The following is a 144,179-nucleotide window of genomic DNA, read 5'->3' as shown; positions in this document are numbered from 1 at the left end:
AAAAACAAGGCTTAGGGAAAGTCATTTCAGAAGCTTAATGAGTCAAGATCATCTGTTCAAACAATTGTACATAAGTACAAGTTATTTAGATGTGTCACCACTTTGCCGAAGTCTGAAAGCAGACCCAAATGGTCACCCACAGACGAGACGAGATTTGTTACAAATTTCAGGAACAACCAAAGAACCATCAAGGCTACATCCTGCCATGAATTGGAAACTGCTGGAAGGCCAACATCACTGTCCACAGTGAAGCAAGTTTTACATTGCCATGGACTGAGTGAGTGCTGACCAAGAAAGAAGGCCATTTTGCAAAATCAGTCTCTTGGAAATTGTGGGGCCACTTTGTTGCTAACCTTATCTGTCTGCTTTTTCATGCTGGGCAGGTAGTATGCAGTGAATTTGTAGTGATTTTCCCCCTGCTGAAAACAGCAGGAGGGGAGCTGCAGATTTGAGTGATAATTCCAGGCGGATCATTACTACAAAGCAATTGCTTTCACTTTGTCAGTGTTTTTTTAAACATTGCTATTTGACATGTTGTTCTTTTTATAGAAATAGTCATTTATGGGAAATGGCAGATGACCTAGAAAAATATTGCCTTGAATTTTGTCTCACATGGTGCAAAGTAATCATGTGATAAATTTGATATTTGTAAACAGCATCATTGTCCTGCTTTTCTATACATATTCAGTCACGGCGTGCAGTATGTATGAAACATACTGCTAAATAGATTCCAGCACTGTACAGTGTTACTGGCACAACAAATCTTATAATAAATGTATTTTAATTATGTACAATTAAACACAGACAGGCTACATTAAAACCATACAAACGCAATGCAACAAAAGTGAGTGCACATGTAATTTCCAATTAGGGATAATTGCTTGAACATGGCTAGACCTGTAAACACTATACAGCTTCATTTTTTTCTTTTTTCTTTTTAGCCTGGGCTGTATCTAATGCCTAATGAGTCGACATTTTAAAGAATTACCTGGAGTATTTCTGTGACTGCTCAAATACTGCAAAGGAAATCAGATGAAACTGAAAAGAAGCCTGATATATACAGATAGATCCAAGTCCAAAATATATTTTAATGTGTTTATTTATTGATTTCATGGGTCATTAACATGACTCACCCAAAGCGTTTGCATAATGTAGTCTGCAATGTGCAAGTTAGATTATTTACATAAGTATGTGCAGAAAGTATAGGTATGTGATTTTCATACATGGCTTTTTCAGTCTCAAGAAATTTGTATTTCTTTGCAACAAATGCAAAAGTCTTTTAGAAGAAGATGACCCGATTGACTCTGTCCTTGACTAGAAGCCAGTCATTTGGAGTATTTTTAAAGTGGAACGTTGAAGGCAACAAAACCCCTCCAGCACAGAGCAGCTAAAAAGAATCAGCTTTAAAGAATGGCAGAACATCACTCTGCAGGTGCTTGTGGGACTGGTTTCATCCACGAGTAAGGATCCAATTTAAATATAAATAAATAAAGGCTAACCTCTATTTATTTATATTTTTAATATATTAAGTGAAATCTCACTAAAATTGTGTGCATTCACCTTTCCTGCAGTTGATTTAGAATTTTTTTTTTTAACTTTGCTAAGAAATTAGCTGGATTACACTTGATCTTTATCAAAGAAGGACATATTTACATTAAATGTATAGGAATCATAATGATCTAACATTTTAGCAATATCAACCAGGTCTTCATTCAGTTTTGCTGCATACTGTTTATGTATGTGCTAGCTAACATTGTCACATCATGTCTCAGAGTAAGTATGGAAGTATGGAAACTGACTATTTTTATCTACAAATCTCTTTGTCTTCACTGACATTTCACTCTTAGACTGGCATGCATGACCGGTGGTCTCGAGCAAACCTTTAGAAAGCAGCAGTCATGCACATGAGTAATAGCATGTGGGCTCTGTCATGTCCTTGAATCAATTTTCAGGTCTCAACATGACACTTTTCAAATCAGAAGGCTGTACCACTAACACGCCTCTCTTTCTATGGCCACTCATTTTTACACATCAGTTCTAGTCTTGACTCAAATATATGAACGCTAACTGCAGAGCAGCACATTTCACACAGAGTCCCATTCTTTTTTTATTTTGTGAATAATGTGATAGCAACCTAAATGCTGCTGGGAAAACACAGACACTGCATTTTGTTCTTCAGCTAATATCCCAAAGAACACCTGCAGGCTTTTTTTGGTTGCAGAAATCTTAGGGAAGGGTGTTATTTTGTAACTGCCATCCAAAATTGTAAAATGGTGTGATATAATTGCTGTGGGATCTCCAGCTGTTTAAACATCACCTGACCCTGCAGGTGGTGCCCTCAAGAAAGTTTTTGTGCATCATAATTGTCGTGTCTCAGCATTTTTTTGGCATGTACAGCATTCCTTAATTTGCAGTGTCATCCAAACCTGAGCTACATGAGTTGTTAATCATTTCATTGTTGTTTGGTTTCTTTTTCTGTTTTTAATATTACATGAAACAGCAAGAAAATTAGAGTTGTGTGTTACCAAGACCAAGTATTAAAACGGCAGATAAAGAGCATTAACATCCTTAATAAGCCACAGTTTCCATAACAACTGCAACAGCTAAAGCCAGTGAAAAGCTATTGACAGCAGCAAACAACAGATTGGAAAGGTTATGAGGAAAACAGGTGCACGCATATTTAAAAATCCCTGTCACTCTGCCAACATTAATTACACAATGGGCAATGTTTCTAATTCTACAATAAAACTCTGGAAATCGGTCCAATTTTCCACAGCAGCCCTACTGCTACCCCACCAAATCTTGTGCAACCAAAGTAAAGGAAGAATGTTTGATAGCTGGAATTGAAAACCTTATAATATTTAATGTATTCTGTGTTTAATGACCTGTTTTAAGAGATTTGTATAATTAAGTAAGCATTGGAAGACAACCCAGAGGGAATTAGGGAGTCATCTGTCAGTTTACAATCAGCTGATTCACACAAAAGTACAAGAGCCAATGAGTGGACACTAAAATGTTAATACAGCTGCACAGCTCTAGCACAATTAGTCTGTCATAACATTTTTACATGCAGGGTTTAGGATTAGGATAAATGTTTGGCCTAAAAAGCAAAAACATGGGGGGAACTTGGTTTATGAGCCTGAAAAGTCTTTTAACACCCACTGAGGTGAGACAAGTTGCATATTCCTCAGGATATCATAAAATCATCTGGCTGTAATAAGCAGGACGACTTCCAGCATCTAAAGCTGCAAATTCTATGACTGAGCAGGCGCTCGTGTCCACTAGAAATTACACTGTTAGAGCTAGAGCCATTTAAAAATTTCTCTCTGATTACTGTATTTCCTGTGCACATCTGCAGATTATAAGGGTTCTCCCAACTTTGTCAAAAGTTTAGTGTCTTTTTGATGAACCGTAGTCTTGTGACAACAGTATCCTCCCTCTGTCACCATCGTCTCTCTATTAGTCACAGAAAAGGAAGGGAAAGAAGGCGAGCCACTCTAATTATCCTCCAGTCTCCAGCAAGTTATGTTAATAGTCGCTTCCGGCTTAAGTAGGCTATCTATATGCAAAGTCTCTTCTGATGAATTTCTTCATTATTTATTGTTAATGTATCACTGTATCACCATGATGAGGAGAGAAGGATGTTGGTTCTGCACAATATTACCCTGTGAGAGTGTGAAGGTGGCTTGACCATTTGAGCAAGGCAAAAGTGAACTGTAACTCTTAGGTTTTGCATTAGGAGCTATGTCACTTTTTCAAGAATATACATGGAATTATTTACTTTTTAATATAAAAAACCCCATAAAATGTAGCTTCTATTTGTCTGGATGTAGCGTTTTCAGTAGGAGAAACATTTTGTCACTTATCCAAGTGGCTTTTTCAGTCTCAGCTAAATGCAGCTTTCCCCAACCTTATAAACATGATGATGTTACATCTCTCTTCACTTGTGTTCCAGTCAATGACGGAGTGGAGGTAGGTCGTAAGAGATTACAGGGTGACCCGAACCTCTTAGCACCCACTAATTGTGTTTGCTCTCAGAACCGAGTCTTCATTTCACATATTTCACATACAAGGGTCAGTACTACAGGCAGAAACATGCATGTACCTTGGGTTTCCCCAGTTTCACCCATTGTGTCCAACTTGTACACAGAAGAAATAGAAAAGAGGGCTCCAAGTCATTGGCTCAAACATACCAGAATTCACTATTGATTCATTGATCACTGTGAGATTTCCATCAATAATAGGGGACATTTAAAAGTTGATGTGCACTGTAAACCAATCCATACGGATCAGTATTTATTAGGTTTGACTCTCATCATCCACTGGAGCACAAACTGGGTGTCATTAGGATCTGACAACACAGAGCGAACTCCATCCCCACAGATACAGCGGCCCTGAGTAATATGCCGGACAGGGAGGAACGCTGGTTTGAGCCGGGAGTCAAAGAGGTCATTTATGCAAAAAGGGAAAAACCATCTCTGAATTGAGGAGGAGGTCTAAGGGTACATCGTTCACCATCATACATCTTGCTATGATTGCAGCCATTTCCCAACTCTCTGCAAATGATACTCATGGGCATTGATCAAATTATCATTGATCAGTGGTCATGACAATGTGCATATTAATGATCAAGAAACTGACCTCATAGCCCATTGTTTGTCAGTGGTGCTAGTTTCAGTCATTGTGTCTTTATAAAGTTGGGGGAACCTGCATCAAGCTGAGACTGAAGAAGTCACTGAGATGAGTGACGGAACGTTTTTTAAAGCAAGTTTAAGTGTGATTAGACATTGCCTAAATGTTTCAAAAGCCTATAGCAGATTTGCAGTGGTTTAATCAAGGGAAGAGTCAGTGTCATGTGAAATAATCATCTGCATAAAAATGCTTGTTACAACATTTACAGTTAAACATGAGATTAAGCCTGACTCATTTGGCAGGGTTCATTCTCAAAATCAACAAAGTGTCTGGATGTAAAAACAAACAAACAAACAAACAAACATAGAAAACAAGAATAAAAATACCTTTTGGTACTTTTTAATTTTTATTTTCACTTAAATATTACTGTGAAACCGCAGATAGATGATGAGTTCAACAGACTTGTCATGAAGGATGTCTTTGTTAAAAAATTAAAAAGCATTCAAAAGAAACCTTCCCTGTAGAAAATGTAAAGAAACAACTATTTTGAACTACTTCAATACAAATGCTGCTTCTCGGGCTAACTTTACCTTCAATGTCTGTCAGCATCTCTCAGAAACCTGAGTTCTCTGACTCAAAAGAAAAAAGATCCAGGATACAGTGTCTCTGAATACTCCCTAACACTTATCATGTGTTTCACCTTGAGGTTGCCCTCAGAGGTCTGCCCATTTCCCCTGAAACAGAAGCTGGATTGTGGTGAGCCGAGCACTAGTATAACTCTGCGTTCAAGAAGACTGACCTCAATCTAAGGGAGAACTTGATCCACTGGCCACGCACTCTGTTGCCCACCAGGAGCTCTTAAGGCCATCGGTGGATGGACATGTGTGGATCCCTGAGTAACCATCTGTGAATGTGTTCTCCTCAAACAGTGAAATACTTCTTTTTTGTAGTTTAAGCTTTCCTGCTGTGCAAAAGTGAAATTTTATTATGGCTTTATATGGGCTTCATGTGCCTCAAGGTCGTGGAATACACTGAACACATAAATCTCCTTGTCATCCAACCATTCAAATGAAATCACGAGGACCGCTGACATTGTAGTTACGGTAAAAGGTTTTTCTACCGCTGAGACGATATGCAGTAAGGTGGTGATTGGTGACACACTTATCTCGTTCCAGGTTCGATTACAGTCGTAATGTTTCCTCTCTCCATTAAGTGTATTTGATTTCCCGCTGTGGGGGTAGTTGGCAGGGCAGAGATATGACAGCAGCGTCAGGGCCAAGAGGGCAGCTCTTGCAAGCATTACTTCCACTGATGTGCCTGGAAGCGGGCGAAAAGTGGCAATGCTTATACAATTAGAGTGGAGACTTTGTCAGACCTCATTTTTGAAAGAGGTTTGAGCCGTAGCCCTCAGAGGGTATTATTAATTCACTGCCCTTGCCGTTTTGTGGAGATAGAGGGATTAGACAATGGTGGATGACAAAATGACATGCGAAGAGGAGCTCAGAAGTACCTTCACTTTGATTACAAGAATAAAATTTCCCATTGGCCACAAGGGAATTATCTTGAAAGCTTGAGTCAAAAGGTATAAACCTATATGTGAGCGATAGTTTAAATGTTTATAAGAATTGTTCACTGGTAGTGATACAAATTCTCATGTTAGTTAAAGATCAAAGGCTACAGCTCACGAAACACATTTTAAATGTAAATCATACATCTAGGTATTAAAAAAAAAGAATCTCTGAATTATCTGAAACTTTTGTCATCGTCTTTTTTAATAGAACACTGATAGTTTATTTGTGTGCATATTACTAAATAACACATATTAGAATCCTCAAATGTAAATCTCAGTTGAACTCATTTTAAACTGACATTTCCAATCATTCATTTTCTTGCTTACAGTCTTGTCACCATTTGGGTAGAAGCAGGGCAATCACAGTAATCACTTCAGCCAGCTGCTCTCACACTGAGGAGCAGCCTTGCTGTTGCTCTTGTTGATTGTTGAAGTCCTCTGTCTGTTGTGGAGAGTCACGCCTGCAAGGATTTGTCTTTCTATATCATTTTCTTTTTGTTTTGCCATTTTCAAAACTCACACCCAAATAAATACTGAAACTCTAATGGACACTGGATAAAAGTTAGTTTTAGTCAGTTAGTTTTTATCTGTTCTTTCTTTCTCTATATGGTATTTGAAAAATGCCCATGCAACAAAAACATCAGCCACATACATTTAGTAAATACTCAAAAATGATTTGACAACCTTTGTAATATTTCAAAGAAAATGTGGGATAAATTATGGAGCACTGAGAACAGTATAAGTGGGTCAACAAAACATCAGGCTTTACCATGGAAACTTGCTTTTTCTCACCAACAGTCAATGCTAGTTTCCTTTGAAGTGACCATGATTATTCCCTTCCCTTAGCTAAGGGGTTATTGAACAATAACAAACATCCCCAAACTTTGACAAAATAATAATTTGAGTCTAAAATACAATGTTTAAACACAATCCAGCCTTTATTAATGCAAACAATGATGTCTCAACAATTGTCATTTGATTTTATTGTCTTTTGATGCTCTTTTGGGAATCACCAAAAAATCTTCAATTATACCTTTACTGGTTTTTGCCTCCCTTTGACTCCTTTAATAGTTAGCACTGATATTTTTTAAATCCTAATTCATAACATTATCACACAGACAATGTCAGACAGTTTACATGAGCTTGGTTTCTATCATGGTTGTTATTATCATATCAAAAACATCCTCACATAAATGTTGAGTAGATTTCAGTAATTCTTATTTAGAAGAATGTGGAAAAAGCCATCCATTGGAGCTGAATGTGCAACACAAAGTACATTCTGTTAATGTTTTGTATTATTTCACAGATCTACATGAGGTTGCAGCTGGCCTGTTTTTACTATATACTGAAATACTGACATTTTTCAAAGCCACTGGCATCTCACAAGTAGATGTGTGCAATCACGGTAATGTGGCAGCAAACGAAAGGACAGAAAATATGAACGTAAACAATGCAGGTTTTTAATATAATAGAGTATTTTTAGAATTTGTACTTGGAAGAGAGTCAGTACAACAAAACCCACAGCTGTGAAATTGTACACTTGGCCATCAGTCAGAGATGTCAAGATCAATTTGCCCTGAGTCTTAAAAATATTGCAGGAAATTTATTGTTATACCTCTTTGAAATACAAAGCTAATGACTCTTTTACAGTTGATCGTTACAAACCTCAAGAAACAAGTTTGTTTTTGAGTTGATAAATGATGCACAGAAAGAAGGAGAGCGAATAAATTGATTTTTTGTCAGGCCGAATGAAATAGCACCAAACCCTTCGATTAGCCATATTTAACATGTCAGTTTGCATCGCTGAGGCTTTAGCACCGTGTGACGACGATGAGGGAATTAAGAGACAAAGAGAAAAACAGAAGGCAGGAGAATAAAGGGGAAGTTGGAGAGACAGAAGTGAGCTGAAAAAGATGCGAGATAACTACAGGGAGAGGAAGACAGGAAGCAAAGGAACACATGATAAACAGGGACATACAAAGACTAGCAGAGATTGAGAGAGATGAGAGAGTGACAGTGGGAACTGATGGGAAGATGTATAAATGAAGAAGTCATTGATTGCAACTTTTTTCTGATCTCCCAGTGAAAACTCTGTAGTTGCTTGTCAGTATGACATGATAGATGGCTTCTTACTTACTGGAAAATGATAAAGAAACTACATTTGTTTAATTTTTTAAGTCCTCAATAAGGATGGGTTTAGATTATGTAAAAGCTGGCCACTACAATCTTTCCTTTCATTCTCTTGATAGTGAATTTATTGCTTTGTCTCAACACCAGACCTTTATGTAACCATGCCTCCTTTCATCCCAAAATAAGTCAAATATTGACTGCAGAAAGCACTGCTTAAATTAGTTTCTGTCAAATTCAGTACAACTAGTGCCTCACGAGCTGTGTAGGAGCAAGGAACAACCAAAGTCTATCAGATCATTTCTCAAGCACATACAATTTGATCACTTTCAGCAAGTGGAATATATACAGAAAATATCTAAAATCAAGCAGCTAAGCAAAAGTTTGTACATACGCCATGTGTTCATTTGATATGATTCGGGAATTAGATGACAGAAAGAGGCGCTTTGAACAGGTGTGCGTGGGCTTGAGCGGTGCCCAGAGCATGGAGGCTGCCGAATGAAAGAAGTGTCCAGCTTTCTCTCTGGGTGCTTTGAAGAGGCGGATTTGGCTAGACCAGTCAATTTCAACAGGTGTGCTTTGGCTTACTGGGATGGATTTGCATGTTTTACAACAGCTCTGAAAAGGTTGAGTAGCAGTAGTCTTAAAAACTGAGACAGGCACGCACAAAAAAATCTCGTGCACAAGTAAATAAGCTAATTTAATTTAGATAAAGGTAATAAATCAAAGTTATTTATTCTGCTCTAAGCCTTAGCAACAGAAGACATGGGGAGATGGTGGCAGATTAAAGCAACGCTATTAGGAATACATTGTCTTTGTCAGTAACAAATTAGTGATTCAATCATAAAGGTACCCTGTTGTATTTTTGTACAAATTTTAAATAAAATACTATGTCCTGGGATACTTACATGAAAATCTGACACAGAATTTATATAAAACTGAAGGTGAAGGGAAGGGGGACAAGACAAAAGACATGCTGTGGAATAGAGCCAGAGATTAACAATGACTCATAATTAAATGGGTTTATGTTATTAATCGTTTCAAATCTTATCTAGTACAACATAAAGTTCATCTTGTAAATTATTTACCATACTAGAGACGAAAGAACAACAAAGTAGAATAAGCTTAAGGATGCACCAACTTTTCACCTGAAAGTAGATTTTTTTTTTAGCGTCTCAGTCAGATCCACCTCCTGTCATCTCTTCAATGCAGGATTTCACTTGTCAATAGGTGATGTCACTGTGACTACATCCATGTTTTATATAAAGTGTGTGTTGTAGGCATAAATATAAAAAGTAGTAAAAGAAATTTTAATTTGTTTGTGGAATCCCTTTCAAAATCTCAAGTATATCTTTATTATTTTAAAGAACTACTGCTTCTTTTCAGCAACAGCTCTGTGGACACTGGATTATGTTTGGTGTGAAGAGTCAGATGTTTGCTCAGCCACTACAAGTGGTTATCAGAAGAACATTAAATAACCACTGCACAAAGGCTACATCCATACTTTACACACAGTTTTTCTCACTGACAGCTGATGGGAATCACATAGCAACAAAAACCCTCGCCATCTGGAAAAGGAAAAAGAAAAGGAAAAGAATAACACTAAATTTAGTTTTTTGTTCATTTGCAGGAAACTCCACAGGGAAATGATAGGTTTGATATAAAACCCCATGTGGTATGTGGGTCTAGTTTGTGGACCTGGTCTTTTATAACACCCAATTTATGCAGTTTAATGTAGTGTACTAAAGGTAATGCCAACACGAGAGATTGTTAGTAGACCCAATATATGTCCCAATATATGATTTCAAGACTAGAAGTGTGATCTGTATGTGTCTTTTTTCTGTGTCAGCCTACTTTAGTCAATAACTGATTCCAGTGATCAACATGCATGGACAGCCAAGAGGACACGTAGACAGATTGGTGGCTAATTTGACTTTCTGGTTGCACTGTAGCTCATGTTAGGCCCACTGAAGGTTTCACAAGACTGTTGAATCCCATAAATCTCTACTGCAATACCTAAACTAATATCCAGTAGACAATGTAAGACTAGCATTTCACAGCACAAAGGCAATATTTGTCCTCATCTCTGTCTGTGAGGTACAGCTCACCATGATTCCCAGCAAATTCTGCTCTCATTAATCTATGTAAAACATGTGAGAAGTGATTACACAGTCCTTAAAAGGGGAAAGGAAGCAGTGTCCTCTACAGTTTCTTATCGCGCCAGCTGATTCATGAGTTTTAATGGGCTTTTAAGCCAGATTAAAAACCTGATGCCCCTACTGTTCAAGGAGCCAAGAGTTTTAGAGAATCGCGTTTATGAGATTGGCAATAAAACCAAGAGACCTCGATAGAATATAAATGACTTTGATGAATCTACATCAAATGAGCATACCCTTTTTAAAGTACATAACTTTAATGGAAAGGGTGGATCTGAAAATCATCAGTGTATAGGACATTATTTGGCCCTCAATGTTCATGAATATAACTGTAGTTTTGTAACATTTTCTTAGAAAGTTTCTTCTCTGGGTAAAATTATCATTTATAAATACATATAATTTATTCAATCATTGTTTAAGCCCACTGTTGCTGTTGTTTATGCAGTGTAACCATGGACAAATATTTTTTTATTATTTCACTTTCAAATCCAGCATTACACAACTGCAATTCAAATTTCATACCACCGTTATTATTGATTTTCACAACAGGACAGCATTACTGCAGTATTACTACATTACTACAGTAGTACAGGACAGCATTACTGCAGTATTACTACATTACTACAGTAGTACAGGACAGCATTACTGCAGTATTACTACATTACTACAGTAGTACAGGACAGCATTACTGCAGTATTACTACATTACTACAGTAGTACAGGACAGCATTACTGCAGTATTACTTCATTACTACAGTAGTACAGGTCAGCATTACTGCAGTATTACTACATTACTACAGTAGTACAGGACAGCATTACTGCAGTATAAATGAGAGCTAGCTTTGCAATGTGTCCTGAGGCAAAAAGGGATGTGAGGTCAAAATGGAGATCTGCATGTGTACGTACAGTACTGAGCACATCCCACTCAAAACGAGGACTGGGAAAGTGTCACTCCCTGCCCCAGCTCTAGCTCAGCTCATATCTTTCACAACACCCATCTCTCCATTGGTCAGACTGGTGAAATTGATTGCACTGCTTGCATTATATGAGCAACAGTCACTTTGGGATTTGCTTTGCTGTACGGAACATCAACCCACTCCACCCTCGAGTCCAAATTGATTATAAAACTGCATTTTGCTGACACTGACACATCTGTGTGTGTGTGTGTGTGTGTGTGTGTGTGTGTGTGTGTGTGTGTGTGTGTGTGTGTGTGTGTGTGTGTGTGTGTGTGTGTGTGTGTGTGTTTCGAAATGGTGCAAGTAGATTATTTGGAAACTATATTTGAAATTGCATCAGCAGGAGCATCATGCCCTGCCTTGCTCACTTTTATTTTCTTAATATTATAAAGTGTTAATATATACTTCCACATACATCCTTCACTTGAACTGGAATTACAATGGAAGCACTTCTCTTTAATACGTTTCCATTTTCACTCATACTGTTGCTTAATCACAAATACTGTAAGGTTTCAGTTCAAGTTGAATGTCTCTTAGCAACAGTTAAGTGGAGGTGCCTTTTCAGATCATCAGAGATCAACTAAAGCACAGTGCAGCCAAACTTGCATGGTTTGAATAAAAAGCACAAGTTAAACATGATTCATGGGTTTCCATTAACTAAAGAAGTTTGTTAAAAGGTTGTTAATGTGTGACTTCACCTCCAGCAGTGAAACTCGTGAAAATCCATTATATAATAAAAATAAAATACTTAAAAAATGTTTGCAAGATACTGAGAGGGGTCTGGTAATTGTGTGATGTAAGAGTTGCTCAGTAACATCCCCAGGCCAGGTTAAAATTGAGAATGAGAGGAACTATGTTCTTTTCAGAGGGAGGACCATTCTCCTGCAGAATCCCCTGAAGCTGACATTGGTGCAGTGAAGGACCTTAATAATCTACTTCACCTATGCTCAAAGCTACTGACCCACTGCATAAGCTAGGGGCTTATAGGTTGGGTCAGTAGAAGAATTGTCTTTTTCAAATTAAGTTTGTGACATAGATAAGAAGCAAATACCAGCAAATACCAGAGTCTAACTCAGTATTGACCCTGTAAGATTCAGGACTATTTAAAACAGCACATGGTGTGCACAGCCATTCTCAGTCAGATTTTCTTGTTGTCTTTCTACCCAGTTCTTCACTGAGTGAAGGATAATTGGAAGCAAGTGAAAACCATCAAAGCGGAACAGAAAATTACACAAATGGGAAAAACACAAGGGCAGGAAGTAAAAGGAACAATGACACATATTTAGAAATATGTTTGTCAAAGCCAAACAGAAAATATACAAATGAACCCCATCGAGCATAAAAATATGGACCATAAAAGTATTTCTGCTAATCTGATGGTATGTGCTAACCATACCTTTTTAAAGTTCATTGAAATTACATTAGCTGCTTAAATGAGCTTACTATATCTATATACTACATCTTGTCTAATATTGCAACAAAGCACTTTATTTTTATTTTATTTATTTTTAGGCTAACATGCTAAAAAAATGTCAAAATAAACTCAATAACTGAAAGAAACCATCGACTGACCAATTCTTACAAAATATTTATTACCAAAGGAATGTCAAAGATTGTCCACATTCAGAGAAGTAGCAAGGAATTAAGAGACAAGAGCTTATCTGACCGTGTTGCTGGCACACGTTTTATTCGAGATTATGCATTATACATTTAATGGTAGAGAAATCAGAGAACCCAAGGGGGGAAAACTTTTAAAATGTTGCAATGCTGGCATGAACTTAAAAAGAAAGAAAGAAAGAAAGAAAGAAAGAAAGAAAGAAAGAAAGAAAGAAAGAAAGAAAGAAAGAAAGAAAGAAAGAAAGAAAGAAAGAAAGAAAGCAAGCTCTGGAAATTCTCATGAGAGAGTTTTACAGTTAAGTTTGTAGTTTGTAGTCTTTTTAAGAAAACATTTTTCTTTTGGTTCAGAGCATATTTTTTCATCCAGTCATTGGGTTTTCGTAGCAATCTGGTTTGTTAAGAAACAAAAAACAGGGATTTTAATGTTTTAGTGAGTGTAATACCAGCTTTGAGAAACGTAAAAAGTTCCTTTTTGTGTGACGCTTATATTTATATTAAAGTGCCAAATACCAGAGCACAGGTCATAGCAGTAAACACTGTTCTTTTTCTTCCAAATATAATCATGAAAAAATGTAACTAAAAACTTCTTCCTGTTATTAGCTAAAAAAGAGGAGGTTTTCCCTATTTTCGGTTGGAGACTAGGGATGACTGGTGTGGAGCTGCTTTTTGTGTGGGTGTGTGCGTTTACTGTCAGCAGGTCTGGCTACAGTCAACATGCTGTTTTCAGACTAAAATCACACAAAGATTTTTTCTGATGAAGAGACTTTATTGCGAGTCAGTATATCATGTTTGCTGCCTGCTGTCACCAAATATAAGAAAACATTATAACAGCAGCAGGTGGATGCAAAAACAAAGAATATTACGTCTTTATTTAGGCATTATTTGATCTGAGGACAGACTGTCAGAACAGTCATTTATATCACAGACTAAACATATATATATATACTTACAGTGTTATAGCATCTTTTGCCCGCCATCTGCACATCTAAGATAAACACAGCTGATATTTAACTGCATATTTCTAATCTTTGTCTTTATAGTCAGTTAAATAGAATAGTGTCTTTTGTTGTTCCAAAGCACACCAGCAGCTCTTTCCCTGGTGCATTTTTCAGGCTGAATTTTGTTGTTCCCTGTTTTCTGTGCTTCCCTGTTTGAACCACCTGCCAGCTCTATCACCTTGCCCGAGGGTGAATCTTGGTCTGTGACCCACCTGATAATGACTTTGGGTAGCTTTATTCTAGCTTGCATTGTTTTATAATTCCATTTTCAAAAGGCATTAAAGGAAAAAAATCCCAAGAAATAAACTGTTTCATAATTTATATAGTGTTATTTTCATCTAATAGGTTTTTCACCCAGTATGTCTTTTCGTAAATCATATACATTGCTTTTTAGTGTCGTCTGTTGTGTGTATTAAGTTATTTTATGTGAAAGCTATTCTTAATCTTGTAAAGGCAGGTGTTGCTCAGATAGATCTCATATGATCAAATACTCAAAGAGAAAGGAGAGAGAGGGAATGCTGGGGTATAGAGATAAAGACAGGAAGAGGAGGAAGCAAGGAGAGAGGTGTCTGTGTAGAAGGTCGTGTTATAAATTGCATTTAGACCTCATTCTGGCAGTTTAACCACAAATGCTGTTGAAGGGCAGTTTACTGACAGGAAGCCATACATCCACGCCTCCTTGAGGGTGCAGTACCATAAAAAAGTATGAGCAGGTCTTCTCCTATGAGTATACACGTTTCAGCTAAATGGTAAAGTAACGGCACTTTTGTTAATTTCTTTCCCTGTTTACACATACAGAGACATTTATTTTGCATGATATTACATTATGTTATAGATAGACACTAGGTGATTCATAGGCAAGGTGCTTATTATTAGGTATGAAAGTAAAGCAGTACTATATGTGAAACATAATATGCTAATCTATGCATCACAGCTTACTGTTACTTACTGCACTTTTTATAGATTCACTTCATGAACCAGTCAGACCTGCCCCAGCCATGCAGCATGCCTTGTACTGTTTATCCTGCAACATTTGATCCTATTCAGAGGAGAGCTTTTTTATTGATGCTTGTAAAAGCGCTGTCTCTCTGCCGTCCAAATTTCAAACCTGTAGCTCATTTGATAAAATTGTGTACCAAGCACGCTTTCTTCACACGCACTAGAAATATATCACAGACAGTACAGGTGGAGATACGGAAAGCCTAAAGTTATGGCTATATATTCTATACCTTTTGAGGTACCTTTGGAGCAGTGAATGGGTTGGAAGGAGATTTTGTGCTGCAGCCACAACAACATGCTGCAGCCAAGAAAGCCATCAGCAAGAGATCAGTCAAAGATGAATTTGGCTAGCTTTCTATCGCTGTACACATGGCACTGACATTCAATAATCTGTAAAGAATGTGTAGGGTATACACTTTGCAACCAGGATTGGAGCATGTGATACCTTATCTTGGAAATGCTTCAGTGAAAGAATGAGCAGCCAAATTTGGAGGAGAGTGGGAGAACTGGGCAACTTCCAGTCGCTGTAATGCCCAAAAACTGTCTCAGAGAACAGAGTCTTTACTGGGTTAGAAGGCAAGCTTACAGTAAGGAGTCATTCAGATCGCCAAAAAAATCCATAGTGTAAAATAGGAAAATAAAAATCGATCAGTAGAACGAAGGCCAGTGCATTAAAATAGGATAGTTTTGGGTGGGATTTTGGTTTTGCTGAGAAACATGGAAGTAGATGGAGGTAGAGTACGAGCACTAAAAAAAAGGTGAAAAATTCTTTATTAATTAATCTATGTTGAAGGTGTAAATTTGAAACTTTAACCAGAGATAACAAGTAAAGAGGTAAAGAAATAAAACCTCTGAGCGACAGGCATAGACACAATGGGAATTTGAAGAGCAGGCATATATGCCCAGTCAAAGGCTTACTTTTCATTTAACATATATATACTCTCTCTGATCCTGCTGAATTCAAAAAGTAGGATTAGACGGTACAGGTGAAGGAAGTGACTTAACTCTTCCCCTTTAGGCCAAGGTGGCATATATTGCGCATTTAATAGCTGTAAATCTTATCCTTCTAATCTTATACAGAAGGAGGGGAGGAGGCTGTAGCTGAGAAAAAGAGGAATCAAGAGGGATCTGTCGAGTTCACTTAACTCTCAGGTAATTACACCTTAAATTGGGAACGCTGAGAACACCTACGCTCACACGCTCTGCAGTTTCTCTACAGGCCGTTCACATAGACACACAAATGCACTTATACCCTCTGTCAGACACATGTCCATTCACAAACACACTCACACACGTAATAACTGACCTTTTGTTTTTTGTTTTTTCTTTCCTTTTGCTGTCCATTCCTCCTCCTTCCCACTTTCCCTATTTTTCTCAATCTAGCTTTGTATCTATTAGGTGTGACATTCCATTCTGCTTTTAATCACCTCTTCCTGCTTTGTCCTTTTGGAGCCAAATAACTTTACAGATGACGGTCATAAAAGCTATACATTTCCTGTCAAAGGCTGGACGTGAGTGCAAATCCAAATTCATGATATTGCCATTCACATGTGCCCTGCTGCTTTTCCTCCACATTTCTCCATCTCAGTGCAAATATTTTAAAAGCGTCCTCATTTCTCACATAAAATCAGTATTAACTGATTTAAGTAGAGAAATTATTTAGTTCTTTAGCAAGTTGAATGTTGAAACACTGAGTGATTTTTTTGAATAATTTAATTATATTGACAGGCAGGCAGAAGATACTTATTTTTAAGTATTAATGTCTTCAGCACAATGTGGGCCACAAACAAAATATATGGATGTAGCGTGGGCATCGTGCGATCAATCGTGTGAAAGTGTAAACGTTGATGTGTTATAGGGTAAAAGGAAAAATGGAGATGACTCATATATATAACGTAAGTCATATGGTATCTACCTTTCATTCATCATTCATGCTGCGGGACTTGGTTTCTTAACCTGGGTCACACATAGTATATCTGTAACATGACAAGTGCTTCACGCCTTGAAATGCAGCATGGTTGGTGGTTGATTTTCCAGTGCGACACATGACTGGCGACGCGACAGCAAGTCAAACATATGTATTCAAAGTCTCAATCTCAATGTGGCTCCAGCGGTACCGACCCCAGGCGGCCGTGAAAGCACTGCCATATTGGGTTGGCTGAAATCACTCTTATCTCGCCCTGGAGAATGTCTTTGGCTGTCCTTGGAGGGGAGTAGTCAGGGATGGAGGGAGGCAGGCAGAGGGTGGTGGGGATGTGGGAGTGGGGATACAGCCATGGGAGCGGGAGGGGGTGGGGGCTGAGCTTTAGGGACTGCAGACATTTGTATTCCTCTCTCATCTGTGACGGCGCTGGAAAGGTGGGGAGGAGGCACAGGAGCAAAGCGCAGCAGGGGCTTTGGCAGGACTGTGGCAGAGGTTCAGGAATCAAAGATGGAATGTTACAAGATCTTTACATCACTTGTCGCTGCTTGGCCTCTACGGACTGGCACGGAGATATTGAAAATAAAGAATGCGATGTCAGATTCAAAGTGAAGGACCACTGAAAAAAAGAGGAAAAGAAGGAGGAGTAAACACACTCTGGGGAGCTTAATGCACTTTGGATTTCTTTGCAAAATCTGGGGGGTTTTCTTTGTTTGTTTGTTTTCGATTGATACTGCAGAAAACACTGAAATTTTATTTCTGTCTCAGTCTGGAAAAATTTTGTCACACTAAATTCTGGTGTTTTCAACAGTGTATGTGCTTGTTGTTGTTGGGGTTTTTTTTTTTGTTTGTTTTTTAAGAAGTGTGCTCAGTGTAAATAATCAATTTACCCTTTATGCTCTAACAGAACAATGAGTATTCACCTTTCAGTCTCTCTCGTGGTCAATAAATTCCCTGCAGTTTCAAGTCTATGTTCAGTTCTATGTGTCACCCCACTTAGTAGATGATCTCAAGCAGGATGACTGAAAAATCAATACCACAATAGACACCCACTATACCTAATCAGGATCATCAAAATGGTTGTTTGACCCAAAACAACTGATCTATTCGGGAGTCTGCTACAGAAACACATATCTATCAGCGAGTGATGATCAAGATGTAACCCTAAAAATGAGATGTGGACAGTGTAAATAATCCCAGAGCTACACTATTGATCCGCTGACAGAGCTAAGTGGCTCAAAAAGCCTCTCTGACATCACTTTACCATTACTGAACATAATGGCTTTTTCTGAGTGTGTGCTATTCATCATACAAACATATATGTTCATGCACACACACACATATAGGCAGAGTACACAGGGACACATCTGATCATGTATCACTGTAAAAGTTATTAGCCGAAAAAGAAGTGATGTTGGTGAGATAATGTGTGTAACTGAATAAGACATAAGATATATTGGTTAGGAAATCAACTAGCCAGTCACAGGGAAAATCCATTGATATTAATTTTTGCTTGATAAATCTTCTAGTTTGTTTATTTTGTGAGATTATTTGTTGCCCATCCTGCTTGTTTGTTAGTGAGAACACTTGTTTATGTTTCTGCTTATTTATTTATTTTTGAATTTAAATGAGATAAAACACATTCATTAATATATAGCCATAATTCCATCATCTAAATATGTCACATTTAGCCATACAGGCAAAAATCCATCTTTTGAAATTGATGTCGTATTCCTTAGTTCTGTCTCGAGTACTCTGTGTTGTTCAAGGAAAGAAAATAGTGACTTTTTACATTCCTCTCTAAAAACTGTTAAACTCCTTTTACTCACTAGTTCCTTTTATGAACTCTTTGAGCAAAGGAGAATGAGAGCGTATCAAATTTAATACAGAAGTAAGACATGTGTTTTCCAAATGTAAGAAACAGTTTGATTGCGGTGATGGTGGGTGTAATGTCATTCTGCCTGTTTGCGTTCAGACAGTAAGAAATGTAATAAAATCACACGCTATGCAAGATTTTACCATCTTTTTGATCTTAGCTTAATTCACACTGGTCTGTATTATTTGTCGTGAATATTCCATGTTGCAACAATGGCTTTTTTGTGCAGTGCATCAAAGGGATAGCAACTGGAGCCCACGATGTTATTTACATGGTTGTTCAGCTTTAGTATTTATCATTGTCAGAATAAAACAAAGACCGATGCCAAAGAGATCCTAGCATCACAGCTTTGTAATTAAATCAACACAACACATGAGCCAACCAGTTCCTCTAACACTCAGTAATTAGCAAGTAAAACAGTACTGAGGCTAATGCACTAATGAGACTAATGGGCAAACTGTGCAATGCACTCCCTGGAATAATGCTGCATTCGTAAGTAGTAAGTAATGTAATCTAATTAACTAAGGTCGTCCATCTACCTGAACAGTCTACAGGAACAACCTTGATATAACCACTAAATTAAGTTAATCAGTTTATTTAAAAAAAAATCATATTCATTTTAAGCTGTTTTGTTCTCTTTTTGAATTGATCTGAAACGGGCCGTATTGACAATCTGGAACATGTTTTATTAAAAACAAAGAATCATAGTGATCTAAAGCTAAGGAAAGATTCTGCAACATGTGTTCTCACACTGCTTTGTTTTGTTGCTTTAATTGTTCACAAACTCTTATTAAAATGCAGTGTCTGGCAGCGTGTTTTGCCTGGAGAAGAAAAACAGTATGTTAGAAGAAGAAGAAGGAAATCATCTGTAAAGCTTGTTTTTATTGAGTAACCATGCACAAAGACAAGGATTTCAGTGTAGAGATGTGCATGTGTGTTCATTTGTGTTCTGAATGTGAGTTGGTATATATGCCAATCAAGTATCTTCTCATGGTTGTGACTCTGCACAACTGGGTGAATGCAGAGAAAACTGTCCGCTTGAATTTTCATGCGATGCAGTGCATTTGTGCAATGCAAATGAAGTCAGTAGATCAGAAGCCCAGCAACCTGTCTGCAGAGGCCCTGACCTCTGTGAGGCATTGTCAGAGGTCTGATCAGACGAGCACACAAAAGTGAGGGTAGACATCAAAGTGGTTTATTAGCATGACCAACACACACGCCGGCATATGCATGCATATCCACACACTTAAAACACCCATTATTTTTTTAGAGAAGAGGGAACAGGATGGGGTGACTAAGCCCCACTGTCCAAGTTCTTGCCTGGTTTTCATTGCCTGGAACCATTTTATTTAATGAATGCTCCACAGTTAATGACTTCGCCTGTATAATAGTTTATGGTCGAACTATTGGGTCATGGCCCTGTAATATAACTCACAATTTATCCTTTTATATCATTTGCTTCAATTAAATATATTGTGTGTGGACAGCTCCTGTGGGGTTTGTTTTATCACCGAATGCTAATTATATTCACTCAGATGGGACATGAGTTGTATTCTTCTGAGAGAATGATAAAACGGTGCCCTTTGTAGAAGGAAACGTATGCGGTGGTCACTGGATCACGCCTGTCCTGCATTTTTCCTGGTCACGTGTCCACCTGTGGTGTAATTGCATGGCAGCACTTTTTTCTTTTTTTGCTCTTTCAATTTTCAACAGAAAGTGCAAAAGAAGAAATATATACTTGAAAATATGTCCAGCATTAAGAACTAATGTGTACTTTTCTCTATGATATGAAAATTCTGCTGTAGTGCTGAAAAAAACACGAGGGTCATGAGATGTAGCCATGGACTGCTATGGTGCACAAGAGTATTTTTAGTACACTGAACCCAGTATCCTCTATATATCTCTCTTATACTCTCTGCATGTCTCTCTGTTCTTCCCAGAGCTTCCTCACTATGAAGACACAGACTGTTCTCTCAGGGGAGGAGCTGTCACAGGAAACAGAGAAGGTGTGCATCGCTCCATTTAGAACTCAATTTCTGTCATGCTGAAGGCAGTCAGGGTACATGCAAAATAACTCCAAGTATTTTAGGCACACTGCACAGCTGGGTTAAATAATACAGCTTGAAGAGGTGTTTGTATAATGCAGCATCTTACAGATCATGTTATGCCAAGGCAACTGCCAAATGGCAGACATGTCTGGACACCTTTCATTTTTGTCCCAAAGGAGCCAGTTGGATTTTCAGCTGTCAACTGGGAGACTTACTTTGACCTTCTACTCTGGTAAGCATTACTTATTCAAATTCCCAGCAGTCTTGTCCACCCATCTAGTTATTAGAACTTTAATGCAAAAAAACAAAAAAAACACCCATTCAGAGACTTGTGTGCACCCTCACTATATACCCCTTTATTTTTCATTCAAAAAAGTGACTCGTTTTTTTCAGTTTTTCTCAGTTAAATAAGGAAAAATAAAACACAATTAAAAAAAAAAAAAAAAGCTATTTTAACAGACTCTGTATAATGTATAACCAGACTCTGTAGTGCTTAACATTTCTAGTCCATTATATAAAGTTACATTATTTGAAATTCTGGTCACAGTTCCCAGGTTTCCATAGACAGCAGATATGTCATCCTGATCCTCAAGATATGATCTGGGGGGAAAACAGTCTGAAAGAAATCCATTAAATGGATCAAAAAATCGTCTTTAATTAAGAGCTGTAACAAATTTGACATGTTTGTGCCAGTGCTGAGGAAGATAAACAAATAATTATGGAAATTAATTAGACAACTTCTTAATTTAAGGGATTAAAAGACCATGGCGATTTACTGGAAACGTAAACATCAGAGCTATGAGCCCTGTTCCTGATGTGCAAGGGTATCATCACGGGCAAAATTCTGCAAGTGATCATCACACACGTCTGAAATATACGGGAAAAATTGTAGCTCCCTTTGACATTGCACATACTTATGTGGAGAAAGTGTGGATTTCAAATGGCTGCTATCAGCCTAACAGGCTGAGAATTACAGCTGCACCGAGACAACAGTCAGAGAGGAAAGGAAGGGTAAGACAACCGCCCGGAGCTCTCCCGGCTTTCACAGCACATAAAGATACATCTAATAAACTACTGCTAGTTATTGCCAAGGTGGCTTCCCAGAGAAAACAAGCCTGGGTCTCTCAGTGGGAAATATATGTTTGCCTGGTGTGTGCTTTAACATAAGCTTAACGCACAGACTGATTCAATTAGTGGAGAAGTTGTTACTGGAATGGTGTGCTATGTACACAACAGCTGTCATACATTTTCTCCCACAAGGGAGAAATGAACCCAAAGCTAGTTGCAATACAATGCTCTACTCACTACCTCAACAGTGTTAAGCAATGGTGAAGTTCACTCTACTAGATGACAGAGGTCTAAAACACCCTCACCAAGCTGCTAGGTAAAGCCTATAGACGTGTTTGTTTGATCCTATTACAAAAATGCTATCATATAAACCTATTGGTGTTATACAGGATTTATTTTTTTTATGTTAATTAAAAAAAACATGACAACGTCTTCAAAAGTGAGTTTTTCACATTGTCAGACTGTTTTTTTTTTCCCTTTCAGCAGGCTTAGAACTCAGGCTGGCTTTTTCATCCTGTCACTGAACCATACTATCAGATGAAATGTGCCCTGAATTGTTTGGGTCAACAGTTTGAAACAGGTCAGTGCGTCTCTATAACAGGCTTTGATGCTGCCATCCATTCCAAAAACCATATGCTAATAGAACCTTTGTAAGCTCACACCAGGGATGAGCTAAAGGAAAATCTCCTCCAGAGCGAAATGAGCCTTACATTTGCATATGTTGTATATCATTAAGTCATTTTGACATTTCACAAGTGAGAAATTAATCAGTTTTGCCACTTTGCCTCAGAGGGTGGGAACAGAAAGAGATTTTTTCATTATATAATGCTCCCATTTATTCTTTAAAAGTCTTTAACAGACTCCCACCTGAAACGGGGGTGTGAATAGCTCTGCTTAATTGAGCAAGACTACTGAGATCACCTGTCTAATCTCCATGCCACAGGATAAAGAGCTTATCTCAGGCTATGTGTGTAATGAGGCTGCGGTTATGGCTGCCAGTGGCGAGTCATCAGCCACCTAGCATCTTGGACATCCTCCTGTCTCCCAGATTATCTAGCGCACATCCATCATTTTCAGGATGCAATCATCGCTTCTAAAACACTACACCTACAGAGTCTGAGGCATCCGCTGCTGTGCGATGACAAACTGACGATGAAATTGCTTATTATTCACAGCTCTTTGATTGTCGAATATACAGCCAGTCTCTGTATTTCTTTTTAGGGGAATTCTCAAAAGTGTTTTCTCCCCCCTCACTCGTTCTTTCCATTTTCCCCCTCAGAACATAAAAAGAAGATGAGAAGCCCATTGTCTTGTGATAATTTCCCATGGGTGAAGCCCATTGAGTGTTACTGAGCTGTGTCTAATTTGTCCAAGAAGGTGTTAGAGAGGTACTCAAGAATGCTGGATGCTCGTGTTTAGTGGAATGTGAAAGCTCACAGCAGATACCTTCACCATCTGCAGTTCACCACAACGCGGGCATTTCTGCATGTAAACAGAAAACTGTGTCTCTCGGTGCTTGACAAACAGTTATTATGCCCACAGAGGCCACAAAAATATGTTTTGTACACCCCACAAAAGAAAATGAAAAGGGCTGCGGAGATCTGTCTCAAAATTCACCCAAAAAATTCAACCATCACGTTTGTTGAATCAATATGCAATTAGAAGGCAAACAGGTTATTGATAAACTAAAGATTAGGGCAGCAAACCAAGCGCAACATTAAAACACAAGGCAGGGATCAATAATACAATCACAGTTTTATATATTTTATAGCTCATGAAGTACAAATATAAAGAATCATGTTATCTCAACTTTCCAGATTTCCTTAATAGTAAATGTGTTACCCTTCATCCATCAGTCTAAGTATCACTTTGGCAATTAACTCATCAGCAGTCTTTATCCTTACTTGACCTATTGCAGTGGATATTGATGTAGTTAGAAAAAAGGGAGGAACCTTTTTTCTGCCTTCTGCGTTGAATACTCTGCTTAGACCGATGCATTTGAACTACTTTATTGTTTATATAAAAACATGTCAGTTAGGGCAACATTTAGGGAGCAGCCATCATCAGTTCTGCCTTTGACACGGCATGAAAAACACAATAAAGCAGTTATTAGTTTTCAATACATGCACAGCCAGTCAATGCTGAAGCATTTGCATGACAATAGCAGTAATGCCTGAAGCCGCTGGGTAACATTTTTCTTGTTTTACATCCCCTCAAAATTGCTGTACAGAGTATTTCAGTGAGAAACACCCCAGAGAGTTTCTACGATTCTCTACAGCTCTCTGCAGCTCCACTATTAAGCAAAATCCATCTTCTATGTAAGCCCTTGATCCTTGGAGGCTGTTTCACCATATACCACAAGACTGGCACTAATAGGCTACTATGAGGCCTGCTGTTAAGATTGCCAAATTCACCTTATTGCACACCAGCGACCGTTTACCTGCTCAGTTGGAGACTTTCTTTGTTGAAGAAATACATTCAGATTTATAATGAAAAAGAAAATGAGGGTAGTTGCAATGGGGGGCTATCGAATCACTCGAACCTCCAGCAAGGCAATCAATATGAGTTGAACTGTTGGGACTTATACTTTCATAATTGTGCTTTGGAATAATTAAATCACATTCAAGCTGAAGTATCACTGACACACAGTAATAATCATTTTACTGATACTGTAACTAGGGGGAGAATTAGGAAAAATATGTAGAGGGTTGTTATTATCGGGAGGTGGAATGCTTGCATTTTTGAAATAATATCAAACAGCACTAATCTTGGTGCAAAAAGAGCTTTAAAATTATACAACCAATTTAAGGTTAAGTCCATTTGATTCAGGGAGTCGTGGTAACCTAATCTTATTTTGATTAGGTCACTACTCAGTGACCCTTATCAAAATGTGAATTCACAATAAAAAATAGTGTCCTCATCACCTCACAGCAGCGTTACTGTATTCGCTGACAATGCTCTGTTTTCTGTTCTCTGTTTTTGAAGTTTTGGCCTCTCTTGTCATGTCCAAACATGGCACTGCAGACTGGCAGTGCATAATAAAGGGACAGTGAAGAGAGAAGAGCAGTACATTTTCATTCGTCAGAGGCCATTGACTGTGTCACGCTGACTGAAGAGGCAGACTTGTGAACCATGCTGCTCTGATTCATCACAATCACACACAATACACTCCCTTGAGTAACAGTGATACTAAACGACCGTCTTTCTCATACCCGGAAAAAACATGCAACCCTCAAGAGTGCAATCTGAATAAACATAAAAGAATGAGATGAAGAACAGATTTTTCTTTCCAATCTTACCTGCAGAATATTTTTTAAATATGCCGTGCAAATGGGAAATCCTTACTTCCAAACATACACATCGTGGTTGATCCATGTCTGTTACTGTTGGCAACGACATCAATCACTCAGAATATTCTTTCTCGTTAGCAAAGCTCAGCAAGGCTTTGCACCATCTTCTTAACCAACCCGTGCACACACTTGGATCCCAGTTAATAGGCAGTAAATCCTTATTTTGCATGGTATGACAGCGTGTATTTTATCAAACTGGGTGACACACTTAGCTGGGTTCAAAAGGTAACATGTCAGCTGGAGTGCTTCTCTTGCTGACAAATTGAGGGCTTCAGTGGGAGAGTGATAGGAGAATCGCTAAACCAACACAAGTAGAAAATTTTCCAAGGGGATTCAGTGTTGCAGCTCCTTAATAATTGACAATGCTACAACTTTCATTGTTAAATGTTATTAAATCTACAAAGACGATACACGGGGAAGTGTCCAGTTAGACATGACTGGATCAGAGGACCCCTCAAAGTTGGGAGTGCCAAAAGGGAACAGGGCTACTGCTGAGGAAGGGTCACACTCTGCCAACATCAAACATTTGAGATTAGATCTATTCCTTATCTGAGCCAGTCTGGATATACTCTGTTTACCCTGCAATAACAGCAATACGTGATTTGTGCGAGTGTGAGGAATGAGTTTTTAGGGATACCAGAGAAATGCCTTGAATAATTCCATATAAAAAAATAGAATTAGGCATCTCCGCCTGGTTCTAGGTCTTCAAGAAGCAAGTAAACCAGTGGTTTTAGTTTGCAGCTTGAGTCATACTACCTATGCAAACCAGCCTTTGACAAAATCTCACACAGTTGTTGATTTTATGTACAAGGAACATTATCAGACTCTACACACGAAAGCTCTGACAAGCTCAAGAATATGACAAATCACCACAACCTTAGGGGACTTGAATATAGTGTTTGGGAGTTAGAAAGAATAATGCTTTTCAGAAAAAGAGGTACAATGTAAAATTTGAACACTGAGCAGAAATTGTTTATGTTTCAAAATACTAATGGATTTAGTGTTTCCGTGTGCAAAAAAGGTGGACTTTTTCTTTTTAATGGTTTACTTTATCAAAATGTTAGACTTATGGCTGAAACAAATGTAAATAGGTGGACAGGAAGGACAATGATATCACAGACATATAGTGAAGCACAATGGTATGAATGTTCAACTCTAGAAAGGGAAATTAATTAAATGAGCCCAAATGGACCTCAAAGCTTTGTGAGGTCTACTTCACAACCAAAGAAGATCAAGAAGTAGTGATTGCCATAGCCATTCCTCCGCAGTCATTTACCTACAACCTTAACCCATTTAACATAAATGGAAGAACATAGAAAGGGTGACTGAGAAAGCCATGGAAGTTTTTTCAGATTTTATCTCAGCTTATAAGGGTTGAAATGTTGTGGGTGAACTAAATACTTGGATGTATTCAAATCCTGTCTGAGGAGCTGTTAATTGTAGAGGAGAGTGCTGGAGTGGTTATCACTTGTCCTAGGCTTGAATCCTCTAGGAAGCAGCTTTATATGGGATGATGATGAGTTGGGATGTTCTCCCTGTACCTGTCTGTGTTCTCTTTGAGTTCTGCTCCACTTTCCTTAAAACTCTAAAGACTGTGGGAGGAATGAGCTGTTGGTTTTTGGCCATAGGTGTGAATGGTTGTCTGTCTCTCTGTAGAGTGGTGAAACTCTGATAGACTGGGTCTACATCGTTAGCCATGACAGCTGGAATAGACTCCAGCTCCTGTGACCCTGAAGCAGATGAGCTGGTAAGAAAAGATTTGTGACAAACGTATCTTCACCAGGAGGCTCAGAGTTTTGGAAACAGTGAATTTTAAACTACCCCACATTTTATAAGGCAATTCAAATGAACCAGCTAAAACCTGGAGATGTGGCCAGTAATTTAATGCATCAGTAGCTGTATTCAAATTATGTAATGATACTGAATAAAAACTTCTGTTAATTTATTTTACTTTTAAAAATGCTATACATTCTTATTCTAGTAAAGTTTATATTATGCTATTTGTGATTCTAATAAATGATCTATATAGTACTTCTATCCTCCTTCTCTCAGACCACAAATTTTTTTGCTTTAAATACTCAAGAAGAAAGACACACACATAGCTAACAAGGTCAGGCTTCACTTCACTGCAACACACTGCACCTGCACCTTCACCATCAAAGCATGTTATATAAACTAAGTCAGCATGTCAATGTCTCCATACACCATATTCAATTCAATTCAGTTCAATTCAATTTTATTTATATAGCGCCAAATCACAACAACAGTCGCCTCAAGGCGCTTTATATTGTACAATAGATTGTACAATAATAGATACAGAGAAAAACCCAACAATCATATGACCCCCTATGAGCAAGCACTTTGGCAACAGTGGGAAGGAAAAACTCCCTTTTAACAGGAAGAAACCTCCAGAAGAACCAGGCTCAGGGAGGGGCGGGGCCATCTGCTGCAACTGGCTGGGGTGAGAGAAGGAAGACAGGATAAAAGACATGCTGTGGAAGAGAGACAGAGGTTAATAACAGATATGATTCAATGCAGAGAGGTCTATTAACACATACGGAGTGAGAAAGGTGACTGGAAAGGAAAAACTCAATGCATCATGGGAATCCCCAGCCTGCGTCTATTGCAGCATAACTAAGGGAGGATTCAGGGTCACCTGGTCCAGCCCTAACTATATGCTTTAGCAAAAAGGAAAGTTTTAAGCCTAATTTTAAAAGTAGAGATAGTGTCTGTCTCCCAAATCCAAACTGGAAGCTGGTTCCACAGAAGAGGGGCCTGAAAACTGAAGGCTCTCCCTCCCATTCTACTTTTAAATACTCTAGGAACAACAAGTAAGCCTGCAGTGCAAGAGCGAAGTGCTCTAATAGGGTGATATGGCACTACAAGGTCATTAAGATAAGATGGGGCCTGATTATTTAAGACCTTGTATGTGAGGAGCAGGAGTTTGAATTCAGTTCTGGATTTAACAGGGAGCCAATGAAGGGAAGCCAAAACAGGAGAAATCTGCTCTCTCTTTCTAGTCCATGTCCCTTGCTGCAGCATTTTGGATTAGCTGAAGGCTTTTCAGTGAGTTTTTAGGACATCCTGATAATAATGAATTGCAGTAGTCCAGCCTGGAAGTAATAAATGCATGAACTAGTTTTTCAGCGTCACTCTGAGACTGGATATTTCTAATTTTAGAGATGCTGCGCCAATGGAAGAAACCAGTCTTACATATCTGTTTAATATGTGCGTTGAAGGACATATCCTGGTCAAAAATGACTCCAAGGTGTTATCTGGCTTCATGGACAGATAGAGCTGGGTGTCATCTGCATAGCAGTGAAAATTTATGCTATGTCTTCTAATGATACTGCCTAAGGGAAGCATGTATAATGTAAACAGAATTGGTCCTAGTGCTGAACCCTGTAGAACACCATAACTGACCTTAGTGTGTGAAGAGGACTCTCCATTTACATACACACATTGGAGTCTATTGATGATGATGATACAAACCACTGCAGTGCAGTACCTGAAATACCTACAGCGTGCTCTAATCGCTCTAATAGGATATTATGGTCGACAGTATCGAATGCTGCACTAAGGTCTAGCAGGACAAGCACAGAGATGAGTCCACTGTCAGAGGCCATAAGAAGATCATTTGTAACCTTCACTAAAGCTGTTTCTGTGCTGTGATGAGCTCTGAAACCTGACTGACACTCTTCAAATAAGCCATTCCTCTGCAGATGATATGTTAGCTGTTTGACAACTACTCTTTCAAGGATTTTTGATATGAAAGGAAGGTTGGAGATTGGCCTATAATTAGCTAAGACTGCTGGGTCTAGAGATGCTTTTTAAGTAAAGGTTTAACTACGTCCTGTGGTACATAGCTGATTATTAGAGATAGGTTGATCATATTTAAGATTGAAGCATTAATTAATGGCAGGACTTCTTTGAGCAGTTTTGTAGGAATGGGGTCTAAAAGACACGTTGATAGTTTGGAGGAAGTAATTATTGAAGTTATCAATGGTACTAAGAGTAGCTGTAGATAATATTACATCTGTGGGATGATTACTGGTAATTTTTTCTCTAATGATAAAAATTGTATTTGTGAAGAAATTCATGAAGTCATTACTAGTTAAGGTTAAAGGGATGGTTGGCTCAAAAGAGCTCTGACTTTTTGTCAGCCTGGCTACAGTGCTGAAGAGAAACCTGGGGTTGTTCTTATTTTCTTCAATCAGTGATGAATAGTAAGACGTTCTGGCTTTGCGGAGGGCTTTCTTATAAAGCAGCAAACTATTTCTAAATGATGATCTTCTAAATTTGTGACACGCCATTTCCTCTCCAGCTTACGAGTCATCTGCTTTAGGCTACGTGTTTGAGAATTATACCACAGAGTCAGGTACTTCTGATTTGAGGCCTTAGTTTTCACAGGAGCTACAGTATCCAGAGTCGTACGCAGTGAGGAGGTAAAATTATTAACAAGATAATTGACCTCTGTTGGAGTAGCGTTCAGGTAGCTGCTCTGCTCTATGTTGGTACAGGGCATTGAAAATGATAACAGTGGGTGGATTATATTCTTAAACTTAGTTACAGCGCTTTCAGAAAGACATCTACTGTGATGAAGTCTACTCTCCACCGCTGTGTAATCAATTATTGTAAATGTAAATGTTATCAGGAAATGATCAGACACGAGAGGGTTTTCAGGAAACACTGTTAAATGTTCAGTTTCTATACCATATGTTAAAACAAGATCTAGAGTGTGATTAAAGTGGTGGGTGGGTTCTTTTACACTTTGAGAGAAGCCAATTGAGTCTAATAACAGATTAAATGCCATGTTGAGCCTGTAATTTTTAGCATCTACATGAATGTGGACGATAGATGATAACAAGTAAGACTGGTTTCTGAGATTCACAGCTGGGGTGGACAGGTTAAGCATCAGGCTTTCAAATGAATTAAAAGTCTGTCTTGGTCTTTCGTGTGAAAAATTGCTGCCACACCGTCCCCTCGCCCTGTGCTTCGAGATTTCTGGTAGTTAGAATGACTCGGGGGTGTTGATTCATTTAAACGAACATAATCATCCTGCTGCAACCAGGTTTCTGTAAGGCAGAGTAAATCGATTTGTTGATCAATTATTAAGTCATGTACTAACAGAGACTTGGAGGAGAGAGACCTAATATTTAATGATCCACATTTCACTGTTTTACTCTTTGGTTCAGATGTGGATACTGTATTGTTCTTTCTTTGTGATTTTTTTATGTTTAAGTTGTTTATTGCTGGTTTTTAGTTTGTTTTTGTCTGTTTGGGAGCTGACACAGTCTCAATGGAGATGGGTTTTTTGGGGGGTAACAGGAGGAGAGAAGCTGCAGAGCGGTGTGTAAGACTGCAACTCTGCTTCCTGGTCCCAACTCTGGATAGTCATATTTTGGGGGGTTTAATAAATTTGTCCATATTTCTGGAAATGAGAGCTGCTCCATCCAAAGTGGGATGGATACCGTCCATCCTAACAAGACCAGTTTTCCTCCAGAAGGTTTGCCAATTATCTATGAAGCCCACATCGTTTTTTGGACACCACTCAGACAGCCAGCAATTTAAGGAGAACATGCAGCTAAACATGTCACTCCTGGTCTGGTCTGATTGGGGAGGGGACCAGAGAAAACTACAGAGTCCAACATTGTTTATATAATGTACATCCCCACCTACGTCTGAACAGATGGAAAGATCCACATTTAAGTCAAATTAGTAATTATAGTAATTATAATTATGATGCATTCAGAGCACCAGTCTGCAGCAGCCATCGTTTCTTTAACATTCAAAGATGACATACATGCTGTTGCTAAAGGAGGTAGCTTTTAAGCTCCCAGTGTTTGTTCTGATTGACAGCCATGGGAAAGCAAGCACAGTCAGACTAAAAAAAAAAAAAGCATAACACTGACGCACACAGAGACACAAGGGATGAAACCCCACAGAATAGCATGCATGTATTGGTGCTCTAACCTCTTCTGTATATATTACATCACTTTTGTTCCGAACTCCATTTTTGGTTTGGGCACTGAACTTGTAGAGGTTGTATCTTAAATTTCATTTTGACATTTCGTAATGTAGAGTCTCTAGACATGTTATATACTGGATTAAAGCCTATATTTGACTGGTGTCATGTGTTTAATACCACTAAATCTGTACCAGTGCATATCTTTGTAAAGATAATGGATTAGCTACTGTATGTTTCTCTACTGATTCCCTACTGATTATGGTTGAAAGCAATGGTTTAACTTCAGTGTTTAACTGGTCCTCAGTAGGGCAACAAGTTATGTTAAGCATACTTTCTGTTTATCAGCAGTTGCTTCCCTTCATTTCAAACTGTTCCTGCAGTACATTCACAATGGGAGCTTCACAGTCCGACCACTGTCTTCCGCTGTCTACATGAGCAATAAGATATAGATTTTTTTGCTTGAGGATCTTGTTGTTGATGGACAGTAGACTTTAGTGTTTATTTAGCAAAAGAGACCTGGTGGACTCAGATTTTTTAAAAACAAACAAAAAAAGCAGTGGTGGTAAGAACACGGTGTATATGTGCCAGTGTGGGTGCATGAAAAAGCAGTGAGAACCATTTAGAAAATGCAAAGCAGAGAAAAATAAACATTACATTGATTTTGTGTGTGTGTGTGTGTGTGTGTGTGTGTGTGTGTGTGTGTGTGTGTGTGTGTGTGTGTGTGTGTGTGTGTGTGTGTGTGTTTGCTACATTTATTTTAGGTGTCAGGAAGCCAACAATGGTCTTGTGTGCTACAGCACAATTTAGCATGACAACAGTGTGTTTTGCATGCAAATATGATTAGGATTCTTTTAAGCTGTTTTCATGTCATCTTGGATTTTGCTCATTACCACTGAGAAATGTATTAGTCAAACTGAACATAAACATACATATTTATATAGAGTGCTTCAGTTATTTCCTCAGCAATTTTTCACATACTGTAATTTCTTTTCAGCTGGTTTATTTCACAGATTCACAGCATAAGTGAGAAGGATTACCAGCTTCTTTTCATATGCAAAGCTTAAATGCTACCAAAAACATTTTTAAAGGATTTGCGAGTAGTTATTGCTGAGCTGTTGTGATAATAAAACATGCAATTACAATATTGAAAACAGTGAGCTTAGAAGATGCTGAACTGTCTATAAAAACTGTTGTATCTTAACACAAAACATTAAGTTAAATGAAACTCTAAAAATATAAAAATGGAGACTACATAGCCTAGTTTCATATTTAGTTGATATGACTTTTTAAAGTTTTTCTTATTTTTTTCAGCCGTCACTGGGGCATTTTCTCTTCCCACATTTTCAGAGCCAGCAGATGTAAAGAGGAAAATAAACTTGTCATATGTCTTGCACTGCATATCAAACATTTGAGTTGCCAGCAGTAACTCCTGAATGCATTAATATTCACCTGGAGCAAACCTAAGCTGTCATCTTGTCTGAACTCTGTAGATGAAAATCCTGCCATGCTAACACCCCTATTACTGTCACCTCGATGAAAGGAAAGTTTGCACCAGATCCTCTAAGTAACTTGTTTTTAATTAGTAGCACTTTGTTGATGATACTCGCAGTTCATTTAGACAGCAAATAACTTGTGCAATATCAAATGATCACTAGAATAACAGATTCCCTTTTAGATTAAATGCAAATGTGGGAATGTAAGCAGTTTAGCATATTAATCAAACACTGCCGAAATTCTGACTCAGTCCATTTCTTTTAAAGAAGGGGTTGTCACTTCTGTAAGTATGAAAGGTTTTTCTGTCTGTTCTTGTGAGAAGTACTCATATTTTTGCCAATAAACTACCAACATTTCTGACACGGTTTTAATACTATGGTTTAAGCAGGATCCTATATATCCATCCATACGTACATCACCTTTCTTCAGCTTATTTACCAGGGCTGTGGGGAGGCTGGAGCCTCAATACTATATCTTCAGAAATTAATTTTTATCAAACCCTGCTTTTGAAGGCTCAATAAGACTCTATTTGAATCCTATGAGGTGCTGGATTACAGGGTTTGCATTTTAAATAGTGTTGTTGAAGGCAGCCGGAGAAAACTGGTGAATGCATTTGCAGCAGTGGGACAAAGGATCTGTAATATCAAGCCTGGCAACCTAAATGACACACCTGCTCTTGCCTAACACTGATCCTCTTAGACCTATAGGAGGAGACAGGTTATTAGCTAGCATCACTCTCTGTACTTATTACATTGTGAGTCCGAATAAATGCAGCAGAGCAGTTAAACATGCAGTGTGTACTGTAAAGGCAAACTTGAAATATACCTGAGGCCTAAATTATTGTCTTCTTCTGTTTGAAAGGCTATTTTTCCCAGAAATAAAAGAACAGTGCTGCAATAACTAAGCCTATCCCAACCCATTCCTTGTCTTTTAAAGATTTTTTAAATGCATAATACACTAGCTGATCAGATCAATGCCCTGGCGGCAAGGTAAAATTGTCCTCGTAAAGTGCACGGGAATTACAATGGTCAGATTTTTTTATTTTTTTTATTTTGCAAGTCGATTGTGCAGAAATGGCAGAATTTCAGGACAGAAATAATAGATTTAGTTTTGATCTCTAGAGCATGGAGTTGTCTCTCCCAGGGGCCTGCCAGGGTTAAACTCTGATCTGCACACCATGACTTGCTCAAGGCTATGTGTGTGGTGTTATTAAAAAGAAATATTGCTTCATAAAAACCTGCTGCGCTGCAGCCAGGACTCCCATTAATGCAGACTGTTGCTGTCTCTGGGAGGTGGAATGGGACTTTTTTTTTTCATCTGTCCTCCTATTGCAAAGGCAATTAGTGTTGTGGTCCCAAAACCCTATCAGTCAAATAGATTGAAAGACACATTGGAGAGAGATGTTTACTTGTATTGTTCCTTTAAACAAATCACATCCTCTACCCGTGGATTTGTATAATGGACTTAGCAGGAAGGTACGCAATTTTAGTTCAGGCTCTGGCTGGTCATTTGCAATGCAGTTTGCAATTAAAACGCACTGCAGTGGCCATCTGGACAAAAGAGCAACAAGAATAAGCAAATGACAGTTTACCCTTGAGCTCCACTGGTGAAAAAAGGTCTCTTTTTAATACTGCTTTATATGTCTGGACAACTGCACAAGAATGGGACAGGTCCTATTTATTTTAATGACTCAATTTCACTGGTAAGCTACCTCAAAGTCAACATAAACCGTTCCAACTATATGGCAGCAAGCGATTCATCAAGTATTGTCAAGGACCAGCAGTAAGTTTAAGAAGCCTCCCTGTGTTATTCAACGGCTGCCTCACCCAGAAGCTCAGACATGCTCTGCATTTACCAGAACATGTCCTCATGGATGCCAATAGAGAGACAAGCTAGAGATTAGACTCTACTTGGTTAGTACACAGAGGTGCGATTGTGCTTTCGACGGTTACGATAAGCTTCCCGAAGTCCGGTAGGTGGCAGTGCAGTGTTCTCAGGTAGGGAGGGCAGGTTGTGGAGGAGTGGGGGGGCGTGTGTTCCTCTTGCACAAGCGCTCGTATGTTGCTTAAACCTGACGTGGGTCGCAGCCGAGCGCTTAGAGCGACAGCGGCGTGCGTGCGCGCGAGAGTGTGTGCGTGTGTGTGACGGGGACAGAGTTGCGGCAGGGCAGATCAGAAAGTGCCTGTAGCTATTCTTTGGCCGGCTCGCGCAGTCCTCTTTGGACCGCCAGAGTCGCACGAGACTGGCGACACGCTCCGAAGCCAGTCGGCTGGCCGCGTGTGACCCGAGAATCCCTCACTGATGACCAGACTCGGGCTGCTCTGGCACGAAAGGTGGAACTAAACTACATGAATTGATTTGAGAGCGATGAACTGGCAGCATGGCCAAGTGGTTCAAGGAGCACCTAGGATTCAAAACTACCAAAACACCACCACCGGCTCCTCCGAAACCGGACTACAGACACTGTCACACCGGTGTGCCCGGTGCGCCTGGCTTCCAACAAACAAGCTCCGGGACCACCTTTCCGAGTCCCGCTCAGCCGGACATCCTCGCTGCCTACAAACTACAAAAGGACCTGGATTTCGAGGATCCGTACACTCCAGGTGGAAATATCTCATTCCCCCCGAGCTTGAACACTGTGGGGTCACCGGATATCAAGTATGTGTCACCAAAGCACCGACTTATCAAGGTGGAAACAATCGAAAAGAGCAGCCCAGCTCCCGGCGGGGGTGTCACGGTCACCCAGGCTGTCCCCGTAGGGAGCGTTAAATCTCCTACTTCACCTCCCTCGGACCTCGACAACAAGGAGAAGGTGGGTAAAGTTTGGTCCTTTCAGCCTGCCCCCGAGTCGTATACAGAGCAACAACTTTCTGCCTCCCACTAATATTTGTATGTGAACAAATCGTTTCCCTCAAAACCAAATTATAGCTATTTCGTTTAAAACTTTACTCAAGGGAAAACGTGTGTGGTGAACATGGCACTTTACTGCTGTGAGGAATTAATCGTCACAACCGGCAGAACTTGTTATCACAATCGCACAACGGCTTTCCACCAGAATTGCGACATCAGCCCCTGTAAAAAGCTACACCACAGAGACTGTATGCCGTATGATAAATAGCTCAGTTTGTCAGCTGATATGCCCGGTTTTCATTTTAATGCAAAAAATGATCTTTCGCTCACCTTTTGAGCCTTCACGTGCAGACGCACTGCTGTCAGCCCATCTGTAGCTTCTTCTCGAGCAACTGTGATCTCGACAGTGGCTTTAATTGAACTTTAATCTAATCTTGTTTATCTAGACAGACCAATTTAGCGAATGTTCATTGCAGTAAAGCCTGCTGTCTTAGAGGGAAATTACTTGTGATGAGTTTATGGATATATTATGCTCTAATTTGATCCTCTCCTGGCTCTGCCAGCACATACTTCGCACCTTTTGCTTTTTTAACTTTCTCAGAGTGAATGTGGAGACTGACAGCCAGACAACACGCTGTGCCTTGGAGCATGCTGTCATGCCAGGCTTCTCAGGAATCCATGCACTGGGCTTATTTGGAGAAAGCTGAGATGTTTGGTATTAGTGGGCGTAAGGACATGTGGTTTTATAAGATTGATCCAGTTTAAGAATATTTTCAGTCTCTGCATACCTTGTTAACTGAAACCTGTGCTCATAACTCAGAGCACGCCTCAGTCACCTCTCTTATAAAATTTTTGCGTGCCTCTTGGCTTCACCTGCATGTTACTTCCTCCAGCACCTTTCACACTTGTCTTGTGACATTTGGAGTGTTCAACACTTTCATTTATACTCCAGTGTGTCTGCAGCCTGCCACAAGAGTGTTGCGCGAAGGAAGTCCAGGTTTAATGACGCGCAAGAAGATTGTTACCATCCCCTGAATTTCCCATATACCCTCAACACAAAAAACAGGAACCAAGTGAAACTCATAAAATGATATTCTGTTTCAGTGTTTGTTTTCCCACACTGTCAGCTCGTTTTCTTTTTTTTTTCCTATTTTTTTTATCAGACCTCATTAACTTGGTATGCCGGTTTGAGAATCAGGCAGCTATGTGTTATCAGAAGAAAAAGCAGGAAATGAAAATACACAGTTTTAACCAGGCACTGCAGCTGTTCTAGCTGATTAAAGAAATTACAGTTGTCTCTTGTTAATTGAAGCTTATTTAGATCTCACTAATTTAGAATTACACTTGCATCTGTGCTTCACCTCTCTCCCCATATGTGCACACATGGCTTTAATGTACAGACAATTGATGGCATAGTATGGGCTAAATACCTCACGCCGAGAAGCATGTTTGGTGTTATAGATGAGCTAAATCAATACTGACAGCTGGGGAGCTTAAGCAGTATGTCAAGAGAAGGTTTTTAAGGCTTTCTTGTCAGGTGATGAAGTTTCAATAAAAACGTGCAGTAACGGAGAGAGGAGTGAGATGAAGTAGCAAAAATAGCTGCCAAAAAATATTACACTGTTTCACAAATCTTTCCCCCACAAAAAAACACGGGTATGTCCCATATATTTACTTCTCTAAATGATGGATGAGAAATTTGGAGAAAAGCCCTTGAAATGCCGTAAGCTACGCTCCTTAACTTCCTGAAAGAGCATTGTGAGGCTTTTGTGAGGATTACATTTTGTGTGGAAGCTGAGGATTTCTTTTCCGACTGTTGCCGGCCACGGTAATTGTTTGTAAATCCTTGTTAAAGGGATTCTCCTGGTGTGGATTTTAAAAATGCTGTTAATGAAGTTGTGTGTTCCATCAATCTCTGCAGTAAGCCTAATGTTAAGAGGTTAAAGGTAGGTGGTCGTCTTTGTGAGTTCTTCGTGTTTAACAGTTTCATAGCTATTTTTCTTTAGGCATTGTGTTACCACAAATGTAGGGGTATCTGCATAATGATAAAAAGAAGTGTGTTTCCACCTTGTAGCACATATCTAAGCGTAGATTCCCAGTCATAGTGATAGTTATTTGTCTTGCTGCAGACTAAATGCTGACTGCTAGGAGACTCTGTAAAAAGCGCACAAGTGCCTTAACAGCACTGCTCAGTTACATTGATGTTTTAATTACTTGACTCATGAATTCTAATTATATCACTGCTTGCCTAATGCCTGAAATGCCAATAGCAGAGTGGAGTGAATTTTCTGAAGTGAGAACACTGTATCTATTCTTACAATTTCAAAGTGTTCCATTTCATCTCATAAAATTTCAAATAATCTTTTTGCGCTTACTTTGATTTGCACTTTTAACATGGAGTTTTATGCAGACTATGGCGTTTAACTCATAGATTAATATTTTCAAAGTATTGTGATGCATTTTGTTTTTAATGATGCCAAGCCCTTCATGGTACAGTGAGCTGAGAGAGATGATCAATTATCATCCTGCCTTGGAGATAATTAAAGGCCTCATCTCCCAGCTCATCGCTCTACTCAGCACTAACTTAACTTCTCTCAAGGACACCCAAAAGTGGTGATGAGCTCCATTTGAAAATGTGTAAACAAAAGCAATAACGGAGAGCTGACAGGGTGCTGCATCTGGGCGGAGTGGTGCCTGTCATCATCGGTATCTGTCAATGGACCTGGGAAACGGCTGTTCCATCTAACTTTGGCTCTTTTTACTGCCCGTAGTACCTTTGATTCAGTGATCCCACAAGCCAGCTTGTATTTCTGTCTATAGAAATGAGTAGTTGGATCAGGCTTGCAGACAGTTGTTGTGCAGCCTGCAGAGGCATCTGGATAGACAGATATCCTCTATGCTTATTTTCCTTCTGTGCACCTTTTTACAAGACCTCACTCTGAATTTCAATAGATTTTGCTGGAGGAGAAAAAACTGTGGTATACCCTCCCAAGATCGGTAGTGTTTTTCGCATTCTTGGAGGATATAAGAACGTACTATGTGCTGCTAGTGTCTTCCATTACCAACAGATAGTACAGCCCCCCCCCCCCCCAAAAAAAAAAAAAAATCACTTGTCACTGCTTTTACTCAAGTTCCCATTAATATGTTCCCTTGTATCTGAACTGGATTGGTGAACAGTTGTCGATAAACGCAATGAGAGACTGATACACAGAGATTCCTACATTTGCTAGGGTTAAAATCCAATCTTATCAGCCATATGCATTAAAAGTGATCAGCTTGGGAAAAGTTAATGTGCTATTTCTTATTTTTTTTAACTTTACCATAGCATTCACGTATAGCTGTTGTCTTGGGGTAAAGTTTAGGGATTTTATTACTATAAAAAGGTCGGGAATGCAAAAACATCAAACTTGGTACGAGTTCATATACTCCTACCGACACATTTCCTTGTCTTTTGCATTGGTCAGACTGTCTGGACTGCATGCACATTACACTGCCGGTAGTGCATGTTTAATCTCCGCTCAGCTTCATTTCCCCACACCCTGAATATTTCCGCTTGGCCTTTCACCCTGGCACTCCAGACATCAGTGGAGTTGTATAAATGCATCCCACTGGCCTTTCACGGTCTCATCTCTGCCAGTGATAGGAAAAATGTCAAGCACAAACATCAATATCACCTGGGTCTGCGAGAGTGCTTTTCTTCAGGGAGCCAGAAAATGGATGAAAACATGAGAGCCCATCATGTTTTGTTATAGCTCACCTTTTACTTGCAGTTCTCTGGCTTTTTGTATCAGACGGAGGCTGGCGAGGTTGATAGCAGGCCTGACTGGTTGTTGGAGCAGTGCGGTTTGGCAGCTGTTTCTCTAGTCTTTCACGAACCTATTTGTGTTCGCTCAGTTGGAAGAATATATCTTAAAGTCATGTCTTTCGTATGTTGAATTGTTGAATAAATATAGTATAATGGAATTATTGTATAGCAGTACTAAAAAGGGATGTGTGGTGTTTTTTGTTGTTTTTTTTCCATTGCTGTGACAATTTTATGCCCAAGTTGAAATAATCAACAGATTGGTGTGAAAGCTGTGTCGTGCTGTCTTGTGTTTTGCAGCTGCTGTTTCTCATAATCATGCTCGGTAGTTGCGGGCACATTGTGACTCACTATTTTGATAAATTGTGTTAAACTGTGTCACATAATTAAGTTTGCGTGTTGTTATGGCTTTTCTGAATCATAGCAATGAGGACTAGACAGTGATGTTACTGGTGAGATATGCCAAGCTTGATTGTAAGAGTGTTTTCTTCATTTCCACTTTGACCCATGTATCCACTAAAGGGCTCAGGAATGCCTTGAATTTCCTGAGTTATGCTAAGCATCTACAGCATTTTTTTTTAATCATACTGTCCAATAATAAGTTTTATTTGCCCTCTGCCACAGATGTAGTCTTTCATTCCAAACATTTTTTATACTCACCGTTTCTATGCTCTATTGTTGTTGATAACAGAGCTTTACAATGCATTCCTGACCTGAACAAGAATCTTAGAAGGGCTCTTTGAACGGAAGGAAGGATCACTGAGTTTAACAACTCAAATGTTTAAGCTCCACCTCGTCTAAAACAGTATGAGGTCATCTTGTTGTGGAAGATGTGAGCCATCATGTAACAGTTACTCTTTTAAAGTATGGAAAGGTTTTGCCTTTTGTCAAGATATCATTTTGGTGGAAACACAAATCCATTTAATTTACATCATGACATTGTAAGCTAACATCATTGAGTGTAATAACTAGCCATGGCTAAAGTGGATTTTTTGTTTTTTGTTTTTTTTCCCCAGCCATCCCACCACGTGCGCATAAAAGTTGTAGGCCTCGGGAATAATGGCCCTTAGCCATTGTTTGCTCATTTTCTTTTCTCTCCAACAGGGAACCTTCCTCCCACTTTAAAGAGTCCCGATGGAGTCTGTTGTGTTTGTTGCTCGATTTGCTTTTTCCAGCTTTGCGCCGAAACATCAGTCGTATAGTTCCACCAGGTCACAATTAGCCTGCAGACTAGTGCTGCAGCTCTGGCGGCTAGGGAGTTGTAGACACATGGCTCTGTTTTGTTTAATGACAGTGTGTGTAGCTGAGTGTACAAGCAGGCAGCCCTGGTCTGCAGGCAGATCGTCACACACAGATTAAAAGAGAAACAAATGAGTTTTCATGCCATCTGAGACACAAAGAGAGAATTTGCATAAAGCAGTGGCTTTTTGCCATATTTTTGCAAGCTCACTCTAACTCTGATTTAAAAGCCATGCAAACTTCATCTGTAACCAAATAGTTATTTTTTTTGCCTTGCTGTAGAGGTCCTAGAGATAGACTGATTTGCTTTTTTTCTTTTCTTTTCTTTTCTTTTCTTTTCTAATTTGGTGCATGCAAGTGGCTGCTGTTGTTTTTGTGTCACACTGCAGGAGGCAGCCAGACTTCCGTCTTGCAAACAGAGCTGCCCTGTGATCTAAGTGCCCACCAGGAAGCCGAACACTTCCATTTCTTCTGAGCGGGATTCCAGACTTTTCATTTCATGCATTCTTTGAATGAGAGAAGATTTGAGTAAAAGAAATAGAACTGCTGTAATGCTACTGCATCATTTATGCAGACAAGATAGTGTTTTACTCCTTTTGTTTCTTAAAATTAGTCTGTTTGTTTGTTTTTTTAATCAGTTGTTTTGGTGATAAGATTAAAGGAATAGAATTAAACCACTGTCTGAAGTTGTATGGTAGCAAATGCAGAGTGGCTTGGTTGCTCCAGGATTAAGGAAGTGCTCCCTTCCTGACAGGAAGTGTTTACAACTTGGTGACATTCCCTTTTTAACTTGACAAGTTTGTGCTTGCCCCTCTTTTCTGGCTGCCTATTCTGCTTTTCCCTCTTTTAATAAAATGCTCCTGGTGGCTGTTTTTACTTGAGAATTCTGAAAGTTTCAAGTGGCAAAAGGCACATAACTTTGTTGAAACAGAGTAGTGACTGTTCCTCAACCATCTGAACGTAGCCTTTCTTGCCGTTCGCTATGCTCCTTAGAGAGGTGGGAAGCCGCGTAGCAATAGCAGCGGTATGGAACTCCACCCTGCGCTAGCTCTATTGTCATAGTGGGCAGTGTATAGCAACCTTAGTACATCCTCACCAAGCAGAGGCAATCTGAGGCCACAGAGCTCCCAGTCTCAGTCAGCTCATCCTCACATAGCGTGAAAACATTTCTAGCTTTGTTTAACGCCGCCAGTGCGTTTTGTTTTCCTCCCTGCTCAGTGAATCACACTTTCATAATCAAAGCTTCTTTCCCTGTGGATCCCATCGTGTTATTACATGAAGCCCTATTCTCCTGTTTGTCACTTTGTCTTATAGAAGCTATCACTAAAATATGGCGTTTTTTTTTTTTTACATGTACATTATGATAAAACCATCAAATGGGAGCATATTGCATTTTCACTGCAAATGCCAGCATAAACATTCAGTGGGCAGACAACTTTTTCTTTCCATCTTAAATTATTCTTATATCTTAAAACCGAGGCATTATATCGTAATGCCTGTAGTGTTGAGGACAAATTGTTTGTTCACACTAGCACAGGATTATCATATTTAATGAAAATTCCTACATTCCATCACAGTACCTGAATTATTCTTGACTCTTGTGTGGCACCACTTAGTGTATGTAGCAGAAACACTGCCAATAAATCTATCACACAAGGATGGGGACAGAGAAAGGAAATTGGATTTTGTCAAGCGTGTCGTCAAGTACTTAATCTTGAATATCTGTCACATATTAAAAGCAGCGTCCCCTCTACAGGGTGCAACCCGCTGGCTTCTCTCTCCCCCCCCCTCCCTTCCCCTCGCTGGAGTTTTTAAGTGGCTGTGTGGAGTGCGTTTCAATGAAGGGGATCCTTGGGGACAGGTTGGGGTGTTTTCTGCTAACAAACTATGCATATGCATTTATCAGGAGATCGGGAAAGAGTAGGTAATTGCAGAAAAGTGGGGGTGCAGATTTAGCTCTTTATATATGTGAAATAATCCACACTGGATACTATTCGTGGAGTAGATCCGCAGGTAGATCCGCAGGAAATGTTGTTTGAGCAATTAATATAAGAGACCATGTCATAAAACATGCTTATATCTACTTACTTTTTGACCTGTAAAATTGATTGTTTAGTGGCTTAAATGTCACATTGTAGCTTGTTTGGATGATTTCTGAATCTTAATTTAAACCCTTACTTCTTGCCTTTTTCCAATGCCACCAAATTATTTTCTTACACTGTCTTTCTTCTGACTTTTTGAGCTTCCCCCAACAAGTCGATACAAAAAGCCATACATTTTTTTCAATAGCTAACGATGACTGGCTTAATAATTATTATAATCACTGAGAACAAGCTTTTGTTTCAAGTTAATTTTGTGAGCATTCTACATAAAATTAGGAAAAGGCACAAGACAGCTTTAATTGGAGCGATTGTTTAAATTGCCCTATTATTGTGGTCGAGGTTGCAGTGTTCTGTGTTAAGTACAACCAAAATGCAGTTTAGAGTGTAGAGGTTCTATAGCCTACTCTCATTTGCTTTTAAAGATGCTTTTGGGGAAGGTAATAATGTCTAATAATTCAATAATCTCCCTTATTGAATTAGGATCTGTGAGAATCCTAATCCACTTGTAAATGGGATAAGGAAGGCAAATGATTTGATACTCATGATTGGCAGTTGTCTTAGTAAAGAAGTCTACTCACAGGTGGTGATGTTAAAGTGTGAAATGTGTGCTTTTCTGGGTCACTAGCAGCTGATTAGACTTGCTGAACATAGTTAAACCTTTAGTATAAAGGCACATGCTATACAGATATAAAACATACCATATTTAAAACCTACAAACACTGCACAAGTGTGTCTGCTCAAGTTGCACAAATGCACACATTGAGATGGGTTTCAGCAAGGCCTTGATCACTCCCAAAAGTGTTCGTTATCAGTCCACATTACTCATGAGTATCAACTATCCAAGTTGATTCTCATGAGCTCACAAAGAACTTCCAGAACGTCTACTCTGAGCTGAAAAAAGATCACGAAAAGGTAAAAATAACATAGTCTTCTGTCATTTTTACTTGCTGTCATTGTGGTTGACAGTTGTATTTCTTCCTCTGTCTTTATTTCACTGCACAGTTAATGGTGCTCTCACAGTGCCGGTGTGGGGACGATCCAGGTGTACTTGATATCTTTTACATCCCCTTCCTTTCTGACTCAACTGTTTTCTACATTGCCGGATTGTCTCTCCACTGAATTGTGACGCATGGTATCAGTTTTGCTGTTGCTGCATCTGGAAGCATTCCCATGCAAACCATGATTAACAACAGCCTAAATCACTTGTGCCAAAAGAACCAGCTTCACCCTAGCTGGCGTGCGAAAGCCGCTCCACATGGGCAAGAGTGCAGAGATCAGAACAACATTTTAATGTGGTCTAAATCTTAACAGGGGTGGGGTGTAATAAATAAGTCAGCACCCACAATGCAGATGTCTGAGGACGACACGTGCACAACTGATGGCTGTGCATGGGCTGCAGTATTTTTGAGTATGCTAATAGTAGCTGCTGGTACACTAAATGGTGCTATGAAAAGAAAATGAAAGGGGCTTCTGTTTATTTTACAGCGCGACTCCTGATCAGGCTATAAATGCTCTGAAGAAGTGTGGGGGGTGCTTTTATCTTGTTTCCTTCGAAGTCTCCATTTTTTTTTCTTGCCTTGCTGATGCATGTTTACTGACACTGAATTGCTGCTCTCGACTGATTCTCCAATTAGATTAAAAGCAAATCAAATGAACACACCTTGAAATAAACAGGGTTTTTGTTTATTTCCACTGAAGTGCTCTTCATTGCTGCATGGACTGCAGTAGCTTGTGACTGATTGCAAGGCAGCGCCTTTAGAGCAAATATATTAATTTGATTAGGTACCCCTGCAGACTCCTAAGCAGGCCTTTAAAGGATGCACATCGCTCTTCAAAGCTTCCAAAGAGGCAAAATGCTCTAACAGCAACCATGTTTCTTAGGAAACATTTCAATAAAGTTTCATTAATGTCAGGCCTGTATGGTAGGAACTGCACTCCTGCACCGTCTCTCCTTTAGAGGCAAAGCCAGTTTTCCATCTACCTAATCTATTTGGGAGATGCAGAACCCAGCAAAGCTCAGGACTGCACAAGGGGCTTTCAATGAAATGTAACCAGATTTGTGCTTGCTTCTTAGAAACATAAAAGTATCTTATTGATGGTAACTGTGTTATGTCAACAGAGAGCCTGTGATCGCTTTTGCTTAAATAAATTGCCTTGAGGGAGTGTTTCTCACTGGTATGTTCTTTGGGGGGGGGAAATGTAGCCACGTTATCTTAGGATGACTGCCCACACAGCATTCATCCTGTGTTTATAGACAACGATAAGGTGGGAGAGCTATCAGCAGAGGCATTTCAATGAGGTACAGCTTGCTGAGTTTGGATTTACATGAACATTTTTTTCCACCCCACAGGAGAAAGCATTCTTTATACAAGTCAGTCTCCAATAGTGTCTCCTCAGCTTTTGTCTTTTCTCCCCTCCCCTCCTATATTCTTTAACTTGACTGTTCTTTAAATAGTGGCATGTTTTCCTTTTTTTGTTACACCGAAGAACAAAAGAGCAACAAGAACAAAGAAGCCTTTTGAAATGCCTTAATGCAATTGACCCACTAAGCACAGACTTGTATTAGGTTATCGGTGGCTGAAATCCCTTGTGGCGCGAGACATAAATCACACACGTCAGTCCTCTTTCGTTTTTCTTTTCTTTCTCCCTTCTCCCTCTTTCTGCAGCCTGCTGACTTTTGTGGTAGTTATAGGGCTTGAACCCTGACTAGCCTCTGATGCATTCTATTCCTCATGTGTATATGACATTAATATCATCACTCTGCTTGCGTTTATTTAACAGGAGTGGTGTTAATCCCAATTTTCCTCTTTTTTTTTATGGTTAAAGTCTTTTTTTTTTCTGTTTCCTGAAAAAACCATCCATTTGCTGATGGATTAGGGTTGTAAAATGCCAACAATGGACATGTAGCTTGCTCAGTATTCAGCGATCTATTGTGTTGCCCTTAAACCATTTGTGCTCAAATTTCATCTAATGCAGTTTGTGGATTTCAATTTTTTTTGTTTGGATTCTTTTGTTCTTGATTATCTGATGAGCCGACTAAACACATTATGCTTTAAGACTGCTGGAGGATCGCAGCCTGCGCTTTCTCACTTCTAATGGAAGACCAGGGTAAAATCAAAGTGTAATCCTAGAAGCTCTAGCATCACGGACATTGAGCCAAAGTGGCAGGTGCCTATTATAGCCTCCCTCCATTGCTAATGTTCTCCCTCTGTTCCCACTGATTTGAAGTCGGCTTCATCGCCTGAGAGCCGCAGTGCAGTTCAAGAAGTCTGTTGCTATCTCCTTGGCCACGTCTTATACCTGCCAGAGCTCTGGCAGGTATAAGACGTGGCCAGCCGAAATCTGAACTGTGGAATGAAAGTAATTGAGTGAGTTCTCTCTCTATGCTGCAGACCAGTAAAGGACCTAGATACCACAGGGACATGGCCTAAGCCCGTCAGGTGGCTTTGTGAGATTTATATAGACTTACATCACAGCTTAGCAAAGACCTGATATATGGAGGCACTGCAGTCTTGTGCTGAGGGGGGAATTTTACTTTCATGACAAGTGTGGCTTGGCTGCAGTCTTGACACACCCTGGCATGCCGTAAGGCAGATGGTGTGTCCCCAGGCGACGCCACTGCTCTCTAGCACCCCTCTCCTCAAAGCCCCTTGTTCGTCCTACTGACAAGTAGTCATTAGTGCAGTGGGACAAGAAGAACACATTGGAACAATTTGGATATATTAACCACCTCCTCTGTCCTATCTTGAATTGGACTGCAGGGCTTGTATGATGGCACCAAATAGACTTTATCTGACTGTGAGTAGTTTAGAGATCTCCAAGTGCAAAACAATGACCTGCGTGGGATGAAATTCATAATGTTCTTACCAGCTTATGGATGACAATAAAATACCATACGTGTACACATTACTGGTCTAAAGACCAAAATAATAATAATGATCATATAGTCTACAATTTTCCGTGAGGTATTTATCAAACAGCTCAGTGTCACTCTTTTTAATGAGATTTTGCCTCATAACTCAAAATGAAACTTAACTGATGACCTCGATATATCAGTACTACATAGTTTCATTTGATATTGGTGGGGAGACTGAAAACTAGTTGGTCTGATACTTAAGTTTGGTTTTGAATTAAAAAAAGATGAGTTCACATTCGGTTCTAACTGAAATGCAAACACAAGCAACATGCCGAAAAACCTTTTACTTCCCAGCTTTGAGCCTCATATATACATGCACTTTACCATGCAAATCATTATGACAAGCACTTATGAGCAGGAATGAGAGATCATGATTAATAGTACTGTTAATCACAAGTGTGGATGCATCCCTTTAATCCGTCCAACAGATTTCTTGATTGTAGCTCCAAAACAGAATGTTTTAAATTATTTAAAGGGTTTTTGAAATACTGAAAGCTCCTGCAGATAAGCAGAGAAGAAGAATTCAAGGCCCACTTATCACTGATTGCACATAGCTGTTTTATGTTTGTAGTTTAGGAAGGTAAAATGATGCTTACGTTTGAGTGAAGTGTTTTGCTTTCTCTGCCCACCCGTGCTATGCTACTATCTTTGTTAAACAGCTAACATTTTGAAGCCTTGAACATTAAGCACTGGTAGACTGCAAGACTGATTAATTTAAATTCAAGCTTCTGGCAAAACAAAGGATGGCGTTTGAATCTCAAATGATGGCTTTGGTTTCTATCCACGATCGCATCCATCCCCTCTCTTTCAGAAGTTTTGTGCCCAGCCTTTATTTGTCCTACATTATGTCAACAGGAAAGGCAAAGTATGATGTCATGCATTTGGTGTGGTTCCACGCATTACTCGAGTGATTGCCATTATTTCCTGAAATTTGCTCAAACATCCTTTGGCCCATGATGAAGGTGCATTAAGTGGTAAGGTGATTGAGTTCAAGCAGGGAGCTCTGCTAACACACTGCTAGGAGTAAACATACAGTATAGTATAGTTTTTGCTATGTGAACATGGGAGCTCTAGCTTGTACTCGTACATTGCTGTGCAGTTGTATTGTGTTAAAGTGAATTCATCTGGAGGAAAGCAGTTATGTAAATGAATGATACACCTTTTAAAGTCACTTTAAGAGTCACTCTGCTGCAATAAGTAAACCACAGTAAGATATCTACTGGACTTGTTTGCCATTAAGGAGAATCCAGTTTTTATTAATGAGGGTTACTTATTCTTAGATTTTGGCTGTGTTTGTAGTTTCTGTGTCTGAAGTGGATTTGCCACATAATATGATTACCGATGGCTGTTTTCAAGCAAGAAGGTGCAAGCTGGTAATGATACTGGATCTGATGCATAATTTTAGGGTCTCTTGGGCTGCAAAGATGTCACTTATCAGACTGCCTGAATTTTAATCTCGCTTTTCTGTAAATATGTATATCTTTTGCAGCGCAAAAACAAACCAGGACGATGTTTGTATTGGATTTTTCCCGCTGTTTGAATTCACAGCAGCAAAACATTCAAGGAACCCATAATTATGTTGTGGCAGAAGAAAAGTCCTAGTTATTTTCCCCAAACAGATGGAGAGTGAATACTGAAGAAAGCAGATTTAACTCAGAGTAGCTGCTATGAACACATCCGCGGTGCTTTACTTTCTATGCTATTATAGCCTAATCCACATATAGTGAGGATGATCTGAGCAGGAATATACCTGCCAGCGTTTCCCTGTCACTAAGCAGCTTACAAATTATCCCTAGACAGTGAACTTGCATTTAATACTTGGAAACTTTTCAAGATGTCTTTTTCTTCTTTTTTTTTTAATGTGTGACTGCATTAAATGATACTTAACCTTGATCGATGATGTTAAAATTCCTGCGTTTCTGGCACGAATTTTGAGGGTGTATCTGTGCATTTTCTTCCCTGAGGGTTGGCAGGTGTGTGTGTGTGTGTGTGTGTGTCTGTGTGTGTCTGTGTGTGTCTGTGGCACTCTCATGGGTGGCCTGGATATGGAGTTGGCTTTCGGGGAGTATGCTTTCTCTGCGGCAAAAATGGACAGAGGTTTCTCTCAAAAGAACGCTGGCTCGGTGGAGGCACAGCATGGCGAGCATGAGCCTCAGTCCACCTCCACTCTGCCCCTCCCGCTCCCATCCACCAGATGAGTGATGAGCTTGTTTATAATGAGACCAAATCCCTTCCTGTTACACATGACTCATTGGGTGTAGTGCCAGTCGTACATATTCACACAGTCATTTAGGTGTTTTCTTGTTTGTGCACTGACCTTTAAAAAAAAAAAAAAAAAAAAAAAGGCCCTTTTACTAACATGTTTTCAGATTACGTAACACGCACTGCCCTGCCCTTCTCTTCTCTTGTAACCACTGATTGGTAGGAGCAGACAGAGGCTCCAGAGAAAAAGTGCGTTTTCTAGCCACTGGTCCAAATGACCTCAGTCACACACCCTTATTAGAGCCAGTGCTCAAGAGGACAGATGGTTCAAATGGGAGTTTATATCCTTTCAAATTCAAGGTCCATAGTTTTGAAGTGGTGTGCTCATAAATGAAGCAAACATTTCAAGGAAAGCAATATCCCCCCAAGGCACTGTACAAGTGGGCTAGCTTTGCTCCCTAAAGGTTTGAGCTGTATTTCTGGGTCTCAGGACATCCACCTAATTGCCATCCACTGCACAAAATGCTCAGCAAAAAAGCAAGACTGCAATTAGCCGTGGCTCACTGCCAGCTCGGGATAAATCTGCCAAATTGTTTCTCTTAAGAAAGTTGAGCAGTTGTGGTCTTCTTTCCTCTACTTTTGAAATGTAGGCCTGTCACAAGGCTATCATATAATTAGGCAAACCAGCAGTAGCAGAGTGTGCTGTAAGGCTAAAAGCTGAGGCATTGTGGCGGTGTGCTGGGGCATGCAGAGGTGGGGCATTATTTATGTATTTCACCCTTTATTCTCTGGCTTGCCTCAGTGGATATTGCTTGGTACTGTCCGGGGCCAAAGTGGTGTCTGTCACAAAGCACCATACTCATGTTGAGTGTTCAGCAGTGTTCCCCGGTTGCTCTTTCAAACTTTTTCTCTCCTTCAACCTGACCTTATTTCTTTTCTTTTTTTTAAAAATCTCCTACAGCTCATTATTCTTGAAGACTACGCGGACCCTTTTGATGCCGAGCAGGCTGGCGGCACTCAGACCACCACAGAAAAAGTGACAACTGAGAACGATGGTTACATGGAGCCATACGAAGCCCAGAAGATGATGGCAGGTAGGTCAACATGTTAAATCTTCTCTCTAGTCACCCTTTTGTGTGTCCGCATGTGTCACATGACTGTTTCTAACCCTCTCCACACCTGCAGTAATCACAAGTTAAGGACTTATTGTAGTGGAGTGGTCATTAATATGCAGTGTGATGAGGTTATATGAATTAATGAAGAGGCTCAGATGCCCTGATGCCATTTTACAAGACAGGTGCAGCAGAGCATAAATGACTAGTGTGTCACAAAAGATGTCAAACCATTTTCAAAAGCTGTGATTTTGCCCATAAGAAAAAAATCATGCAAGGATTTAAATGATGCAATGCTTCTAGGAGAAGGAGATTTTATATGTATATATTTTTCATTGAACTGTGCAGACACGGAGACAACCGCTTGCTGTGATTTCCAGGAAGGCTTTTTTTAAAATTCTCGACAACAATAGCTGTGTGCTAACACAAGAATTTAGTCTAACCACATTCCCCATATGGCTTCGTCACTGCACGTTCATCCTGTGGCTGAGCAAAGCGGTGACAAAGAGCAAGGAATATGCACAAGGAAAAAGAGAACTGAGGAAATATCTTTAAGCAAACAAAACAAGTGGCAGCTGTTTTCCTCTCTTTTACTGACTTTAGTATCCAAGATGAGGATGATGGAAAATATGAATAGCAGATTTGGAACTGTGAATTGACTAAAAGGTATTGTATATGATAGTCCCGATCCACAGACATATGATCCGTATACTGTTTCCTCTAACCAGCCCTTACATTGCTCCATTTGCTACCACGGAGGCAGGACGTGAATGTCTCTGTCCCTCTACAACAATTTTCTTTTAATGGGCCTCCAGACAATCTCTTGTTTTTATCTGTCTTACTGGTTTGACCTCTGGCCGAGTCTTTGCCTCTGCAGAGTACAAAAACTCAGGATAAATCTCCTCTCTCGGAATGAGAAAGCCGTAAAAGGAAAAAAGAAATTTCAACAAGACTTGTGGTATCGCTAGAATCTTGAGCTTATTCCAAGTTCTTGGCTGCTTTATAAATTTTACTTGACACAGCTCTGCATTTGGCTATATTGACAAACAGTTCTATTCTGGCAGTAGCTGTCTGTTTGATTCAATTAAGTTTTCACTTTATTTTTCTGGTCGTTGCTATCTTTGTAACCTGAGGTGGTGTTATTTTCAGGCTTCCTGCTTTCATTTTTTTATATGTATTGATTGCCATTTTTTGGTGGGGTGTTGTATAAAGAGAGCTTTGAAGAGATCTATATATACTTACTGTCTATATTTTAATATTCAAAGTCCTTGGATTGCTATTTCCTCAATGGATGCCATCAGGGACATGAAAGAAGTTATTACATTTAACATACTGGCCACATACAGCGCTGTGCAAAAGTCTTGAACATCCCCTTCGATCGTTTATATTTTGATGCCCAGAAGCGAGATGTTCTTGTGATGCAGTAAAAGCATACCTGGATAGATAAAAAACCCTTGGATTGGCCTCCCCAGAGTCAGGACCTCAACAGTATAGGATCATCTTGACACAGAATGGAACAAAAGCCAAGCAACATCCAAAGAGAAAATACATTTTGACTGCCTTTTAAGAGATGTAGTCATGAAGTCCACTTAAAGAAACCACAAGAAAGCTTCAGGTTCAGGCTGTGTTGAACAGCAGAGGCGATCGTAGCAAATATCAGAAATGTACAAACTCTGTTTTTGCCTTATACCCTGTATTTCCATGTATGTTTGCGGATGTTGCAGTAAATCGCTGCACCTATTCCCCAGGCAAAATATATAAAGAAATTATGGGTGGCTCAAGACCTTTGCACAGAACCAAGTATAGAAGAAACACTGGGGATGAATAATCTTTTTAGTAAATGCTTTCCTCCATATTCACACAGCTACCAAATTCCAGATTCAAACTTGGAAGCTGCACACTACAGCTCCACTGGTACAGTTGGGGGTCAAATGCCTCACCCAAGGGCGTCTCAGAGATATGAGGGTCAGGCTCTTTCACTTTCTCCCACTGTGCAAGGCCGGATGCACGCACCAATGCATCAACATACTGGCTATGCTATAGAGTAATTGCTGCATCTTTCGTTCTGACAGCATCTTAGTCAGGCAGAGCTGCACACTCAGAATTTCATCAGCTAACAGGAGAAGGAGGAACTATTGCACAGACTGCTGTACTCTAGCAAAAGAGGTCCTTTTGACCCTAATTCTGTCTAATTATGTCACTACTGGTTCCACAGATGGGTGCAGATGGACACCAAACCCTAAACATGCCAGCACAACACAAACTTTTCTATTTATGACTGTCAAAGCAAGTTTTAATTATTTAATTACTGCTGGCCAAATTTATACCGTCTATAAAATGGTCTGTCTACCTTCTCATAAAATGGACCGTAACCGTCTCAACTTGCAAACTCAAAGTTGTGTGTAAAATAGTCTCTTATGAAAACATCTTTCCAATTAATTTTAATTCCGTTGTTTTCATTCTAATTCTGTTTGTTTTAAACTTCCATTGTTTTCATTCAAATTCTATTCATTTCATTGAAATTCCGTTGTTTTCATTCAGATGCTGTTGTTTTCATTCAAATTCCGTCGTTTTCATTCAAATTCCGTTGTTTTCATGTCGTTTTCATTCAAATTCTGTCGTTTTCATTCAAATTCCGTTGTTTTCATGTCGTTTTCATTCAGATGCTGTTGTTTTCATTCAGATGCTGTTGTTTTCATTCAAATTCCGTCGTTTTCATGTCGTTTTCATTCAAATTCTGTCGTTTTCATTCAAATTCCGTTGTTTTCATGTCGTTTTCATTCAAATTCCGTTGTTTTCATGTCGTTTTCATTCAAATTCCGTTGTTTTCATGTCGTTTTCATTCAAATTCTGTCGTTTTCATTCAAATTCTGTCGTTTTCATTCAAATTCCGTTGTTTTCATGTCGTTTTCATTCAAATTCTGTCGTTTTCATTCAAATTCCGTCGTTTTCATTCAAATTCCGTCGTTTTCATGTCGTTTTCATTCAAATTCCGTTGTTTTCATTCAAATTCCGTTGTTTTCATTCAAATTCCGTTGTTTTCATGTCGTTTTCATTCAAATTCCGTCGTTTTCATTCAAATTCCGTTGTTTTCATGTCGTTTTCATTCAAATTCTGTCGTTTTCATTCAAATTCCGTTGTTTTCATGTCGTTTTCATTCAGATGCTGTTGTTTTCATTCAAATTCCGTCGTTTTCATTCAAATTCCGTCGTTTTCATTCAAATTCCGTCGTTTTCATGTCGTTTTCATTCAAATTCTGTCGTTTTCATTCAAATTCCGTTGTTTTCATGTCGTTTTCATTCAAATTCCGTCGTTTTCATGTCGTTTTCATTCAAATTCCGTCGTTTTCATTCAAATTCCGTTGTTTTCATGTCGTTTTCATTCAAATTCCATCGTTTTCATTCAAATTCCGTCGTTTTCATGTCGTTTTCATTCAAATTCCGTCGTTTTCATTCAAATTCCGTCGTTTTCATGTCGTTTTCATTCAAATTCCGTCGTTTTCATTCAAATTCCGTCGTTTTCATGTCGTTTTCATTCAAATTCCGTCGTTTTCATTCAAATTCCGTCGTTTTCATTCAAATTCCGTCGTTTTCATGTCGTTTTCATTCAAATTCCGTCGTTTTCATGTCGTTTTCATTCAAATTCCGTCGTTTTCATGTCGTTTTCATTTAAATTCCGTCGTTTTCATTCAAATTCCGTTGTTTTCATGTCGTTTTCATTCAGATGCTGTTGTTTTCATTCAAATTCCGTCGTTTTCATTCAAATTCCGTTGTTTTCATGTCGTTTTCATTCAAATTCTGTCGTTTTCATTCAAATTCCGTTGTTTTCATGTCGTTTTCATTCAGATGCTGTCGTTTTCATTCAAATTCCGTTGTTTTCATGTCGTTTTCATTCAAATTCCGTTGTTTTCATGTCGTTTTCATTCAAATTCTGTCGTTTTCATTCAAATTCTGTCGTTTTCATTCAAATTCCGTTGTTTTCATGTCGTTTTCATTCAAATTCTGTCGTTTTCATTCAAATTCTGTCGTTTTCATTCAAATTCCGTCGTTTTCATGTCGTTTTCATTTAAATTCTGTCGTTTTCATTCAAATTCCGTCGTTTTCATGTCGTTTTCATTCAAATTCCGTCGTTTTCATTCAAATTCCGTTGTTTTCATGTCGTTTTCATTCAAATTCCGTCGTTTTCATTCAAATTCCGTTGTTTTCATGTCGTTTTCATTTAAATTCCGTCGTTTTCATTCAAATTCCGTCGTTTTCATTCAAATTCCGTTGTTTTCATGTCGTTTTCATTTAAATTCTGTCGTTTTCATTCAAATTCTGTCGTTTTCATTCAAATTCCGTCGTTTTCATTCAAATTCCGTCGTTTTCATGTCGTTTTCATTCAAATTCTGTCGTTTTCATTCAAATTCCGTCGTTTTCATGTCGTTTTCATTCAAATTCTGTCGTTTTCATTCAAATTCCGTCGTTTTCATGTCGTTTTCATTCAAATTCCGTTGTTTTCATTCAAATTCCGTTGTTTTCATGTCGTTTTCATTTAAATTCTGTCGTTTTCATTCAAATTCCGTCGTTTTCATGTCGTTTTCATTTAAATTCTGTCGTTTTCATTCAAATTCCGTCGTTTTCATGTCGTTTTCATTCAAATTCCGTCGTTTTCATTCAAATTCCGTTGTTTTCATGTCGTTTTCATTCAAATTCCGTCGTTTTCATTCAAATTCCGTTGTTTTCATGTCGTTTTCATTTAAATTCCGTCGTTTTCATTCAAATTCCGTCGTTTTCATTCAAATTCCGTCGTTTTCATTCAAATTCCGTTGTTTTCATGTCGTTTTCATTCAAATTCTGTCGTTTTCATTCAAATTCCGTCGTTTTCATTCAAATTCCGTCGTTTTCATGTCGTTTTCATTCAAATTCTGTCGTTTTCATTCAAATTCCGTCGTTTTCATGTCGTTTTCATTCAAATTCTGTCGTTTTCATTCAAATTCTGTCGTTTTCATTCAAATTCCGTCGTTTTCATTCAAATTCTGTCGTTTTCATTCAAATTCCGTTGTTTTCATGTCGTTTTCATTCAAATTCCGTTCATTTCATTTAAATTCCGTCGTTTTCATTCAAATTCCGTCGTTTTCATTCAAATTCCGTCGTTTTCATTCAAATTCCGTCGTTTTCATTCAAATTCCGTCGTTTTCATTTCATTCAAATTCCGTCGTTGTCATTCTAATTCTACTCTTATTCCAATTCTATTGTTTGTTTTAGAATTCTGTTGCTTTCATTCAAACTCTGTTCTATACATTCTAATTCCGTCGTTTTCATTTAAATTCTTTTGTTTTTGATCAAATTCTGTTCTTTTCATTCAAATTCCGTTGTTTTCATTTTAAGAAGTAGACTGAAAATGACTCATCCGCTGACTTTTTAACTGTTTCTTTATAGAAACTGTTTCATCTTAACTGTTTCATCATCTTCTTCTAGCTTTTTATGTGTCTACATGTCTGCGCTCACCTCATTCAGCAGACACACACGTTGGTTCAGTCGAAGTGTGAGCGTTTAATACATTTTCTGATCAGTGACAGTAATTATACTGTAGTGTCTTCAGATAACCTCATTTGAACTGCATAGTTCCTTGTTTTGTGACACAAAAGCCATGTCATAAACACCGGGAACCACAGACTCAGGTATACAATTCCAAGAGTTTGATGACATCTTTAGAGTTTAATCGTTACTTGTGGTTTTGCACAGCTTTGAGTAGAAATTTGGTTGTGATCAGCCAAAAGGCAGCTGTATGAACAACAGCATGACTAAGCGGAAGTTACTTCAAAGACTGGGACATGCCAGCAATTTGAAATATAAGGAAAAGAAGAAGAACATTTGAGCATTGCTGTTATTTTCAGATTGCTCCCTAGAGGTGTATTCTGGTCACCTACATGTGTATGTCTGTGATCACTGTGAGCTCAAATTTGAACACAATTTCTGTGTTAAACTGACCCAGATTTCACTGGTGACAAGTGCTTGGTTTCCAGTTAGGATTTAAAAATGAAAGGGAAGAATTCAGTGGAAAAGTCTGTAGCATCCAAACTCAGAAGAAGCACACTGATCTTCAGTGTCAACAAGACTTTGCGCACCATGAGTTCATTTCGAGGGTCAAGTTTAGAATCAGTTCAACTTTAACATCCTAAGGCAACTGAGGATGAACATAACTTGAACTGTGGTGCGTGTCTTGTTGCTGTGCGCCTACACACAGTGCACTGAAAAGCCTTCACTGTGTCAAAATGGCAACTCTCAAACTTGAGTTGGAGGAAATCCAGCGTACATTACAGATGCACATGTGCAGGTGGTCACAAGTGACAGTGGTAATGGAAGCAGTGCCTGCCTCGAAGATGAGTCCAGTCTATTTTACATCTGCACCCTGATGATCATACCTTGTAATAATGAAAGAAAGTCTCCCCTTATACTATATACTATATAAGGATGCTTATCTTTTACAACTTTGTATCAAAGGCATATTCCACTGACGTGCACATGCATTGATTGTTTTCTTGATCCCTTGCCATTGCTATAAATGAAATTTGAAAGCTTGCACACCTGAAAAAGATTGCTGTATAGATTCTATTATTAAAAAAAGAATTATGTTTTTAACTGGTTTCAAGTGAACTGTTTTGAGACCGGAAGGTGTTATTTTGAAGATACAATTATAATTCCTTAACAACATTCACACCTTAAACACACAAAGACACACATTCAACCTCATAGTGGGAGGTGTGTCATGTAAGGCCTGAGGTGAAGTGCCACAGCCGTTTACATAACAAAGTGTGCATTCCTGCTATTTGTGTGTGTTGGCACGCGCACTGTCGGGTACTGTTGTACGCGTGTGTATGTGTTTGAGACCGAGACCTGTGTGCCTGTGTATGTGCTGTGTGCTCCGTGTCTCTTTTCCCAAGAGCCATCCTTAGTGAGGTTGAGCTGGCTGATTTATGGGCCTACTGGAGGGGCATGTCACAACTTCCTTAACCTGAAAAGCCAGCCCCACCCCCCATAAGCTTCTCCGCACTGGCTGCTGGCAGGGAATCATTGCACCTCCTGTAGTTATGTGAAGATGTGCACAGACACACTGTCTTTATGTTTCCTGCGTGTGTTTCTAGAATGCCTTGAATGTTTGTCATGTCTACACGCGTCAGCCTTTGCATGTGCTATTTCTGTTTGAGAGTAGGAGTCTGTGGTACATGTGTGTATAACCCCAATAGAAGACTATCCCCCCTTATTACTTGTGATATTAATGCTTATTGTGGCATGCAACTAATTTGAATGTTTATGACAAAAAGATGTTTTCCTTTCTAGTATTTCACACCTTCCCCTACAAGTATACACACACATCTCCTCAGCTATTACAGGAAATAGCCTATGACCTAATCATAGGAGGAGTTATTTGGGAAAAGAAAAGCCTGAATAAACCCTTGCAATTTTTTTTAATATTTTTTTTTTAATATTATCTCCTCCACTTGACTCCGTCATACATTATTGTAGCTGTTGAGACTTGTTCCACTGACAAGTACAAGGGGCTGGACTAGTACTGCAGGGCAGCCTGCGTCAAGCTATTTCTCAATGAACACACACACACACACACACACACACACACACACACACACACACACACACACACACACACACACACACACACACACACACACACTCATCCTCATGCTTCCCAGTCAGCTAGCCAGGCAGACAACCATGTGAGAGATTTCCCACAGTACAGAAGAGGCCTGTTGTGCAAACATCTTGCACGATTGAGCTCTCCTGAGCAAACAAACTCCAGTGCGGCCCACTTGCCAGTCCTCAAACCGTAGCTACACCACACCAAAAATGTGTTTGTATTTGGAGGTATCGTACAAAAATAACCCAGTGTGAAATATTTTATGCTAGTGGTGAATTTATTACACACAGTGTCAAAGTTGTAACCTCAATTTGTCCTCATCCCATCTTTTAGGTCATGCTCTGTCATTTCACAGCATGGGAGTTGTGCAAGAGGGCCAAAATGCCCAAAGCAAAAAAAGAAAAAAAACCTTGATGTTTTTCCATGATGGTTGACTCAGAGTAGATGGGTATTCATTCCTTCTCTTACTCTCTCTCTTTTGTGACTGAAACACATGCCGGGAAAAAGCTCCTAGATTTGGCACCTCATGCACCGCACTCAAAATGCTGTGGAGACCATCCATTGCCAAGGATGATTCATTAGCCATGGAGTTAGTTATTTCAGTTACTCATGATAGTGTGGTGTTAAGCCTCTGTTGCCTCTACAATATAGGTGCCAGGAATATTACCAGTTTAGAACTAGTTTAAGTGGATGAGAGAACATGTTTAGATGTGTCATTGTTGGAGATGGAGAAAGTGAAAGCAAAGAGTTGAAATAAAAGCAAAAGGCAGGAGAAACTAAATCAAAAGAGAGCAACTGTCCATGACAGAAAGTAAAGGGAGTGACAAGAGAAGGAGACCTAGAGGCAAAGACGGTGGGAACAAATTCGTGTTACAGCACCTGTGGGTTACTTTGTGGAGTCTTTTTTTTTTTTTTTAAGGGCAAAGAATGGAAGCATAGTGTGCCAAAAGGTTTCCACCTCCCCCACACTCGGTCATGGCAGTCTAAACTCACCCCAGGCAATGGCAGGTACATGTGGCTGCACATTTCTTGGCCTGTAACACGGCTTTTATTGCCTCAAGCTGTAACTCGAGGGATATCCGGAGCCTGTACTGACAGTGGCACTTTTGTAAAGTGATATGTTTTTTAACATTTCTGGAAGTCCGTGCAATCATTATATGAATTTAGATTCCCAGGAGTGTTTTGTTAGTTTAGCATAAAATGATTCAGCAATTATCCTCTCCGGTTTGGTTTTCTGTTCCTTCACATCAGTCTCGGAGTATTTGAAGAATTACTTAAGAATTACCTCAGCAAAACATTTATGCATTACCCCAGCTGATTATAGGCAGCTATAAATAAGTGCTGACTGCAAGGCCAGTAGCTGTGAACTGGATAGGAAAGTGAATAATTAACACCCTCCTCCTTCTCTTGCACCTTACAAACTACTATTTAAGGGCATTTGGGCCATGTAATTAACTCAAAGCTGCTCTTTTTTTCCTCTCTCTCTATTTTTGTACCAGTTTATATAAAAAAAAAAGTTAAAACATGAAGATTTCCTAACAAATGAGAGAAATGTCTACAACCAGTTTTTGTACTGTGTACTGACTGGAACATTATGATGTGCTGCTAATTTGGGGTAAGAAGTGTAGGTGGATTTCACAACAATGACTAGCAGAAGAACATTCATAGTGAAAAGAAAAATCAAAAGTGAAAGTGCATTACTTTACATTCTCAGGGGTAAACTGTTATAATGAAGCTGTGGAGCCAACAGCACGAGATGTGGGAAACGTTTCCATGCCAGCCAGTTATGTGAGGTCACCAGAGTTCACTGCTTGCACCTCACTAACAAACTTTATCCAGGAGTCTGTATTAATAAAAATAACATCAGTGGCGTCACTCTTTTTAAGTTGTAGTGCAGAAAGATACAGCATGTGTATATGTTTATACTAATATAATCTAATATAATATAATGAGTTTCTATTAAGTTACTTGACCTTCCCCTTCTTCAGTCTGGGACTTGGACACTTTTTAGACATGATTTATTGCAGTGTGTCAAATTAATGTTAGATCGGCAGGACAGGTAATGTTTCCTATTTAGCTCCCACGTTAGCCAATAGCCACTACCATACTGATAACTTAACAGATGGCTTACGTTAGTTGTGTGCGCTGCCCATGTTAGCATTGAAAATGATACAGTTCTTAGACGTTGCTGAAACAGCAGCTTGGCTGACCTCTCGACTGACCTCTCATAACATGCTGTTCGGTGTTGTGCGTATCAACTACTTTTCATGTGTTCGACTGTTAGTGAGGGGAGGGGCTGCGTGCCTGCCTGTTTCCAACCGGGTTCCATAGTTACAGTAACCTTATTTTCAAGGTTTTCTACTGACCACAGAGTCTGTACTTATCCCACTGAGGCTGACTATAATTTATGAGTGTTTATTTAATAGATAACAGCGAAACGGTCCTCTTTTACACTCTGCTCTCTGACTGGTCATTAAGTCTGCACCCCATTCACTGCTGCTTGCCAGATGTTGTCAGAAGCGAGCTACCCATTTATGTCACGTCTTCATGATCCCATGAGAAGTGACTGACAGTTATTACACATTGATCTGACAGGGTGGTACCAAGTGATGCAAAACCAGTCCTTCACAGTCCCAGAGCTGGTGTCAGGTGGTCCTTTTTTGGCTTGGTGCTATTGTTGGGCCCATATTATTTTAACTTTTAAAAATGGTCTTGTCAACAAAATGCGCTGTGTAATAAGAGCAGAGCTGGGTCTTATTTCTAGAAATACTGAACTGTAAAGTGATCCTGCTCAAGAAAGAAACAACATTTAGAGAAGAACTGCAGTTTCATCTAGCTGTTATGTTCAGCGTGGAATGGTTCGGTTTGATGGGTTTCAATATGGTATGCTGGTGTTTTGGGACATAAATTTCCTTTTTCATTATTTCATGAGAACATGAACTACAAATGAATAAAATGTGGAGATTTTCTTTGGTTACTTCTAAGATTTCATTGGTTCTTTGATTAATTTATGAAGCCTTATCCTCACATAAGGAAGATAAATGTCAAGCTCTGCTCAATAATTAGCTTAAACAAAGACACCCACTTTATAAATAGTCTGACTTCCTCCTCTTCCTTGATTCCCTGTGGCTATAATCTCTGGTTTGTTAGAGGAAGTAAAGGCTAAGTTATTTCAAAGAAACACGTGGAAATTTTGCTGTTATTTGAACTGTTGTTCAAATAAAAGGGACGTAACTTTTATCTGATGCTCAGCCGCCAGAATGTGAAAAATGAGCCTCTATTGAACTGTGCGCGGTGCTGAACAACAACACATGCTCAGCAAAATATTTCCTCCCTATACTGGTGTTTTTAAAACAGTTTTTGTGTGCTTCCTTGACTTTGACAGTGACATACAGTCCAGCAGGTTATGGCTATGTGGTTTTGTGTATGTGTAAGTGTGTCTCTGGCCTGCTGGATAATGGCCAGCAGCCTCCGTGGTGTGGACGGTCATTTGGCAGAGCTGAGGAACGGAAGGTGTAGGAGGTGGGAGGAGAAGGGAAGAACAGGAAGACTGACGACTTATTGATGAAATGAGAAATCTCTAGCTCAGCCTGATAACCTCCCTCCCTCTCACTTAGTGATGAATGGCATCCAGCACTGGAGCTCAAGCAGCTCACACATGGCTTTGTGCACGTCGGTGCTGCATTTGTCGATATATATTCTGCATTTCCATTAGATATTCACACACGCGGTGATGAGAGAACAGCATTTCAATTAGCCGTTGGTGTTTCGCTCGGTAAATACAAAAGCAAAAATATCTGACGACATGAACTTTCTTTCTTATTCTTTTAAATTTGATAGATTCAATGATTCAGCGGTTCACTGAAAAAGCAGCAATAGGTTAGTCAATATTGAAAATAACTGAGTTACTCCAACGTCACTCATCCATAAATCACATGATGTTGTTTGGCTTTTGATGAAAACATGATGAAATCGTTACTTATGTAAGAGCCGATTCCTAGAGCCAAGCAGGTTTTTGAAATGGAAAGTGAGGAGGTAACGTGACTTTCACATTACAGTTCTGGTATGAAAACCACTATATAGACGCCCTTATCATGCTTTCTGTGATGATGTCACTTGAGCGTAATTTGGTCCGTCGAGGAAATATTTATATATAACTGCAGTTATTGTTATTATTGTGTTTTATGGTCACACACTACAACTGGTATGACAATGAATGATTTTTAACAAGCTTGCAGATGGACATAGACACAAAGGCACCAAAATTAGCAGCACGTCTGCAAGGAAGCAATGGGTACTGGCAAGAGAGTTCTCTCAGGCCTCTGATATCCCACTGAGTCGGTCTGTGCCAAGCCAAGGATGGCAGACCCACTATCCAGACCCACTATCCATCCGTCACAGCTGAGTGGATTGGGAGGGGGGTAAGGAGTAGAGATGAGGGACTGGGCAACCACTATGGCGCAGGTTGGAGGTGCTGAAGTCATTCATTTTAAAGGTAAGATTAATGACACCATTAATCCATGTCTGGGCCACTGCAGAGGAGGACAGGGCAGAATTCATACCCGCTGCTGGCTACCTGGGGCCTGCGGCACACATGCATGAGCTCTGCTAATGCACGCGTGCATGCACAGAGGCTGCTCTCGTGCGCTCCTTAACACTTTTCACTGAGTCATTTTATATGTCAAGTAGCCATTTGCCCTGAAGCGGTGAAGGAACTTCAGGCTGTAGTTTGTGTCCTTGTTGGAGGCAGTTACTTTATGGGAGTTATTGGTCTGATTTTTATTGGCTGGCTGTTGAGAGAACAAGCGAGAGCATGACAGACTCACTGAATTACTAATAGACAAACTGATAGCACCAACCTCACCTCAGACCTGTGTGTGTGTGTGTGTGTGTGTGTGTGTGTGTGTGTGTGTGTGTGTGTGTGTGTGTGTGTGTGTGTGTGTGTGTGTGTGTGTGTGTGTGTGTGTGTGTGTGGGGTTTTTTTTCTCTGCGGAATCGACGGTTGAGCTAGAGTGGAAATCGGCCTGTTGACACTCTGGTGTGACAGGGAGCATTTAGGTGTGAGTATGTGCGAGTGGGCGGCTAGCACTCTGCAGCTGTTGAAGGACACGAAAAGAACAGATGGGGAACCAACAAAAAAAAAAACTGGAAAGACTGGAACACTCGGCACTCACAGGGATGCAAATGTACAATATACTTAAGCCAGTACAAAACATTTAAAGGCATAGAAGGCTCTGCTTCTTTTTTCTTTTTTGTATGACAGAAAGATTCAAAATGTGCCTCATTAGTTTCAGTGGCATGAATTTTGAGGTGATAGTGTGTGAATGTTCATAAATCTCATAAAGTAGAAAGCCAGTCTCAGAGTGTTACAGTTTGTGTTTGTCACTTTTGTAACTGTACAGTTCAAGCCGTGCTCGCGTGCAGTTTAAGCTCACCTCCACATTCACCTGACTTTAGGTGAATGTGTTTTAAGGACAGCGAAAGAATGAAACAGAGGAAGGAGATGCTCTGCAGTGCATACAAAAGAACAGCTTTATAGTGTCTGAAATTTCATTCAAGCTCCAGTTCTGATGTCTCACATCAGATATTTCACCAAACCACCCAGAATGTCTCAGGCTCATTTCATTAGAGACTTAGAAAAATGAGAAATATTGCGATTACATTTTTTCTGGCACTTTAAATTTCTTATATACAGTGTTACTACTCACTGTTGTTTCTGGGTGAAACGGGTTATTTTTATATCTGATTGCTCGCGCTTGTCTGTGTGAGCAGTGCAGTCCGAAGACACTTGGCCGGTAACTGCTGTTTCATTGTGATTAATGCAGGTGGAGAGGCCCGTTGACAAAAAGGTTTGGATTCAGAGGGTTTGAAGTGCCAGCATACTTCTTCTCTCCTTTTCTTTCTGCCTTCTTTGTCTTGTTTTTTGCTCTAGTATTCACCTCATGGTTTTTCAGGTTCTTGCTATCATCTAGCCAGGAGGCAGAAGTCTGGGACATTCCTGTTGTCCCTGTGATAGACAATGGATTAAGCTCCTTTATAATAAGCCTTGTTGTCTTGTAAAATAACCCAGCTTTTTTTTTCCTTCCCTGGAAGCCAATTTACTGGTGACATTTATTCAGGAATGACCTTCTCCGGATTTGTCTTCCACAGACACACGCCGTTATCTCCCCTAGCAGAGTAATCCAGCTATTATTGTAGCTTGATTTAAACATTTACCCTTTCCTTTTTTTTAGTTTTTATGTCTTCACGTCTTTGTGCTGAACAATGAATACGTGTGTACTATTTCTATTAATGCTGTATCACCTAACAGTCATTTTGGCTCCAGCGCATCTGTTCTGCTTTGCTCCGTTCGGCTCACGAGCACGTGATGTCAGAGTCCCTCTTCTTTATAGAAGATGCCATCCTAAACTTGAGGTGACTAATTAAAATAAGGAACCAGCACTATAAAGACACAAGGGAGATTATAACCTTATCAGAGCATGTCAAGTGTGTGTTCTAAGATTCGAGATCCAATTAGCCAGATGGATGGTTACAGCATAACACGCTCTCCTGTGCATACATTCCCATCTGCATGTTTTAAGCCTGGTGCTGGGGAAAAAAAATCTTTTTAGGTCTTTAAAACTGCAAGTTTTTGTAGCAAACATTTAAATCAGAATGAGAATACTTTAATAAACCCTAAGGAAATTATGTGGGTTACTGTTGCTCCAAGACAGTAACAGTAACAGACTAAACTAATTAAATAATACAATATATTACAAAGTTTACAAATTTAAGAAATGGCACTAATATATACAAATCACTCAATTCTAAATATCAAGAATATTTCAGTAGTGAAATATATAACATTGACATTTAACTCTAACCTGTGAACTTTGCACACACTCTACAGTAAAATAATAAATGACAGAGTGTAACTATTGCAGTGTTTACAGTGTGTTAGGTGGAGGAGTTGTACAGGGAGATGGCCACGAGCAGGAACGATTTCCTGTGTCGTTCAGTGGTGCTTTTTGGTAATCTCAGTCTGTCACTGAACATGCTCCTTTGACTAGCCAGCACGTCATGGAGTGGGTGGGAGCTATTTTCCAGCATTGTCCTTATCTTGGACAACATCCGCCTCTCAGACACCACCCTAAGGGAGTCCAGCTCCATCCCCACAACATTACTGGCCTTGCGGATCAGTTTATTGAGTCTGTTGGCATCTGCGACCCTCAACCTGCTGCCCCAGCATGCAACAGCATAGAGGATGGCACTGGCCACAACAGACTCGTAAAAAATCCTCAATATTGTCTGACAGATGCTGAAAGACCTCAGAAAATAGAGACGACTCTGGCCCTTCCTGTAGAGTCCAGTGGTGTTTTTAACCCAGTCAAGTTTAGTGTCTATGTACACTCAAAGATATTTATAGTCTTCCACAATGTCCACATTGACCCCCTGGATTGAAACAGGGGTCAAGGTTTTCAGAAAAAGAAAAGATACACATTTGCAGCTATAAGACCAACACTAGCATTTAAACGTGGCCTTGGGAGACTATGGCAGCTGTTGTTGTGTCTTAAATCTTTTTTTTTTTTTTTTAAAGATGAAATATTTCACACAGGCAATCTGTGACCTTTTCCCCTCATTACTGATTCCCAGTGTTGGGAAGGTTACTTTTAAAATGTATTCCGTTACAGAATACAGAATACATGCCCCAAAATGTATTCTGTAACGTATTCCGTTACGTTACTCAATGAGAGTAACGTATTCTGAATACTTTGGATTACTTAATATATTATCGTGCTTTTTACAACAACGTGAATGTACTATTGCTGTGTGATTTATTACTATTACTGCAGGTCCGCGACTCCGAACTGTAGTAAAGGGACCTCTGACTAATACGGCGGGGTCCCTGTCGGCTCATAGCCGAAAAATAGCTTTACTTTGTTGTGTGGGTCAATTTTTCTTGCGAGAGACAGAGAGAGGCGTTGAAAGGCTGCTCCAACGGAACTTATTGTTTTCGGAGGAAAACACGAACACGGTGTACAGTCGAGTCTTAATAGCTTACTTACAACTGGGCTCGTCAGGCACTCTTCTTGGCTGCAGTGGTTATTATTATATTTACATGCTTCCAGCTCCCGTTTTTCCTCGACGACAACTCGTACCTTTCCACTCGCCTTTTTCTCCCTCCTCGCGCTCACAGACACATAACGTGTATGGCAGTCCATTCTCCCTGCAACACGGACTATACTGCCCATGATGCTACATTCTTTAGAGCTATGCTTGTAGCATTCTGCCTGTTAGCTTAGCACAACAACAACAACGAAAAGGCGCTCTCTCACCCAGGAAACACACAGTCGCAGAAAGAGAGAGAGAGCGTCGCCCTGTAACCATGGCAACCGTAACGCTGCCGCCTGGAACGAAAGACCGTAGCTGTCAAACAAAACCCAAACAGTCCTGACCCGCGACAAAATGAAACAGGAAAGTACCGCAGTGTAATCCATTTATTTCAACAAAGTAACTGTATTCTGAATACCACCTTTTTAAACGGTAACTGTAACGGAATACAGTTACTCATATTTTGTATTCTAAATACGTAACGGCGGTACATGTATTCCGTTACTCCCCAACACTGCTGATTCCATCAGGAGGATAATTGCTCTTTGGAAAGCCTAATATTTGTCATTACGGGACAAAATTCAGAGTTTGGTGTTCTTTCTCTCTAGGTCTGTAGCACACCCTACTCTCTTTGTTCACATCCCATCTTATCAATCACACAGTGCGATCGTGGGTGCAATGAGGTAAGGCGCTGGGTCTGCCCGGGGCCCGGCTGGTGGGTATGGGTTGTAATAGTTTGGTGCAGCCTGTTAATTTGATACGGTGTGTGGCTGAGGAGCCTCATTAAGGGCAGCAGCTCACCGAAGGAAATGCGGCTCTCCATCACCAGCAGGACACCACTGGCAAGAGCAAAATGGGATGGAGGTAAATAGATGGAGGAAAGGAAGAGACATCATTTGGAAAGAGGATGAAAGTGAAGGAGAAAAGACTCTAGGTCTGACAGTATTAAAACAGCAAACATAAGTGGAGAAGCAATGGGGACACTGAAGGGGCACTGATATACTCTCATCCATAGACCATAAATACTCCATTCAGAAAGGAGTTGTTGTTTTTTTTTTTTTTTTTTTTTTTTTAATAAACCTTACACACAGTTTTCCCCAGAATAGTTTACCTGTCATTTAGACTAAAATAAATCTTTGAGATGAAAGTCAGAAAGTATACTCGAGGCTGTCATCCGCTTTTTATTCTCAACGGCATTGTTGGTTTAGAGAGAGTGTGGGAGGCTGAGTGTTTGTGACAGTAGAGAAGCAGAAGAAATGGCACAGGATTGCTATCACCAGCCAACCAGAATGAGTATGAAGATGGAGGCTGAGAGAGGGGGAAAAAAATATTGGAGAAACAAATAAGAGGAGAGAAGAGGCAAGGAAGCAGAGAATGAGGTAGTACAGCGAGAGAGGTTCATTTCCATTCAAGCATTGCATTTTGTCGCCTGCTCTGTGCACCAGTGTGGTCTCACTTTTTTTTGTAGCACAGAGGAGATGAGATGCAGCCACGGACAGAGTGAATTATTAATGTAAAAATCTCCTTCTCCACCGAATCCAATAAGTTGCCTATGATTTGGCTGTCAGAAAGATTGGTGGTCTGGATAAGGGAAACTCGTGGATGTCGAGCCTTGAGTTCTCCTCCCCAGGTAATTGACTCGTGCGCTGTATTGACTTTCTGGTGGTGGTGATTAAGGGAGCTGGGGCCAGACTTGAGCACAGACTCGGGAGGGTGGGACCTCACAGCAAGCCTATCCCTTGTGGCCCTTGCCCAGAGCAACAGGGTCATGGTTAACCCACATCTCAGTGATCTGAAAATACTGATGGCTGTATTGATGCAGATGAGTGGATACTTGGAACTGAAGTAGTGTCTTTGCTTTTGCTTCTTCTGCTGTGTTCTTCTCTCACGCATCCTTACTTCTTATGTTAGGTTATTCAATCTTCAAAACTAAATGGGAAAGAGGACACATTCCTTCAGTCTGGGTAGTTTCATATTTAGCTTCCTACAAACTATTTTGCAGTGAAATTGATTTCCTTCTAACAGCTGCTTCTTTTCACAGTTTTATTCCCATTTTATTAGGTGTATATATTTGACTGTGGAGCGATAATTTGATTTGTTTTCTATTTTTATGTTTCTAAAACACAGGTTTGCTATTCTTCAAAGCACACAATTTTCCTGTCTTTGTAGCACAGTTTGAATTTATGAGTTGTACTTAGCTTGTGCAACATTTTGATTCAAAACATGTCTTCTCCATTGCATATGTCTTTCTCCTTTTTTCCATAGCTGTCTATCTTTTGTCAGGGAGTATATCAGAAAAAGAAAGCGAGTCAGAGTGGGTTGTGGGTTGTGAAGTTACCTCAGAGAAATCCAGCAGGAGCTAGAAGCTGACCGCTGTTCATGTGGGATCACTACAGGGGATAAAGCACTGGCTGGTTGACCTGGAGTCGTCCCTGGCGGACAGTTAGGCTACCTGATTGTACTGGTTCATGCCTTCACAATACAGAATGACAATAGATTTTTTTGGGACTGAAAAACAGGAACTGAAGCTACACATTGTAAGTTCTTTTTTTCTTTTTTAGTTTTAGGAAAAACTAAAGGTATAGTTGTCCATATTCATCCCTTTCTTTTCTGAGTTACAGAAGCCTGTGGTGCTTTTTACAGAAGAGCATTTGCATTTCAAATGACCATTGTCCAAATCTCTAAACAATCAAAGTTCAGTATAATCATGACATCATTAATACCAAGCTGACAGTTATCCTCTCAGATTACGGCATCTTTTAACCTGTGTTTATTTTCTCTCTGTATGATTAATGCCACTTCAGATTTCAGAGTCAGTGCCCTGTTAGGGATAACGCAACCTCACAGTCTCTGGTTTGGTCTTAAAACAACATCAGTCTAACTTCCAGCATATATGTGTCCTTGTTTAACCAGCCAGATGTGTCATCTGTGATCTGACTCATCCTCTGAAGAATCGTGGCCAGTCTTCACTTTACTGTTGGCTAGCCAGTGAGCAAGCATGGCTGAACACACACACACACACACACACACACACACACACACACACACACACACACACACACACACACACACACACACACACACACACACGGACCTTCCTTTTAACCTTCATGGCGTCACTTGCTCTTGAGTTACTGCCACTCGCTGTTAGTAAATTGGATCTGCACTGGCAAACACGGCACATGCCTTAGTCTATTATAAATCACTGCTTTTGTTTACATCCTAAGAATCAGAACATGTTATAGTCCGTCATGTTGGAAGCCTACTCAGAGGTGTGGCAGTTGTGATGTTTTACATTGACCTGATAGGATGTGAATTTAAGTCTTGTCTAAATACTACTGCATTGTATTGTCAGGAGACAGATTTTGATGATGTACCTTTGAGCACTGGTATATCTTCAGTCTACATAACCTTCCCTGTATTGTAACCTAAAATGGACATTATTAAAAATTATATATAGTTGATATAATAGAGGTAGTTGACTCCCTCAGATTCTTTACCTATGAATAAAACAGGAGCATATTGGAACTTTTTACAACAGAGCCACAGACACACCAAATATTATACACAGAATCCTATATCCTGTCTTGAAATATTGTCAAAGCATATTTGTATTAAGCAGTATCAGCCTGCGTTATATTTGGGCTTGTGCGTGGCTCGGACACTGTTCATGATGACGAGCACCTAAAGCGTTGGGCTTGAAGGAGTAAAAGTGAAGAGAGTGGCAATAAATATCCCAAAAACCACAACTAGTGACATTTCCGATTTTCAGGCCTCGCTGACAGCAGGAAATCCTCCATCCTGTTAAGAGTGGCTTTATGGTGCGCCTTTCACTGCTCGAGCAGTCACCAATCACCCAGAGCCAAAGAGACACATCCAGTGCAGCAACGTGTGTGTTAAAATGGTCCTCAGGTGCACAAGAATCAATTTGCACTGTGCCCACGTCAGTTGGTTTTTTGATGTGGTGTTTTTATTTGGGGTATTTATTTTTCCAGTGATACTTACAGACATGATGCTTGATAATGCAACCATTTCACCCTTTTCATATGTGCAAGCACATCAGTATTGTGTGCTGAGTGCTCCTGAATGTGAGTGAAGAAAACCTCTTCACAGTGCTGTTTTCTGCAGGCAGTAATTTCATTATCAGACCTCAGAGCTCATTAAACCCAAGCAGATGTGGCAGACAGAGATGTGTTGCTTACACAAGGCAGCAGGTGAATTAGAGACCAGTCTAAGTAGCATGTGCTGTATGTCTGTGTCTCAATACAGTCTAGATAAGATTAAATGTTAATTAGAATATGTTTAATAGTTGAAATACATTTTTAAACGTTTAATAAGTCAAGCCTATGTTAGGAAAAATGATAGTAAACATTGAATTATTCTTTCTTTATTTAATTAATTGTAACAGCTTTACATTTATTATTTACATTGTCTTATTTTTATGAAAACACTATCATTAATCATATTTAAATCACAAGTCTTGCAAAAAAATGTTTATTAACACGTCACATTTGCATCTTATGATATCACATAAGCAGCGTGAAATTTCTTTCTGATGAAAAATGGATTCTGCCATGAAGTTCATTTGAAAGTGAGATTAAAGAGTAATTACAACTTCACATCCAGTGATTATTGCCTCGTGAATATAATCAATATCTTTGTTTACTCAGGACAATTCCAGTGCCTGTTTTGCTTCTTGCTCTGATTGAGTGGGGTGATTGGGACCATGTTATTATTCATGATGATGCCAGAGTATCTCAGTAGGCTGAGCATATGTGCTTTCTTTTGAACTTTTATCATTAAGATAAATGACTGAGATTAGTTAGAAAGGCGTTAGGCTTTCCTTTAGAGTTTCCAAAGGTGGGAAGTTTTTTGCATTCCACCAGAGTGGATCCATTGCCAGTAAAGTGAAACATTTAAGACCTGCCACTCTCAGAAATTCAGAAGTAAATGATTAACCGATTCCACTCAGTTGTTCCATTATTTCCTCGTCTGTTCATATGCGCTCGTGTTGCACTCACTGAAAAACAAAGCAAAGGTATTCATTACTTTCAACCCCTCCATCTCAGGGTTAACCCTCCACTGCCCTGCATAAGTCCACAGATGTCTGGCCTCACCGTGCTCCTCTCTGCTCCCGCTCAGTGCTCCGTCAGCAGGCCCACGTGTCACTGTCAGTGGGTCACTAGCAGGGCATCCAGGCTTGGACTCCAAGCCCATCAACACCTCCCTGGGGTCCCCGAGGCCACCTGCAGACTATCTGTGCCAGGTCAAGCCAGGCCAGTCGTGGGGTCGAATGGAGGTGGACTATGTCCTGAGGAAAAAGCCGAAGAAGGAGCAGAAGCTCTGCCCTGCTTAGAGCATATGGTCTTCCCAGCTATCCTGGAGCCTGTTGGTCACCTCTGAATGGAACCCCTCACAAAAGCAGGCTTTGTCAGTGTGTGCGCCGTAGTGAAGCTGTGCCTGTCCTTCTTTTTGGCAGAGACCTGCTGCTCGGTGGGCACTGGGACACGAGAATGAGCAAAGAACAGCTGGCCCATTCAGAGCAGACTGCTGCCCCACAGGAAACCCTCTCCATATCCTCTCTGCCTAGCTCATCAGCACCCACAAACACACAGAGGAGACTTGGCTCTATTTCTTTCCCTTCTCACTCCATTCTTTTTGCTGCCTTTGTGTCCCCTGGCTGCCTTCTCAGTTTGGATTTAGCAAATAGAATAAACAGGACAGATAAAGCAGACTGAAGTGAACAACTTCAGTCAAAACGATTCTCCACACCAAAGGCTGGTGGTGCATAGTAATTTTAAGTTAACTGCAAGTATCAAAGAACATTATGCGTGCGATTTCTGCCTATGGACATGGTGTTGGTGCTAGTCAGAGAACGGTGAGACTCACTCGACAAGAGAATGAAGTTGTGTACAATGCTTTTTGTATGTGATGTCGTTAATTAGACAGTGTGTTAGCTTAGATTCTTTTTCCAAAGTGCGAAGGAATGAAGCAGTCTAATTTGATTACATTGATTTAACTAGAAAAGAGAGTGACAATGAACTCATTCTCATGTTGTTCCTGGAAACACATTTAGCTAAGTCAGTCTGACTTCGAGCCAACACATCCCCTGTGGTTGTTTTGTGACCATGCTCATGAAATTGTTTAAGATATTCATATGTACATATGGTCATTGCTCTTATTTATTTATTTATTTTCCATCTTTGACCCACTATGAGGGTATGCAAATACCCTGAGCACCCTGAAAGCTCTCCCCGCTCCTCAGGGATCAGATGGAGAGACCCTTACCCTCTTCAGTCTCTGCTCAGTAACCAGTACTCCCTCTGTGTTAAGAGGTAGGATTCAGTACAACAAAACACTTGAGCAATAAAGCCTCTATACTTGGATTGCACCAGGTGGGTAATTTCCTGACCATACAAAAGCAGTGTTGAGTCTCCAGGACCATCAGAATAACAACAGGCTTTTCTTATCCTGTATAACATTTTTACCCAGTAACCCCAGATGATTGTAACACCAAAGCCACTTAAGGGAACATTACCTAACTTTTTTTTTTTTTTTTTTTTGTAAAAGCCAGTTAAGATTTGATTTTTGAGATACTCGCTATTTTTAAGAAAACGACTTAAATGAAATATTTTCAGTTTAATGTGTGTGACAGTAGTAAAAAAACTGAAATGATGGCATTACAAAAGTATTTTTTAGTAACCTGTGGCCTTCAGCATGCTGGTGAACAATTTGAAGCCTCACATGCAGCAGACAGGATTATCAGTGCTAGGTAGTCCTGGGCCATGGTTGGCAAATAGAAAATTGGACTTTTAGGAAGCAGGAACAAATTTCCAGAGGTGGGACCAAGTCATTGTTTTGCAAGTCTCAAGTAAGTCTCAAGTCTTTATCCTCAAGTCTCAAGTCAAGTCTCAAGTAATGTCAGGCAAGTCCGAGTCGAGTCTCAAGTCACTGGTGTAAAAGTCCGAGTCAAGTCACAAGTCTTAAACTTTGAATTTCAAGTCCTTTCGAGTCTTTAAAAAAAAAATGAAAAAAGAATGTTGCAGTTATGCTAAATGTAAATATTAGACCATGTAATTTTAAAATCTGTGTTTTTCTCAACACATGACAAAATAGTGAACTTAGAAAATATACACAAATTGTGAAATTGCACCTCTTTAAAATGCAGCTCAATTAAACCTAGCTCCAAGAATAATTTTCACCGACATTTCTGAGATAAGCTGCATGTTATTCTTGGATGCGGTTGTAGGACCGGCTTTAAAATCGCATGACAAAAATATCATACACATAAAAAAAAAACTGCATCACCAACGTAGCCTGGAAAACATTTGCTAGTTAGATGAAGTCAGCTATCTCATCGTAGCATATTTATATGCATATTTATAATTATACGGTTCTTGGAGTGAGTGCACACACTCATGAAGTTTAGCGCAATATTGTGTCAGGACAATTCACTATTTATGCACAATAAACAAAGGAGCATAGCGCGACAATTTCTGTTCAGCGCCAGACTTGCTTGTAACCTATATCACCAATTATGTTATGAAAATGACGTGTTAACTACAACAGCAGACTGACCTTCGTGTAAATGCTTGGAGCAGACTAACCTGTGAGCTGGAGTGTTCTGGGACGTTATATTTGATCTTTGAATGGCTGAAATCCAGGCCATCCGTCGCGTCTTTGTTACTTCGGAAACATGGCTCGAACAATTTCTCTTCAACGTCGTAATCCGATAACAACCGATCTCTTTACCCGTCAGCTTCCCATGGCTGTCATGCAACACCGGCTATTGCAGTTAATAATACAACAGCTTCTTGACATTTTTGTGTTTCTTTTTATCGCTGTGTGACTGATTTCAATTGAAAGCCTGCGTGCGCTAGTACCTCTTGCCACGAGTTCCCAGAATCCTTTGCGGTTTTACCCCTGAATGACATCACATTTTCAATCTCTATATAATATGCATGTTAAGTTTTATATTTGGGGTGAAATATCAAGTCTTTTCAAGTAAACCGGTTCAAGTCCAATTCAAGTCCCAGGTCATTGGTGTAAAAGTCCAAGTCAAGTCACAAGTCTTAGAACATTTTTTCAAGTCAAGTCTAAAGTCATAAAATTAATGACTCGAGTCTGACTCGAGTCCAAGTCATGTGACTCGAGTCCACACCTCTGCAAATTTCTACCTTCAAGAAGAAATTGAGAGATTTTTGTCTCTTGATTAGAAATCTTCCAGGGTGAGATTGACACTTTAGTAACAGGAAGTCATGTGAAAATGGAATTGGAGGTGGAAGTTATCAGTTTTCCAGTGGCTCAAATTCTCATTTGTAGTCATGATTTGTGTGAAGTGACCAAAAGAGTGAGAGAGCCACTTTTTTTAGTTGTACAAGTGGCGTCATCCTCAGCATAGGGCAAGGAACCCAAGCTGCTATTATATGTGAACTTAAGACAGTGTTTAGCAAATCTGTTCGCCAAACATTTCTCAGTGGGATAATGTTTGTAACAGTGTGTATGCATAAACAGCTTTAGGCATAAGTTGATTTGATTGAGAAATGGATTTTAAAAAAATTTATTACTTTACAGTACTCCAAGGGCCAGATTTACTAATGGTCTGCATTAGCAAAAAACAAACAAACAACCTCTTTAAACCCTTTTTAAAAAGCTACTCCCGGTGTTTACTAAAGGGGCACAGGGTCACTTTGGTGACTGAAAATGTTGGATACAGGTATTTTTCAAAGAGCCTTGCAATATGTGCTTGTAGAAGTTTTTCTTAGGGACAGACTTTGTGAGGGCCTATTCAACTGAATCACGGAAGCATGATTTGCTAAGGTTTGCAGCAGGCAATTTACTGCAACTTTTTTTTTTTTTTTAATTGTATACAATATAATAAAAAGTATGCCTTATTTTATGCCTGGTGTTTTTGTGGGAGTTGACACTAGGAGGGTTATGTGGACTGGGGGGGGGAGTGATTTTATCGGAGGAAGTGGGTAGATGTCAAAGGTGGATCGCTCAATGCTGTGAGCCTAGTCCTTAAGCTTTTGCCGTGTCCTTTTACTCTACATTGAGTCCTCACTCTGCATGTTTAAACCTGATTCCAACATATTTCATCATCAGGAGTAGTGGGATTTTGATGAAATGGAGCATAACTTAACTGAACCAAAGTGAGAATCCGAGGGAGCTGGAGAATCCCACTACGAGACTCATACATGGGTGCATGTTGTTGTACAGGCAGTGTTTCAGATTTTGGCACATAACGAAAATATCTTGTGTCTCATGCGTGCCTGTGCTCAATGCACTCACGCACACAGAGAAACCTTTTTAAAAATGTATCCTTCCTGGTATCTGTTAGAAACCAAATTGATGTTTGCCAGTAATAAATAATAAACATAAATGCTTCATGTTCTTCTTCTGCATAGCCTACAGGTCAAGTTAGTTTCTATAATTGAATATTTTGTAATAAGCAGTCAACCTATTGGTACACATTTCTCCAGAAAACCACAGTCTCAACCAGCAAGATGATAAGCACTCCTCAGCAATTTCTAACCGAAGCATTTGTCTCAATATCAAAACGATATGGATTCTTCTTCAGCTGCTTCTCATTGATTTGAATTGGCATACTGTTTCTGAAGAGAAATGGATTCGTATACCTGTGTTTACGCTGTATTATTTTGGTTAGATTGCTCAGTCCCTCGTCCTCTTTGCTAATTTTGATGCACTAATTTGTGCCGCTCTTTGGAGAATATTGGTCATTAATGAAATGAACTTGCTGTGTCTATGCAGTTCTGACCTCACATTCTGGCCCTGAGTGTTTTATGTTAATGTTTTGTATGTTGAAATGCAATAGAGCATGTATTTGGTTTCTCATTTACTTGCCCCATGCGCACAAATATGCCCAGATTAAAATATCGAAGGCTTTATCCCCATTACTTGCAGATGCATTGAATTTTCTGAGGCCTCTTCCTTGGATGCTCTTCTCATATTTAACTGGAAGTCCTGAGGGATTGTTTGCTATGAATACTGGATTTATGTATGCAGGTAGTGATTATTCAAACTACTGCAAGCAAACAGTGAAGTGAGTCTGTGTATGAGTTTCCATATATGTGTAAACATAGGGATTAGAGTGCCAGATGGCTTTATGAAGAGTGACATATTTAAGTCTGTAAAAGACTTGTGTCATTTCTACTTACATTAGGTAAAAGCTATGCCATCGCAGCTGGATTATAGATAAACCGTCACTAAACTCATTTGGATTTTGTACATCTATGAAGCCCATTCTTCATAGTGGACGTTTTTCTCTGTAGGACTTGTTCGCATGCTGTGGTTTCATCTTGAGTAATTAGACTCTTTGGGCTTTCTTAGAGCTGTGAAGTGCCATGCAGAAAATCCCAGCATGAGCAGCCCACAGTCTTTCTTAGACAAGTGTGACCCAGTATTTCCTGCAGCGACTGTGCACACTGAGGATGCAGAGAGGGGCTGCTAGGGTTTTGGAAGGAGAGGAGGGGGTTTATGTACAGCAACCGCAGCATTTTTTGCGAAACCTTGTGGCTTCTCCATTTCTCATTCCAGCTTGCCTCCTGCTCCCTGGGGAGTTTTGTTATCACCCGCTACATATATCAAAGTTCCTTTGCAGTTCCAGCCGGGCCCCCTTTATTTTCCAAGTCTTCCAGCTTGGTAGCCCGTTCAATGGAAACTTCAGAATTTCTAATGGAACAGTTGGGGACCTGGTGAGAGACAGGGGCCCCTGATTTCAGGTGGGCAGACACAGTGTTTACCTGCTGCCTGGTCCGATTATGACAGCTGCGCGGAGGCGTGTGGCAACAGAGTCGCTTCATCTGCGAAGAAAGTGTGCGAATGAAGACGGAAGCACCACCCACCCACGCTCTCCATATCCTGACAAAGGAAAGCCATTCACCGGGTCAGACGGTGCCAGACACTTGCAAGGATCACTCGTCCCGCACTCTTTTCGTACCTCTTTGTCTCTTTTCACTCTGTGTTTCTTTCTCTTCCCCTCTGCCACTTAGCCTCAGTGTTTGGAGGAAGATTGCATAAGCGCTGGACTGCTTTAACTCCGGGCAAAGCGAAGGAGTTTAATTGAAAAGGAGATCCGGAATGAAAACTCCCATTCCTTTTCAGGCCTCTGTTCTGTGAAAGCACGGAAATGTACCAGGGGAAAGAAGACGAAATGTACAGGAGAGACATTGAAAGAAATAGGTCATGTTCTTAAAACAAAATGAAAGGGAGGCAGTCTGACATCCCGCCGTCTCTGCACTACCTATAATGATCTTGGGTTCCTTATTTTTATTTTTATTTTTTAAACTTAGCCGAGTCTAACAAACTGTATCACATGCAACATACTTTTCTGTCCTAAGAAAAGGTATGCAGTTCCTGCAATAAAGCAAAACAAAACAGTCTCTAGTGTGTAGCATAATACAAAAGAGCTACTGAACTATCATTTTCTGTAATATAATAATATTACAGTAAACCTTTTGGGATGTAGGCTAAGAATTCTTTGTTTACGTATTGTGTTTATGAACCCTTTTTTTTTTTTTTTAAAGTGATGGATGGGTATGTGCTGGTGAATATGAGTTTTATATGCAAGCCTGTCTGTCTTTGCACAAGACGGATGGAACATAGTGTGGTGCTGTTGTGTAATGTTTGAATTTGCTCTAAAGCTTTCTTTTCTTTTAGCTTTGGCTTTTTCCCTTTTTACTCATTTTGATTGACTTTAATCCCTGAATAAGGTTGCAGCTTTTGTTCAGTGACCATGTTTGTCCTGCAGTTCAACGCTGTCAGTACAAGGCAAGGCGTACTCTATGTATATTTAAATGTGTAACAAGGTCATGCTGACAGAGAGCATGTTTGCTTTTTTCCCAAAATAAATAAAGCATCTGGTTCCCCGCCATCTCTCATCTGAGAATGCCACTCCTGTTTGTCGGAGGATTCTCGTGCTCACACTCCCAATTGTTGAGCCTCACTGCTTTGACACCTTTTCTTCATACTGATGATGTTTACTAATGGGACTAGGTGTCCACTGCCAAAGTTAGGACTGAGTCAGCTGATGTTTATCAGTGTTTCCTACAAAGAGAAGTATTGCCAAGGCTGCAGATATACCATGTCTTGTAGAAATACCCAAGAGGCCTGAGTAAGTCTAAAAAGATAAGTGTGCACTCCTGCCCACACAGGCCTTTCAATCTTGAAACGACACTATGCAAACACAAGATCCCGTTGGCTGATAATTTATTCAACAGAACTGAAGGCCTTACAAGGTTAAGAGCCACAGAGTCAAAAAGGCTCTTCTGCCTATTAATTGGCTTTGATCATTAGATGATGCATTATTAAAATGTCCTAAATAGCTGAGGCGGATCCAGGAAAGTGTTGAATCAGAGAGATGAGGTTGCAAAGAGCAGGATCTGAATGCTTGCCATGCTGAAATTTTGCCACTGCCTTAGGTTAATGGTGAGAATGTCTAAGATATAAAACGATGAGATATCTGGATATGTCTTTTATTCCGTATGTCTAAAATGATTGTTTTCCTAAGATCGGTGCTTCCCAGTTAATGCACAGCCATGCCCTGCTGTCGTAAAGCCACAATATATGAGTTAAGATAATGCAGACCTTAGTGCCGGTGCTGCCATTATGTATTCACTTCACTACATTTGTGGGCCTCGAGGTTGATTTGTCCTCACTTCATAAGTGGCCTCAGGCATGTTCTGAAGTTCAAGCTGGCCCTTCAGATGCAGGGCAGAAAATCCGTTCGGCAATGTCACTTTTCAAGTAGAGTTGTGTAAACTCTACTTCTGCTGCGATAAGTCGGATAAGATGAGTTTTTATCGGGTTGGGAGTCGAGGAGTTCTTTTGTTGTTTCCTTGATGCTCCCATTTGGCCTCTACTGCCACAGAGCTGGTGATTTATAAAATCTTAAACTATAGTACCTTAATTTTTCTTTTGTGAGGATTCATGGATATATTACTTCAAATGTGTGATGTTTGTTTTGGCACTGCTATTTGTTTTCTTTGCCAGACTGTAATACTGTAAATAGCATGTTTATGCATTAAGCTAATTTAACACCCTTATGTTTGCACATAGCATGGAACTTTTACTCTAAAAATAGCTTTCTTAGTCTCGACGGTTGGTGTGTTGAAACTTCACCTGTGCCTGAGTCAGCATTGTAAATACTGAGACTGAAAGTTATTGGATAGCTGAAAATAACCCATCAGATGCCCTCATATGGAAAAGGTATGTCATCTTGCTCCAGTTAAGTATGACTGTTGATTCATTGTACCTTCTCCTTATGACAGGCAAGCAATTGTGTGGCTTGTAAAGGGCTATTATTACTGCTCTTATGGTAGGTCTACTGTTGGAATTCTAATTCTATGTGAATTACAGTGGCAATCTGAGAGCTGCCCAAAGAAAAAGCTTGAATTGAGACAATGGAGAGTAACAGCTAAAGGTTTTCTAAATAAAGCCAACATCAGCTCGGTGATGCAGACGTGTATGCTTTGTAGCCTAATACTGTAAATAGTCAGCAGTTGTAAGTTTGTCGACACAGCTGCAGTGATGCAACTGCAGCAGCACTCCAGCTATTTTTGAACCACTCAGTCTGTTTTTCATTGAGGCATTCCTACCACAAAATGAATGGATACACACAGAAATGTGTCCATTCAGCTACTTAAGGACTCTGTCATGTCAACATTACTTATCTCACCCTTCTGAGATACAGGTCTTTTATGTTACCTTTTGTAAGAAAGCAAAACAAATGCAATCAATGAGGAGCAAAAAAAAAGAGCGTATCTCACTACTTTACATTAAAAGCTATAGATTTTTCTCAGTTATTAGTGCTTAGTATCTTTTTTACTGTCTCCAAAATCAGCCTGTAATCCATTTATTTTGGCTAAAATAAAATAACATGTTCAGTGCCATCTAACAGCAAATGTAATTTTTACCTGAGTTAATGTATAAACTGACATTACCTAGGCTGAGGCAATATAGCTTCCCCCCTTAAGCGAACGAAAATACAAAATGCCTGCGATTTACAACCCTGTGAAAGCATGCTTTTGGTGTCACAGGAAGGTTTTGATCTTCCTATCTGGATTAATAAATGTCACTCACAAATTAGTTTACATAGCTGCTGCTGCTGTTGTTGCTGAGTAATACTGTAAACATAGGGACACAGACAGGAAAATGATAAACATATGGCTTATAACAGTAAGCCTGATTCAGTTTCAGAGAGCACAGTGATGTTAAAGTCAAAAGCTGTCAGTTGTTCCTGTGTTTATTCCTGTTAGCGTTTGATGAATTTAATGCAGAGGTTCGTAGCAATGCAGGGGGAAATGCTGTTAAGCTGATATTTGACTTTTCTGACACATTTGGATGGTGCCTCCAACTCTGTTCTGTGTGCAGCTGCCAAATATCTGCTTCTGGATTGGCAGCTCTCCTTCATAGCTGATTTATATTCATAGAGTTTGTCCTGTGCGCCCCTGACCCTACATTTTCATAGTTGAAAGACCTTATTGTTCGTGTTGTAGGGAAATAGCCTGCGGATCCCAGTATCTGCTAAACATGATGAACAATCGCTGCCGTTATTGTTATGATGATGATAATAAGAAATAAGCACTGTAGATATTATAAAATAAAGCGCACAGCTGTGTTGTTGTGGGGGGTTTTTTGTTTTTAATTTCCTTGTACCCGCCTATAAATAACGACAGAACAAATTTATTTTCACAAGACATAGCAAGCTTTAACAAAGTTAAATACACTTGTCAGTTTCCAGTTTTATTCCTAATTTCAATAAAACAGTGGAACACAAATATTTCAGTGGATTGCGATAACATTGCCTCTCATGAAACTGAAGGTTGAATCTCTGATCATGGAATTTCATTCTTAGGAAAATTAGGAATGAAGCCGTGCCACGCTAGCTTTCAAGTGTTTGTAAAATACACAGATTTAACACTTTCAGTACTGCATCACTAAGTAATATGATATGAATGCAGTGGTTTAATTAAGTGGGGCGATTATTAGACAGGAGAACCACTCTGATTTTTAAGGATGTACATGAGCCAACTAGCCAGCATTTATGGCACATAAACACACATTTTAGTGGTTTCCTTTGATTTCTGAATGTGTGTGTATAGTTTTGGAAAAGTGGTTTAAAAAAAACAAAACACTGCCACCCAGTATCACTCTAACTACATCCCAATAAATATAGTTTAGCATCTGGAGAAAACTGAGCCTGACAGGCCTTGACAGGCCTAGTTGTGGTTGCTAAATTATGTCTTGAGGATTGCTGTTGAGGGGAAAAGTTAAGTGAAAGGTCAGTGGTCCAGTCATGCACCGTATCTCTCCTAACTACACTCATTACATGCATTTATTCAGACCCAACAGCAGTGCAGAGTTCCAGATGCAGTGTGAGGTTTAGTTTAGACCAAAGGGTTACACGTCCTCCTGTTGTTGCCATGAATCCATCCAGCCACATTTCAGCTCCCTCCAGTGCTCCTTAGTCCGGTTTCTGTTGCAGTAGCACTGCAGTTAGCCAGCTAACAGAGTCTGACGTCTGACTGCCACTCTGTATTCTAACAGCACACACCTTTTCATTCAAGACATATTTAATTAAAATGTCCTCAATTTTCAGACCATGCAAAGATATTTTAATCTGCTCCCATTACGGACAGTAGAGCGCTAAATAAATGGAAGAAGTGGAAATTAGATTGAACTTGAGTTTATATGTGATGATAGGATGGTTGGCTGTGACTTCTAATGGCATTAAAAAGAATTAAAGGTATTAACATCACCAGGGTGAGAGCAGGTATAATTGAGACATGGCACACAGCCAGCAAAGTGACAGAAGGCTCTGTTTTAAGTGACAAGAAAATGAGAAATTGGGAATGCTCAGCAGCTACTGCTGATTGTGATAAGCTGATAACTGTGCAAATGTGAGATAAATGTGATGTGGATAAAGCCCATCTGTGTTCCTTCCATTAAAAGATCGATTAAGAAAATAGGCAATTGTTAAATTTTGCATTCACCACAGGTGTTCCTGTTTAAGAAACCAGGTAACTTTAAGAGTCATTCTTAAAGTAAAATTATTACAGTTTTTTTTTTTTGTACAGCAATACAATATTTTGCATATTTTTTTTGTTAAACTTCTCGTTCCTGAGTAAAACAGGATTGCCAGTTTGCCTCTGTAACGTGAAGCTCATTGAGCAGTTCTGTTCGTTAGCAGCACAATGTTAGAATAAGATGCAGGGCTGAGTGCTGCTGTTTGCCCGGCCATCTAGCCTCCATCATTGTCACAGGAATGACAGAAAAACTGAGACCAGCTGCCCCAACCCATTACTGCTGCGAATGTGCAGAGTGGTGCCCACACACACACACACACGCACTCTCCACTCTCCGACACATTTAGCTGTCTGGCTTTTGTTCTAATGGAAGAACTGGCTTGGCTTTTAAAAGCGGTCAATTAAGCCCAATTGAGAGAAGGAGGGAAATCAGCATGTTACTTAATGAATGTCAGGAGACAAGTAATTATGACATGTCTGGAGAATGTGACTCTGGCATGAAAATGAGCTGATCCGGACATTTGTGAGGCTGGCGATTGATGCGTTGGATGTATTCGTCTTTATCGTGTAATCATCCGTGGAGTGTGTCATGACTGAAAATTAACTCATTTATGCAGTCTTTGTTACAGTACCATCATGAGCTACCTTTTGACAAATTACAACTCCTCCTTAAACAACTGCTTTTCAGACAAAGTATTGTACATACACATACAAGCTTGTTTTCATATCTTAGTGAGGACCTCTTATTGATATAATGCTTTGCCTAGCCGCTTACCCTAACCATCAAAAATGAATGCCTAGTCCTAACCCTCAGCCTAAACCTAACCTTAACCTAATTGTAACCCTGACACTAAAACCACATTTTGAGCCTCAAAAATTCCTTCAAACTCATGGGGACGGGCATTTTGCCCTTATTAGTGACCGTTGGACCCCACAAGTATAGTAGCATGGGTATTTTCTGTCCCCACAAAGATGTCTAAATATGTACACACCCACTTTTCAAATCAATTCATTTCCATGTTATTAATATTGCGCCAAATCACAACAGTTGCCTTAAGGTAGGGCTGTTCGATATAACGATATATATCGGATGACGATATAAAAACGTCTATCGTTTCATTTTACGCTATTGTTTGTTTCGTGGTGTCACTTTACGGCAATATTTTTTTCATCGTTTTGATGGTCACTGTAGTGGCTATGTTAATTTCTTAAAGTTCTCTCTTTCTCTTACATTTAATATAACCACACTAAGGACAGACAAGCGCCTGTTTTTATGCGTTGTGGTTAGCAACAACGACGGTAACACCATCGCGTGTCCGCTTGTTTATTTTCCACATAAACCTTTCACAATAAACCTCAACATCCTGTTGAGATTTTTCAAAATAAACTGAATCACGTGAAAGAGCAGATTATTTACGGATGAGAAGTAAAAAAGAGCCGCCAGGTGCTAAAAAAGAAACCTTAGACTCAAACATTAGAACAGGCTGTTCCCCGCAGCACGCAGTGTAATAAATACTCTCAAAGAAAACGGCGGCCGTTACAACTTATGTCTAAAAATTTATAGTTTCATACATCGGTTAAAACACTCGACTCCAGGTACATGACGCGCAGCTGAAAACACTTCCCGCAAGTCGAGCTGCCCGAGATTCACAGAATCTGCAAAAATGTTACATTTTTGTGATTTATATCGTTATCGGACGATAGAATTCTTATATCGGGATATGAGATTTTGGTCATATCGCACAGCCCTACCTTAAGGCACTCTATATTGTAAGGTAAAAACTCCACAATAAACATTCTGTGTTTGTTTGACTGCTACACTGTTGAAAATACTCCCCACCCCACCACCACTCACAGCCTAAAACACTGATGCCTTATCTGAATGAACTTATTAGAAATTTGTGTTAAATAGCAGTTGGACAGGTGTATCTAACAAAGTGGCCAGTGAGTGTGTATAAAAAGTGGATTTTTTTCTTTTCTTGGAGCATCAACTCTAGATTCAGTTTTATCAGATGTCAGAGAGCGCCTTAAGTCTCCAGCATGGCATCATGCTGCACCAGCAGCAGCAACTACAAAGGCATTTGTTTGACACAGTGGTGTCTCTCTCCCATTTTTCGATTCTTTTATTAACTCAATTTCTCATCCGTTTCTGTAAGGGGGTGGCGGAAAAATGCTGAAATTGACCCTGGCTCCTTTTCTCCTTCCTGAGTACTCCCTGAAGTCAGCACAGTGTTGCTTTCACTGTGTTTTTTAGCTTTACGTTGTGTCTTGTTGTGTCAAGTCCTCAGCATAAAAAAAGTATTATTTTTAAGTGAGAACAAAGGAAATCAGGTAGAAAGCCGATTCTACCTTATATATCTGATTTACCTGTTGTTTTTAGTTTGGGTATATTTCTTATTACTGTTTGACTGTCCTGTCAGTCTGCATCATCTGCTTCTTCTGTGTTGTGTTTAGTTTACTACAGTACAAGCATTCTCTTATAAAGGGGCTGTCTTAATTTGTCTCATAATGAGGTTGCTAGATTAGATAGCTGTAAGGCTAAAATTAATTTCCTGCTGTTATAAATATGCCTTAAAATCAGATGACCTTGCAATAAAGATGACACTGACAATACTTAAGATTAATTTTCAACTATGAGCTTTCTTATCTATCCATTCTTTTCTGGTGTCACCACCCCACTGCTTTGAAGTGGTTATATTTGTAGATCAGTGGACATGACTTTTGTTCAACTTACTGTAGCAAGAAGTCATCTGTGTCCTACTGCCAGCCATCAGTGTTGTAAACACAGCAATACTCTTTGCCAAAGTACTTCCACAGATGGCTCAATGAAGCACTCTGCCTTGTTGTTCCTGTTTATTCAGCACTGCTCATCCCCATAATGAAATAGCTTCATTACAGCAATTTGCACTCATTCAGCAGTCTGGGAGAGCATGCAGATGCTCAAGTTGCACCGGTAAGCATTGAGAAAATGAACCCGTCCCGCTCTTCAAAAAACAACAGTAATTCTGATAACATTGAGAACTCCATGTAATGTGTTTGTCATATTACAGATTTGGGCAACCAGAACACATCCATTCACTTGTCTACATATGGCCTAGCTGGAACGAGCAATAGGAGATGCAAATTATGGCACAAGAGAATTCAGACGAGATTTCTCCCAGACCTTGTAACTTATTGGATTTTTGTTGCAGTTTGGCAGGTGGTCTGCGGTTGAGATTTTTCATTGCTCCAAAAACGTTGGACCCCATCTGAAGCAGACCTGTGGAATCTGATCTGCATACATTAGGATTCCAATAAAAAAGGGATAGCTGAACCCAACAAACAGCCTACCTGAAACGAAGGATAGCTGAGCCCAGTCCATAATGAGGCTGTAATGGAGAGAAAACAGAAACCTCATCGGCAGCACAAGGAATAACACGAGCAGCGAGTAAGAACTAAAAGGAACTAAAATAGTTTGCTTATGTGCTTCATAATTTTATATAAAAATTAATCCAGACATTTTACATATTGACCCACAAATCCTGTAAAGGATCTTCCCTGACCCAATTCGACTAAGTGGCGTTTGTACCTTTTCCAACTCAACTGAGTTCAAAAAGACAGGTCTGACCGGACCTATGAAGACTTCTAATTTCCACTACATCTCCTCAGAGGCATAGCTGTTTTCAGTATTTTTAAATAAATGGTTTTAATGATAAAGCCATAATGCTCTGCTTCAGTGTTAAACCAAAATGCAGACTTCTTAAGTATCTCTCATAGGCAGTTTCTGTATGGATGAGCACAGTCTGTGTCCATCCATACAGACACTGCCTATATGGATGAGCACAGTCTTTGGGGATCCAGCTGCTCTCAGCACATGCTAGCCTTACAGAAACTTTAATTCCCTGCACTAGTACCCATAACTGGAAGAAGTTGTTCATTGCATGCGGTTAAGATGGCAGCAAAACGTGTGTGCGATACAAACAGTAACCTGCTGACTCAGTTCATTTTGTGGCAATGGTTTCCTGCTAATAATAGAATAGAATAGAATGTTGACCTGCTTTGATTGTGGAAAATCAAAAATTCTGACAGGAAATATGCAGTGTTTGTGTGACTTAAAGCTAGTGATAGAAAATCATCAGTTATTAATAGATACACGGTGATGTTTCCTTAAGGGCACAATGTTTATGTAAGACCAGCAGATGTTGGTGACTTGAGGGGAAATCCAGGCTTTGATCACCAGGATTACTTCATTTGACTATAAATCAAAGTCATCTTCTTAGTGGGGAACCTGTTAACTATGCAGCCATGCAGCCAAGCTAAGGACCAAAAAGCAGAACACTCTTCACCAAAGTTATTCTCCTCACAGCCTCCTCGCAGTAATCATCTCCAGACCTGGTCACGCCACTGCCCGGTGACTCAGTTCATCCTTTTACGAAAGTACTGTTTGTGTCATTTCACGGCACTTCAAAGCACTGTGAGTAGCTGCCGCAACACTCTGTTGTCAAAAGAAATACAGCAGAGAAATAGTGTGGCGAGCAATCTTAGGCATATGACCAAGAGTGTTGTTGTTTGGATTTCTTTCTGCCAAGTCTCACTCTGTGTTTCATTCCACTCTTGTCGGCTTACCTGTTCATTTTTTTTCTTCATTGTTTTGAGGTGCAGTAAGCTAACCTGTATTGCGCTGAAGCTGGTTTAAGAACTTAATTTCCAAAGGATGATGTTCACCGCACCAAAATATTGTCATGTTTATTCACTTGATAATGATAGACTTGGATATTGCTGTTTTCAGTATTCACTTCTTACAACTGTGTTCTCCTTTCACTCCAGAATCTGGAAAGTAATTTTCTATTTTTCAAAGGTCATTTGAGGGCCCAGTCATGTAAATGATGAAGCCTCGCATGTTCCTCCATTTCCTATCCTTATAAACAACCAGGAAATTGAAAGCAATAATTCTTGATAGAATGGTAAACCTTCCTGAAATGGGTTTTCCATGACATTTCAGTACGCTTTGCTATCCTCCTTTTGGTGGTACAAATATAGTTTCCCTTGTGCCAGTGTGGGTGCTGCAGACCTGCAGACCTGCAATCTCTATTTAAATATTATGAATTTATTCTACAGCTTTCTCTAATTCACATCAGAGAATGTTAAGTGCTGGGCTGTGTTGCAACTTCAGAAGACCAGGATGGTCTTTGATCCAAGAGAGTGCAGTTAAGAGGTTGTCTGTCTCTTAATTGTTCACTGCTGGAGAAACTGCAGCACCAACAGCTGATTGAACCTACAGTAATAATGAAGGATAGTCACTGCGCATCACTGAGCGTGTGTGTTTTTATCTATGTTTACAGATTCTGCTTTAGTAAAGTTGCAGTTTGGAGTTCCCGTAATAGCATGTTTTACATCCTGCAAGTGCACATTTACAAATGTGCTGTGCTGTTGCATTTGTTGGTTTATATCGTGTTTTTCTGACTAATTCGATGTTGTTCATGAATATTAGAATGGTACCAGGTTATTTGGAGACAAACGAAAAAATGTGTTAACTGAGGCCTGATTTAGACTCCTGCTGTGAATCACTGTGGAGTCTAATACATAACCTACATAAGTGGCTGACAGCGTTGCTTGCATTTATGCTTGTGCTGGTAGATTATGTGTCAGTTAACTTGTGCTCATGTCCCAGAGTTTTATATGCAGTGCAAACAAGTAAAGTGCTGGGACTTTTTTACTTCCAGCGTCGTCGTCTTTGTTTTCAGGGTGCAAACATGTTTTTCTTCTTTTGTCCTTTTACGTTCCCTCACTTCCATTCTAATATTTTTCAATCGCTCTTCAGGAATTTGCTAACATTTGTGAGTCTTTATATTAATTGTATGATTTGTATTCCATATACTGTGACATGGTTGTTATTCTGTTACTGAAAAACTCAAAAATTGCAACAAAAAGTAGCCCGAAATGCAGATGGCAGGTTACGTCATAGGTTATATTGTAGAAGTTTGCAGTTACTGTGTAGCAATGACATAGAATTCTTGCCAAATAAGGCTGAAGTTTGCATTGATACTGATCAAAGATCATTTTTGACCGTGGTTGGGATTTGGGACTTTATAAGGAAACAGACTTGAACTGAATAAAAATAAATTAGCTTTATCCATTGCTAGCAAACAAAACAGCTAGCACCAAATTGGAGTTGACCTGTGATGTTCGATAGAGATGAAAGCAATAACTGAGCTGAGCTGCAGTCCATGTCTTATTGCCCTGTGCAAAATATTCACACTTATAAACACTTAAAAGAAGTAAAGAAAATCTGCTGCTTTCGATTATCCCAAATTCTAAAAATAAACCTGGAAAATAAACGTTAATTATCTAAAATGCTACTAAATGGACTAAAATGTTGCATCATAAATCATGCTTGATTTGTCCAGAAAGAATGCTTTTTCGATTTTTGTTTTGGAGCTCCCTGATTATGTCTTGTTTTGAAATTGTGGTGCCCTGAGAAAAAATTGGACTTCATTTTTGCTTGCCCCCATATGTTTAGCATTTGAGTCCAACACTGAGCCTTAAGGTTGGGCCTGAGGCCTTTCGCAGTGTGGCAGATGGTGGATTATCCAAACAAGTGGACAAATTACCTCGGATTCCCCTCTGCGTCTGGGTGCTGTTGAGAGTAGCAAGAGCCCAGCAGCCAGACCTGCCAACAGTGGGTCAGCTGGCACAGAGGGCTGTTCACACACTACCCTGCCTTACTTCCTGGCATCTTCATTTCCCCTCTTCTGTTTTTTTTTTTTTTTTCATCCCATTTTTCAACTCTTGCTCATTCTCCTTCCACTTGGCAAGGTTTCATTCACCGCAAATGGACCTTGGAGTGGTTTTGTTTCAATACAACTCCCCTTTTTGGTTTCGGTGGATATTGTTCATGGCCTTGATTTGTGGATGATTTAAAGAGACATCTGCAGATGGGCTTCTTGTGATTGATTGTTTCTGCCTCTGCTGCTCTCTCCTGGAAACTGTGTAATTATGATGAGAAGGACAACAAATGGCTTGTGTTCAGTCATGATCTATTGTAGGTAAAAACAATAAAAAACAAGTGAGACTGTATCATTAGTTCTTCGGGGCTCCATTTTTTTTTTTTAAAGAGAGGAGGAGACTAGGCTAATCTCATTTACCCCTAACAGTTCTAAGAAGCTATGTGTCACCTTCCAGAAAATGCTCAGGACGTCTAATCTAGCACTGTCATACAATAGACCTTGATGGTGATAAATTATGCTTTTAAGATGTGAGTCTTAAGTCTTAATGGTGATCAAATGCCTCTTTCCTAATTGAATTGTCCTGCAGGCATTACATGGTCCATGTAAGTGTATCAGGACGGGAGCCAGGGGAGGCTGAAGATTCTTGATGCTCTGTTCAAATAGACCCTGAATGGCTAATGAATGTTATTAATGAAGCCTGCTAATGCAAGCAGACAGCCATTCAAAATTAACCATTTCAAGGGAACAAAAGCGTAAGGATGGGATAATCCTCCTCATCTGCAACAACCGTGTCATCTTTTTCATCCATTCACGCGTGTATTCATGAGTTCTTGGAGCCGTAAATATTTTTCAGCCTCATCTGCCGCTCCGCCCCTTGTGTCCTATCAAGACTCACTTGTGAGCTGGGCTCCCTGTTTTGCAGACTGCCAGTGGAAAGGTCAGGTATCATTTAGCCAGCAGAGAATGCTTTCGCTGGTGCCACATCCTCCACACTGTGTCCACAAGAATTTACACAACAGCAGTGGAAAATGTCAGTACACACAGAGCATGATGATAAGACGCTTCCGACAATATTCTCGTCTTTCCCACTGTTATTTAGACTGTAAGTGTTGAATCGTTCTGTTTCTCTTGTGACATGATCGCATATAGAGTACACACAAGAAAGGTGATAATGTCATTCAGCAATCTTGGATTTTTTTTTTTTTTTTTTTTGTCTTTCTCTGTAGTGTGTGAAGCAGAGGCTGACAAGTTATAGAAAATTTGAGCCAGAAGAAATTGGCCCCTCCTGTTCCTGACAGGATTTTGGTAGCTTCCTATGTCTCAGCAGGAAGTGCAAAAAGTCAGACTTCTCAGTCTTTCATCTCCACGCCCACAGAACTAGAACACAGAACCCCTGTCTCCTCCGTATGTTTTGTAGGGCAGGGCCTGCCTACATGTTTGTTTCTTTCCCTGTCACACATTTCACACACGCACACGTATATAGACAAGTAGACCTACAATCAAAAGTCTTACTCCTCGCATAAGATGGCAGAGATTGCTTCCTTCCTCCCCGCTAACATTTCTTCATTTGCCTAATGTCCTGTCAGTCCCGTAGAGGCTCCTTTTCAGCAAAACTATGTTTTATTCATTGAAGAAAACAGAGCGCTCAAGTTAGAAATACACTTGTCAGAAGTTAACAGCACAACTGTGCATAGCAGAAAGATTATGACCGTTCAACAGTCAGCCGCGACACATGTGTGGAATCCGGCGTGTGTGCTCCCTAAAGAGAGCGCATGAGGAGCAGTCGAGAGTGAGGCAGCAGGTGCAAGAATGTGTTAGCAGCTCTGAGCGGGATGGGTCTTGTCAGCCCACCCCTGTTACTCTGTAGGGAGGTGGGGTAGGGAGTATTTTTCGTGGCAGTGCGGCACATCCATGCGTGTGATTGTCAGCCACTGGTATGCATCTTGTGTGCTCTCCACACATTTGTACCAATCGTCTGTGGCGTCAAATGTGTTCATGTAGCTACTTGTCTCATATTTGTGCGTACCAGGTGACCTTTCATTAACATGGCCTTTTTTGAATACAGTCGCCCACACAGCTGCAGAAGGAGACAAATCCAGAAGCCTCCCACTCGCTAGTGCTATAACCAGCTAAATACCAGACTAACAGCAGGTATGCAGCCTTGTGAAGCCATGATATTGTAGTTTAGACCACAGTAATAGATGGTTTTGACCTAAAAGGGGGAGTTCTCTGTATGTGTGTTCTCGTGCATGCTTGAGTATGTGAATAACTATTGTTAAAAAAAGGCCAGCATGTCATTCCTTCCAACTAGCGTGATATACAGAGGGAGCTGGCTTAAATCAATAGTAGCATTCCTACAAAACATACTCGGCAGCTGCTTATAACACTTTGATATCACGCTCCCTGCCCTAGTGACAGAATGAGCTTCATCCTGCTCCACGGCCTGGCTCTTTGTGTTTTGCTTGCATCCACATTTTGTGAAAGGGATTTTGGCAATGGAGAAGGCATTCCTGCTGGGGTTGAAGGAGGCGGCCAAACCACATGGAGGATGATTACACTCCTGAGGGAAACAGTGGAAGAAGTGGGAGAGTAAAACCTAGTTTGGCTCATCTTTACTACATGTTGACTGCCTGCAATGGCTTCCGTATATACTATAAATCTAAAAGTGCATTTTTTATTTATTTTTTTTGCCACAAAGAGTTAGTTGCAGTGCAAACAAGCCGTTCTTTTGACTTGTACTGTCACACCAACTTCTGCTGCTTCATCAGTGGGATGAGCCTTATAGCTTGGCAGTTCTTTCAGCCTTCTGCTGGGTTTTTTTTGTTTTTTGTTTTCTCTGCAATGGCATGGACCATTATTGGATCCGGGAAAGGGATGAGGCAAAAATTACTCACTCAGCATTATCCAGTTTTTATTGGCATGAGTGTTTTTACAGGATTCCCGCTGACTTTTAAAGGCGGGGTATGAATATATTTTAAGGGACATTCTAACGCAAGTCCTGAGCCTGATTCCGGTCAAATGTTAATAACTGTTCTGCAATAGTGACACACTCTTTCCCAAAATACAGCGCTGGCAAACTGTAGTTTCATTGGTGGTGTTTTTTTGGAACTTGAACTATAAAAATCAGGAGAGCGCTGACGGATGTTTGGCAGAGGAACGACCAGCGCTGCTGCTGTTGCTGCTGGCAAATTTGTGGAGAAGCCCACGTGGCATACTGCAGGCACATGTCTGGGGTCCAGCCAACAGAGAGGTGTCATAAAAGTGTAAAAAAGGTGTGGGACCTGGCATAGCAGACACTGACATCGTATTATTACGTTGCGAGCTGTTTTTTACTGCGAATCAAGGCAGCTATGTTTGTCTTTCCTCAATCCTATCTGATTAAATCATGTTCGTAGCTATTATACAGTTTTGCACATTTTTTAAATTATATTTGATTGAATTTTTTTTTAAAGACTAGATTGGGATGCACTTATGATTTCAGATTGTCTGCAAGGCCAATTTATACTTTGTTAAATTAAAGTCAGCAGCTCATAAATAAAATTTAAACTAAGAGTAAGAAGAATAACGTTACAAGTGTAAATAAATGAGCAAAAAGTTGTGCTAAAAAAACAATAAAAAAAAAAAAAGGTTAAGAGTGAAGTTAAACTTCTGCTGAATTTCTTTTTTTTTTTTTTTAATATTTCCACAAGAAAATGCAAAGCAGAGATCCTGTCGTCAAAATTGTATACTAATTCTAGGGTCGGTCATTACGAGCCTTTATTGACGAGCCCTTTTGTTATGGTAGTACTTTAACCTGACACATAGAAAAAAGTCGAAAATCTTTAGCACTAATTCCCACACACCATCAATCAGCTGTCCATAAATTACTCCTGCTCCTGTAGTTTATGAAGTGCCACATGTCATACCCCACTTAAGGACGCGAGCGCTGTGGAAGTCGTTTAGGTGTTTAAGAAATGTATTCATGAGGAGCGATAGAACTAGTTTATTCCAGGTTTACTTTGCAACTTTTTTTTTTTCACTGGTAATCAGTTTTGTTTACAAGAGCTCATTTTCTACAGTGCACTCTTGGGGTCGATTAGCATTCATTGTTCAGTCATCTGGAGTTTTTGTTTTGTGTTTGACTCATTAAGGAAAATGAGCTCGCTTTTATGGGATAGCTCCTTGTAGAGTGTGAATAAAGCAAATTTGAAGAAGAGTAAAATTAAGAGCTTCATTTGGAGTGAGACTGAACTGACGTTTGAGTTTCATTACATACCGTCACCATGAGCACACATTGGCTCATGTGCCTTTAATCTTCACCATAACTACACGTCAACTTTTATAACAATTTTTTTTTTTAATAAAATCGACTTTGGTTGGAAACAAGATTTGAATTGACAACCGTGTTGAAATGTATTCTTGTCCTTTCTTTTGAAATGACATTTCTTTTCTTCTTCTTTTTGCCAGCTATTGCATTGTCTTGTTTACTCCTCAAGGGCAGGTGCTCAGCAGTATTGATGTGTAAGCTCGTGCTATGAATTTTGAAACGCTTTGATTAACAGTGAGCCATGTGAAAGCTAATGAAATTTTAATATGTATTGTTTGTATGGAAACAAAAAATATGCATCATCCCATTCGCTGTTGTCAAATATTGACCTAAATACCAACAAGGGATAAAGAATTTTAATTTTGATACAGTGTGACAAATCAATCAAAAGGCTTTTGAGTGTCATGAAAGATGATGTAATAAAACAAGAGAGAAAAGCTTTAATAAAAAAGAAATCAATACATCATGTGAGTTAATAAAAGGCACGGGTACAAATTCATGAGATAAAAATATGCTATAAATTTCTTGTTTGGATCTGAATATCACAGCAACACAGCAACTGTACTGTGACACAAATGCATTCCAGCTTGTGGATGCATTCATTAGCATGACCAACATTCATGTTTACTTTCGCTCTCTGTACATCTTATAAGAATGGTGAAATATTGCGTAAAAACCCCTGCTGTTATACTCCATTTCTGCCTTTTCCTCAGTGCCACAATGGCGCATGAGAAAATGATGCAAATGACCATCTGCTACGACGGTGTTTGTTCTTCCAGTCTGCGCTGTAGTCAGGCAGGTCTTGGTCTCAGCTACACCTGCTGGGAGCTTGGTTAGCATATTTGTGCCAACTGGTAGGCATGCGGGTAAAACGTCCATGAAAATGAAGAGAGATTTCGTGGGAGCATATAAGGACTTTACTGCACTTCCCTTTCTAAAACCCAGATTTAATGTGGTTTGGTTGCACAGAGAAAGAACGATGCACATTTGGATGTTTTATTGCAAATTGCTCGGTCCTTTTTACCTTAGTTTTATAAGAAATGCCGTGGCCCTTACTGCTAGCTCATATTTCATGTGCCTTCCCAGCTCTGGTCTATCAGCCCTGTCAGACTGAATCAGGTTGGACAGAGCTGAGAGGTCTGACTGGACTTTATCAGAGGTTTCTCTCCAGGCTGTCTAATGTCTGATCTAATGGAAGCTGAAGAGGACAGACAACAAACACACTAACATACACACACAGGGTAGACTTTCACTCTTGTTCAGCTCACTGGATATATTGCAGATCCAAAGACCAAAGTACATAAAGGCGCTAGAGGAGTGAAGTGTATGACGTTAATCATTTTGCTTATATAAAGCTTTTACGATATGTTATTGGTTTTCTTTTTCTTTTGTTTGCTTTTTGAAACCAGTGCATATGTGTAAAGTTTAGCTGGAGTAACCGACAGCGCAGTCTCTAGCTGTAGTCAGACACTTTTACAGTAGGTTTTAATTAGGCTTTGGCTATTTGCAATGATTCATGTCTGATCGTTGGACTGGATGCTTTCAATATTAGAGCGTGGGCTTTATAAAAAATGCATTCCACCAGAAACATAAAACATGAAAAACATTATCCACTCTCCCATTATATCGTTAGAGCCACATCTCTGCCTTAGTTGTCTTTTCTTTTTATAGAGGATGAAGTTGAATGGCTAAAATAAAACCAGCGCAGCACAAATGCCTGAGTGATCAAGTTATCAATTACGTCTGACCTCAAGGGAGTCTGTTTTCTGAATGCTGTTGGCAAAATACACTTCAGTAAAAATTCGATCATTTCCTGAACAAAGGTCCAATTTTGAAAGTTTATTTTGTGTATTTGCCAAAAGACTTGTATTGCTCATTCTGCATTTTAGCTCAATATGTTGCAGTTTGCTGTGGAAATCTGATAAGTGGACTGCAACTATCCTTTTGTAAAATATTTCGAACCCACTTTCTCTAAGACTGTTGGTGTTCCCCATTGTTTAATCTGCTGGCAGTCATGTTGTTTCATTTGCTCAGAAGCAGGGTGACAGGGATCAGATCACAGGCAGTCATGTAAACACTGTTAGCAGCTTACAGTGGTAATCCGCCTTTACTGTATTTACTTCTCCTCATGTGTAATCAAGTGGGGAACACCTACCAAGAGGCAGCACTCATCTGAAGGTCAAAACAGCACAAGTGTCAAGAGAGACCACGGTCAATGCTGTGTAACTATTTGCATTGCCCGAGCCTCGCTAATGCACGTTTTCCCCAAGGACACGTACGTCCTCTGGAATAGCAGGATTGGTACACAAGTCACAATGCTGCACCAGCAGAAGTAGCTATCTCGGATAAAGAGAACAAATCAATACCAAGCACTCTGGCGTCTCCCTATGTACCCCCCCTTTAGCCTGAAAATCTAACTTTTTTTGGACATAATAAATATTTATGCCTTTCTGTTGAGCTAATTACACTATTTCTCCTACTTCGTTGCAATAGCGTCCTCATTTATGCGCAATATGACTCATAAATGAGCCATGACTTTGAAGTGATGGAATAGTAAGAGTGGCATTATGCTTTATTATTTAAATGCTCATTGGGTGTATTTGTAGTTTAGACTTTACTGTGAATTACGAGTAGCAAAACTGAGGTCACGCACAGTTCAGGTTGTATAATTTTGCCACAAGAAATGATTTGCTTCTGTCCTCTGTTTGCAACCCAGTTTGAGAGTAAAATATGTCAGCGTTTGAGCATGAATCTATCTCCACTAATGAGAGACAGCCTAAGGAGAGCGCGGTGTCTGTCAGCACCGTTAAGTGCGGAGGTGATAGAACTTAATTTTCCTCATATTTCTAGGCTGCGGCTTCTGTCTGCATTGTTGTGCTGCAGGGGGAGATTATCGGATTATCACACAATGAGGCAAAATGTAGAAAAAAAAAATAGACTTAAAAGCATGAGATTCTCGCGCCTTCACCGCTTAAGTGTTTAGTGCGTGTGTTGTTTTTTCTGTTTTTATTTGTTGAAGCTAGACTCTTGGGGAAGTATAACTGGAAATCCAACGTGATTATCTTTGTATATTATACAAACTTATCTTTAAAAAGTTGTGAACCAAAAACACAAGAAGATGATTTGCAGATCGTATAAACTATATATTTAATTGGGAATTGTATGATTTTTGAATGGTGATATTTGGGAAATTTGTAATCTTTGGGGTTTTTTGGATGTTTGTTTTTTTATCAATCTTTTTTATGTAAAATTTTACAATTTAAATCTTTCTTTGTTTGTTTATATTGGCAAATAATTTGGGGAGGATAAGACAGCCCTTGTAGGCCCTATATAGCACTTTCCTTTCCAATGTCCAGTCCATTTTCCAACGCATTTTCTTTCTAAAAGAGAAGTAGAATGAGCTGTCTTGACATTCCCGGGAGGAATGTGAGCTAGTTGAAGGTTGTGGCAGCAAGGTGGTGGGGGCGCGAGTGGGTCTTTGCTGACTGTTGCTGGAGGCCTTTCAACATTAATGGGCTATTGACCCCCAATGGGGTAGAGGCATGAAGTGGCAATACATCATAGCCACATCCACGTGTCATCTGACTCCCCTGTCCCCCTCTTCTGTGACCACCCAGGAATCAGGACAAAAGGTGCTTACCACTCTCTTCTTCCCATTTCCATTCCCAAAACCAATCCCATTCCCATGCTGTCTTCTCCTTTCACCAGCTATACACAACCTGAACTCTGGATGCACTCCCCTCTAATCCACCATATGTCTTATCTCAGCTCAGGAACAATAGCTACAGAGTGTAGCATGGCTCAGAGCTACAGTCGTCAGAAAAAATGTTCTGCTCCCATAAGGCTGTGGGACACTGCATCCAGCAGCATCAGCCAAGCAGCCTGTCTCTGCTTCACATGAAGTCTTCCTCACTGTTTGTCGAGAAATTATTTCGGCTTCTGTGTGTTTGACTGTCGGTTGAAATGGAATTTCTATTACTGCAGTGCAATTGACAGCCAGAGCAAATGACTTCTCGTATCTGTGCTTGCTGTCATTGTGTCAGTATGCTGATCTGTCGCTTGTCTTTTGTTTGTTCACCATGAAGCGGTATAAATTAGCTGTTCGGACTATGCTGTGATTCATGTTGTTAGGTAGGCACCTGTCCAAGCCACTGTTCCCATTAATCTTCTATTAATGAGCTTTTACCTCAGTCCTAATGAGCTGTGATTGCAGCTACGCAAAGAATCAATGCCACCTTATATGCGCTGGTCCTACAGTTGGCAGGCGTTTATGTAGGTGAGGCAGTGCCAATCAGACAGTGATGCGAGAATCAAATCACAGGGAGTCGATTTTACAGTGTTAAATGATCCCATGGTAATCAGAAAATCCAGTTAATTACTCATTACTGCCAGACTGTGTCAGCTATTAAGCTGATCCTTTAAATAAAACAGGAAGCTCTTAGGCTTAACTCAAGACTTATTCAAGTGTTAAGTTTGTGTGTGTTGAGTGCTTGACCTCATCAAGTAGTTTGTTGACAGTGATGACGATGTCAGTGAGTTGGGAGTAGTCCAACACTTTGGCCAAAATTTAAATATGACCTGAATCCTGCTGACTGATAATCTCTCAATGTGTCTTAGCACCACAGTCAGATTGATATTTGTAAAATATTTGCATAACAATTTGCCAACTGTATTATGAATTCTGGATGACTTTGTTGATCTCTTAGGTTTTTACCTGCTGTAGACAACATTCATGGTTCTCAGACAATGTTTGAAACCAGTGTTGTGAAAATTCCCATCATGCATCCTGATCTGTCACAGTCCAGATACTGGATCTCCGGGGGTACGCTGTGGAGTCTAGCAAGGGGCACAACCTACAGAACTTGCAAAGTAGTGCATCTAGAAATCACATTCATTCTGGACATACAAAAGAAGTGATCAGATTGGAATTTGGGGAGTTTAGAGGCTGGGTCATTTTCGGACTGATTTTATCTTCTATTTATTTTGGCGCAAGCATTCCAGCAAAAGTACATCTCTAGGCTGATGATGCGATTATATACATGTATGCCACCTCTGTAGAGCAGGCAGAACAAGAGTTCCAGACTGCATTTCACTCTTGAAAAACTGCATTTACAACTGGTTGTAAATGTTCAAAAGACAAAATTTATGGTATAGTCAAAAGCTCACCCACCCACGCTTGATGGTTTTAGCATTATTACTTCTGAGACTAAATCTGTTCCACCACACCTACAAGTATTTGGGTTCATGGTGTTTCTCTTGAATGTAAACATTGCTAAAGAGGTAGAGCTGATCGTCTACCAGTTACAGGTTCAGTGGTTTGATTCCCGCTTCCTCTAGTCTGCATGCCAAAGTAATTAAGTCATAAATCTTGCAACTGATGACTTGCAGAAGGCAGCACTGATATATATTTTTTCTCTATAAAGCAATACTAGGTACACTTGTTTTCTTTGTAGCCTTTCCTGATACGAATAGTTAAGTGTGCTCCTCTAAATGGTTGTTTTTGATTTGCTTAGACCTCGGATACATCTGGGGAAAAAACTGTTTTCATATTACGCACTTTAGACATGGATCACTCTACAGAAAGAAATCATCTTAAACATGAGTTTAAAAGCATCATAAGAAATGCAGTAAAGGAAATCTGAAGATGTTTTTTCTTTAGAGGCTGGTAAAATTTAGAGTATTGTGTATTAGTTATAGTTGGTAATGGTGTGACTGATTAGTAAGGATTTCCCCTCCTATGAGAATTAAAGCAAGAAGACTATGTTGAAGAGGATTTTTACATCTCCTTCATATTTAAAACCAGTTCACAGCAAAAGCCTCCTCTTGGCTCCTGACCCTTCAGAAGCAGTGGTCTCTTAATATTGAGCTTCAAATATCAAGTGATATGTGTTCATTAGAGCTGTCCGCTGTTATGTATTTTTATTATGTATATTTATTCTTGCCACACTCTCCCACCATCTGTGCTTCCTGCTTTCATTCTCCTCAACTTCCTGATGTTCTCTCTTTATATTTCTCTCTGTGGCAAACTTGCATCACCTGACTGTCTCTAATTTTCTTTTTTCCTCCCCTTCTCTATTCACTCGCTGTCACTGTTGTCTTTTTTTTTTTTTTTTTTTTTTTAAATACATCCCTACTGTCTCCTTCCGATGCTTTCCTCTCTTCCCCTCGTCGCTCTCTGTCTCCGCTACTTTGTCTGGCTTACTTCCGTCACCGCCCGCCTCTGTCTTGTTTTCTGCTTTGTGTATGTTGTCTCTTTAGGCTTACTCTCTTTTCCAGTAAGGGAATGAATCCATATACATGTCAGAGTGCTGTGGAAGACACTGTTCATCTTCTACTCCCTCAGGCCACCTAGAGAAACAAACAATTTACGCATAAAGTGCACACACTAACACAGGCATGCCTTCGCTGGGATATGATATGTGACTGGCTGGTTCCAATGCCTTCTTTTATGTTTTGCTATTTTGATAGAAGGTTCTTTTTGTACCATCGCTGAACAAATTAGTACATATTTATGTCTTGTATTAAATAATTTTAATAGATTTTCTTTCACCAGTTCACAAAGGTGACCCAATTATGTGGGTTTGCTGACAAGCGCCTGTCACTGTGTGTCATTTGTTTCTCAGTAAGTACAGCCTTCAACAGAAACAGAAATTATAGGAAGGAACGAACCAAAAATAGTGTGGCAAGACCCAAAATATTCTCCTCTCTGGACCAAGCATGAATAGACTAGATCTGAGACTTAGTTTCCAGGCTTCCCATAAATATATATATATACATAGGTGTGTGTGTGTGTGTGTGTGTGTGTGTGACTGTCACAGGCCTCAATGTGTATCCACCTCAAGTGCAGTGTTAAGCCAGGAGAAAGGAGGAGCGAGAGAACAAACGACATGGCTGTTTTTGTTCCATCTGCAGGAGGCTGATGGAGACACAGCAGCACACAGATGCACGTCCTCCACACACGTGGACAAACGTGTCACAGCATGAGCATGGATAGGAAAAACATTTACGCTGAGTGGTTCACAAAAACTCTTTATAATATATATTTATTATGAATTATTTTTTTTTTTAAGTTGATATTTTCAGACTGTTAAAAAGGCATACATAAATGTATTCATGTTTGTCTTTTCTCCTTTTTGTTCTATAAAACATAGAGATGAAATCATAATTTAGCCAAGATACAGACACAAAGATGACAGGACTGTGGTGTCTTTGTTTACTGAAACTTTTCTCCCAGAGATCTGTGGGGAACCGTCAGCAGCAAGAGCCTCCTCTTGGCTCTAGTCACTAAGCAGATTTATACTCAACACAGAGGCGCCATGGGTCAATGAACAAACACCTTTACTTGTCAGTGAGCTTTCTGACTGACACACAGTACCTGTGGGTGGCCCCCGATATTGCTCAAATCTCTGGCTTTGAACACCAGATCAACCCCGTTTTCTCGTCACAGACTAGGCCAATCAAACGGAACGAAATCAAAGCTTTGTTCATCAGCTCCTTTTCTACCTCTGTTAAATATGTGTCTTTGGGAGGACCATGTCTTTTATTATTTTAGCGAATCAGAAAGCAAATGCAATTAAATGTATCTGTTTAATACATGAACAAAAAAGCCATTTTTAGTCTCATTTTCTACATCCAGTTTCACTTGTGATATTTTGTAATTCACTTTAAGGAGTTGCTGTCAGCAGAAATTCACCTTGTTAAAAAGCAAGCCAACTCAAATGATAAAGGATTTCTTTTAAGAGTGATTTAGCTGGTAGAGCAGGCAGAGCAAATCCTTAAGCCTGGATATTTTCTGCACATTGTTTTCTAGGGGTGTAAAGTCAGTCACATTTAATCCTTCAATAGTGCTCAAGAGATGCCCTCAATCAAATCCAGATATTCCCTGTGCCCCTGAAAGCGCCTCACAGCAGCAAATTCTCTCTGGCTCAGTGTGAGTGGGTGGGTGGTAGTCAACCAGAGAGGCAGATAAATGTGTTTTTCTTTTACATATTACACTCTTTAGCCTCGCAATAAAAGCACGGTTATGTAGTTGTTTGCTACTTTCTTGCAAATGCAGTGAATTTACTGACAGTCAATAATGGAAATGGAGGAAAATAACACAGAATCGGTCTGGATGATGGTGATGGCAGGATGGTTTGATCAGTTCTTTATGTGCAGCAGGATGCGGCTGCCAGGTTTGTTGCAGTTAATGTTTTTTGATTTAATCCAGAGCTTTCTGACTGCCCTTGCGCTGCCATGATAATATGCCCAGAGGGCTACTCATGCAGTAAGTAGAACAGGAGCCTCCCTGGATTTATAGCAAGGAACATGTTCCTCTCTCTCAGAATTAATCTCCTTAGTTTGGAACCACAGGAAGAAAAATGAAAACAAAGATTGGATCTGCCTCTTATTTTGGAGATTAAATTTTCTTTTTCCTATTTTATTTTATTTTACTTTGGTTTTTTTGCCTTCAGTTGTGGACACCTATTATTTTGGCATGCAGTATTTGTCATTTTTCATTAGGGAAAATTGCTTCTCGGTGCAAAGGCAGATGTTCGGTTCTCAGCAGTGTGCTGCCATCGCAACCATCTTTTTTAGTAGCACTAAACAGATGGTTGTGGGTGTTAGATTGCTGCCACTACATGACTTTTGAAAACCCTGTTGAGGGTGGTGGACTGTATTAGGGCTTTTCCAACATACAAAAACAATGTTGCTGCCCCCTAGAGAGGTTTATAAATCACATTTTGCAAGCTTTTTTGGGGGGGTGGCTGTAAAAAGCAAAAAGTGGAAGTGCAGCATCTGGACAGGAACTCTGACATCCGGGGAGGGGAAGGTATGAGGTAGATCAAGAGAGGGTGTGGTGCTTGACTTCTGACCCTGATCAGAGGGTAGGGGTCAAATGCAAAATATAGGCTGCAGCAGTGTTGCTACATGCAACCTCACGGTCAGGCCAGTCTCTGCAATTTGTCTTGACAGATGTGCCCCCTCCCTGTTTACTAAACGTGTATCAACAGGAACTGACGAGATGAATAAGACGAGCAGTAGGAAAGAAGGAAGAACGAAAGGTTGGGAGGAAGAATTTTTTTTTTTTTTTTTTTTTTTTTTTTTTTAAATGCAAATAAAGGTAAGGAGGCCAACAAGGCTCCTGTCTCCATACACAAGCCTGGTTTAGCAGGGAGTCTCAGTCCACCGCAACAGTTTATTGAAGGCAGCATGCCTTCAATTAAAGGGTTCTTTCCACATGGTGTACTCACCCCACCAATGTAACACCTCCCCCATTAATTTTCCCCCTTCCTTGCAACTTGCTTTCTTTCCCTTCTTCCAGAGTTATTTGTTCTTCTGCAACAAAGGTAGGGCCTAATCGTGGTAGGATCTCATAACACCAAGGCTTTTAACTGCCAAGATCAAAGAGTGCAAGTTTGTCTAATGCGGGATTACGTTCAGATACGGGACCTGGCAGCCTCACCTCACTCCACCCCTACACCACCACCAGTGGCGGGTAGCTCCATTAGGCTCAACGCATTGCTCATTTTTCCGCAAGAGCTCCCTTGGGCCAAGAGGCAATTATGCAGTAGTGTGGCATAATATTTCATTCTCTTCACATCGCATTGCTCTATGGTGGTTCTGGCCGCTAACAGCTTCATGTGGCCCAGGAGGAAAGGTGCAGGCTGCTAACAACTTCATGTGAGAAGAGGAAGGTTGGAGAGGGGAGGAGGCGGTGGAAGAGGGAGAGGAGAGTTCTCAAGGGCATGATGCTTCATTAGCATCGTCAGGTCTTTTTCACCTTCTTACATGGAGAGTGAAAGGGTGGGCATGCGTTTTAGTTGTGGTCAGGTGATGTTAACTAGATTTGCGACGTGACTCATGAGTATAAAAATGTACACTGGATTGACAGTTTTGCTCCTTGCATGCAACAGTTACAGGGGGAAAGTCATATTTGGTTAACACGCTTAAGATGTTTTACTTTGTATTTCCACCGCCTTTGAACAACAAAGCAACGTTCAATGCCTTCTGTTTCACTGATGATTATACATGTAAACAAAAGAAAACGTAGACGTTTTATAACTGATGTCTATAGACAAACTGGCAATGTTCCAGAAACCAGTTAATGGTGTATGTTCCAGGAGGGTACCAAAGTTTAAAAACGGAGCCCTTTCTTGAACTCTACAAAGATTGCACAAAGTATAATGTCATTATGCCCACATTTGTTTTTGTCCAACCACCATGATAGATAAAATCACCTCCTCCTCCTTCTTCTTTTTTTTTTTTTTTTTGATCCTGCTATTTCTTTTCTGGCACTGTAAATCCTTTCCTGCATTTCATCTTTTCCTGAGTGGTGGCACATAAACTTAATACAATAAGTATTTGCTGCTAAATGATGTCACATTCATAAGGAAAATCCCTTTCTGGGTTGAACAGCAGGGTTGAGGATGTGGGTTGTGCCCACATCTTTTCTGCCAGTTGCAAACATCCGTGTTTCTTGAAGAGAGGTCAATCTGAAAAAAAAAAAAAAAATTTCTAATGCATTAGGTCACCAGGTGGTCATCATTTCTGTTTGTGCGTCTAGCCAAGAATTTAAGTCTGATGGAGAAATGCTGACAAGTAGTACAAAGGTTGCTATGAAATCATACATTAGGTAGGTTGTGGGGAAAATATCTAGTATGTCATATTTCTTCTTCAAGTGATACTTGATGAATACACTGTAGCACTGTTTCTGTGTTTTTGTATTATTAAAACGAGCATGTCGTGTGTCAGTACTTAACCACTTTGTGTGGTGACGCCATAATGCAGTGAATCACTACATAATAGGTGTTTGTCTGCTTTTTCAAGCTATTTTTTATTACTCAGTTACACAGATATTATGGAAAATTGTTCTACAGTGTATTGGGAATTGCTTTTTTTGTGACACTGTTATTATTGTGGCTAACCTGTCGTTCCTGTATTATATCAATAGTTATTCTGGGATCCACCTCCAAAACCAATGATTAAAGTATTTCTACACTAGAGGGAATAGGCTCAAAGGATTTAAGGCTTTATGTGGCTTGAGAACTAAATTGAGGCTACAAAACATTTTATTTAAAAGAAACCACAGCTTGCTTCGCTTTTGTGACATCAAGATCAGGGGCGTTATTTGGCCCTTTGACATTTTCACATAATTTACGACAAAATTATTCTAACGCTTGTGACGGTTTCTGTTGGTTTCAAAGAGTTGTTAAATGTTACAGAGAGAAAGAAAATTGGTACTTTATATTCAACTCGGTTCTGACAGTGATGGGCATGTTCATCGAGGACCGCTGTGTGATTTCTACGCTTTATGCAGAGAGCTGCTTTTGCATGAACTCAACCTTTTTTTTTTTCTTTTTTTTTTATTTCAGTGCAGACTCGCTTCCCACTTTCTGCAAATAGCAACAGCAAACTGTCACTGCCATTCACTGAATAATAGTTGTAGGAGGCCCTGCCTTTCAATTTATTCATGCCCAATTTTGCTTTCTGACTATTGTTGATGGCAGATTTCAGTGAGAATAGCCTGCTTTTGACAGTGCTCTGTACCTGATATCGCAGGACTTGTGCTATCTGCACCCATCTTATGCCGGTATTAACTATTGCATTGCCTTGCTATTTTACATATGGCCTCTGACTGAGATGCTTCTAGCTGTTGTACAAGAAATGCATTTGGTATTTTAGACAAAGCACATTCTTTTAATATTGTACAACAGTGTTTTGATAACTTGGCTCACCACAAGTTACTACATTGTTAGTCTGTTTTTTTGCTGTTTATTTTCTAAATTTATTATTATATTTTATTTATTATTTCTATATTACTGTAAATTTGCCAAACCCACTAAGTGAGGGACTTGCTCAGCCTATGGATACTTTCTCATTTGAACACATAGAAAACAAGATTCTAGTCTTCAGCTTGATAGGTGATGCTAGTTGTGCCCTTTGGCCATCAAACTGATGTCACTGGTCACAGTTTTATTCCTGTATTAACACAGATGCTAAAAGTGTAAATGTGAGGCTACTTCTTCCATATTTCTTCCATATTCCGTGCTTTACAAGAAATATCCACTTCAGGCCTGATAAAATATGTTGCCTTTGTGTTTGCCAGTGAACCTACAGTCATAACTTTATAGCTTTCATCTATTAAGTTTTATGTCAGAGACCTAGCATTAACAATGAGTCTTTCTCATGTTTTTTAGAGATCAGGTCTGGCGGGAGAGGTCCTAAGGACGGACCCGTGAGGCAGCTGCCCTTGTACGACACACCATACGAGCCAGCTGAGAACGGTGGCGACTCAGACCCTGACCGATTGCGCTGCCCCAGAGAAAGCAGACTGCCCCAGGATGATGAGCGACCCCCTGAGGAGTACGACCAGCCCTGGGAGTGGAAGAAGGAGAGGATTTCCAAAGCCTTTGCAGGTAGGACTGACTGACCGAATTGTTATGACCACTGAAGGAGAATATAAACCTCACTGTAACTTACGGCACAGAGAGAAGTAAGTGAAATAAATCTTGAAAGTACTGCAAAGAAGACTTTTGAACAAGAGATGCATAATGCACTTTTACTCTGAAAACATTATTTCTACCTTTTTAGTAAGTATCTTTAAAAAGGGGGGAAAAAACAAACAGAATTTCATTTCGATCTGTTTCGCAGTCTTTGTTCTAATGTCAAATGCTCAGAGACTGAATCTAACGGCTCAACTGTCAAGCTTTTAACACAACGTAATCTGAACCTGTTTCTCTTTACTAACCCAGACGTCTGTTTTTCCAGCACTAACAAATTTGATTATGGCTTCTGTCAGGTTATGAGGCTCCCGTTGCTGCTGCTGCTGCTGCTGCCTTTACCTTTCTGTTTAAGCTTTTTCCCCCCTCTCCTCTGCACCTGCTACTTTCATTTTGCAGGTGTCCAGAACACTGTTTACTGTTTTCATCCAGCTCCTGCCTGTTTAAACTAAGTTGATACCTACGCTGCTCAGGGAGGCATGATTGGTTGCGCAGGTGCATGTAGGTCCAGGTAGTCACTGTGGTTTTAAGAGCTTCAGCATGGCTAAAACAGCCATAACATCAAACAGGGCTGTTCCTGGAAAGATATGCCGCCAGAATATAAATATGCACCCCAAATTAAAAAAAAAAAAAAAAAAGTATTTTATCCTTTTTTTCAAGAAAATCAGCAGTCCTTGACTATTTTCAATCGCCCCATTTTTCTCTTCATATATATATATTTTTGTTCTTTTTCATCCTTGAACAGCTCTGCTTTGTTATGACTGCATTAGCTACGAGGGCTCTGTAAATGGCACTGGATCAGATCCCTACGGCAGAAAGGACTCCAAATCCCTCACAGGTACCAATGGAGGCGGGACTGGGGATTGTCTCCTTTTTTTTTCTTTTTCTTTTTTTCTTCTTTTTTTTTTGTATGATGTTTTTAGAGCTTTTTGAAACTGATGCCTGAACCTCTGGGTTGCACTCTACTTTCTGGAAATGCTGTTTAAAATTACAAGCTTGTTTTACAGTTTATTAGCGATGTCACGATTTGATTAACATTTGAATCCTAAGTGCTGTTTTCTCCAAATGAACCCAGCGGTCACCTACTGAAAAACGCCTTGGAAAATGTTGCTAATTAGAATGACATTATCAGTATGCTACTTGCACAATCCCCCAGAGCTTGAAGTGGACTAAAAAAAAAAGGCAAAGGCATGGTAGAAGTACTTCAGATTAGTCTTTCAGCAGGCGCACAATTTTAGCAAGTGCAGTAGCACTGCTTAAAAGAAGAGGCAATGGGGTTGAAGGGTGCAGGGGTGGAAGTGAAGCAAACTGTGTTTACTCGTCCACCCTTTGCAGTGTTAATTATTCTTTTTCCATGACAAGAATAGTGCGGTTTGGCTTTCTGTGGAAATGATCATTATACAAACTGAAAATATGGCAAAGTGGTCTCTGATGCACAGCAAAATAAAAACAACACGCATGCATTATTAAAACCACGCATGGCCTCAAGGCTCATTTTGGTGTATAGTTGAGGGGGGGAACAAGTGGCAAAGCTTGTAATTTGGTTTTTCGACATGCAAAAGTAATTGCGCGGTATAGCACCGTAAATCAAAACTCACTGTGATGCAAAGTACAAAAATAATTCACATTTTTGTAATTAAATTTCTTTATAGTTAAATTTTTTCTACAAATGTCTCTATTTTATGTGTCCTTTATTTTTCCCTTTGTGCTCTGAAATCACAGATGAAGTGCACTGCAATAAAGTAAAACGGTTACAATACAGAAGATGAAAGAGGCATTAATCCCTTGTGGTGTTGTGCTGTTAATGGGTTGTTTCAATGGACTTCACACAGTCACGCAGTTGAAGGGAATTATTCCATAAATATCATTTACATGCACAGCTACGTTTTAATATCCAACAATAAAGCATGTAATTAATGCCACATCTCCAACCCACTTTCATCACAATTGTTGAATCTAATTTGGATGTAATGCCTCGAAGAGCCGGTCAGAGCTAGTGACTATTTCAAAACGGATCCATCCCAAATCGCTGGAATAGCGCACTTTTCTATTTGTGTAGATTATTTGTAATGTTATTAATGATGGAGAAGGTCTGCTCCCTCATTTTTAAGTACGTGTAAAGTCTTATGTGGCATTGCAAAGGAAACAAACTCATGAATCTCATTTGCTGGAGAATAGTCTCATAAGAGTATTTGGTGCATACCTGCAGGTAATGAGAGTACTGGTATGTACCAATCAATGGTGCTTACAGATAGCATAAGTTCTTGAAATAAATGAGAAAATTATCTTTGTCCACTGAGAGGTTTTGGGCTAGTTTTGAAGATTTCCACAGATAGATAGCATTCAGCTAGATGTATCTGACTGTGGCAGGAGTTGTGATTTAAGGGATTCATTGGCTCATGTTAGGCAGAGTGTAGTGAGACTCTGTAGGCAAATGTATAAAATAAATTTGTCAGTGTGTTCATTTGTCATCCTTCCATGTTTCCACTTAATTTCTGTTTCCTGTTTACTTCTGTGTACCCTCGGCCCCGAGGTTTTCATAGGAGTCGCGTTCTTTTGCCTGTGCTAGTGATTAGTTAAATAAGGGATGCTGCATTCTTAATCACTTTCCTTCTCTCCCTCATTATTTTTCTGTCAAGCAGCACTCAGGAGAGTTTGTTTAAGACACTATTTACCAACACATCCCTCTTTCAACTCCCCCCTCTTACAGAGAGTGTCCCTCTTTTGATGATGATTAATTCAATTTCCAGTGCATGTCAAAGTATATTGGTTTGGAATTGAAGAGATAAGTCTTTAAGTTGTCTTTCAAGGAAAGCTGCAGTGTAAAAAGTACTTTGATTTATTACTGGATTGTGTTCTGTTTTATGCTTAAGTCAAGCCGAAATAATTCCCCAACATTTGAACAACAGAAAAGGGAAGAAAGGAAAAAAGAAGAAAGACATCTCTGAGACAAGCCTTGTCAGCATGGGCTTGTTGCTTTCGCAGGTGTCAGTGCAGACCAGCCTTGGATCCTGACATCAAGGGGCTTAGAGAAAGTTTCATACCTTTCAAGCTTGAAGTTTGTGTGCTTGCACCCATGTCTCTGATCTTTGCAACAAGCTTACCTGCGACTTCAGGACATTATACATTGCTTCAATGTTTAAGTCATGTGAGCCAAATGCTTAGCAGTTATCCCCATTTAATCTCTTCTGGCACGGTTTTAAGAGTTAGGTTAGGGCCCAGCTACTCTTGTCTTTTCCCAGAGATGCTTTATTGCACCGCTGTCGATTATATTTTGGATCCATTCGTTTTCTCATTGCCAGGAAATCTGTGGCATAAATGAGTCACAGATCCAATACGGAATTGTCCTACACCCTTAGTCGAGACAGGGTTACTCGGGCGGTCCTGTAATTTTAGATCATGAACTTTCTGTGCGTTAGAGCTTGAGAAGCCTAAACGCCTTTTTTTGTCATTTACCAAACCTAGTTGTAGTTGAAGTGATTGTTCGATTTTCAGAACCACTAACCATTTTGCAGAAAAGTCGATGTTTTGACAGAAAAAAACAAAGGTCCAAATTAAAAACTAAACATACATGAACATGTAAAACAAAAACCTTGGCTTAATTTTTATCATAAGCTTTAAAAATATTACCCAAACCACCAATTTAAAGAAGTAACTATATTTTCCAAGCTTTCCATTGTAAATTTCTATCAGATTTTGTAGGACTAAATCTGATTTAAGTTTTTTTTATGCAGAATATGACAACATTTTTATTTGTTTTATATATAGATTTGTAATTGTTTGACTGTTCATGTTCAGATCTCCCTGATTTCCATTGTGGTGATGCTGCCATGCCTCCAGATGTCAGCAGTTAAGTAAATACGTTATCAGGCTGCGGTAAGTTGTGATTCCAGCCTTTCTGTGCTCAGATAGCCTGTTTTTTAAAATAGGACTAATTATAGCTCAGTGGGCTTTTTAGGTTTCCAGAGGGCACTTCTCCTCAGCAACATTTCTATAGTTGCTGAAGCACTTTACGCCTGTGTAATATAAATGATTAATGATATTGTTCACCATTTAGATTTAGAAGCGGTTTTCTGAACCCATCAAAACCTTCACAGTTCATATTCCCACAATTATGTGGGAAATGAAAATGTCGCCAAACAAAGTATTAGCACATAATGAAAAAAGATGAACAACCTTGCTAAATTGTGCAGTAGGTGTTTCAAAAATAAAGGAAAAAAAACAATTAAATAAGTACCAAGTGCCGCCTACGCCCTCCCACAGTGGTATAACACGGTAATGCAATCTGTATAAAAGACTATTTGTCTTCATTAATGCTGGGGAGGCAAAGTAGAGTAATGCTCCTTGCTGCAGCCCCCTTTTCCTCAGCTGTCCCTATCACAGCCTGCCTGCACGCCTGTTCACAACACTTGGTCTGGTGTTATTATTCACTGTTGAACTATCTCCTGACAGGTATGCAATGGAATGTAAATCCTCTGCCTTGTTAGGGGGTTGGGAGGCTGTGTACTTGCGGTTTAGTTAATCACTCATCCTCACTGTCCCTCTCCACCCCAGCGCCACACCATACTCGGCTGCCGAACACAGGTACTCGACACAACCTCTATCCTTACTCCCTGGATGCTGAGTAAGTGATGGATGATTCTGGAGGTGAAGTGTGACCAAGATGCATTAGAATTTGACCATATATGAAGCGTTAGTATATGAGGCCCGTGTAGGGTTTGTCCATATGTCTATCACCCTGTACATTTTGGCTCTGCATATAGTATCCTCCCTCTCACAGCCAGACGTGGACACGTCGCCATTGGAAATCCGAGTGCTGTCTCAGCAGGAGTGGGACTAAGAGCCACTGTTACCTAATCTCCTTGCCCTGTTACCTGCTACTAACTCCTTTCACTTGACTCCTGGCCTGCAGGGTACCGTGCATTTAACACTGAAGATCAGAGGCAGTGTAGTCGCTTAGCCCCTCAGGTCTTGGGAAACTTTATGGGTTTTTTTAATGAATCTTCATGGACTTAACGACCTAGAAATCTGAGATCTGATTCTAATGTTCTAAAATAAATAATTGATTCAGTTACAGTCCTACCGTGGTGTCTTGCAACAGGGTTAAAGCCAGCTGTTTTGTGGGTGTCGGGGTTCAGTTTCTCTGTGCTTGGCTGATCCGATATCCCCCACCGCTGCCTGTCACTCTGCAGCGCTGTCTCGTCCTACTGGCCTCTGCTGCAACACCCTGCTGATAACCTTCCTGTCAGCCCTCTTTCATGAGCCTCAAATGTGTCCCACCGTTCTCTACGGAGCGCTGCTGCCATGGGTCTTATCTTCACTCACACACATTGGCCACACACAACAGCACTGTAAACCTCCCGCTATAAGTGTAGAAGCAGCGTTTTGCCAGAAAGCCCCCATGGAAGCTCCTGCTGGCCAGCTGTCAGTAACCCATCTTTCCCTTCTCTCTATATGGAAGAGCATGGAAAAAGGCCTTGCTGTCATCTCTTAACCATCACCCATTTTCTGTGTCACTTTCATTTTTAATACAAACGCAGGTCCTTTCAAAAGAAAGCCGGACTATGTAATGTGATGGATACAGTATACCGGAAAAATTATGAAGTGGCATTTCAGTTCCCCTGGAGCATTACACAGTTGTTATCTGTAATGATTTGAGTGCAGATGGAACAAACACGTCTTCGGAAGAGGCTGTTTTTGTATTTCGAGCTCTTCCGCTCATAATGTGCGGCATAAACATCACAATACTCCAGCTTGTTTTGAATATGCATGCAATTAGCCAGCCAAATTAAGCAGAACTAAATTAAACGGCATTGGTGGAAAACAAGCATAGCTGGTGATTTATGGTGCTGCACTGTTTACAGTGATGAAGTGCCATGGGCTAATGAAAAGCCCGGGTAAACAAATACCTGGCTTTGAGAGGAAAAAAAAAAAGAACGGCTCCTGGAAGAACAAAGGAAAGGAAAGCGCATACCCCTATCCATTATTTTTTATTCTTTTTATTTACTACACTGTCAACACAAAACAAAGTACATATCCAATGGGAGGAGTACAATGGGAGGGACATGAGTGATGGGTTTTCTTTTCAAATTTTTAACATGGCCACTTTTGAGCGACAGCTGCTTCGCAAGTTCCAGACAGGCAATAACCTGCTTTTTGTGTCAACAGGAGGAGGTGTGTACTAATATTGAATGAGGATTATCCAGGTGAGGAAGGTTAGACGACAAAAAAGATCGGATGTATTCACATGAACGTTCAGAATTATTAATTGGGCTCTGCATTATTTCTCTTTTCATTTAGAAAGGTGCTGTGCAAATATGACTCAGATTATTAACACATATAACTAACCTAACCTACAAAATGCACAGTATTTATGTCATACTGAGCATGATTTACATTTTCTACTTGATATGCGTGTGCGGTCTCTGATGCAGTTAACCTGTACACAGAGTACAATTTACCACCCACAGACCTGATAATGGGTCTAAATCTACATTAGCTGTAAACAGGTATGTATTGATAGAGGGCAGTGTGATAGAGCCAGTGTGGGCAGTGTGATCTGTGAAAATGTGGGCTGCAGTGTGCTAAGCCTTCAGGTCCATGTGTAAATCACCTGAACTGCTGTTGTCACCTCGGTGCTGAATATGAATTTGTCCCTGCAGTGTAAAGATGCACTCATCTGTGCAGCAGCGTGGCATCTAAAGTCAGTGACAACCTTAGGAGTAACAATACCTTAAAATGCTTCACAAGGTGAGGCACCCAGGTTTAAAAAAACGCACACAAACACACCCAAAACCCTGACTATTGAATCAGTTTTCCTTAATTTTCACAGTGCTAAATGCTATTATTCAGCTGTGCAACCAAGCGAGTCTGAACCACGCTCGCTGAAATCATCTCCTCGTCCCCACACTGAGGCTGCAGAGTGGAGGCAGCCTTCTGCTCCCCCAAACAATTACACGCTAATCTGCAATGTGAAATGAGTATTAGGCTTTTAATCTCATAGGAAGAGAGTCCCCTACTTCACCCCAAAGTAGAGGAAGTTATATTATCTAGCAGAGTTTTTGACCTTCTGTATCCACTCCTCTAGCCTACACCTCTCCCATCAGGACAGACAGCAAGCAGCTCCTCCTTCCAGCCACCTTTCTCTAGATTAGCCCCCTGACACCCCAGGCCCGGCTATTTAATTGCTTGTCGGATTGAATATTCTCCAGTCTCCCCTTCATCTAGCTTGCTGATATTGCTTCTCATTAACATGTCCTGTACCACCACCATGGTTCAATTCCTTTCAGGGAGGAAGACAGGTTCATAACATTATGTTCATCCTCCTACTAAAAACTAGTCTGTGCACCAGCGTTAATAGTATATCTGATTTGCATCAACCCATATATTTGCCTGTTGTTTGTCCATGTTTGAACAATTCTGCCACTCCCTTTATTGGACAGATGACCGAATATTTGCTGTATATCAGTCACAATGAGGGTTTCGGATGTTTGGGGTTTGTTCTGAGAGCCTTTCTTGCCATTGTTGTTCCGTACTTTAAACTTAACGTACTCATCGAATGCATTTGGTTTTGATAAAGGAGATAAGAGAATGAAGGATGACATGTATTTAATAGGATGACGTGTTTTGTTTTTTGGTTTTGTTTTTAACTTATAAGACCTTAAAAGAAACCGTTAATAGTTATGTGCCAAAAGTAGCTGCACATTAAAATTCTTTTCTTTTACAGTACTTTCGTAACTGGAATAAAATCTCCAGCACCATGGACAGTGACCTTAGAATTTGCTCAATCGCTGTGGCTTTGATGGCACAAAGATGTCTTTTGAGACCTCTGCAAAATCTAAGCAAAAATAACACAACCACCCGAGGAACATGCAGTCGTTCACCAAAGCTATTACCCATGGATTGCATTTATTTATTAGCCTTGGCTCGATCACTGGCTTTCTCTTGTATGAAGAAAAACATTCCCCTTTCTGTCTCATTCATTAATTATCCTTGGCTGGTTAAAAAGTGGCCCTGTGCTGGAAACAGATGTGCTGCTGCATGAGTGCTCAATTATCCTGGTAAAGCCCCAACTGCATGAGGCATACATTATTTAAGGGGCAAAGCCAGGGTAGCGTCCATTGCCTTCATGGATTACTCTTAGGTACTTTTTAGCTACAGATATTGTCTACACTCTGACTTGGCTTAATATAGAGGCCTGGGGTCTTTGTCATCAAACACAGCACCAACTGTTACAGTAGAGTGTATGCAGCTGTGCTGTTTTCACTGATCATCTAGTTTGGCTTAAGGCAGGTTTGTATTTTATAGTTTGCTCATTAAAAGTACAGTATTATTACTTGGGCCTGAATGTTATTTAAGGATATTATGCACTGTATCATGCATTAGAGCTTGAACAATTCGGCCTTAAGAACTTCTTGTTGCATCTATCTAGTGTATCTCTCCCAAGGTGAGACTGTAGTTATTGGCTGAATCTGAGTGTATTATTGAATTTGATAATTGAAAACTTTCACATTCCTTTTGTTACCTTCAGGGCCTCTCAGCAATCTGAGTATCCAGCTCTGCATCAGAGTGGAAGCGGATATAAAATCCAGCCCTACTTTTAGAACTAACGTTCCTTCCTTTCCAGTCCTCTTGTATTCCTTCCTTTTCTAGCCCACAGCTGCTGCTGAATTTTGGATCACAGTATAAACCAACTCTCCTGCTCTTATCCACAGTATTTTTCACTTACCCCTTTTACCTTTTGTCTTTTTCTTCTGTTTTCTGTCATTACTTCCCTTTCCTAACTCACTTCCTTTCTTTATTATTCTTGTTGCTATCGTTTCCTTGCCTCCATCTCTCCTCTGGTGACACTTGCAGTAGAGATTAAAGTGATCAAGGACCTACCATGGCCCCCTCCTGTCGGCCAGCTCAACACCAGCCCTCCCCCAGTGGAGGAGCTTGAGTCTCCTTCCCAGACAGCTCAGCCCTCGCCAGGACAGACGAGCTGTGACCAGCACCACCATGGTGGGTGTTGGTGTTCATTGTCCAGCATCCTTTCCATCAGTTACCCTGGCACTCCAGTCCATCTTCCTATTCCCTGTTGGCATGTTTGTCCGTCCATTTTTTCATCCGTCCGTCCATCCATCCATCCATCCGTCTTTAATTAATGAAGGCATGGTGTTTTACATAGCATACAGCTCAGTATTTTAGTTCTACTGAACATTTAAAAAACATTACTAGCCAAGCATATGCAGCTACCAAAACATAGGTAGGGTTAGTCTGCTACTGCAATGTATGATTATGTTTGTCCCAAATTTTCTGGTCACTGAAGACGTACTGAAAGAGTTACCATATGTGAGAAGTACTGAAAAATCTGACTATAGGTATTAGCTCTGTAATGACTGCTCTTTTCCATCTGGAATACATGTGGCAGAAAATCACCAACTCTTTTGCAGGTTTTAGGCTGAAGCCTCATTAGTTTTAATTGTGCCGAACTGCCTTCTGCATGCGTAATTGCCATTCGCTGTGACCCCCATTTCCTCTTGTCAACATACTCGTAACCATCCCAGATGTCCCTCTGGTCTGCTGTTCTCTACAAGTGGCTCACACGAATTAGGAAATCAAACTCATTGGAGACGAATTCAGTTCTTGACTTATTGCCATATTTACCTTTTTCATTGCATGCAGTGGATAAGTAATTGACCTATTTTTAACTGAGAGAGCCATTAGTTTATTTTTGTAGCTCTCTCACACACTTGCCCTCTGTCTGCTGTCATTATCCAGAGAAAAGAAGGACATGTAGCAGAACTAATTTCAGGAATGGGATTTCCCCTGACAGAGTGGAAAGACTTAGTGAGGCCATGTAAGAGGACACCAATGTGTGTTGTAGGCGAGGACAGGGCGAGGAGTTGATTTATGCCTGTAAATCCATGAGAAAGGTTCTGGTTCCTTCAGTGAAGTGAGTGGGTTTAAGATCGGCATCCAGCTGTAAAGTGATCCCCTCTCTGTCTCAGCCGGTATGGCCCTAGTCTACATCTTTAGGGGTCAAAGGTCCAAGTGGTAGACTTGGGGAGGGGGCTTGATGGCCTCCACAACCCTTGTGAATACAGTTGCAATGTACTCTCTTGACCTCAGCATATAGGCAGACATTCAGTCACACATCAAGACATTAGTCATCTGTTACATGAGTCAGCCAGACTAGAAAGCTGGATAGGGTCATTTGTTTAGTCCTTAGATATATAACATCATTACCAAAATTCAAATGCAGATCAGCAGAACAAATAATACATCTACACCTTACGCCCAGACACTTTTTTCTGGATGTGATACAGAGATTCCTATCTTTTTAATTTTTTTAACATGAATTAATTATATGTACTTTGAAGCATTTATCTTACCTCATTTTTCTTTTAATCTAAGAAACCAAAGTAATTAAAAAGTATCCAGTTTTAATTTTAAATGAATTCCCCAGCTGACACTTGGTAGGGTCACTCCTTTGTCTTGGAAAACCTAATTTGGAATTTCCTTTTGAAATTTATTTAAAAGAAGAGAGCGTATTCCTAGATGGTTGACTCATCAGAGATAAAGCTTATAGCTTCAAACGGCCACAGTGGGGCTCTAAAATATAGTATTATAAAAGCCATGCAGCAATTATTTTAGTTCCTGGTGCATATAATTAATATCGGCGTAAAAGTTTAACCCTATTTTTAGCGTGCATTGCATTCTAATAAGCTGGAAACCTGTTAATCATTTCACAAGTCCTAGCTGGAAAACTTAATTTTCACCTCATAATGCAGCAGCCGATGAAACACTTTGCCCCTCAGACTAGTCATCCTTTGTAATAGGAGTATCATTAGTAAATGAGAATTAATTAGCCTGCTTAATTAGAGAAATCTGTGCACAGGGGGAAGAGGAGACAGTAGTAGTAGTTAAATTGTGCTGAGTCTTCAGTGACAGATGTCACTACACTTTTGTGGTTTTTATTTTTTGATTCCCTTCGTTTTTATTTTGATTACTGTGACTTCTACTTTGGAGTGTTTTTTATGTTGTTAGACAGTGACATTATTATGTACTGTGCTGACCTGTGCCTTGCTCTGCAGCACTATATTACATAGCAGTGCTTTATCTCGTGGTTTGTAATCGTGGAATGTCCTTTTGCCATTTCTTTTTAATCTGTGCCTTAGCCAATCAGCTCTTTCCCCATCCTCTTATGTGTGTGGGGTGTGTGTGTGCGTGTTATTTACTTTTCTTTTTTTTATATAGTTGTCTCTAAAGGAAGCTGTGTGTCTGAAGGGGACAGGTCTTTCAGCCATCTGTCACCATCTGACTGACAGTTCAATCTGATACACAAATTCCATTTGCAGTGCTTTACAAGCAACAATTCTGATAACATACACAGTTGCCCATGTGCCTTTATGTGTTTATTTCAAGAGAAGTGTGTTACCGTGTGTGTGTGCGTGCGTGTGGAGGTTTTCACCCTCTCGTCCCTCTTAAGCTTCCTCATACGGCTTTTGTTCCCCCGTGGGCCAATCCTCTAGTCAATCTCCTGTCGTCCATGTTTCGAACTGTGTGCTCTGGAGAATGAGAGAGGGGAATTGGTTTGCCTCACTCCCACTGATTTTCTGCCTTAAAACATAACTCTACATCAGTTTCGGAATGGTGATGGTGAGGCGCCCAGCTAACAAAGCAGACATGAGTCCATTCACTCTTGAGCAAATAAAAATGATGGCTTTTGTTTAGTTTGGGGGGCTCTTTCTTCAGGGTAATACTCTCCTTGTAGAGCACTGCACTCTGCCTGCAGTGAAGCCTCCACTTTGACAAGAAAGGTTGACGGGGTGAGCTACACTAAGAATAGCCACTCAACCCACCCTTTCTTGGTAGCGGAGAGGGGGGAGAAAACAGTTTAATCACGATCAAATAAATCACTGATTGTTGTGTCTGGGTAAGAGGAGGGAAATGTGAAGAGCTGAGGTCAGGCACATGGGTGAGTGGATTGTAGATACAATATGGACTATGTAGGGAAAAGCCAAGATTGCATCCTGTATCCTTAACGATGTCTGATACCTTTTCCAGCCTCTTATGGTTGCGTCACTAATCAGTGAAGAGATGATAATATTATGTTCACAGTCAATTCTCAATATGGAAGTGCAAGTAGACTGTTTAAGGGTTTTGTTGTAGTAGTAGGTGTAATTGGCGACAGTCTGCCCTGCAGTGGGACCATCAGAGATAACAGATCAAAACACCCCTTTTTTCCTGTGGAGACATTCCTCCACAGTCCATTTTCCCCTATCTGTTTCTACCACTGAGTGGCAAGAGAGCTCGGGGAAAAAGTCAGAGTTAGAATGATGAGGCAAGAGTGATAGAAGAGAAGGCAAAGGGCAGAAGAAGGTTGGACACATGCAAACAGAGAGAAATCGAAAGCAAAGGACAGGGAGCAATTGGCTCCATCTTCATGTTGTGATCTGTCAGCATTGACAGGAGCTGAATGGAACAAACATGCATCTTCCATGTCCCCTTGGTCAGTTTCCATGGAAACGCCATTTCTCACCTTTACACATATACAATATATTCATCTGACTTGGATCAAATTCCCAGTATTCAGCATGTAATTTAAATGGACTCTATGATATAAAATAATGCAGACACAACACGGGATCATAATGTGAATTACTATATTAGGAGCGACAGACCTCAAGGACATGGATCAGCAACTTGTATTCTTCCAAGGGTGAGACCTAGAATTTACCCAGCTGTCATGCAACAGTACAATTTTGCTGTCATTTTACCAGCCCGCTGTCGGCCTTTAATGAACAAATGTGCAGAGGCAAAGATAACAGCCGGAATGATTTGAAATAATCATTTCCACGAGTTTATGTTTGGGGAATCGCATCATTGAGCCAAAGGCCAACGAGTTCAACCGCAAGTAGAGTGTGGAGGTTAAGGGGAGCCCCTAGTGGTCAGACCTGAAACAGCTGTAATCTGTCAAAAAAAAGCACTGCTTGCGATGACATCATGGTATGTCATAGAAAGTATTCGAAAAAGAAAAGATATTCCTAAAGGACTACAACTGCACTACTGTAAAAATACTTCATTACAAGCTTTTCTTCCGATATCCTGAGTTAATAAGCAGTAGTTCACTGTTAATGGAAGTGGCACTTCTTTTAATTACTATAATTAAAATACTTGTTTTAATTGCTGGTAATTAAACATTGAATAACTTTACACATGACAGCAACCACTAACCAGCTTTTTTTGAATGGTAACACTCTTTATCATTTAATTGCATTTTATAAGCTGATCATGTGGGGGGGTTTTTTGGTTTTTTTTTAAATGAAATATCTTGAAAAAGAGCAGGCTCTATAGAAACACATGTATCAGTTGTAGCTGAAATGTCATAGAGGTGAGCAATAAAGTGGCACAACATCTAAATACTCAAGTAAACTACTTGTAGTAAGTAGTGTTGAATTGATTTAAACTGTCAGCCCTTCCACTCAGTGTGATACAGAGGCACTTGGCAAGCTCACAATCTGTAAAGTGTAATGCTATCCTCTGACTGGAATGCAGAGTCTAGACAGATGTAGACGTGTTGTTAAGATCACACTGCCTGTCTCTGTGTATAGTGTCTGCCATGTTCTGCCCGGTAATTAAACACTAGATGCAAGGATGGCCATTAGTGACAGAGAGCAGCAAAGATTGATGTTGCCTAGTAGATGCGAGTTTCATACGACATTAACCACTTCCATCAAAAAAACAAAAACGGCTATCTGTTGGTCTTGAGCCATATAGAAGCAGGCGACAATAACCAGGAAAAGCTTGTCATACGGTTGATGTAGGAAGCCGCCCCTCTGTTATTGCTTGAGAAGCGTGTCAGTAGCTTTAAATAGTTTTTTTTTTTTTTGTTTTTGGGGGGGGGGATTTCAGAAGCTTTAGATGTTATGGCATGAAGCACAGTGATGGATTACTGAGGAAAAATGTCTCAGCTGCCTGTGACGCATGATAATTACTCTTACATCCACTGTCCAGCCTTTTATTCCTTTAGCTTGTGCAACTCTTTCCCACAAGTGTAAATTCACATTTAATTTGTCCTTGAGAGCATTATCTTCTGTTTGCTGATTGGCTGTGAAGTTGCCCCGTGACCCCTGGCATTTCATGTGTGCGCATAGGTCACTTTAAGCCCCCAAACACCATCAAACACTTCCCTGTGAGGCTGCCAAGAGAGCTTGTCATGTCCACAGTTGACCGTGAGAGTTTGAAAAGCTAGTTCAATGTTTAACTTGCAGAACCTGGGTGTTGGAGTTGGGCGTGCACTTAAGTGTGTGCACATTTGCGTGTACTTAAAGAGTGAAAATGCTCAGCCATACAGTAGTATATATGGGATTATTTACAGGCGCATGAGCTTGTTTTGGAGGAAGGTTGCGTGTGTGTGTATTTTGCCTAACTGGAATGTGTACACGGGCAAGCTAGATTGATTTATGTCTCTTTCATCATGTGTACATGTCCTTCAGTAGGATGAGTTAAACAGAGCGGCTCTGTGTGTGCGCGTGTGTGAAAGTTGGTAAAAGCACAGCGTGGATTTCGGTTCTCACACTTTGCAGTAGTCGAGTTTAATTGATACATGTGACACCGTGGATGTTGTAACTTGTAAACACAATTTGTTTTTCCAAGTGACCTTAATCTGAAGTGTAGCTCAATGGTGTTTACAGGTGTTTGTCTTTATTAAGAGCCATTTTGAACCATCAAATCTGTCCAGAATGAAATCTTTTCAGCTGTATTTTCTCTTATTACAGTCCAATTTGATGGTGTGGAGAAGTCTCGAATGTCGCCCACCAAGGAGGGGAAAACTCGGCCGCTGCAGCGACATTCCAGTGGCTGTCTGGTCAACACCAAAATGACTTCACTGGACCACTGCAGCTCCTCTCTCGGGGAACGTATCGATCCCACAATGCCGCTGGAAAGCCAGTTGTGAGTCAAATCTTGGTTTTTCTTTAGCAGCTTTGACTCTTTCTTACTTAACATTCCTTTGTTCCTCCTCCTTTCTCATCCTCGTTTCCTGTCGTTTGCTGTAGCTGGTACCATGGAGCCATCAGCCGAACAGATGCAGAGTCTCTGCTTAGGCTCTGTAAGGAGGCCAGCTATCTTGTGAGAAACAGCGAGACCAGCAAGAACGACTACTCCCTCTCTCTCAAGTAAGAACTCTGCTCTCGTCTCCTAAATGACCATCCACAAACAGTATCATCAGATGCACAGTTTCGGTTGGCAGCCTTGGTGAAAATGTGATTCCAAATACTCGGGGCCGTTTTGCCTGTTGTGACAACTTGTGTCAGTGATTTGTACACGGAACACACACTCACGAAACAGTGTGACCTATCATAGTAGCTACACTTACTTAGTGGCAGAGTACACACAGTGGACTAGTGTAACATCATTCCCTGTCGAGGTGCGGACATACCTGCTGACTCTTCCATTTCTAGATGGTAATAGCTTTCACCCTTCAGACCTCTATCCCCCACCTGCTGTACACCTTGCCCGTGGCTCGTCCTCCACCTCCGCTCAGTAACCCCTCTGACAGAATCTGCTCCTCGAATTGCTGATGTACCCGCAACTTGGCTAATGGTGCACTTTCATCGTTGACCTCCTGATCCCCGCCGCGTCCAGCAGAGGGTTCGAAAAAAAAGCTACTCTGAAATGTTACGTGTAGCCTGACAGTTGGAAGAGGTTACTTTAGCCTGAAGTCCTACAGTGCAGTCCCATCGCTTTGATAGGAATGTGGAGTTTTGCTGGATTTGTTTTGACGATCGTTGCTACCAGGTGTCACGGCTACGGCGTCGGAAACATAATCAGAAATATGAAACGGCCTGAAAGTCTTCCAAAACCAACAGTGTTTAACCGGCTTCGATATCTGTTACCAAATAGTCTTGTCAAACTGACTTTATATATGCTCCATTAACCATTGCAGGCAAGGTTCAGTCCCATGACATTTAGAAAAATCTCTGCAACTATGTGGGAGCCATCAGATGAAATAAAACTGTAGTATGTAGAGACACATTGATTAGCCTTTGTTCTTTGAGTGGAGTCAGCCTGCTGGAGGCTTATATAACTTGGAAGACAAAGATAATAATTCTGCTTGCTGCTGCTCCAATTCTCTTGACAGTACCGTAGTCGACTGCCTGTGTAACTCCCTGTCTCATTGGCTGATCATCTTATGACTGCTTCTTGTTCTGCCTTGCTGACTGAAAAGAAGACGCACTGTTAGGATGCTGACTTAGTACACTGGCTTTTGGATGACTGCAAACAGCAGGAGAAAAATATTTGTCTGAATATGTAGCAATTGTCCCAAATGTTGTCATTTTGAATTAAATGCATTGTGTCGTAAATGCATGCTTAAAGCTAAGCACTATAAAAAGACAAACAGACATGTTAACAGTTAATGCACAGATGTTTTATTGCATAGTCATTGTAGAAGACTGGCACACAAAACAGTCTAATATGAAGTTACTGGGAAAGTAAAACCAAAAGAATTTTCCTTGGAGTTAGGAATATGTAATAATGTCAGTTTAAGCAACAAAAATAACTTGTTTAGCACTCAAAAGAAACATATTGATGTGTGTAAAGTGCAAACCTGAATATGTGATCTAGAAAAGTAAAAAGTCTGCTTTTTTTTTTTTTTTTTAACAAAATGGTAAAGATAACAAGTGAATATTTTTGCTGCGGGATGATGATATGCAGAGTAATGATGAAGACAGCGAGTTTGACGAAAGCCTCTCTAATAAGCAAAAGCCCCATTTTGAAATATGAAAATGTAGTGTATAATTTGTGCCAGGCTTGAGAGTATTAATCCATCCATCTCTCTCGTATGTTTAAAAAGAGACTGGCCGTCTAATGCCATTGGGGTTACCTCCAGTAATGAAATAGCTGATTGTTAGATTATCTGAGTGAGGGAGAAGGGAGGCGGGGGAGTGAGGAAGGCCTGGAGCCATGAAACTTATTTAGCTTTTTTTTTTTCTATACTGAACACAGCCAGGCCACGATAAGAGCAATGGTCAGTAAAGTTGTATTTAGTGATGAGAGGTTAAAACATGTTTTAACCTTCTAGTTCAGTAATGGTCTCATTCCACTAATCCACATTTAAAGGATGTTCAGATGGACCTTTATAATAATGGCCTGTACTATCAGAGAACAGTTTGGAAAGTGAGGTCGGATCCTTCTGCTCCCCTGTTACTGCGCTTTTCTGATGGTTACTCTTTTAAGAGATAAAACGTTGACTGGCTTCTGTGACACATTTAATAGCTGTTTGTCAGTCTGAAAACAAGGAGAGGACAAAGGCCATGCCGATGAGGTCATTAGTGTTGATGCAGAATTATTTACTCGTCTCGACTTAGTGAGAACTATAGAATAAAGTGTCTCGAGCACTTTAGGAATACCTTTTCACTGTCTGTTAGAGCGTTTCGCTCCAGGGCCTACTTTCAAGGTTTTTTGGAATCTTAAGTAGAATGAGGTTTAATGTTGCCTGGGAATAGCTGTGGTCTGCCAATAGCACTGGAAATCAGTGGTTTCCCCCTGTTATTCCACACCCTGTTGCGGGAGCTCACTTTAACCATATGAGATCTTAAAGTTGTAAGCAACCAAACATCTTAGGAGTTTAACCTTCTTATTTTTGTATTGATAGACTTAAATAACAGCAGATTGTTCATAATTTCTGTGTAACTGTGTGTCAGCACATTTGGGTTATAGAATCTTGTGCTCTTGATGTAAACCAGCTGAAACCTAGAAAACGATCGTCATGCTCATTTGTGGAAATGGCATGTCCCTACAAATATGAGTTCAGCCTCCTCACTCAAGCCCGTCTCCCCTGCTGCCACAGAAAATGAGTGGAAACCCAAGGTGAAGATCCGACATGTCTGAGGTTACTGAAAAATGTATGAGGCCGCGAGGTGCCACATATGTGTATTGCATTATTGATAAAGACAGACGTCACTGAGACCTCCTGCCTCAAGAGTCCTCTGGCCTTACGGAAAGCATTTTTGTCTGCTTTTCCCTCCTAAACCCCTTTTTATGTTCACCTGTCCCCACCTGCTCCTCTTCTTTACTCTCAGTGGAGAGAACCTTTTTTTTTGGTATTTGAGTTGTATTAAAGCCTTCACAGGGCTTTCAAAGCACAGTGTCATTTCATTTTTCACGTCACGAGAGAGCTCTGCAGAGCCTGTTTCTACTGGTTGAGGAGGGGAAATGTATCCCAAAGACTGTTTGATGCCAGTGGGGTAAATGGGGTAAGTTAGCAACTTACTGGTGTGTTCTATCGCTGGAACACCTCCAAAGACACTATTTTTGAACATTTTTAGATGCAAAATGTCAGCTTCATATTATGACACATAATAGACGAATGACTGCATGGAGCACAAAAATTAGCCTGACCTTTCTCAGCCGAAGAACAAAACTATGCCAAGAGTTGTTTGTATGTTTAGTTGTCTGCCACTTCACCCACTTACCTTAGCGTCGATAACGTACAGAATGGTATCATCCCAGGGAGGTTTAGTGTATGCTAATATAAAATCATGAGTACATACGACATCCGATGCCCAGAAAGGCTTAAAAAGGTCAGCCCTTTTGCTATGGTTCACTATCTTGTTGGCATATGACTTTGCTTTTTCTGCTGCCTTAGATTCATAACACAGAGAGTATCAATCATGAAGCCATCCAATATATGGAAGGAGAAGATAAGCTGTGATTGCTGTCAGGCTGTTCCTGCTCTGAGTGGTACTCGGTTTAAATCAAAGTCATAAACCTCAATAAACAAGACAGCACACCTCCCCAGTCAGATTAATCCTGATTAGACAAATATAAGTTCACGAACGCAGTGTTATGATAACACCACAAAGGCCTGTCTTTTCAAAAATAGCCCCGTATTCATTTTATCAGCAACACTGCCGTGTTGCTCTGTTGTCCTGGTTTCTGTCTCTGCAGGACTGTAACATAATAAGCAGCTTTGAGCACCAAATGGAAAATCAGCTGGGAATCTAAAAATGATGCTATTGATGTGTTTGCCTTTTTAAGTGTGCCTCTGTGTAACCTAACACCGTTCTCCCAGCGCTCCATGTGAAGATTCATCAAATGCACTTTGCAGGAAAGATTTTTTTTTTTTTTTTTTTTTTTTGTAAATGAGCTCTGAAAGCACCATTTGCAGAATCATAGCATTTTAGAGACCCGTGGCAACGGAGATTTGGAAATCTGCACAATAATGGAGAGGTGGCACTCGTGTGTATTTCAGTTTAATGGCTTAGAAATCCTACAGCTTTTTGTTTCAGTTCTTACACATAAAAAGCTCCGAACTAGCTTTGAAATATTTTGGATATTTATAGTAATAATCTCAATCATGCTAACCCCAAAACACGCACTTCTTTATCTGTTAAAATAAAGAAAAATCTGTGCTTTATTCCTGATCAGTGTCCCTAAATTGAACCTGTGTGTGTATATGTATATATGTGTATGTATTTATATGTATATATGTATGTATATGTGTATATGTATTTTGTTGTTGGTTTTTTTGTTTTTCCTTTCATCTTATTGCTATCTTTGTTCTGGGTTTTCTCTGTGCATCAGAGAGAGAACATATCCACCGGCATCATACATGCAATTAGGAGATAAGTAAAGAACGGCCTGATGCTTCAGGTGCCTAAAGCCAAGTTGTCACTCCTGTTCATCAAAGATAATGGGCATAACTACAAAAATATGCATATATTTACTGTGGAAAAACATAAATTTATTTGCTGTAGTTGCTTCATGTGGCAGCCTCATCAACAGCCTTGACAGCCCACTGCTCCTGTCTGTTGTGGTTAGTGCATTTTCACAGTTTTCACAAGAGCCCTGCTCGGTATAAACTTTGAAGCACAGAATGGAATAGTGTAGATTATACTGACTGGCCTCATAAGTAAATACCTTTACAGCTGTTATCCTTAGGTTAGTGAAAAATAGGAGTTTTATTACTACATGTGGTTAACATATTATCCCCTCTTACCTTTTGCACGAGAGTTTATTTTCCAAAAAATAAATGTTAGGCAGGTGCTGGTGCACTTTATTTTTGAGGACAGGTTATAATGTCAATGAACTGTGCCTAAAGCAATCATAACCTGCTGGAGGTATTAGCTGCTGATTGAAAAAGCTGTTATGCTAATTTAGTCTGTAAAGTCAAATTACTAAAAGAGAATATTTACAAAACATGCTACAGTGAACATTAGTTTTGTGTCACTTACTCGCTAAAGCTTACTGTTGCATCTCTTCCCAAGTGGAAAAAAAAAGAAGTAATTTTCTATTTTAAAGCAGAAGATTACTGGCAAGCTGTAAAATGTATTGATCGAAGGCTCCTTGGAACACGCGGGGAGCTTTTAATTTGCTGTGCATTTATTGCTGCAGCTTGAGTGATTTATCCTGGGGGTTCATTAGCCTCATCCTTATGCACTGCATGTGAAACCCAGCACCTTAAGCAACCTGCCTTTTAGTCCCCTCCCCTGACACCTCCAAAGTTATCAGAGGTAATCCAGCTTTCAGAGCGCTGTCACATACTGTGGGGAACAACTACTGGAGAAGTAAATGAGGGGAAGCTGACAAAAGAGGATATCTGTTGGGACTCCCATAGATTGATGCTTTTGACATACTTGTTGTCTCTTGTTAGTGTTTTTTAAGGCATGCTTGTGGTGTGGCAATATCAGTCTGCTCGCTAATTGGTCAATACGTTGCTTTGATCCATACTGATATCTCCCAACTACAGTATTTAGAACCTCTACAAATTGGCTCGACTGTTTTCGACGGTTTTGAGTGAAATGTCTTTACGTCAGCTGAATGAACTGTCATCAAATTCCTTTTTGGGTGAAAGGACAGAGCCTGAAGCAAGGAAAGGCCTCTTTGCTCCTGAAATATAGGAAGTGGGGACAAAACAAATTATTTTTTTCAAAGATTTTTTTGTGTCAGAGCATGATAAAAATAATCTGGTTTTGTCTTGTAAAGATCAGAATTTTGTTTTGAGCTTTTTCTGTCTTCCTCTGTCTCCAGGAGTAGCCAGGGCTTCATGCACATGAAGCTGTCACGGACCAAGGAGAACAAGTACATCCTGGGCCAGAACAGCTGCCCTTTCGACAGCGTGCCTGAGATCATCCATTTCTACTCCAGCCGCAAGCTGCCCATCAAAGGTGCTGAACATATGTCCCTGCTCTACCCTGTAGCCATCAGGACACTATAGTGCTCCAGGTCTCTTGCAGGCATCTGCTTTGCAGTACTTTGGGCCAACCTGTGGCTCGCTGTTTCCTGTCCCTCTGGAAAGAGCCCACTAGGCTCACGGGAAGATGAACAGTGGCATCCTAAACTGCTGATCTTGACTCACCTCACTGGCCAACAGATTCCAGACCTGTTTGAAGGCCCTCTGCTTACTATCTCATACATACAGACTCAGATTTGCAGAAGTTTTTTATTATTTTATTTTATGTTATGTTATGTTATTTTATTTATGATAGACATCTGCTTAGTAGATCAGACTGACTATCTACAGAACATCATTTCACTGACTGTTGAGCTGATTACCCATAGCACTTAAGACGTAAAGAAAAAGAAAGGTACAACTTAACGTTTGTCACTGGGATTTGCCTTTTAGCATAAACTGTTGTACCCTGTGAGTACACAAAATGACGATTATATTTGAAATGTTTGTTTGAGTGTCTCATTCGGTTAGGCTCTGTTGCTACTGTAATCATATTGCAAAGGGGATTTGAAGATTATAAGACCTCTGTAAGGGAAGCAACATTTATGATGCATGTCGAACGATATTGTCCACGTGTGCCTCATACAGTGGCCGGGATATTAAATAAACTGGCTGTGTATGAATGGAGCGTCCCCAGCTGCGTGGAAACAACAAGCCTGTGAGCTGTGCAGACTGATCTCTCTATCTTGTCATAGTGCATGTTGTCTGCTATCCATCATTGAGTGGGTGTATCACACCAGTGACAATGTAAGTACCGTGGTGTTGAGACAGGCAGGAGAGCATGATGGATGGGTCAACCCATCTGACACAGTACATTTGGCTGAGGCTAAAGACCAGAGCCTGTCCAAATGGACCAAATTATCCCCACTACCCCTGCTTAGAATGGCTTTGCATCGGGAGAATGAAATATGCTTGTATTGTCTACCTCAGAAAATCAATTTCATTCGCCCATGTGCAGATCAATAGGTACAATGGGATTGCAGACATTGATCTGCTCTCTCTTCGACATTCCCAATTCCCTTAAAGAATGCATCATTAGTTTTAGGAATATGCTTTTTTTTTTTTTTTTTTTATACAATTAATCTGAGATTTGTTTAATGAAAACACAAGCAGTTTTTTGTTTTTTCAGATCAGCAACTGTATGTATAGTGACTATTATAATACTGTGCAACGTAAGAAATGTTTGGTTAATGCCTTATAAAATGCATGGGTCAAATCAGTCCGCTTAGATCAGTCGATTTCTAATTCTGCTTTTAACAATTGTTCTGTGACTGTAATTTATTCTGGGGTGATTATTACTGATGTGTTACTCCTTTGTGATTGGCCCGTTCCCCCCCACCCCTACCCTCATCGTTCTGTGCCAACGTGATCGTGTTTTATGGGACTACTCCAGCCTCTTTTGCTGTGGTGCTTCAGCATTTTTGTTGTTTCCAGTTCTGCTAAGTGCAAGTTTGCCTCGGTGGCCTCACTCTGGGACACAAGTCACCGCGTCTCCTGTCCGACAGGATTGTCAAACCTCGTGTGAGAGACGATTGCGTACCCGTCCGCACACACATCGATTACAGTCCAGCGTGTCCAAACCGGATAATCACCTACCTTCAACCTGTCATGCTTCCACTTTTCATTAAAATCTCCAGATGTCTATACTAGGTGTAAGCGTGAGTATGCATGTGTCCAACAGGTCTGTGTGTGCAGTATTTGTATGCACATGAGAATGTGTGCGCACACTCAGAATTGCAGTCGTTTTCTTCTTATTATTATTTTTTTAACCCCGCTGGCCCCTGGTGACAGGTACAGCTCAAACCTCTTAGATTGTCACCTCTACCCCCCCACCTATGGCTGACTTTTTTCTTTTTTTTTTATTTGTTTGTTGTTGTTTTTACCCCCTTTCTTCCTGTATTCTTTCATTAAGCTGATTGGATTTTAACAACTCAAAGTAATGACATGCTTGCTTCTAATGTTACTGGCAAATTATAAGCCAAAGAAGCCGGTTTTCCAACAGTAGTCGCACCGCGAAGTGATTTTAATAAGGCTGCCTGATGCATGTGTGACCAAACTTCTTCTTCATTGGTGAACTTTAACACTTTTTATGAGCTGAAAAACCCATTGGTTTAATGAGCAATTAGAAAGAAAAGTTGGGGGGGGAGAGGCTTTAGTCCTACCTAAAAGTTACAGACACTAAGAGTTAGAAACTGACTTATGTGAGCATGACCACTCTGTAAAAAGCCAAATTAACTTTTGGCTTTAATACTATCTCTGCTGTGTGCTATGCAACTATAAACTACAGTCATTGAAGGGAAAATGTCAGGTGTGTGCCTCCTACAAATGTTAATGACAAATGTGATGGTACAAGATGTCTGCCAGGAAGAAATTTAATCACTAGAGTGGCATTAGTAAAAAATAAACTGCAGAATGTGGTATGTATTTAGAGGTATATTTTGCTGGTGCATTAAGTGAAGAGACAGGTGCTGTTATCGCATGAGGGTGTCTCATCATGGCACTGCAGCTTTATCGAGGAATAGTGCATTGTTGAAGTGGACCTATGTGCTTCTCGAGAGAAGATATCCAAATAGGAAATGCAAATTTAAAATTAACCGTGTGTGTGTTGAATTCTTTATGTTGCGAATGTTCACTACTTAAGAGATCAAATGTTGAAAGTAGCTCTTTATTAAGTTACTGCTGCTGATGAGTGTTACCCTACTATAGGAAAGATCCTGCGTATGATGGCAGCACTGTCTAGAGAGAGGCCTTAGCTTTGGAGAGTAAGAAGATGGAAAGATGTAGAAGAAGAATAAAGGAGACAGAGGAGAGGGTGTTCTTGAAAAAAGGGTGATGCAGTCAGCAGACGCTCTCTTTACGTTTGTGTATCTATTTATGAGAACCTGAAAGAACCCTTCTCCTCCCTCGGAAGTGTCTTAAAGCTTGTGTGTGTTGGTGTACGTACACACACAATGTGCATGCTTGAAGCAGTGTTTGTTGAATGAGTGAGTGTGTGTGCGCGCGCATGTGTGTGCACTGGTGTAAGCAGCCATCAGCCACAGACTTGCCCTGAGACTTGACTGTGGTAAAGTGGAAACTTTGAGTTTTCTTTGTGTACATTTTCGTGCCATGTATGTATGCACTACTTCAACATATCTCTGTACAGTCCCTCATGGCCAAATGTATATATTGAATGTATTGTATGGGGACATAGAGGCATCAAGGTTCAAAATAAATACAAAATAAATACATTTCAAAAATAAAGTTGGGTTTGATTTGACAGTCCCTGTTTTACACTGACTCAGATCAATAAAGCAAACTCGTAATTATTTGGTAAAAGAAGCGGGGGAAAAAGACCCTTTTCAGAATCTCAGCCATGACCAGTTACCATGGTGAGGCCCTTCAATAAACAGTGAAGAGCGACCATTGTTTGAGTCAAGGACAGAATGCTGAAGCTATTATCAAGCCAGTACTGCAAACCCTTGTTGTTCTTTATTGATCCACTTTGTTGCAGTCTCGTAATATATTTTTCACTCTGTTCTTCATTCCAGTACAATTATCTTGACTTGCCTTTGAAGTTTAATTGGCAGCGTTTCCTACATTTAGTTTCCCGGTTCCCTTTAATCACATCTTTCGGCCTTTATTGTACATCAGAATTATATGTAAGGTGTACTCATCCATCCTAGATTTTACAGAGTGTGAATAATACATGATTTTTTTTTTGCATTTGGAAAAAACCTCAAGTGACAGATTGAGCAGCCATTTCTTGGCCAACTGTTAATTTTCCCTGGTGATGGTTTTATTCATAGGTCTGTAAAGGTTTCTGAAACAACTGCTAGAAAGAAGAAAAAAAATCAGTGCCGTTAATTTGTTTAATGTGACAAGTTTTTTGTTTGTTTGTTTTTTAACTTTTCTAAAAAATTTACTTCCTGTAAATGGATAAAAGCTGCACTGTTTTCTGTTAGTTCTTTACTTTTCAACCAGACAGTTCACCATGGCACTATCATATACTGAGTCCAGCTGTTGAAGGTAATTGGAACGGTGAACTATACAAAAGCCACAACTTTAGGTTAGTTTAAATCAAATTGTTCTGTGTATTTTCTTTTTTTTCAGCAATTTCTTAGCAGAACTATAAAATAAAAAATGACAGTGAACATTGTCGGTTTACATTTTCCTTCATTTTCTCATACCCAACACAAATTAATCTGACTTACAACCTCGGTCAAAAAGAGACAATTAAAACAGAACTTTGCATTTTCAGTTTTTTTAACCACTTACGCAGCTTAGGTTCATGAAGGGAACTGGAGCTTATCCCAGCTGCCACAGAGAGAGATGGGGAAAACCCTCAACAGGTTGCCAGTCCATCACAGAGCTAACACAGAGAGACAGACAATCTCACACTCTCACATCCACGCCTAAAGCCAATTTAGAATCACCAGTTAAACTGAAATGCATGTCTTTGGATTGTTGGAGAAAGCTTTGTACCCTCAGAAACTCCCCTCAGTAGTTTTTCTAGAATATTTACCCTTCTCTTTGCTTCAATTCTGTTCTCCTTAAGAGAAGCTCCGTGAAGGGTTAAAGCACCCTGGATGAAATGCATCAAAGAACCTTTTGTGGGCAAAAAGTGTGCCGCAAAAGAAGGCTAACGAATAAAAGCATGGCTTGAAAGCAATGAATGGGCCACAAGGGGATAAAATGGCCTCGTGTCTATCAGAAGCTCATTTCATATTCTGCTCAGTCACGATGGGCAGAAAGCAATCTCAGGTAACAGACCTTATGTTAATAACATGTGAGTTGCCTCCTTTCAGGAAAAACAAAAGTGCATGGAAGCCATTATACCAGCCCTATCCCATCCTCCTGCAACAGCACGTCAGAGGATTTCATCTAGAGAATAGTGTTGGTAATGTTCTGCTTGTCTGTGAAGCTGCTTGATTAGACAAGCTTTTACACCATTTCAAAAGGCCTGATATTGATGATTTCTATTGGCCTAATATATTGCCCTTAATGACACGCTCCAGAACCTTGCTCATTACCTGAATCCCAGTGTCACTGTGGGAATAATTGGGCAGATTTGTGCCAGCTTCAAAGCTCAGGGCCTGATTCATTAAAAAGGACCCTTTTCCAACTGTTTAAGCCATTTCTGGTCCATGTCTTAAAAATATCTGTATATATATATGTATATATGTATATATGTATATATGTATATGTATATATGTATATATGTATATGTATATGTATATATGTATATATGTGTGTATATGTATATATGTGTGTATATGTATATATGTGTGTATATGTATATATGTGTGTATATGTGTATATGTATATGTGTATATGTGTATATGTATATGTATATGTGTATATGTATATGTATATATGTATATGTATATGTATATATGTATATATATGTATATATGTATGTATATATATGTATATATATAATTTATTTTATCAACTTTCCTCCTGACGATGCTGTCTGTGTTGAGCGCTCAGTGGATCTGCGCTCGACAGTGCAGCCTAAGCGGAGTAGTCGAACGCAGATTCACTGAGCGCAGGGCAAGCTAGCGAGACAGAAGTTAAGCTCTCCTTCCAACATGGCAAATTGAACCTCCCCCACCCTCATTCAGATCTGGCGTTTGGAACTATTTTGGTTTTCATGTGACATATGACCCTGAAGGTAAGCGTGTCATGGACTAAAGTAAAACAGTATGTTGGATGTGCCACGCAATGCTCAATTACATGGGTGGGAGCTAGTGTGTTAGCGCAGTTAGCTCGTTAAGGTGTTGGCTGTCCAGCCCCATGCACGGGCGATCTTCGGTAGCTCGTTAACGGAGATTTGCCGTGTTGTGGCGTTAACGTCATGTCAAGGAGTGGGAACACAACAAATATGACTGCACATTTACACCGACATCATCCTAGTGCAAAGACAAGTGGAAGCAGAAAAAAAACAACAAGCACGCATGCTACAAACTTTACCCCAGTCATTTAGACAGCCGTTAGCACATGATTCTTCTTATGGGGACCTGATATGTTTAATATGCTGCTGAGAATATAGCCCAGAAGAAGCGGATAGTATAGCTTTTATTTTGGAAAGAGACATTTCTCTGTAATAAACTCTCTTTTCCAAAGATGAGTGATTCCTCAATCAGATACAGGGCTCGCAAAGTCGCTAGCCCCACGTCCTGGGGCTAGCGATTTTTCCAGTCGGGCTACCAAAATCTATCTCTGCCCTGCCCGTCGGGCTATCGTAGGAAGGAAAAATATATGTCAATGCTTTTGCATTCTTTCAGAAATGTAGCTGGGTAATTATGTCATTGGCATCGGTGAGCCACTGCCAATATGTGACATATTGAAATCGCGTTTGAATTTGCTCTTGTTTTTTGCTTTCACTTTGCAATCGTGCGAACTGTGTATAGAGAGCGACAGCACTGATCTGTGAGTGATGATAATTTGTGCACCAATTCCTCTGACTTTGTCTTATCAATCCTTAGCTATGCAAACATGACAAGTGAAATCTCCCAGCAAGCTTAAACATGTGAGAGGTTGATCGCGCAGAGAATCGCTGAGCGTTATGTGAGTGCGTGTGTAAAAGCAGCAGGATATATATTGTAGCGGGTCAGGGCTGTTCGGGGTTCTGTTTGTACAGTTATGTTTTGTTTATGTTGCTATAGTGACGGGTGACACCCTCTCGCTGCGACGGTGTGCCCTTCCGGGGTCAGAGGGCGCCCTCTGTGTTGTTGTTGTTGTTGCTATGCTGTTGCCTCGCTGAGCAGTTAGCTAGCGGTAGTGTTCTCCCTGGCTAGCTCACGGGAAGCAAGACCAAACGACACCTCCGTCTCCTCCTTGTCTGAACTCGCCACATTGGTGTCAGAAGTGGGATGATGGTGGCACCCCATGTTGTTCTGACCCGAGTGACTTTTCCCCCGCCGGTCGTGACCAGCCGGTGCGCCAAAAGAAGGCACCTGGACATTTGCAGGACTTTGTGTGGGGTAATGGGGTCGTCGGGGACGACTGACCCCTTAGGTGGGGGCTATGTAGCGGGTCAGGGCTGTTCGGGGTTCTGTTTGTACAGTTATGTTTTGTTTATGTTGCTATAGTGACGGGTGACGCCCTCTCGCTGCGACGGTGTGTCCTTCCGGGGTCAGAGGGAGCCCTGTGTGTTGTTGTTGTTGTTGTTGTTGCTGTGCTGTTGCCGCGCTGAGCAGTTAGCTAGCGGCAGTGTTCTTCTGCAGATGTCAATAAACGGCTGTGCTCCCTGGCTAGCTCACGGGAAGCAAGACCAAACGACACCTCCGTCTCCTCCTTGTCTGAGCTCGCCACAATATTTTAATTCTGCTGAGCCAAATAAGACAGGTCGGGGTGAAGAAGTGACAGCCAAAGAAAAGCTTACCACAAAACGGAAAAGTTATGACAAATCAGACGATAAGGCAAAAAGAAAGTGCAGCTTTATGGTTTCATGGACAAAAGAATTTCTGTGGCTGCAATATGACAAGCGAAATAACCAGGGCTGCACATAAGTGGTCCGCAGGTGCGCATTCGCTGTCAAAATAAAAAACGGGCACAAGATCAGAAGTTGCAATGCGTGTTTGCGTACATAAGATTTTCAGGAGGAGGACAGACATTTGTTTAGAACTCTTAAAGATGTCGAAGAAGCAAGCTCCTTTAAGCAATTACTGTGATGTTCCTCCACCTCCAAAGAAATGTCAGAAGGAGTCCGAACCACAAAAGAAGCACGTATTCTCGGAAAAGTAGTTGCAGGAGGTGAGCTGGCTTCAAACAAATGATGAACGCACAGAGATGTGGGGCGGAATGTGCCGTGAAAATTTAATAAATGACAAATTAAAAAGGCATGAACATTTTTTTTTTGTATCAAAAAAATATCGAACCGAACCGTGAATTTTGTGTATTGTTGCACCCCTACTATATCTATCTATATATATATCTATATATATATAGATATATATATATATATATATATAGATATAGATATATAGATAGATATATAGATATATAGATAGATATAGATATATAGATATAGATAGATGGAAAGGTGAAAACAGAGTCGACAGGTACCAACAGTTTCTATAGTGTTTTATAATTTCAGGGATTACACAGTCAATACTACAGCTGCCAACAAAAGGGACTTAAATATGGTGTGTAATAACATGTTTTCCATACTGTATGTGTGGCAGCATTTCGCACACCATCGAGCATCTCCATGACAACTTCTCATAGTGCCATTTGCCACAGTAAACTGTTCAGAATAGTATGGAAGCTGTGCTTTAGATACAGTAGTATGCATTCAAAACACCAGTATATATAATATGAACTGAATTTATTCTGCAGCTAAAGCAAGCACCAATAAGCCACATCTACTCTGTTGGCTTCAAATTAAACAATTCTTTCTGAAAGACTGAAACGGTCTCCTTTTTAATATGCAAGAAAGGCAATGGCACTTTTATTCACCATTGTTCTTTTGAACCTGTGACACAGTTTCCTTCAGCACAATAGAAATGCTTTATTTTTAAAATACCCTTGGAGGCAGTTGGAGGTGGAAATTGCCCGCAGGTGTGCGTGCATATAAAATGGTAATGGGGACAGACAGACACAAAGCGCTGTTTGGGTGCTGTGCTCATGAAAGGCCAATCCACTGATTGAGCTGTCACATTCACAGATGCCGTAATAAAACTAAGCAGGGCAATTACTGTAGATGGAGAACGGTAGGTAGCAGAAGAAGAGGGGGTGGAAGGGTGTATGTGTGTGCGTGTTTAGGGGGGGGGGGTTAACAATATGTCCTCCCCTTGAATACCCCAACGGGAGACAACAAAACAAAGCAAATGTATCCGTCTGTAATAATGCTGGGGGGGAAAGGGGGCTTAACTAATGTAACAATTCTCCAACAAGCACAGGAATATCAGAGAATGCTAATAAAGCTTTCACCTTATCTGTGCAACTTTTTCTTTTATGCTGATGTCTGTCTAGGCGCATTGTGCTCCTTTGAAGGAAATGAAGGCACACAACTTCAAACACAAACCATTTACCAAGAAATGTTCAGCAAAAAACTGATCAAACCCAAGACTTTAAATTAATAGGGGGTGTAAAGGGCAGCAAGTGTGCTAAGATGATAATCAGGCAACTCTCCACAGTACTAAACTACTGCATTGCCATCTAGTGTACACAAAGGGGAATTGCATATGCAGGCAGGATAATGTAAATACAGAATAAGTGTTACGTGCATTAAATGGAACTTCTGGAGCTGAAATAAAAGAAGATTTTATTTAACACATTTATATGAAACAACAACTTGAAAACTGATCTTTTATAGAGGTGTGGGAAATGTTAAAAATCTACAATGGGCCATATGCCTGTGCATACCTTCAAGTCATTAGGCAGAAAAGAAACCAAATAAAAAATTGTTAATTTTAGTCATTACAAAATTAAATCAACATTTAAACCTGACGAGTCAATTAATTCTATTAATGATGGTATATATGGTAGTAAAGAAAATATAGCCAATACCTTTTTAAATGAACTTTGAGTTGTATTCTTTAAGGTTTTAATACTGCAAACAAACTATAAATCTGGCATGGACAATGCTTGAATGGTAATTATGAACAAGTTTATTAGAAGATTTGTCTCATCAATAAGAAACAAAATGGCCTGTGGAGATGAGCTGAATTGCTTCTGTTCTTTATTGGGAAACGTTAAGAAATCCTTACACTGTCACTCATAATTTGCTCTATTGTTTCTGGGCAGCAGGGTGACCAGCTTTTTTAAGCTCTCTTATCTATAAAAGGCTGTCCGTGGGGTACGGGCTCAGAGTCCTTGGCCTCCGGCAAATATGAGCTCGAGGGCAGCCTGGATGTCACCATCTGTGGCCTGTAGCGCCCTCAGCATCAGCTCCTCATCCTGAATCCCCATATCTCTGAGCTGCTGCATCTGGGACTGCCAGCGGCCCTAGCAAAACAAAAACATGTTCAAGGCCTAATCTTTTATCCACACATAGCCCTGTCTAAACAAGCTTGCAGCTGCACTACATACCTAAGCCAATACCCATTGAGGAAAATGGCAGTTATATTATTATTTTCTCCATAAACTGAACACACGTGGGATTTATTCAGTTAGTTCACCTGCAGAGCAGACATGTTGGTGGCTTGCAGAGCTTGCTGTAGTGCTTGGCTGAAAAGATCGTTACTGACTGGTGTCCCTGCTGGCATGGGGGCTATGCCACTGGAGGGGTCCGACTTAATCAAAGACAGGATGAGAAATAAAAGCAAGCAATGAGTGTTAGGAATAATGCTTTTGTAATTTTTTTTAATGTGTAACATTATAATCTTAAGTAAATTTTGCATAAATGTACTATTTTAAAGATTTAAGCATGTTTTTGAATATCTATCGCAAAATGGAAATAACCCTCACTTGGCTTGCCGTTGTCGGAGTGACAGCGCTGCTATCAGGAGTGCTAGCAAGGGCCAGTGCAGTTGCCAGCTCACTCTGTGTAATAGGTCTCGGTCCTGTTGCTCCACTATGGCTCAGGGACACTGGACGCATTCCTGCAGAGACTCCGCCTCTGTTAGAGGGGCCTGCTGGGCTACTCTGTCACACATATTTAGGCACACCAAGTGACGTTATGGCTATTAACAACATTAAACATCACACGGCATCAGTGTTTCTATACATGATCTTTGCAGTTTTGTATTGACTTACAGACTGGAATTCATCCTCATCATCTGACATGCCCTCAAACATGAAGCCTCCTGCCAAAAAACACAAAAAGCTTTGTCTGATTAATAACCTGGACATTCACTTAAAAGAAACACGCACAATATTATTAAAAGGAAGAAACAGCACAATGAATTTTAGATGATTTTGCAGTTGGAACTACTTTATCGATATGCTCCTCCTTCAGTTCAGTTATATTGCTTACCCGGCATATCGCTGTATGAACTGGCTGATACATTGCGAGAAGAGCTGGCACTGGACTGAGCGGGCATACTGCCTGCCACAGAATGCAGGACCAGGATGATGGCATTGACAAGGGCCGGATGTGAACTGATTAACCTATGAGAGACAGACAACCATCCACCGCACTGTACATGAATATTATGCGTCATAACAGAGCTGAAATCAGAGGAAAGCCATACTCACCCATCCAACATGTTGGGGTCTGTAAACTGTACAAAGAGATCTTTATCCTGGAGAACTCCTGAGTGTGGATTTAAGGAAATTGTTACTATTTGCATGGTACAACAAAACCCGCTTAAAGATGTTCATAAAACTCAGAATGACCTTACCTAGAGCAACTGGGTCTGACCTGAGTCCAGGTGTGGCTACAATAATCTGATCCAGAGACTCTTTGTTTGTCAGCATTTTATAGACCTATGAGAGGGGAAAAGACAATAAATATAGTAGCAGAAGAAGAAGTGGTGATGTAGCAGCAGTTACAGTAACAGCTGTGGTATTTACTAGTGTTTTCTTACGATAACATATGAAACTTCTGCCTCTCTGTTAGGGTTAGCTTTGTTTCTTTGATCGCAAACTCCTCAGAGACCATCAAGAGTTTAAGTAACCAAACTTGGCACAAGGGTGCATCTTAGGACCCTCGAGTTTATAATCGATATCAGAGATGATAAGATCATCCTGTTGCCTAACAACCAACTAGCAAACTAAAATGACTAAATTGTAGTATTATTCATGATATATTATGTCATCAAGTGTCTTGGCAGCCACCAAGCAATGAGCTAAAAAAAACCTGTTTTTAGCCACATGAAAGCATCTTATTGTTTTATTTTCATGCCAGTAACATCTCATTTATAGCCTCAAAAGTTGAATTATACATGTCTAGCAACCAGTTAGCAGTTGGCTAAAATTACCCATTTTTAGCATATAATACTACTACTACTACTACTACTACTACAATAATAATAATAATAATAATAATAATACTAATAATAATAATAATAACAATAATAATAATGGATTGCATTTATATGGCGCTTTTCAAGGCACCCAAAGCGCTTTACAATTCCACTATTCATTCACTCTCAAATTCACACACTGGTGGAGGCAGACTGACAGAAGCGAGGCTGCCATATCGCACCATCGGCCCCTCTGGCCAACACCAGTAGGGTAGGGTAAAGTGTCTTGCCCAAGGACACAACAACCAGGACAGAGAGCCCGGGGATCGAACCGGCAACCTTCCAGTTATAGATGAGCTTGTTGGGAACAACATCTATTAAATCTACTGTAGATGTTATAGGTTAACATCTATTAACCTGATTTTTTTTTTGTTTCACTTTTCTCGTGGCAATGCAGTCTATCAGTATGCCAAAAAGTACAAACAGGCCAAGCAATACTGTAGCATGGGCAAGTACTAGTTGTTCAAATACAGTACATTATATAGAATGTAAATGACAAGTTGAGGATGATAGCAATGATGTTTGAGGGCCATAACACAGCACCCAAAGCATGTGAACTAACAAGTACGTCTGATTATATACATCTACAGGACCTACTGTATCATCTGACCTGACTTTTATGAGCTACACTATATGGACCAAAGAACTGGGGCAAACACTTCATAACTCTTTACTCCCTGAAAGGACTGAAAGGATATCACTAAAGCACTTCTGGATGGATGCAAACTGCATTTCGTTGCCCTGTACCTGTGCATGTGCAATGACAATAAAGTTGAATTCTATTCTATTCTATTCTATTCTATTCTATTCTAAAGGTCACTATAAGTAACGGTTGAACTTGTTTTTCTGAAGTGAATGGCTTCTGCCATATGTCAGGCCTGCTTAAAGAACAAGATTACTGGGTTTGGTCTCTGCCTGTGCAGCTTGGAAAAACCCAGAAACAATTCCAATGGATGTTAAACAACATCTCTTAAAAAAAAAAAAAAAAAAAAAGATTTATTCTGGGGTGTCAGAAAACTCATCATTAAGGGTACGGGGAGTTCATCAAATGATGTCTTTATGGGGGAAAGATTTAATAATTGAATAAGGTGCCCCTGGAACTCCAGTGGACCAAGGCCAAGCAGCTCTTGTAATGCATATGTGGCACACTTGTTTTGTTCATATAGTGCACTATCAATAGCAGTGACTTATTTATACCAGTTTATGTAGAATCCACCTAGTCCAATCTTTTTTTAAGCCAACATGCTGTAATGTTGCTGAGATTGAATGCTGCAAAGGCTGCAACAGTTAAACTCATTTATGTTTAAAGCAGCTCCTAGTGGCCTGGGGTCTGTTTATCCATAGCTCCGACATGCAACTAGGGTGATGCAATCAGAGGTAAACACCACTGAACAAAGATGTGACATCATCCAAAGGACAGTGGAGAAGATTCCAGCATGGTCAAGGACAAACGCTTATTTGTTTACTTATTTATGTATTTATTTTAGTTTAAGGCATGACAAAAATAAAATTTAGTGCCTGTGTCAAATAACTTTATGCAAGCTGTGAAGCCACATGGCCTAAAAAAAAAAAGAAAGAAAAATAAAGAGCTAAGCCAATGAATTATGAATGATTTTTGTTTTTCCATTCTTACAGCTGATTCATGTTTTCACTTGATAACTATTCCCTTAACTCAACACAAAACAAAATTTCTTTTCTGGAACTATACTTCTGTCTGTTCAAGGCATGTAATCACTGTAAAAATAATAATAATAATAAAAAAAAAGCACAAGAAGCAGCTGTGAAACCACCACAAAATATTTCCAGCTGAGTGGTTCATATTTAGGGCCAACTGTTTTAAGCATACTTGTCATTAATGGAAGAGTACAATGTCTTTCAAAAACACAAAATGTCAACACTTGTGTACTTTTCTCTGAAAGATGAACTACCTTGTCTAATGGCAGGGCTCTGGAAAGTAAAGAAGCTAATGATAGAAAGTAAAGAAGCTAATGATAGCTTCAGGACAAGACATGAGACTCAAAGTGACCTTCAGTGGTCCCATTCTACTGCATGCGTCAGTTGCAGGTGCTGAAATGAGTTTCTTATTCCGGTACTTTACTTCAAATAGAGTTAACACATCATGGACTAACACTGGAAAACCAATGTTAATTTTAAAAGTCATTAACTAATCTAATATACTGTGCATAACAGCATTCACGCCTTGCTGAAACAGCAGCTTGTTTACACATTTGCCTAACAAGCAAAAGATCTCTGATTCTTCTTTTCCTCAAACAAAATTTAGATATTAGCCAAAATGGTTGTTGTGGAGAGAGAGAAATCTCATAAGAAGTGAATGAAGGATCAAGTTCTTTTTAACACTCACTAAAAATTAGCTGAAATCCTAAGCAGCTCAGTTACCGTCAGTGTGTTTCCTCTCCTCTACTCACCGAGTCCCTGTAGGCCGAGCTGAGAGAATGAAGAGCAGCATGAAACACCCTGAACTCCCTTGCTGCAGTTACCCTGTTTACTGGCTCTGGAAAATACAAACACACATTCAGATTCACACGTTCAATGTCATTTACAGCTTAAACACAGTTTTAAGCTTAAATGATGCATACACACAGACCTGGACTACTCTCTGGCTCTGGCCACGTCTTTTTGAGGATGTGTAAGGTGGATCCTGGTTGAATCCCACAGGCATCCAGTGTAAGGTCATCTTTAAGTTTGCGTCCACAGTGGACCAACTCTGGTAAACACACAGAAGAGTGGTGAGATTTTCACATAGAGACATGCACAGATTTCACTGACAGCTAAAGGATGATGAACAATAAGCATGCACTTCATGCTGTATGTCAAGGTCTCATATCAACCCAAGTTTAACAGTGGAGGTTTTTGGGTGTACCTATTAGTTCAGGGTCTGGGATGGAGTCTGGGAACTGAGCTGCAACAAGCTGTTTCAGGGTGGCGACCCTGTATCCTCCAGGTGGAACATCACCTGGCATCATCTCCGGGAAGTGGAAGGTAGATTTGGGCTGATCAACCAGCTTCAAAGACAGATTCCATTCTGACGAGGCCATCTCTTCCTGTTTAATAACCCTACACACCTGCAATTAGTCCACAGAACACAAGCTTAACACAGTGGGGTAGACCACAACATATACACTGTTAGCTAACAGTATAATATTACACTTCACTCTGCTTCAGTGTGAAGATAAGGCAGGTCTTTTTGACACAAAATAAACCTCAGACCCATGATCCACAGGAGGAACTCACGACAAAATGCGCTATTACCTGACGATTACCTTTTCTACGAGGTTGTAATGAATCACGTTACCACTCGACCCGGTTAGCTGCCTAGCGTTTGCTCACGAAGCATGCCGAATTTTCTAAATTAAACTTTTCATGCCGTTTAGTTTGGGTGATTTAAAACATTTTTTTTAAATAACTGAGCCTTACAGAACTAAGAATAAAACTAAAACTCTATACGAATAACTGCACACTCACCCTTTTGTTGTTGACACTCAATTCACTTCCTGGTTTTAGTCACGTGTCTAGGTTGCGTTTACGTCCACTGTCCAAACGAAGGAGTTTTCACTTTTCTGTGATATTCATAGATAGATATATTTTCGAATATTTGTGATGACTCTTAAATACACACACACACACACACACACACACACACACACACACACACACACACACACAAATGAAAAATAAATGCTAATCCAACTTAGCTCTCGGTCAGACTGTTACATCAGTATCTCTATCCCACGTCATCTGTGGGAACACCACATAGAATGACTTTCATATCCTACCTGTCCAAGATGGAATCAGTCCAAAATTCCCCAGCCCTCAACTGATAAACCTTTTGTAAACCACTTTTTTAAAACTACCTTGATCGCTGTAGTAGGGATTCACTTAATACCAAAATGGGCTTTCATGCTCTGAAATCAGTATTCAGAGAATGGGCATCAGTTTACTGATATGGAGATTACTAATGACAGAGATTATTAATGACTTTGTGTTAACAGCTGTGGATAGATTATATTTTATATTATATTTTCTTTGTTTTCTGATGATGCTGACTTAACTATATTGGACTGACTGTCCAATAAAGTGCATGCAGTATATACTGCACTGAATGGTTAATTAGTCCACTTTTACATGCAGTATTGAAAGAAGGTTTTACACAGAAACATGTAAAACTCTGAATATTGTTTCCAGGTGTGAGGAAAGTGTTTTGAGAGCCTTGCTGAGGGAACTGGTAGTGTTACCAATTGGAATAAACAAACATGCAAATATTCTAATATAAGGAATCATTAATATGTAAATTCATCGGTCACTATCTATGTCTGTTGCATAAAGCAGATTAATAATGACATTCTTCCATATCACAAAATCAACATCAACAAAGCAAATAAAACAACATCTCACAAAACAGGGATGGGCTATGGGCTATTATCACAAAGGTAAACAATACTATGAATAATAGATTATATTAAATGAGCCAATTATTTTCTAGAAATCTTGATTTGATTGGTTAACATGTGCTACAACATTTAAAAGACTAGTCTGAATTACCAATAAACCGCTAGACAAGTGTAAGTGGCCACTTTGAATGAGCAATAAGTGCCCTTGGGTAGCTAATCAATTACTTTAGATGAGCAATTAACGAGTAAACATTTGTGAAAAACATAATTGACAGGAAATATGTCAGCCTGTTTCTCTGTAGCTGTACCTATCCATTACTAATCTGTCACTGAAGGAAAAGGAAGGGGGAAAGAAAATTTTTAACATGCTTTTTAAAGTTCATAAAATCAGGATTGTATTATAATGCAAATCAAATTTCGGGGAATAACTGGAAAAAAAAAGTCCTACTGCTGCTAATACCATTAAATTATACACTTCTGTAATCACCTTGTTATCACCAGTTCTGCAATCATTGATAGACTTTATCAAAAAATTATACCCTTTATACAAAAAAACAACCTTTATGTATTATCCCTTGCATTGCTTGTATTTGCTGCTAATATCCTACCAAATGACAATGTGCACAACTATCGACACATTCTCAGCTTTCTTTCACTCCAGTTTCCCTCATTGTTTAGCAGCTCTTAGGTGTCTGTGTGGGTCTGGCCTCTGTAGAAATTTCTTTCTGTCTTATTTTGCTTGTTGTTTCTAAAGTTTTGTGTTTAGGTTTGCTTACACTCCTGTCTCATTGTCTTTATTTTTTATCATCTGTGTGCTTACTCTGCTTTGTCCACTTCTCTTGGTTACCCTTATGTATATTAAAGTCTACTGTCTTCTCCTCAGCCTTTATCACCATGCATGTTTATCCTTCTAGTGTGTTTCCCACTCTTATTCTTGCATGTTTGTGGACTTTTTTCATTTCTGAATTGGATCGAAGCAACAAACAAAACATTACCTTTAGTAGCGAATGAGATCCATTCGCTACTAAAGGTGCGTTTTGTGTGTGTTTACTTTGCCTGCCTTCTCAGTCTGCATCTAGGCCCCAATTTCAAGCTTTTTGACAAATAATTTTGTTTTCTCCTGAAGGGTATACTATAAATGTATTTCAATACAACCAAGCTTTCTTTGCCGTAGCTGGCTCGACAAAATTCAAAACCCAGCTGGATATGATGGGTATCATGACAGCGGTTATCAACTTTCTCAGTTAAGCTAGGCTTTTTGCTTCAGGCTCTGTGCTTGCTCACAAGAAAAAGTGCATTTCATGGGTTGCATAACTCTTCTTTCACACAAAATGATCCTTATGAGCGCTGACTGCTCCAATAAGAGACATTAGCAGAT

At 40.0% G+C, this 144,179-nt stretch overlaps 2 protein-coding genes across 7 annotated transcripts; one reads left to right on the top strand and one right to left on the bottom strand.

Moving 5' to 3' along the window:
* The first annotated feature begins 34,741 nt into the window (after window positions 1–34,741).
* On the top strand, window positions 34,742–129,738 carry shf (Src homology 2 domain containing F). 4 transcript variants are annotated; one of them, XM_026172887.2, is made up of 7 exons: window positions 34,742–35,591; window positions 49,852–49,984; window positions 104,970–105,188; window positions 114,132–114,275; window positions 120,038–120,212; window positions 120,317–120,436; window positions 126,294–129,738. In XM_026172887.2, exons 1-7 carry the CDS (start codon window positions 35,160–35,162, stop codon window positions 126,478–126,480), a joined length of 1,410 nt encoding a protein of 469 aa, XP_026028672.2. In that variant the 5' UTR covers window positions 34,742–35,159; the 3' UTR covers window positions 126,481–129,738. The 4 variants fall into 4 exon arrangements, with proteins under 4 accessions (XP_026028672.2, XP_026028665.2, XP_026028680.2 ...); XM_026172880.2 differs by having other exon boundaries at window positions 114,129–114,275; XM_026172895.2 differs by lacking the exon at window positions 114,132–114,275 and adding an exon at window positions 106,018–106,110.
* Window positions 129,739–135,731: 5,993 nt separating this feature from the next.
* Window positions 135,732–141,972, bottom strand: LOC113025276 (ubiquitin-like protein 7). Of its 3 annotated transcripts, none has more exons than XM_026172848.2 (11): window positions 141,876–141,972; window positions 141,274–141,475; window positions 140,998–141,117; window positions 140,819–140,904; window positions 137,769–137,853; window positions 137,623–137,680; window positions 137,402–137,535; window positions 137,182–137,231; window positions 136,894–137,070; window positions 136,605–136,718; window positions 135,732–136,431 (listed from the first exon to the last, which is right to left on the bottom strand). In XM_026172848.2, the coding sequence occupies exons 2-11, from the start codon at window positions 141,446–141,448 to the stop codon at window positions 136,291–136,293; spliced, it is 1,140 nt and encodes a 379-aa protein (XP_026028633.1). In that variant the 5' UTR covers window positions 141,449–141,475; window positions 141,876–141,972; the 3' UTR covers window positions 135,732–136,290. The 3 variants fall into 3 exon arrangements, with proteins under 3 accessions (XP_026028633.1, XP_026028651.1, XP_026028642.1); XM_026172866.2 differs by having other exon boundaries at window positions 141,674–141,885; XM_026172857.2 differs by having other exon boundaries at window positions 141,663–141,881.
* Between the last annotated feature and the right edge of the window lie 2,207 nt (window positions 141,973–144,179).

Source organism: Astatotilapia calliptera, chromosome 1 (genome assembly GCF_964374335.1).
Source record: "Astatotilapia calliptera chromosome 1, fAstCal68.1, whole genome shotgun sequence".
Taxonomy (NCBI): Eukaryota; Metazoa; Chordata; class Actinopteri; order Cichliformes; family Cichlidae; genus Astatotilapia; species Astatotilapia calliptera.
The sequence above is the reverse complement of the archived record's forward strand: the minus strand, read 5'-3'. Positions and strand labels throughout refer to the sequence as shown.

What these genes read in the sequence shown, in the direction of transcription:
- LOC113025276 (XM_026172848.2), bottom strand. Translation starts at nt 141,448, where the DNA reads ATGGCCTCGTCAGAATGGAATCTGTCTTTGAAGCTGGTTGATCAGCCC. An exon ending in GCTCGGCCTACAGGGACTCG is followed by an intron (nt 137,854 to 140,818) that starts GTGAGTAGAGGA and finishes CCCCTCTCATAG; the next exon opens with GTCTATAAAATGCTGACAAA. An exon ending in GTCAGACCCAGTTGCTCTAG is followed by an intron (nt 137,681 to 137,768) that starts GTAAGGTCATTC and finishes ATCCACACTCAG; the next exon opens with GAGTTCTCCAGGATAAAGAT.
- shf (XM_026172880.2), top strand. Translation starts at nt 35,160, where the DNA reads ATGGCCAAGTGGTTCAAGGAGCACCTAGGATTCAAAACTACCAAAACA. An exon ending in GATTTCCAAAGCCTTTGCAG is followed by an intron (nt 105,189 to 114,128) that starts GTAGGACTGACT and finishes TGACACTTGCAG; the next exon opens with TAGAGATTAAAGTGATCAAG. An exon ending in GACTACTCCCTCTCTCTCAA is followed by an intron (nt 120,437 to 126,293) that starts GTAAGAACTCTG and finishes CTCTGTCTCCAG; the next exon opens with GAGTAGCCAGGGCTTCATGC.